This window comes from Jaculus jaculus, chromosome X, assembly GCF_020740685.1.
Source record: "Jaculus jaculus isolate mJacJac1 chromosome X, mJacJac1.mat.Y.cur, whole genome shotgun sequence".
NCBI lineage: Eukaryota > Metazoa > Chordata > Mammalia > Rodentia > Dipodidae > Jaculus > Jaculus jaculus.
The window spans coordinates 87,424,871-87,569,049 of NC_059125.1; positions in this window are offsets into that span (position 1 = coordinate 87,424,871).

The window sequence follows — 144,179 nt, forward strand, 5'->3', positions numbered from 1 at the left end:
GTTGGGGGACCATTGTCTCTGAATATTCCCTCCCAATCCGTGGCTATTAAAATCTATCTGCCTGCTCTTCTGAAATCAAACAGGATTAGAGACGAATGGAACAGAATAGAGGTTCCAGACTTTGAATAAAGTAACTACAGCTACTTGATATTCAACAAAGGACCTAACAATGCAGACTGGAAAAATGACAGTACTTCAAGAAATGGTGCTGCTGGGCTGGAGAGATGGCTTCCCTGTTAAGAGCTGGCCTATGAAGCATAAGGACCTCGGTTCAAGGCTCGATCCCCCAGGACCCACATTAGCCAGATGCACAAGGGGAGCTCGCATCTGGAGTTCATTTGCAGTGGCTGAAAGCCCTGGCGTACCCATTCTCTCTCTCTCTCTCTTTTTCTCCAGCTCCCTCTCTCTCTGTCGCTCTCAAATAAATAAGTAAAAAAAAAAAAAAAAAAAAAAAAAACTTAAAAAAATAATTTATCTTTTCATTCCTTAAAATATTATTTGTAGATGACTGAGGATATGGCACAGTGGTTAAAGTAACTTGCTTGCAAGGCCTTCCTTTTTAGGTTCACTTCCCCAGCACCCACATAAAGTTGAGATAAAATGGCACATATATCTGGTATTAATTTGCCTTGGCAAGAGACCTTGGTGTATAGGCAGAGACATAAAACATACATAGGTGCAAATAAATAAGAAATTAAAATATGTTTGTAGAAATTAAAAGAAAAACCTCACTAGGTGTGATGATGCATGCCTTTAATCCCAGTACTCAGGAGGCAGAGGTAGGAGGATTACCCTGAGTTAGAGGCCACCCTGAGACTCCATAGTGAATTCCAGATCAGCCTGGGCTAGAGTGAGACCCTACCTCAAAAAAACTAACTAACTAACTAACTAAATAAATAAATAAATAAATAAATGAAAAGAAAAACCTCTTAATTTCATATCTGTGACAAAATATTTGAATGCCATATATATATATATAGTTTGTTTGTTTGTTTGGTTTCCGAAGTAGAGTCTCACTCTAGCTCAGGCTGACCTGAAATTCATTCCCTAGTCTCAGGGTGGCCTTGAACTCACAGCGATCCTCCTACTTCTGCCTCCCCAGTGCTGGGATTAAAGGTGTGCACCACCACACCCAGCTTACTTTTTACATTTTTGTGAATGGTTATCTACTACAAAATGAATATTTTGATGCATTAACCTTAGTGTGAACTTGATTTTCAATATCAGAAAGTGATAATTGCCTTTTCCTTTCTCTTTTTTCTTATAACTATCTGAGCATGCATTCTTGACTTTCCTGAGGTCCCTTTCCTTCTATGGAGTCAATTCATACAGTTAGTTTTCAGTACTTTGCTTCACTTTTTCCCATCACCTCCTGGGTCATATTCCTTGACAATTTTGTTTTATTATTTTTAAGTCTATTATTAACAACAAGATGTTTCATATGGATCCATCATGTGTTGGTACCCTCTTTTTCATTGTCCCTGTCCCCATTCCACTGGGGATGCTCCTTGAAAAAAAATTACATTTAACAGCCATTATTGATATTCTAAGGGTCCTCACTGCAGCAGATTATATGTTTTATAATGAGTTGTATATTATCAAGTATAAGTGTAAAATGGACTGTGGGACTTGGGAGATAAAGTTCAGTAGCACGAAAAAGAGAAGCACAGACAAGAAACATTTTTAAAATTAGATTTGCAGTCACAATTCAATTTGAGCTGCTTTCTCATGTGTAAACTTTTGCCTTCAATTCAAGTGAGTTACAAAATATCAATTTAGCACTATGGCCCTGGAGTATGATTAAGATCTTACACTTAGGTATGATGGCTTGTATCCCAGAGGACAATAACAAACTTTTAAGTGTATAAGGTGAACACAAACACATTGGAGATGGAATCTCATCAACTTTGCCAAAACAGTCACATACAGAAAATACTTATAACTTGTGAACTCAAACTTTAGGCTAATAAATTCACATTTTCAAAATTGGAGGAGTTCATGAAGCTCTATCAAACAAGCTCTCTGGATTAAACCTTCACTTCCAGAAGTAGTTAAATGAAGATCAAATGTAAGATAACCATTCTTCTTAGGGGGCAATGAAATTTCTGTTGTTGTGCTCTGTCATATTTTCAAATGGAACCTTATAATAAAAGTTGCTAAGGAAATAAAAGATGAGTATACTAGCCAAGAGAATGAAGCAATCTACATAAAAGGATGATTGAGCTGAAAAGATCAAAAAGATTCAAGTAAAAAGCTGAGGTAAAATGTGTGTCCTTTATTTTTATGGTCTTGTATAACACCAGTGCCACAAACAATGTATGTGCTATAGTCGACAAATCCTTCAAGTATCCACAGTGTCCTCAAGACAGAGACTCAAACATATTCCAAATAACTGTGAATTGCATGGGGGCAAGAACTATAAAGCATACAGTGGGTATTTACCAAGCGTCTTTGCACCAAATGAAATCAATGAGTAATATAAAATGTTTTAAGGGAACCTACCTGAATATTTTTTGTTAGTTGTAACACTAACCTGAGATTAGTAGTGTTATATTTGAATAGCATGATCAGTGTTATATTTAAGAAAGAGAAGTAAATTGTCTCTTATAAAATAAAAGTATGTAGACCATAATATTGAAATGTTATTGTATTTTAAAATATTGACTCAAGCTATATTAAAAAAAAACCTGAACTATATTTGTTGTCAGCTTCTGTTTGATTAACTAATTGTTTCACCACTTTGCAAACACCTTCAAATATTAACAACCCTACCAATAATCTTCACAAAGCCATTTATTTAAACTTGGCTGATCTTTAGCTTTTCGTATGAGCATATCTGTGTGGTGTATATGGATGTATGTGCACTTTGTGTGGAAATGAAAATGGAAGGCAGGGATTGACATTGAATGTCTTCCTTTATTGCTTTCCTCCTTACTTACCAAGACAAGATCTCTCTCTCTCCCTTTCTCTCTCCTTTGAACTCAGAACTCAGGAAGCTTTCCTTGGGGTTCACCTGTATCCAATACCCTAGCACTGGAATTAGAGGTGGGCTATCACACTCATCTGGCATTTATGTGGATGTGGAAGATTTGAAGACCAGTCCTTGTAATTGCTTAACATGAGCTTTACAACCTGAGCCACCTCCTCAATCCTGGCTGATATTTTTCTGGTGCCTAAAGGAAAAATAATAAATACAACATTGACATTTTTTCCTGTTATTCCCTTTGAACTGTAAACACTATTAGAAAGCTACTAAGCATAATTCTGTGTTTTCTGACTTTTGATACCCAAGCTTCTGAATCATGTGGGTTTTACCCTTTAATTAAGAAGAGGATGAAGATATTCCCATCCTAATTTTATTCAATCTCATCTTTCAGGGTTATCCCTTAAGAATATCAGACCACTTGGTCTACAGAACAAGTTCCTAGTTCCTTCTGCACATTAAAAAATAAAACAAAATATTTTAAAACTTACAAATCAGTTTCTTCACATCTTACAAGAACTATAGTCTGCTTTGTAAATGAAATTCTTGAATTCTCTGCATGCAAGCCATAAGTGTCAACCTAAAATAGTATTCACATACTGTTAGTTAAGCCACAATGAGGATTAATATGCTTCACACAAATATGAGCTGTTTTGATAGCATGATATTTTCTGTTTTATGAAAAAAAAAACTTAATCTTTTTCAGAGTGTTGGCTCTGAAATCAGAAACTTCTCAAAACATTTTCTAATCTCTGTATGCCCAATAACACTATTGAAGAATTTAAAGGAAATGGCATTTTGCACAAAATTATTTTTTCAACCAAATCACTTAGCAGATGGTGGCAGGAGGGAGTTTGCACTGGCACAGAAAGTAATAGAAATGAGCACAGAAAATAAAACCCACACAATTATTAAGCACTCATACAATATTATAGATTTCTTAATATACTAAAAGGGAAAATCCTAAGCTTAAAAATGGCTTGGTATTGTTGTACAGCAATCAGACAGTTCTCTAAAGTACAATGTTTCTAAATTTTTCATCCAGTGGTACGTCTTTGATAAGCATCACTGTGATAAACCCAGCATCTAAACCTCCTCTGAAATGGTGCTCCTATAATTGAAATGAAGATGAGGGACAGTCTTTCTTACTTTATCTTAACTCATAATGTTAAGAATGGGGAGTTCAGAAAGATGTGCTAGCCAGGACCGCCACTGTTTCACCATAGATAGGCTTATGGTGCATGGATAAATTGAGATTCACATTTCATCATGACCATGCGCTTCTGCACGTATTTGTCAATCCTTGACATAAGTTTCAAAGATAACTGATGATGAGCATGTGGAGCATTTTGTGAATTCATAATATTTAGTGTGCTGTCTTTTTTAAAAGAAATCAATGTGTATTTAGTTTTTCTTTGTAAAATTTTAGTAAATTTAAAAAGCACCTGGGATAGGTTGCCAATCAGTTTTTAAAGTTTGCTGACAAATACAACTCCCTGATACCTCCTTCCTCAAAGACACCCAACTTTCAACAATTTGGTTGATTCCTTTAACATGAATAGATACCAATTCCAAACATTTAGAAATTACTATTTCTTTCTTTTTCAGCTTTCAACACTATTTTCCCACTAAAAGTAAAACCTTAATTATTTTCTTTCTTCTTCCAACCATATGTCCTTTCCCATTGGAGTCATATGAAAATTGTGTTAAGATCAATATTTGTAGTTTGTATAATCATGACTATTATGTACATGCTATTCAAAACTGAGGCATGTATTCTGGGATATTAGCAATTCCTAAAATGTGCAAAGAAGCATCAACCTTTTCAAATTCCACTTTCAGGTTTCTTGAGTCAGTTTAGTCAGTAGTCATCCATCTGATTTAGTTTTCAAAGTTTTTCACTAGTTTATAGTCTTTTGTCCTATTTATCAATGTATGACTTGAAATTCTGTCAATGTTATTATAATCAAATTTTACAAAGTAGTCACAATAATTTTATACATATTAGATATGATATTTACTTATAAATTTTCTAATACAATATTCATATATTTTCCAAATAAAAAAGTTTTCTTTTTAATTATATTTGATGTATGGTCAGACATTTAAGGATATATTTCTTGCAGAAAATTATAATTCAGTATGCCATATAAGGCAAAATGGGACCATATCTTTTGGCCTGTATAGTAAGTAAAAGCTACTCTTTTACTTTCTTGATGTTTTGGAACAATTTGCAGAACTGAAAACTCTAACTCATAGTAAAAAAGCTGTAGAAAAGTATCCATGTGAACAAATTGTACATTTAAACAAATTAAACCTAGTCAGTGTACAACAATCACTTTAGCTTTGTAAGAAGAAATTCTAGCATTATCAGCTTTTAAAAATTTTATTTTTACCTTCTTAATATAGTTTTATATTTACTACTATAATAATATTCCTATATTGTTCTTATATTTTTCAGATTTAATAGATAATGAAAATCATGGGAAGGTGAGTAGTTTATAATAAGGCACATACATGTCAAATCATATATTGATATAATTGAATAATATTTTCATTTCTCTAAAAAATGAAAGAACTAGGTAAAGGTAATCTCTTGGGATAATAAAAGATACATTTCAATAACAGTTAAAATATTATATTTGCAATAGTTACAATAAGTTTTCATCTAAACTCCTGCATGAATGTATTTCCTTCATCTTTGGTGACTTCATTTGCAATGAAAATATATTAAAAAAGTAAAATTTCTGTAAATGAATCAGATTTTACAACAGTATTTCTTTCAACATCTTATTTTTTGTTCATAATTAATTATGCTTAAAAATATCAGATAAGGGCTGGAGATACGGCTTAGCCATTAAGGCCTTTGCCTGTGAATCCTAGTGACCCACATAAGCCCAATGCACAAGACTGCACATGTGTCTGGAGTTCATTTCCTGTCACTAGAGGCCCTTGTGCACTCATTCTCTCTCTCTCAAAATAAATATGTAAATAAAATAACCTTTTTAAATATCAAATAAGTTTCTTTTTTGAGTATATCTAATAATATTGAACAAAGCAGAACTTTTCCAATTCAAAATGTAAGAGTCACTTTCATTTTACATTTGATATCAATACTAATGATAAAAACCTCTAACAAAAAATAAAACTCTGTAATAGTTACAAATGCAACAAAACTTGTTAGAGTATAATTAATAATTTAATCATTGTATGCAAAGAACATAACTTGTTAATAAAGATGTAAGGTTAGAGTCCTTTCTACACTACAAAATTCATCTCTTTTGAGATCACTTTCCGTTAAAAAGGAAATATAACATCTTGTGAACTCATTAAAGACATTATTATTACTGTAACTAAATGGTAAATGTGCTTAAATAATATGCATTATTGTTATACTATATTTCTATCTCTCATTAATACTTAAAAGCTTGTGTAACTTTTGCAAATGGCATCTATATCTTGATTTTTAGGGCTGTTGCATTTTATGTTAAAAGTTATAGCTTAGACTTCTGGCCAAGATAGCGACTGCCTAGCTGCCCTGCAAATCCCAGGGAAGAAAAGGCAGTAAATTAAGGGTTTCCTGGGTCTTCTTGTCAGTGGGGGGCTCAGAAGAGGAGAAATCAGGGAATTGCAGATCCCCTCGTGGGCGGGTAGACCTCCCATTTCACCAAATGGCTGTTGCGCCCTCCCTCCATCCCACACCTACCCCACGCCCTGTCATTGTCCAGCTCCCCATCCCACAGCGCCCCACTGCCACTGCACGCCCCTTCCCATGCCCTGTTGCCTACAGTCCTGTCCCACGCCCAGTCGCCCTCCTGTGCATGGTCATGAGCTCTGTCCCGCATCCAATGTCCCGTGCCCTGCCCTGCACCCAGTCGCCACTGTCCCAGCTGCGCCCCATTCTGCTTCCCGCCGCTGTCCCATGCCCTGTCCTGCACACCACTGCTGTCCGCACATGGTACTGTACCCCTTCCCACACCCCCCCAGTACCTCTCACCACCACCTTGCCCTGTCCTGCTGCTCCCCACTGCTGCACCCAGCCGCCACTACTGCAGAAGCTTAAACTGCTCTGCACATTTGCTGACATTTCTGCTCCTGCTGCTGCACATTCAGTGAGTCCAGTCCCACAACAACTGCCACACAAACCCAGACTGTGTCTCTGGCTTGTGCCAGTTCAGGTGCCTTCCTGGCCAGACCTCAGTATCCTGAGACTGGGGAGGACAGACTGTATCTGGGTCCCAGTGTTCCCAACCAGAGTTAGGGCTGCTTCAGGCCTTGGTACCTCAGTCCCCCTCCAAGCTCAAACGCAGTCAGCTTTGACATATTACCACTTGAGAATTTAGCCAACTTTGGCACCCCTGTCAGGCAGTAGATAGGCAGCTCTGACAAGTGGGAGCCAAAGCTCAGGCTGCTTGGCAACTGCCCCAGGTTGCCTCAGATTCTAACTGCACTAGAGCACACGCTGATCCACCCACCTACATGCCCATACACTGTCATGTGCAGAACACAGCACAAAAGAAATAAAATGAAAAATCAAATGCAAGAAAATCCAGTTAGATCACCTAGTCCTACAATGAATACTACATCTAACCAAATCACAGAAGAATCATCAGGATCAGAACATCAAATTGAAGCTATGAGTAATGAAACCCTGACCAACCTACTGATAGAACTTTCAGGAAAGCAACAAAAGACCAATAATCATGTGGATGCTACCATCACTAAACTAGAAAAAAATTGATAAAACATTGGAAGGACTTCAAAGAGAATTAAGGGAGATGAGGGACAGTGAAAAAAAAAGAGGACTTTAAAAATCAGCTGGCCATACTAAATGAAGACATAAAGAAATGCAAGGATGAATACCAAGAATCATCAAGAAAAACAGACAATGATGTGAAAAAGAGGCTTGACAGAGCAATGGAAATGATGCATAGAAAAGTAGTAGAAAATGCAAACATAATTGAACAAGTCCAAAATTCTCTAGAGGATCTCAAGAATAGAGTCAGCGAAGTGGAGGATAGAAACTTTGATCTGGAAGACAAGATGGAAGAAACAGTTCGAGAGTTCAAAAATTTCAGTAAGTTCAAAAATTCCTGGAAACAGAACATGAGGGAATTGTGGGATATGCTTTAACGTCCTAATATCAGAATCAGTTGAATACCAGAAGGAGAAGAATTTTAGACCAAAGGCATGGAGAACTTATTTAACAAACTAATTGAAGAAAACTTCCCCAGTCTCTTAAAAGAGAGGCCCATCAAGATACAAGAAGCCAACAGAAATCCAAACAGACTGGACCAAAGGAGAAGCTCTCCAAGACATATTAACATTAAGACTCTAAACATTGACACCAAGAGAAAATACTAAAAGCAACTAGGGAAAAAAGCACACCACTTTCAAAGGTAACCCCATCAGAATTACTTCAGACTTCTCAATGGAAACCCTGAAAGCTAGAAGGACCTGGAGTGAAACTCTCCAAAGTCTAAGAATCTATAGATTCCAACCCAAACTACTTTACCTGGCAAAAGTATCCCTCAAATAGATGGTGAAAGAAAAACTTTCCATGACAAAACTTAGCTTTACAATTATATGAACACAAAACCAAACCTACAGAGAGTATGTGAGGAAATTCTCCACAAAGAAGAAACAACCAAATTCAATTGCATACAAGAAGCAGACCACAACAACCAAACCCAGAGGAGGCACAAAAAACTTCAAGACCATGAAAACACCAAAACACATCTACCACCACAATACTGCAGGGATCAAATCAAATCTCACAGTCATTACCCTAAATATTAATGGCCTTAATTCACCCATCAAGAGACACAAGCTAACAAGATGGATCAAAAAATTAGACCCCTCCATCTGTTGCCTTCAAGAAACCCACCTCACTACTAAAGACAGACACCTCCTCAGGGTAAAGGGGTGGAAGACAATATTCCAAGCAAATGGGAATAAGAAAAAAGCAGGTGTAGCTATATTAATATCAGATAAAATTGACTTCAAACCAAAAATTATCAAAAAAGACAAAGAAGGCCACTTCCTACTTATCAAGGGAATGATCCATCAAGAGGATATTACAATCAGAAATCTGTATGCACCAAACACAGGGACACCACAGTTCATAAAATAAAACCTACTGAACAATAAAACAGAAATAACCACCAACACCATCATAGCTGGGGACTTCAATACACGATTAACAGTAATAGACAGATCATCCAAACAGAAACTCAACAGGGAAGTAAGAGAGCTTAACAAAACCATAGATCACTTAGACCTAATGGACATCTACAGATCTTTCCACCCCAGATCCCCAGAATACACATTCTTCTCAGCAGCCCATGGAACATTCACTCAAATAGACCATATACTGGGTCACAAAGACTCCCTCCACATATTTAGGAAAATTGACATAATTCCCTGCATAATATCAGATCACAATGCTATATTGCTAGAAATCCACAAGAAAAGACCCAACAAAAATCCCAACGTCACCTGGAAACTGGACAGCACACTCTTTAACAATAATCAGAGAGTGGATGAAATAAAAAAGGAAATTGCAAAATTCCTGGAATTGAATGACAATGAGAACACACCATACCAAAACTTATGGGACACAATGAAGGCGGTTCTCAGGGGAAAATTCATAGCACTCAATGCCTTCATAAAAAAGACAGAAAGATCCCAAATCAATAAACTAACCATTCACCTAAAGGCACTGAATAAACAAGAAAAATCCAACCCAAGGAGCTCCAGAAGGAAAGAAATAATTAAAATCAGAGCAGAAATTAATGAATTGGAAACCAAGGAAAAAATTAAGACAACTGACAAAACAAAGAGCTAGTTCTTTGAATAAATAAACAAGATTGACAAATCCCTGGCCAATTTGATCAAGCAAAAAAAGTAGAGGCTTCATATTAACAAAATTCAAAATGAAAAAGGAGAGATCAAAACAGACTTAAGTGAAATAGGGAGAATCATCAGGACTTATTTCAAAAACCTCTACTCCACAAAACTGGATAATGTGGAGGAGATGGATAAATTCCGGGACACATACCATCTATCAAAGCTAAGCTCAGAGAAGATTAATCATTTCAACGAACCCATCACACATGGAGATTGAAAAAGTAATAAAACACTCCCCAAAAAGAAGAGTCCAGGACGAGATGGCTTCTCAGCTGAATTCTATCAAACCTTCATGGAAGAACTCACACCAATCTTCCTAAAACTGTGCCACACAATTGAAGAACAGGGAAAGCTACCCAACTCCTTTTATGAAGCTAGTATCACCCTAATTCCAAAGCCAGGCAGAGATGCCACAAGAAAAGAAAACTACTGACCTATATCCGTAATGAACTTAAATGCAAAAATCCTGAACAAAATCCTTGCAAACTAAATCCAACAACACATCAAAAGCATCATCCACCTGGACCAAGTGGGATTTATCCCAGGAACACAAGTGTGGTTCAACATATGGAAATCTGTCAATGTAATATGCCACATAAACAAGCTTAAACATAAAAACCACATAATCATTTCAATAGATGCAGAAAAGGCCTTTGACAAGATACAACATCACTTCATGATCAAAACATTGGAGAGAAATGGTATAGTTGATACATATCTTAACATAATAAAGGCAATATACAAAGCTCCGAAGGCCCAAATAATGCTTAATGGAGAGAGACTGGAGGAATTCTCTTTAAGATCAGGAACAAGACAGGGTTGTTCTCTCTCACCTCTGGTTTTCAATATAGTACTAGAAGTCCTAGCTCAAGCAATAATACAGAAATAGGAAAAAAAGGGAAACAATTTGGAAAGGAAGAAGTTAAGTTATTTCTATTTGCTGATGACATGATTGTATACCTAAGAGACCCTAGAGACTCCATCCCCAAACTTCTGAACTGATTAACTCCTATAGCAAAGTAGCAAGATGCAAAACCAATGCACAAAAATCAGTAGCATTTTTATATGCAAATGAGAAAGACATAGACAAAGAAATAAGGGACATAGTCCCATTTTCAATAGCAACAACAACAACAAATACCTTGGAATAATATTAACCAAGGAAGTGAAAGATCTATACAATGAAAACATAAAAAATCTCAAAAAAGAAATTGAGGAGGACTTGAGAAGATGGAAAGACCTCCCATGCTCCTGGATAGGCAGAATTAACATTGTGAAGATGACAATCCTACCAAAGGCAATATATAGATTTAATGCAATTTCAATTAAAATCCCCACAGTGTTCTTCACAGACATAGAAAAAACTATCTCAAATTTCATATGGAGAGGCAGAAGGACTCATATATCCAAACATATACTCAGCAAAAGAAACACCTCTGATGGCATCACCATACCTGATCTAAAGCTATATTACAAAGCCTTAGTAATAAAAACAGCATGGTACTGGCATAAAAACAGGAGTGTAGACCAATGGAATAGACTAGAGGACCCGGACTTTGTGTCAAGCAACTATAGCTACTTGATATTCGACAAAGGCCCTAACAATATAGGCTGGAAAAAAAACAACATCTTCAACAAATGGTGCTGGACAAATGGGATAACCACATGCAGGAAACTGAAACTTGATCCACACATTTCACCATGCACTGCGCTCAAATCAAAATGGATCAAAGACCTCAATATAAGGCCAGAAACACAAATACTACAGGAAGAAAATTTAGGAAGCACTTTCCATGATATAGGAATGTAAAAACACTTCCTGAACAAAAGCCTAGTAGCTCATGATCTTAAACAGTCACTCAACCAATGGGTTCATATGAAACTGAAGAGTTTCTTTACAGACACGCATACAATAAGCAAAGCCAATAGATTACCCAGAGAATGGGAGAAAATATTTGCGGGTTATCCAACTGATAGAGGCCTAATCTCTAGAATCTACAAAGAATTCAAAAATCTAAACTGTAAGAAGTCAAACACCCCACTCACAAAATGGGGCAAAGAGATGAACAGGCAGTTCACAGAGGAAGAAATGCAAATGGCAAACACACACCTAAGAAAATGTTCATCATCCCTAATCATCAGAGAAATGCAAATTAAAACAACTATGATATTCCACCTTACCCCAATAAGAATAGCAAACATCAAAAAATCAAATGAGGGCTGGAGAGATGGCTTAGCGGTTAAGCGCTTGCCTGTGAAGCCTAAGGACCCCGGTTTGAGGCTCGGTTCACCAGGTCCCACATTAGCCAGATGCACAAGGGGGCGCACGCGTCTGGAGTTCGTTTGCAGAGGCTGGAGGCCCTGGCGCGCCCATTCACTCTCTCTCCCTCTATCTGTCTTTCTCTCTGTGCCTGTTGCTCTCAAATAAATAAAATAAAAAAATTAAAAAAAAAAAACAAATGAAAATAAATGCTGCCAAGGATGTGCAGAAGCAGGAACATTCATCCACTGTTGGTGGGAATGAAGGATGGTAAAACCACTTTGGAAAGCAATATGGAGACTCCTGAAAAAGCTGACTATAGTGATACCAACAGACCCAGTTATTCCCTTACTGGTCATGTACCCTAAAACCTTTAAACCTCAGCCCAGAGAGATTTGCTCAACCATGTTTTTAGCAGCTCAATTCATAATAGTTAAGAGCTGGAATCTACCCAGATGTCCATCACTAGAAGAATGGATAACTAAGATGTGGTATATCTACACAATGGAATTCTATACAGCAGTAAGAAAAAATGACACAAAGAAATTTGAGGAAAAATGGTTGAACCTGGAACAGATCATTCTCAGTGAACTTAGTCAATCACAGAAAAAAAAAAAATGCCACATAATCTCACTCATCTGCAGCACCTAACCTGAATCTACCCAAGATACCTTACATACCCAGCAAGCATTTCATGGACTAGACACTAGGAGGGATGGGGAGGGAGGGAGGGCATGGAAGTGGTGGGAAACACTAATCTAGACCCAAACGGCAAGGGTACCATAAAATTCTACTTCCTAACAGGTAGACCAAATGGCTGAACCTTCATCAGGCCTTTATAGGAAACACCTGAAATACAAGACACTGGAGAGGGTCAGTTCACGTCTAACCTAAATCCTCTACATCTTCCCTCCCTCTCTCCCTCCCTCTCTCTCCCTCCCTCCCTCTCTCTCTCTCTCTCTCTCTCTCTCTCTCTCTCTCTCTCGTCTCTCTAACTCCTATATTTTAGTTACCTTTTATCCTCATTTTCTTAGGGGGCACTGACCTGTAACTCCCAGTACCAGCATGGGGCTATCACTCACAATGAGCTTTTGATCAGAGAAATCTACAAGGTTTCCTAAAAGAATGACAGATTTCTGTCAGAGTACTTGATGACCTACCAAAAGTTAGTGGTAAGACATTGCTGAAGACACTATATGTAGTTGACTTGTAAAATAGAACAGCATGGCTGGAAGCCAGAAGAGAGTCAGTCCCCAGACAATCAGTGTGTATAGTGCCAGAAGGAGCTACATGGTCGACTGGGGGAAACAGCCAATATCTGTCCAAGCAACTCATGGTCCAACCTACGTAGCAGCAAATAACCTGTTGTGATGCCCACACAAGTGCAATAGTGGCACACGGCCATGGTGGGGAACCAATTGCTCTTGATTCGGCTAACTAATCCCCTCAGTGGTACAAGACCCATAGCTGGAGCTGGGAAACAAGTCAGAACCATATTCAAACATAAGACCACTCTCCAATATCAAGTTACCATCAATCATGGGGCACAAGAAGACCTACACCTATTAAACTCTCTATAAAAAAATAAAGTAAGGGTTATCTCATTTGACCTGGTGCTAACTTACTCTCCATTGGAAAATCTGCTTCTCTTTTTCAGAAAGATGCAGATCCTAAGGAGAGAGCCACCCCATCATACCTCAAAAAGGCCCTGATTAAAACTAAGGAAAATTGGAGAAACAAGGAAGGGTGCTGTTTTCCTAATGAATTGGATGCCAGCACAAGGGTGAAGGAGACCAACACAGAGAAAAATCAAAGCCTACCAAATCAGAGAGCCAGAGCCCCAGAGGCCCCCAACGCCTCATCACTGAAGCAGACCAAAAATGAACCCAACATGGCTCAGGGAAATTTTGCGGAAGAGGGGGCGTAAAGAATGTCAGAGCCACATTTTTTGGGTCATGATATACAGAGACATTTATCATATCAATAGCTATGGGCTAACTCCGCAATGCACAACCATATACCTCAACAAGGAGAGGCCAATGGGGAGGGGGTAGGTCATGGATGAGCCTAATAATGGTACCAAACTGACTGTACTTGCACAATATAAAACTAATTTAAAAAAGTTATAGCTTAAATATTTGGCAGTTTAATTGAAATTAATTACCAATAAGCTATGAACAATTTTTTTCTTAAAATTAAAGTAATTCATAACATCCAATCTCTAGCTTTCAAATATTAACATTATTCTAATGTCACTATTAGGGAAAATATACTTTGGTTTGGTAAATGTCTCATTTTTTATTTGATTAATAACATCTGATAATTATGTATGGAGAAAGAGGCCAATTGAGGAATTTTGTTGACTTCTAGGGCTACAAGATTTCCAAACTTCAAGCTCAAATAATGAAAAGCTCAAAGTAAAAATAGGTTGTCTTCTTTCAAGAATGATTTTGTAAGGTCCAAGGAGAAATCCGATACCTTGGTAGGTATTTTATAGTTTTATTTTATTTTTTTCTGGTTTTCAATGTAGTGTCTCACTCTTGCCCTTTCTGTCCTGGAATACATTCTGTAGTCTCATGGTGGCCTTAAACTCACAGTGATCCTCCTACCTCTGCCTTGCAAGTGCTGGGATTAAAGGCATGTACCACCACACCAGGATTTTAATTGTCTTCTTAATGAAATAAGTTGTCTGACATTGTTCATTGGTAAAGTATTTTACTTTTCTATCATGTAATTTAAAGCTCCTTGAGCAATGACAGTGCATATTCTGAGGTAGAAGAGGAGAAACAATAATGTCAGGGGATTAGGAAACTAGTATAGAGTTTTTGAATAGTATAGTGACTCAATTAGAAACAAAAACTATCAGCTTATAAAAAATCACTTATTACCAATAACTTTCCTATCAAGATATCTATCCATATATATTAAAGAAGGAATATTATTAAAAATTATTTTCTATATTCTTCTTGAAGTTAAGTGAGATTAACAACATCTCTGGCTTAATATCATCTCATTTATAAGTATTACAAACAATGGACTTAATATCACATCTGGAAATAATGTTAAAGTTAATAACAATGTGTTTATAGTGATCATAAGTTCAAACTAGGGCTTAATAAGTAAGATTGTACTGCTTTTTAACACTAGTAATACTGGTTGTAACAAAGTTTCCCAGTTTCCCAGCAGGCAGGAGATAGGAAAGAGAGAGAGACTAGATGTAAAAGTATTCATGTCATAATGACATTTTCTGTTTCGGTTATAGTCAGTAAATAGAAAAATTTTCATTTAACTAATGGACATGATTAATGTTATAGTTTTATAATTGACTATGTTGTCTTTATTTGTGGTGTAAAGCATGACGTGTGTGTGTGTGTGTGTGTGTGTGTGTGTGTGTGTGTGTGTGCATGTAAAGTATATCTAAATCAAGTTATTATATCTTATTTTTAATTTTTTTTGTTTATTTTTATTTAATTATTTGAGAGCAACAGACAGAGAGAAGGAGTGGGAGGGAGAGATAGAGAATGGGCATGCCAGGGCTTCTAGCCACTGCAAACGTACTCCAGGCGCTTGCAACCCCTTGTGCATCTGGCTAACATGGGTCCTGGGGAATCAAGTCTCAAACCCGGATCCTTAGGCTTCTCAGGCAAGCACTTAACCACTAAGTCATCACTCCAGCCCAAGTTAATATATGTTATACAGGCTCAGTCTCCTCTGCTCCTAGGCAGGGAGAGGCAGGCAGTGAAGATGAACTGGCCAATGGCTTTAATAAAATTTTTAAAAAATACATATTCATTTCCTCACACATTTTTCATGATAGCGATTGAAAAAAATATTTAAAAATACAGTGTACTGCTATGATTTGTAGTCACTACTCTATACAATAAATTTCTAGAACACATTTAAGTTTTGCAATTGTGATTTGTACCTTTTGACAAACTCCCTCTTTCCTCTATAGTCCCTGATAGCTAAAACTCTTTTTGCAATGAACTTTCTAAGTTTCCATGCAAAAATGGTATCTTATAATGTTTTTCTATAATTATTTGGCCTAATTCACTTAGCATAACATCCTCCAGATTCACCCATGTTGTATGGATAAATGCTTTTCCGTTGCATATACATACCACATTCTATCCATTTAGTTATTGATCAACACTTACATTGATTCTACTTTTTGGCTACTGTAAATAGTATTCAAATGAATATAGGGCTAACATAATTCCATGATATACTGATTTAATTTCCTTTGAGTATGTATTCAGAAGTATTATTAGGTTGTATATTGCTATTTTAAAAATATTTTTATTTGTTTGTGAGAGAGAGAGAGAAAAGAGAAAATTGACATGCCAGGACCTGTTGCTTCTGCCAAATAACTCCAGATACATGATCCACTGAGTGTGTATGGCTCTATGTGGTTACTGGTGGTTAAACCTGGCCTAACAGGCTTTGTAAACAAGCACCTTTAACTGCTGAGCCATTTCCCCAGTCTTATTATTGTTGTTTTATTTTTTTGAGGAACATCTATACTGATTTCCACAATGAATGGAAACATTTCTATCAATCATGTACTTAAGTTTGATTTTCTCTACATCCTATTCAACATTGTTACCAGTTGTCTTTTTTCTAAATATATAAATATGTGTGATATGGTATATCATTGTGTTTTAATTGACATTCCCCTGATGATTTGTACTGCTAAACAGTTTTTCCATATACTTCATGGCCATTTGAGTCTGTTCATTGAAAAATATCTGCTTTAGTTCATTATCCATTTTTCAAACTATTTATTAATTTATTTGATGTTCTCCCATGGAGTTGTTTCCATTCCTTCCATTTTATGGATACTAACTGCTTGTCATATGTATAGATTGCAAATATCTCCTCATTCTGTAGGTTGACTCTTCATAATGTTTATTGTTTTCTTCATCTACAGAAAACTGGTTTAATGCTTTCTCATCTTTCTATTTTGTTTATATATTTGTTGTTTTGTCAGTACGATGAATTTTTGCTATTTTTTTTTGTTTTGAGAGAGAGAGAGAGAGAGAGAGAGAGGAAGAGAGAGAGAGAGAGGGAGAATGGGCATGTCAGTGCTTGCAGCCACTGAAAATGAACACCAGACACACCTGGCTTTGAAGACAAGTGCTTTAACTGCTAGGCCATCTCTCCAGCCCCCATGATGTTTTGATAACTTATGTTTACAGAAGAAAATAAGCATGAAGTTCAAAATCCTGTATTGGCCCTTTTCCTCAACAATTTATCTGATAGCCTGTTTCATTGTTGTAGCTATAATTAGTGAACAAATATTGATGTCATTTTTTTGTATTAGTAGTGTAAAATTCTATGGCTTCTGGTAAATGTAAATTTTGATCTACCCACCATACAATACAAGAGAAAAATATTTCTCTGCCCTTAATATTGTTTGTGTTCTAAATCACCACTTATTTAATTTCTCTCAAATACAAAAATTAAGAAGCTACTAATTGTTTAGCTAAGTCTATGATTTGGCTTTTTTCAAAACATTGTTGATTTGGGATAATGATGTTTGTAATCTTTTCATACTGATTTCTCTTTTCACCTAGCAATATGCACTTAAGGTATCTTTATGTCATTTTTGTGACTTACATCATTTATCTTTAGTTTTGAATAATTTTACATTTTTAGCTGCATCTTTGCTTTCTATTCATATTTTGAAGAACATTTTAGTGGCCTCCATGGTTTGAAAATAATTAATAAAAATTCTCTCAGTTTTTAAATGTGGTGTTTTGTATGGACATAAATTTCAACACTTCGGGTAATTATACAGGGACATCATAATAACTGGGTTACATGGCAAAACTATGCTTACTTTTATACAAAGCTACAAATTTACTCTTCAAGGTTTATTTATAATGAAATATACCATAATGTCTTTCTTCCATTCCAATCTTTGTCTTTTGTGTTTTAACTTAGTACATTAGCCAAGACTTCCAGTAAAAAGAGCAGTAGTAGAAAGATAACACATTTCTAATCTTAGGAGAAACTTCTGGTTTCTCACCATCAAATGTATTCTTAATATTTTTTTTTTTTTAATTTTATTTATTTATTTATTTATTTATTTGAGAGCAACAGACACAGAGAGAAAGACAGATAGAGGGAGAGAGAGAGAATGGGCGCGCCAGGGCTTCCAGCCTCTGCAAACGAACTCCAGACGCGTGCGCCCCTTGTGCATCTGGCTAACGTGGGACCTGGGGAACTGAGCCTCGAACCGGGGTCCTTAGGCTTCACAGGCAAACGCTTAACCGCTAAGCCATCTCTCCAGCCCTATTCTTAATATTTTGTAGGTGTTCTTTATCAAGGAACATCCTTTGAGGAAACCCTATCTATACCTAGTTTTATGAGCTTTAACTATGAGTGGAAATGAATGGATATTAGATTTTTGGAAAAAATAAATTGTCTTTATGAATTGATATAAATATGTAATTTTTCTTCTTTAGTCATGTGTGTATGTGTGTGCGTGCGTGCGTGCGTGTGTGTGTGTGTGTGTGTGTGTGCTTGTGTATTACTGGGGATGAAGTTCCATCATCTTTCCTTTTAATGTGTGGTAAATTTTATTAATTTTAGATGAATAAAAAATTGATATTGTGTATTATGACATTTTCATGCATATGTGTCATTACATTATGTTAATATTGATAACATTTTTCCACTAATCTCACCCTTCCAGCAAATTTCCTTGCCTCTCCTTTTGCTTTTCTATTACATGCATTGCATTGCCCTCTGTATTTTTCTCCTCACTTAAAAATTTTTCTCCCCTTTCATGGTACTTTCCCAGTTTCATGACCTCCACATATAACCACATACAGACACACAGACACACACACACACATATGAATGTAATTTTAAATCTAAATTTGGCATATAAGGAAAAACATGGTATTTGTCTTTCACCTGTCTTTTTGGGGAAAACATGGTGCTTATCATTTTCATCTGTTTTCTTGGCAATGTCAGGATTTCATTTCTTTCAGCTAATTTTTAAATCATTGATGTAATTGATATAATTAATTAATTTTCAAATGTTGAATCAACATTTCATATCAGAAATAAATCCCACTTCATTGTAGTGTTTAATTTTCATTTATATAGGTAATTATTATCTCACATGAGTTTGGAAGTATTGTCTTTGTTTCTATTTTCTAAGATTAATGGAAGAAAATTAGATTCATTTTTTTCCTTAAATATTTGCTAAAATTCACCATTTAATGTATAAGGGCCAGTACAGTTATGGTGATACACACCTGTAATCCCAAGATTCAAGAGATTGGAAAAACAGGAATGCAAGTTCAAGGTCAGCCTGAATGACTGTCTCATAAAAGAAAAAAAATTCCATACCAGAAGAAAAAAAAAAAAAACTTATTGGTCTAATACTTTCCATGATGGAAGGCTTTTGTCCAGTTTCTTTAGTAGATACAGGTTTATTCATATTATCTATTTTGTCTTGTTCTAGCTTTGACAGGTGATGTCTATGGAGGAATTGACCCATTTTTAACATATGTATTGAAATTTGTGATTAAAATGGTCATAGCATTATTTCTTTATTTTATTATTATGTATTAAATTAGTGATAACTATTTTCTAATTCAAATATTATTATTAATTTGTACTCAGTGGTGGTAGCCTGTGCCAATAATTCCAGCTACTCAAAAGTGTTAGGCAGCAGGATTGCTGGAGACCCAGAATTAATGATAATCTGAGAAAAATAAAGAAAACCCAGGTTTCAGAAATTGGCAAAAGTAGCAAGATTGCTGCTTCCTTGTGGAGCCTAACAATCAGCACCAGGGTGGAAAAGACAGGTGCTGAGGATACTCAACACATACCAAAGCAGAAATACAGAAACAAGGCTCAGGGAATTTTGTGGAAGAGGGGGAAGAAAGATTATTAGAGCCACAGGTTGGGACTACATGCATTACCATGGGAAATACCAGCATATCCATTGAGGAGGGGCCCCAGCTGAATGGGGTCAGGGAGGAAGGACAAGATGGTACCAACACATGATGTATCCATACAAATTATGTTCTTTATAATAAAAAAGAGATTGAGTTCAATATTCTAATAATTGAGGAATGTCCAAATATTTTGCTGTTATTGATGTTTAGTTTGATTCCATACTACTGTAGTCTAAGAGAATTATTAGTTTGATTTACATACTTTAAAATTTGAAAGGCATATTTAATTGTCTAATATCATCCATCATTGTGAATGCTCTGTGATGTAGAGAATAATTATACTTTTGTTAGATAGAGTGGTCTATAAATTTCAATTAGATCTAGTTAATTGATTACATCAGACAGTTCAACTGTATCCTCATTGATTTTCTGCTTTCTTGATCTTTTAGTTACAGAATGACAAGTGTTGTAGGTTCTCACAACAAGAAGGTATCTGCCTTAACCCATAATTCTATTGACTTTTGCTTCCCATATTTTGATAGTCTGTGGTTAGGTACATTCATATTCAAAGTTATGTCTTCTGCTATCACTAAATAGTGGTCAATTTTGCCCCTAATTATTTTCCTTACTCCAAAGTCATCATTGTTTGAAGTTAATATAGGTACTTGAGTTTTCCTTTTATTGATAGTAGCATCTTTCTCTAGTTGTTATGTACTAATATAATTCATGTAATAATTAAAAATAATTAATAATAATCATAAAACTAATTGAATTCAGTATCTACCATATCTGTAACTATTTTCTATTTATTACTTTTGTTCTGTTCTTTTTTGTTGTTGTTGTTTTGTTCTTTATTCAGCTCTTTTATTGTCTTCTCTCGTTTCAGACTTTTATTCCTTCCTCCTTCTCTTCCTTTCTTCCTTCCTTCTTTACTTCCTTCCTACCTTCCTTGTTTCATTCCTTCCTTTCCTTGAATGCAAGAGAAGATAATGAAACACAACAGTTTCATATTGTCTACAAGAATCTCACTTCAAAGAGACTAAAAATAAGTGGAGAAGGTGCTAATATTAATGTCAGGAAAGTGGAGCAACTATATTATTTTTTCTTTGATTTGTGTGTATATGTTTTTGAGGCTGGAATCCAAGAACTTGCCTATACTAGGTAAGCCCTCTACCAATGAGCTATACCACCAGCCACTGGGTCTGCTTGCAAATATTTTTCCACCTTATGGGAAGTATGAAGAATCTACTATAGTATTCCTATCAAATAAATGTGAAAAGAAGCCCATCAAATGAATCTCTCAATTCTGCCCCAATTTCTATCTCAACCATTTCTTTGCATTTTTTTCTTAGAAGTTTCATACCTCTACTTATATAATCCATATGTTATTACATGTATCCTATTTTTATTCATGAAAATATATGACATGTTAATTGTGGATATTTTATTTTTTTATTATTTTCCCAATTTATTGATTGTTATTGGTAAGTAACAGTTTTATCTATTACAGGTAAGATTATGTTTTGACATAAGTATACATTGTGAAGTTATTACAATATTCAAGATGATTATCATCTCATATAATTAACACTTTTATTATTATGTCCAAAGCACTTAAGTCTACTCTCTTAATTATACAGATCTTATTCATTCATCTTGCTTAACTGAATCTTCATATTCTTTGATTAGCATCTTTCCCCTTTTCCCATCTCTGACACTCTGGCAACCACTATTCTATTATCTGGTTTTATGAATTCCACATTTTAGACTCTAGATATAAGGAAGTCATGCTGAATTTGTCTTTTTGTGTGTGTGTGTTGCATTTCACTTAGTCTCCTGTATAGAGCTACAAGATATTATGGTAAGAAAAAATCATAGGTTAAATTCCAAGTATAATAATTACAAATGTCTGCTAGATTTGGACATGGTTCCAAGGCTTTCTTTGTTCTTCAGAGTGTTTCTTACCTTTTATCAAATCTTGTGAATTTTTGTTGAAAGGTAGATATGCTACATTGGATAAAAATAACTGAAGTAGGGAGGTCTCCAATGTTAAAATTTCTGTTTATATGACTAGTAGGTATGCAGTATGTAGTATTTTTTTCTATCTGTCATGTCAAAATTATGTCTGGATTCCTTGTTTTTTTTTTTTTTCTCTCTATTACCTTTGTGTTTCCCAGCCACATTTTGGATGAGGATAGAAGCCTGAGGTTCTTTTAATAGAAATGTCAGCTATTATGCAAGATCCCTATTAATATAGTGATAAAGTACATGGAAGGAAAATATTTAGCAGGATTATAGTCTAGTTTCTCTGCAATGAGATTAATTTTCTTCTCAGATATTTAAAAAAGCTATCATCCAAGGCTGGCAATAACAGGAATAGCTTTATATGAAAATGTCTCCAGCATTTTTTCTTGGAGGAAAATACTTTCTGAAAGGCTATATTATAAAAGATTTGACCAGGATTTGGACACATATCATTTAGGAGTTTATTAATACCAGAGTAAGAGACAGTCTCTTCTAGAAAAAGAATCGAAGGTAAGCTAGTGGCTGCTAAATAAAAACACCACCATCTCATAGGTTTCTAATTTCAGTATTCAGGCTACTTAATACTACCTACTTCCACCTTGTAGCATTTATGGTAAACCTATCTATACAGTATGTACTTACTCTCTTCTCATGAGACAAATCCACAAAGATTCAACCAGTCTGTAAAAGCTGGAAGAAAATCTACTTCAGATAAATAGGATTGAAAGGCTATTTTCTTAAAAGCATCATATTGATGCATCAAACATTTATACTCACCTTTCTTTTCTTTTTGCTGTTTTGAATTTTTTTAACTTTATTTTTTATTTGTTTTTTTTTATCTTACATTTTAAAATTAATTTTGTACTCAGTGTATACAGCCAAGTTGATACCATTATCAGCCTCCTCCCTGGACTGTCCTCCTCAGCAGGGACCCTCCTTGTTGTGGAATATGGGTCGTGCTTTGTGGGGTTAGCCATCAGTTACCAGTAGGAGGCAATGTCTCTGTGTAGCATGACTGATCGGGTGACTCTGGCATTCTTTCCACACCCTCTTCTGCAAATTTCCCTGAGCCATGTTGGGTTCATTTTAGGTCTGCTTTAGTGATGAGGTCTTGGGAGCCTCTGTGTCTCTGGATATCTAGTTTGGTAGAAGTTGATTGTTCTCTATCTTGTGTCTATCTCCTTCACCGCTGTGGTATTTCCAGTTTCACAAAAAAAAAAAATAAAAAAAAAACACTCTTGTTTGTTTCCCCAATTATTCTTAATTGTAGCTGGGGCCCTTTTGAGATGTGATGGATTGGTTCTATCCTTAGGATTTATGCCTATCTGAAAAAGAGAAGCAAATTCTCCAATGGAGAGTAAAGTTAGCACCAGATAAATGGTATAACCCTTGTTCTTTTTTTTTTTTTAAGAGAGTGTAATATCTGTAGGGCCTCTTGTAGCCCACTATTAGTGGGAGCTTGATAATGGAGAGCAGGCTTATTTTTTGGATATGATCCTGACTTGTTTCCAAGCTTCATCTATGGGTTCCATTCCACTGAAAAGATCAGTTACCAAATCAGGAGCAGTTGGTTTCCCACCATGGCTGTGTGCTACTATTGCACTTATGTGAGCATGACATAAGGTTGTTTGCTGCAGAGTAGCTTAGACCGTGAGTTGCCTGAAAAGAAATTGGTCATGTCCCCCCAGTTGCTCATGTAGCACCTTCTGGCACTAGACAAGTTAAATATCTGGTTATTGACTCTCTTCCAGCTTCCAGCCATGTCACTCCATGTGGTGTGCCAACAGCATATGGTGTCTTAAGCAGTAGGATTTTACCCCTAACCTTTGGTGGGTCATCAAGTGTTCTGACAAAATTCTGTCTTCTTTTGGGGAACCTTGTAGGTCTCTCTGATCAAAAGCTCATTGTGGATGATAGCCAGACGCTAGTACTGGTACTTACAGGTCAGCTCTCAAGGAGCAAAAGAAGAAAAAGACAAGTAATATAAAATAGATAAAGAGAAGAAAGCAAAAAGGGAGAGAGAGACACACACAAAGAGAAACTGAAACAGAAGTAGATTAAGGTCAGTCTTCATTGTACTCTCTCCAGGGCCTTGTGATTCAGGTGTTCCCTCTAAGGGCCTGGTGAAGGTTCAACCATCTGGGCTGTCATTTAGGATGTAGAATTATATGGTAACATTGCTGCTTGGGTCCAGTTTTGTGTCCTCCTCCCCCTCTCTTACTCTCCCCTCCATCCCCACCCCTTTTTAAAAGCACCTGGCTTTTTAAAAATATACTTTATTTCTTTATCTGAGAGAGAGAATGAGGGAGGGAGAGAGAGTGAGAGAAAGAGAGAGAGAGAGAGATAGACAGAGACAGAGAGAGAATAGGTGTTCCAGGGCCTCAAATCACTGCAAATGAACTCCAGAAGCATGCAGCCTCTTATGCATCTGGCTTACATGGGTCCCACAGTCTTAAACCAGGTTCTTTGGCTTTTCAGGCAAATGCCTTAACCACAAAGCCATCTCTCCAGCCCACACATTTCTTTAAAAAAATTATCTGTTTTTGTTTAGTTTTACTTAATACCTTACATTTCCTTCAAAGCTCTGATGAACAACAGCTTTAATAGGAAAAGTAAGGCAACATAACATACATTAATCATGAAGTTTCAACAAATGTTTTCCATTTTTTATCTTGAACTATGAAATAGAAATTGAATGTGAAATTCTAATGTACTCTGATTTTTATGAGGACTTCAAAGTAGGTTTGTATTTTGCATATATCTTTGAATGAATAACTGACATTTTAATGGGAAGCCTACCTTTATACGCATAATTCATATCTTGCTGTGTGATAGAAATAAGGATATCCATTTGAATCTCAAATCTTTTCAATGTTTTTTTCTCTAAGGAATCCCCAACATGGCTCAGGGAAATTTTGCGGAAGAGGGGGCGGAAAGGATGTCAGAGTCACATGTTGGGTCATGATTTGCAGAGACATTTAGCATACCAATAACTGGGGACTCACTCCACAATGCACCACCCATTTACATCAACAAGGAGGGTCTAATGGGAGGGGGTAGATCATAGATGAGCCTAAACAATGGTACCAAACTGCCTGTATTTGATGAAAAGAAAACTAATAAATCAAATTAAAAAAAAAAACATATTTATTTCTAAAAATTGCAATCATCTGTCAATTTCTAAGACAGATAGTACAACTCATAAGTACCATTTAATAACTTATTTTAAGCCTAACCTTCACTGTTTCATCAAAATAAGCATAAATTACAATATTTCTTTATTTTATGCATTTATTTGAGAGAGAGAGACAGAGACAGAGAGAGAGAGAATGGGTTCACCAGGGCATCAAACTACTGCAAACAAACTACATAAGCATGTGCCATGTGCATCTGGTTTACATGGGTTCTGGGGAGTAGAACCTGAGTGTCTAGAGGCCCTGGTGTTCCCATTCTTTCCCATTCTCTCTCTGAAAGGAAGAAATAAGAAGGAAAGTAAGAAAGGAAGGAAGAAAGAAAGAATGAAAGAAAACAGGTACTTACATTATTTTGAAATATTATTGTCTTTCCATTTGGTCTTTATTACATGAGCAATATGGTTACATATAGAAATCAATGATTGCTAAACTTTTTGTGCCAGTCACACTTATACTAAATATTGGGAATCACTATTATAAAGGCAAGTTTATTTATTTTTATTCATATATGTGTATATGCATGTATGTGTGTCTGTGTCTGTGTGTGTGTGTGTGTGTGTGTGTGTGTGTGTTTCTGTCCAGATGCATAGGTATTTTCATGTGGTTTCCAGAAGAGAAAAGGGTATAATTCCTCAGGAACAGTATCATGTTTTTTTGTTTTGTTTTTTCTTTCTTTCTTTCTTTTTTTTTTTTTTTTTTTTTTTGAGATACAGTCTTCCATTGGCCTGTAGCTTCCCAGTTAGGCTCAACTGGATGGATGTTCAGGCTGAGTGATCTTAGTTTATACACCTCTCCAATGCTAGGATGACAAGTGCACACCACTGTCCTTGGCATTTTTCTGTGGGTCCGTGGATTAGACTTATGTTCTTATGCTTTCAAGGTAAGCGCTTTACCAACTGACTTATAGCTCCTTCTCAGAAGGGGGTGGTGGTTATATCTTTGGAAATAATTAATACAAAGCAAATGAATTAGGTTATAGTAACCAAATGATAGACAAGAAAACTTGATGGTCTTATTCCATCATGGAAATTTCATTTTTAATAAAAATAAAGCAAAACACAGAAACTGTCTTCTGTGGAAACTATATAAACATAAAATCAAGACACTGCTACATTCAAAATTACTGGACATTCCATACAAATTTTACTTTCAATTAGTCCACCCCCTTCTGGTCATGGAATACTATTAGTTCTGAATATATGGAATCTCAGTTTCTAATTCTAAGCCTTTAACTAACTGGATGGAGAAGAGTATACTGTATGTATGTTTGACTCTGTACCTTATGTGGAGGTACAGTTCCATCCAGCTTTGGCAGACAGGAGTGAAAATCAGCATTCACTGGTCATAACAGTTACCATGGTACCATACATGAATAAATACCTGGGCCAAGAGAGTAAGCTAAAGTATACAATAGGCCACATAGAGTCTGAAAGGGAAGCTGAGGTAAGAATTTTGGGAAAATTAAGGCATTCAAAACAAGCCATATAAAAAGAAGACGGGAACGTCACACACAGCCAAGGAAAAACTCAAATCTTAGAAGGTCCAGAAGAGACCTGAAATATTCTCTTCAAGTCAATACCTACATAGTTCTTGCATGCTAGTCAGAGAAAGATTTCCTCAGCACCAAGTTATTTAGGAAGACTGAAAAATGTAGTTCACTTTTCAAACCCTCAAACATTAGCAATTAAACAGATACTTGTAAGACAAAAAAACTACATACACACACACACACACACACACACACACACACACACACACACACACACATATATATATATGTGTGTGTGTGTGTGTGTATGTATGTATGTATAAAGACATTTTGAGCACATGACATTATAACTTGAAACAATAATGTTCAAACATTTCCTTGGCAAAAACTGATCTTAAATACAATTTCATCCATTTCTTAGTCATTTGGTTTGGATAGACTCATTTATTCTACTTTCAATAGGGCAGGTTTAAAGTAAAATTAGGGCTGGAGGGATGGCTTAGCGGTTGAGGAGTTTGTCTGCAAAGCCAAAGGACCCAGGTTTGATTCCCCAGGACCCATGTTAGCCAGATGCACAAGGGGAAGTCTGGAGTTTGTTTGCAGTGGCTGGAGGCCCTGGTGTGCCCATTCTCTCTCCCTTTCTCTCTCTCTCTCTCTCTCTCTCTCTCTCTCTCTCTCTCTCTCTCTTTCTCTGACAAATAAATAAGTTTAAAAAATAAAGTAAAATTATGTAAATATATTTTTAAAACTCAAATGTAAGTCTCAATGAAATTCCATATAAATTGTGAATGACATTGATCTGTTTTATGTAATACCTTTGAGTTAGCAAACATCAAGTTCCAATAGTATTTTATTTAAAAAATGTTTTCCAAATCTTTGAAAATAAAATATACTATTGGAGTATGAATTCAGAGGTTGAATATATAAGAGCAGCTTATTAACAATACATTTTCTATTAAATGCAAATCACCAGTTCTTTTATGACTAAACAAACTAAAAGAGTAGTATATTCTGATGAAGTAGATAAGGCTTTTTGGATTGATTGCTTACAATATTATTTCTTATTTTCTTCTGAGGTGATATTCACAGCTAGGTACTAAATAATAAAAGTTAAACTACTTTTAGCAATCAGTAAATTTAATTATATTTGTATTCAAAATTTCACTTTTCAATGTTTAAGATAGACTCATGGCTTAATTTCTGTGATTTGACTTACTGTAAGAAAGTATCTTTGAATGTAGTCTCCCATTTGGCCAAAGAATAGTGAAAGCTTTTCACTGTAGTCCATAATCTTAGTCTCCATAGATTTGTGACTTGATTTTTAGTTCTAGCTATGGGTTTCTTTCCACTCTTAGACAATCAGAAAGCCATTGTTTACACACAAAGGCTGTGTGTCAATACTGCACAGATGTGTACATCTTGTTAGTCTGGTTGCTTGCATAGATGAGGGTCCCTGATTGTTCACAGCCTTACTGGCCATTTACACCCAGCAGTTCATGTAGCTCTTTTCAGCACTGTACAGGCTAACCATCTAGAAGCTTGCATCCTTCCAGATTGAGCCAGATCTCTCAGTGTTTTGCATAGGCAGCATGTGGTGTCTTTAGCAATATGGTCTTACCTTAAGCCTGTCTTTTTTAGGGAACCTCCTATGACTCTTCAATCAACAGCTCAGTGAAAGGTGTAACCAATTTCTGGTACTGAGTTATAAGACAGAGCCAAATATTTTAAGGGTAGGCTATATCCGACCCACTCCAGGGCTCTTCTTACCAAATGATCCCTCCATGTTCCTATTGAGGGTTGTATCTTTTATTCTGCTATCTGATTAAGAAAGTTTCTATGGTACCAATTCATTTTGGATTTAGCATTGTATATGTTTCCCCCCTCCATCCCACTTCCTTTTCCCAAACCCTTCCATCTGTCTTATCTGCCTCTTGGGTTGCTTGTCAGATATGTGTGCAACTAAAGCTCTCCCAGTTTAGGAACCACAAATGAGGGAGAATATGTTTGTCTGTTGTGCTTGTGAGAGTTTGCTGTTAAAAACAGGTTATTTTGTATATCCCTTGGGGTTGTTTTAGCAGTTAATTAAAATTTTTAAAGCAATAAAAAGTCTTTGATATGTCTGCTTACAAATCAACCATGATGCTCTATAAATATTAGAAAATGTCAAACCATATTTGAATGGTTCCTTTGAAACCAATGTTGCTTTGGGGTGCATGTCTAATTTTCATTACATCTAAAACAACAATTTTCACCAAAATTTATGTTCATTAATAATTAGTACTCTTAGCATAAGCTTAGTCTCTTATATTGCAGTAGTACCCAAGAAATGCATATTTGTAAAAGAGGAAAACAGTACGACTAAAAAGGAAGAAGTGAGAGAAAAATTCAAATGATAGATCTATTTTATCATTTTGAAAATGCTAACAGGGAGTTCCGATCAAAAATGACATCTGCCTAACCACACCACACCTCCTGGGGAAGGAAAGACAAGACATTAAGGGTTCATTGTGTCTTCTATGGATGAGTAGACTCTAGTAGACCTCCAGTGGGAGGGCTCAGAGGAGCAAAAATGGGAAGCAGCTGATTCCCATCCTCTCAGGTAGTCCACCAGTCCCCCAATCCTCCCAAGCAGCCATCCTAGCCATAGTCCCAGCCACAGGTTCCTCCTGCACTAACTGCAGGCAAGGGGACCCAGGCTGGTATGTCTCAACCTGTGCTTCCACGCATGGGTGATCACCATTCCTGCCCCACATGAACTCTCTCCCACTCTCCTAGCACCAAGTGAATGCTCTCCAGTTCTCCCTGCCCCATGCAAACCCAGCCATGGAAAGCCACCTCACTCTCCCTACCCTGCAAAAATACCATCCTATTCTCTTTATGCCCAGCACAAACACCATCCCACTGGCTACCACATCCTAGCCACGTGTGAACCCAGAAAAGCCATATTAGCTCCACCCACACCTCCAGGCCCCAGAACACCATCCCAATGGACACCATTCCACATGCCCTTGTCCACTTTGGATCACCTGACCACTCACACCCATACCCAGAATCGCAGAACAACAAGCTTCTACATCAGGTCCTTGGGCCCCAACCAGAGCCTCAAGGGTTCCTTCCCTCTGAGCAAGCAGGTCCAATTGCCACCAGAAGACTAGTGGAAGCAAACATAAAATGGAATAACCACGGGACACACTTCAAGGGTAAGACTATAGCTTCCTCCTCAATTAAATAAGACTCATACACTGTTATTGGCAGACCACAGTGCAAAAGGGATAACATGAAAAATCAAATGCAAGTAAATCCAATAAGATTGCCCAGTCCCACAATGGATGTCTCTAATCAAAATATAGACATTAGGATAAGAACCTCAAAATGAAGTTATAAGCTATGAAATCCTGACCAAGCAACTGGCAGAATTTGTAGAAAAGCCACAAGGGGCCGATAATAGTATGATTGCTGTACTTGCTGGACTAGACCTAATAGATAAGAACCTGGAATAGGGCCAAAGACAGTTAAATAATATGAAGAAGAGCTAAAAAAAAAAAAAAAAAAAAGAGGACCTCAATAACCAGCTGGCTAATTTCATGAATACAGAAAGAAATGCAAGGATGAATACCAAGAGCATCAAGAAAATCAGAAAATGATGTGAAATGGGAAGTTGACAGAGGGATAGAAACTATACATAATAAAGTACTAGAAAATGCAAACCAAATTGAACAAGTCCAAAACTCTACAGAAGCTCTCATGAATAGAGTCAGTCACGCTGAGGATAGAAATTCAGATCTGGAAGAAAATACAAAAGAAACAGTTCATGAGTCCAAAAGTTTCAATAAGTTCAATTTTTTTTGTGAACAGAACATGATAGATATCCTTAACTGTCCTAACATTTGAATCATGTGAATACCAGAAGGGGAAGAAATTCAGAACAAAAGCATGGAGAACTTATTCAACAAAATTACAGAAGAAAAATTTCCAACTCTCTTAAAAGAAAAGCCCATCAAGTTACAAGAAGCTAAGAACTCCAAACAGACTGGAGCAAAGGAGAAAATCTCCAATACATATTTTTATTAAGAATCTAATCATTGATGCCAAAGAGAAAATCCTAAAAGCAGCTAGGGAAAAACAACATATTAGATTTAATGGTAACCCCATCAGAATTACTTTCGGCTTTTCAATGGAAACCCTGAAAGCCAGAAGGGCATGGAATGGAACACTGCAAAGTCTAAGAACCTATGTCTGCCAAGCCAAACTATGCTACTCAGCAAAAATATCTCTCATAATAGATGGAAAAAGAAAAAAAAATTCCATGATAAAACTCAGCTTTACAACTATATGAACAGAAACCAAATCTGCAGAGAGTACTTCAGGAAATTCTTCACACAGAAGAATCAAATTATCACCCTCAAGTGCCTACATGAAGCAGATCACAACAAACAAACTCAGAGAAGGCACACACACAAAAAAAAACAAAAACAAAAACAAAAAAAATATATAAAGTCCAAGAAAACAGCGACCCACATAAATAAACATGTTGTGGCAGTGATCAAATCACTGGACTTAATTCACCAATCAAGAGACTTAGGCTAACAAGTTGGATCAGAAAATTAGAAAGAAACCCATCTCTCCACTAAAGACAGACACCTCCTCAGGGTGAAAGGGTGGAAAATGATATTCCAAGCAAATGAGAATAAGAAATAAGCAGGCATAGCTATACTAATATCAGGTTAAATAGACTTCAAACCATAAGTAATCAAAAAAGACAAAGAAGCCCACTTTCTACTTATCAAGGGAATGATCCAACAAGAGGATATCACAATCGACAATCATTATGCACTAAACACAGGGGGCACCACAATTAATAAAACAAAACCTACTTGATAATAAAACAGAAATAACCACCAACACCATCATTCTTGGGGACTTCAATACTCCATTATGAGAAAGATATAGATCATCTAAACCAAAAATTGACAGGGAAGTGAGAGAGCTCAACAAAACCATAGAACAATTAGACCTAACAGACATCTACAGAACATTCTACCCCCATATCCACAGACTACACATTCTTCTCAGCAGCCCATGGAACCTTCTCTAAAATAGATCATATGCTGGGTCACAAAGACTGCCTCCATATATTTAGGAAGATCAACAAAATTTCCTGCATGATATCAGATCACAGTGCTGTATTATTAAAAATTAACAAAACAACAACAACACAAAAGAAAAGAAAGAAATTGAGGAGGACTTGAGAGAATGGAAATATCCCAACATTGTTCTTCACAGAGATAGAAAAAAAATGATCTGAATATTCATATGGAAATGCAGAAGTCCTCAGATATCCAAGCATATCCTCAGCAAAAAAACATCTGGAGGCATCACTGTACCTGATTTAAAGCTGTATTGCAAAGTCATAGTAATAAAAGCATCATGGTACTTGCATTAAAAAGGAGTATACACCAATGGAACAGAATCTAGGAACCAGATTTTGGTCAAGTAACAACAGCTACTTGATATTTGACAGAGTCCCTAAAAATTTAAGCTCGACAAAAGACAGCATGTATAATAATTGGTGCTGGAAAAACTGGATAACCATATGCAAGAAATGAAACATGATCCACATATCTTGCCATGCAAAACAATCAAGTACAAATGGATCAAAGAGCTCAATATAAGACTGGAATCTTGGTTAGTACTGGAAGAAAAAATAGGAGGAACTTTCCATGATATAGGAATGGGAAAAGACTTCCTGAACAAAACCACATTAGCACAGAATCTTAAACAATCATTCAACCACTGGGATCTCATCAAGCTGAAAGGTTTCTTCACAGACAAACATGCAATAAGCCTACAATTATCCACAGAATGGGAGAAAATATCTGCTGGATATCCAAATGAAAGAGGCCTAATTTCTAGAATGTACAAAGAACTCAAAACCCTAAGCAACAAAAAGTCAAGCAACCCACTCATAAAATGGGGCAAAGAACTGGACAGGCAGTTCTCAGAGGAAAATGGCAAACACACACTTAAGAAAATGTTCCTCATCCCTAATCATTAGGGAAATGCAAATTAAAATAATTATGAGATTCCACCTTACCCCAGTAATGATAGAAACCATTAAAAATTAAACCTTCATCCTGATCTCTGCCTTTCAATTTTCCTAAAAAATGCTTGTTAATAGGAATAAGCATTTGGGAAAGTATTAGTCCCCTTGATGTTGCTATAACAAGATACCTAATATTGGGCACTTTATATAGTAAATAAGTTTGTTTAGCACATGATTTTTTTAGGAAAGAGAATCAGAACAGCATGGTGCTGCTTTGCTAATGAAAGGTTTTCCTCCAAGTTGCATCATAACATGATAGAGAAGGAAAAAAAGAAATTGGTGCCGGACGTGGTGGCGCACGCCTTTAATCCCAGCACTCGGGAGGCAGAGGTAGGAGGATCGCCGAGAGTTCGAGGCCACCCTGAGACTACAGAGTTAATTCCAGGTCAGCCTGGACCAGAGTGAGACCCTACCTCGAAACCCCCCCCCCAAAAAAAAATAAGAGTGTTACTTGCACAGAGAATGTAGTCCAAGCACATGTGGTGGCCTTGTTTTATAAAGCCCATACTCTCATGAATTAAATCACTCCATGAGACCAATATCAATTGCTTCCAAGGGTGAGATCCCCAATGCTTTGACTGGTTTTCAATAGGTCCCGTCTCTTTACTCTTTAAGATTCCACCTCTTTATTGCCACCTTACTAGGGATTAAATTTGTAGAGTATGGCAGGTATGTAAGTGTGCCACTTTTAACTTAAAAATATGCATAAGAACATGATAATTTTGGGACTGAGAAGATAGATCAGTTGAGGAGTTTTAAAGTCTCCTGAATTATACTTAGTTCTAATCCTTAACTTGAATATTATACAAAGTAAGCTCTGTAGAGTAAAAAAAAAAAATATATATATATATATCCTGATGTAGTACAAACAATATGCTTGAATAGGTCATACCATTAAACCACTTTCCTACTGAGACCTACCAGCCTTGAGGATAAGTACTGTTTATATTAAAATATTATATATAAAAGAATATACTTACATTTAATAAGTTATTTCAACATCACTTCATGCATTTTTCTCTACTTCATTCTAGAGTTCTGTTTTGTTATATTATTTTATTTGGCACTTATTTAATTTGTAATAGAAGATAAATGTGATAATCTAGCCATCATTAGAGTTGACATTTGGATTATAGTTGACTTTATTAGTACTAATAAACAATATATTATAAACTAATTTATTTTCCAAAGGGGGGAAATCACAAGTAGAAGTGAAAGAGCTAAGTTCTGCACAAATATATCCCTTGTTGAAATTAATGAAGTAGGTTAAAAAACATTACATTGAAGAAAACAAAATCCTCTTCTTTATACAATTTTTTAAAGATAATGTGCTAATTTATTCATTCACTAATGGAGCAAATAGTCATTATGGGTTGGATCATAAGCATGTGATGAATACTATAATTATCACTATGTAACTGTTAGCTGTATTACTAGCAGTTTATTAAGCTTTTACTGTATTTAAGGCACAGTTATTAGTACACTAATGCATACCTTCTTATAATAATAATGTCCAACCTGAAATTTTGTTATTCATATATTAGGGATAAATAAACTTAAGTTAACATGAAATAATGTGTCTACCATGAAAGAAATACAAACCAAATATGTCTAATGATAACCATTTCACCCCCATGTCCTTTACAGTTTTTTGACAATGTAAAATAGAATGTGTTTTAGGAGAGTAGATGAGCACTCCAACCTACATAAGCCTGGAGAGAAGTGGGAGCCACCTAATAAAACCGGGTTTGAAGTATTTTGAAACTGAACAAAAGCATCAGCAAGTATGATCAGGGAAGTATTCTTGGATAAGCTGTAGCTTATTATAAAGTGCTCACAAATGAAAGGACTCGTTTATAAAAGAGTCACAACCAGTGATGATTGATTTTGATGACAGCAAAAGTCTGGGGCCTAGCTACATGACTCAGTGGATAAAGTGCTAGCTGTACAACACTTAATACCTGATTTCATATCCTCATGTACAAAAGGCTGGATGCTGTGGTGAGCTTCTCTGAATCGAGCATGCCTTTAGCAAGATGGGAATTAGAGACAGGAGAATCTCTGGGAAGCATGCAAGCAAGCTTAGCTGACAAATTCATCACTAGGCAAAAAGAAAAAAAAAAGACAGACCCCCTCAAACAAGCTGAAAGTGAGGACTGACATCCAAATTGTCCTTGGACTTCCACATGTGTGTTATGGCACATAAGGATCTTCAGCCACACATAAGCATAAACTTAAACACATCACACCATCACACACACACACACACACACACACACACACACACACACACACACACCCCACTACACAGAGCAAAAAATATCTTGGTGAGACAGAGATCACCTAACAAAGCTCTTAAATAAAAATTTATAAGTTTTTACTTTGATTTTTAATATTTAGGGCATCATAATATCACTAATCTATTTTAAGTTAAGGGGTGATAATAATCAGCCATGGGTTTCATACAGCACTGTTCTCATATCAGTATGGAAAATGGATTGAAACAGGTAAAGAGGCAATGCAGACATTATCACATATGAGAATATAGGGTCTGAACTAAGGCAATAAGAGTGGAGATAGAAAATGCACTGTTTCAGTAACTGTACATCAAGTAAAATTTCAAAGACTACATAGCTGCTTCAAGATGCACACGGAGAAGTCAAGATGCAGATTCTAATAATAGCAACTATGCACATTTTATTAAAATAAGACATGCAAAAATAAAGGCACATTATTTGATTAAAAAGTCACTTAAATTTGACTATGAACTCCCCTCACAATATTGAGTAGAGATAGGTACTAAGAGTATGACTATATATTCCTAAAACTTTCAGGAGAAAACTTAAGTCAAAGATCTAGACTAAGAATCGAGATTTAGGAATAATCAGTACCATGGTGTATTAAAAGTGTTTTTTTTTTTGCAGTTTCTCAAGGTTAGAACTGCATGAAATCTATCTTAGCCTATTATAGGAGTCTGTGGCATACCTCAGTGAAATTTATGAACATTAAATGGGGAAATGTTCATAAAACAGAGTAATTCAGACACACAGTGTGGTAGTTACGATCTCAGTGCTGGGGATAGCACTAGACCAAAAGCAACTGATTGGAAGAAAGGTTTTTATTTTGGTTTACAATCTTAAGGAGAAACACCATGGTGGCAGAGATGCACAGCATGAACAGAGACAAGACATCACTTCTGCCACAGGAGGTGGAAAGCAGCATCAAGAGACTAAGCTATTTTATGGCAAGGGAGAGCTGGCTATAATACCCCTAAGTCATCACCCAACAACACACCTCCTTCAGCAAAGCTCCACCTCCCAAGTTGCCATCAATTGGGTAAAAAAAAAAAATCAACACACATGAATTTTTTTTTATTTAAATCACTACACATAGTAAGTATTCAATTAAAATTTTATATTAACTGATATAAAGACTAAAAGACTGTAAAGTTTTGCTTTTACCTTTGGAAAAGTTATATCTCAAACAATAAATATAATGAACATAGATTTTTTCTAAAATATGAGTTCACTTAAAGATTGGGGAACATGTTCCTGTAAAACATCAGAAGAGCTATAAATCATCTTGGAAAGACAAGATTTAAATTATGAGGCAGTTATAGGTTATATACAGTCAAAGCTAATAAAGAATACTGTACAAAAGTTAGTCTTGCTGTGATTTAATCCTGCCTTTATAGGTTGTCAGGCTATTGAGAAACTGCTGCAAATGCCATTGATCTAATCTCTCCAACTCTATCAATTTCATCAGGGAATTGTATTTTTTATGGTTATAGTTTCCAAAATATTTTGAAATGATTCATATTAATGTAAGATGCTGTAAGTAGTTACAGAAATCTCACTTTAAAATATAGAAGGAGATTAGAAAACCATATGTAGGAATACTAAAATATTTAAGGTTATTTCCATGTTTTATCTCCAAAAACACTTCACGCATAAGGGAATTTTGTAAAAGTTAACAGTAACACAACATGATCACAGAGAAGATAGACTCTAAGATGCCTAGTTAATATATACTAGAATTAACCAGCAAACAAGTCAATTATTTGAAAGTTACACTATAAAATATATTTATTTATTTGAGAGAGATAAAGAGAGAGAGGCAGATAGAATAGGTGGGCCAAGACCTGCAAATACATGCACTACCTTTTGTATCTGGCTTTACATGGGTACTGGGGAATCAAACCTATATACTTTGGCTTTGTTGGCATGTGCTTCAACCACTAAGCTATCTCCTCAGCACTGAAAGTTGTATTACAAAAGATGGTTGCCTCTTGAATCCTTAAGAGATATTATCCAATCACATGACAGACAGGAGAGATAATTAAAGGACCAGAATCACTATTTGTGTGGCTTTCCATAACTTGGGCTTTGTCAAGTAGCTAAAAAAAATTACTTAAGGCAAACACTTGAATAAAAAATCCTCTTGAGAACAATGTAAGTTAACTGACTGGAAATGAGTACAAAAGATAATGTGAATATGAGAGAGAGACAGAGACAGAGAGAATGCTCTATTGAAGCTATTGCTAGCTAACTATACTTTGATCATATATACTCACCACAAGAAAATCATCAGTCTGAAGATTTGGATTAGGGATATAGCAGTTGAGACTGATTAGGAACGTAACACACTCATTTTGCACAGGGTTTCAAAAATTAGATAGCATGAGTGTAGTGATTTCATTAAATAGAAGAGAGAGTTACCTTAACTTCACCCCACTTAATAATGGTGTAAAGTGCTACAAAAATAAAGATATTCATATGAATTTCACTGGTATCTCATTATATGGCTGATATTTTAAGTTGATCACTTAGACACAATCAAGGTAACTTACCTCATAAAACTCATATTTCAACTGAGATAATGGATATGAAATATTTTAAGAGAATAAAACATTGTTTAGTTTTCCTTCTCTGCTTTTAAGATTAAGGAAATTGGAATATATTCAATATATATTTTTATATATAGACAGACTTTGGTTTAGAAAGAACAACTTTTTCAAGAGTTAAAAAGGTGCATTCTTTGAATTTTGTGAGTAACTGAACATTTTGGCTTAGCTATTAATTTAGATTGTTTACTAATGGAAAGTAATGGTCCATTTTCAGTAAAATGTTACCATGGGGAGCCTTAATAATAGTTAAATAATGTCAATGTCTCCTCAGGGACCCCAAGAAATATTTCCTTTTTGGGCATTTGGATTTTCAGAGCAGACATCATTTTTTAAAACACAAAAATATGTTAATCAGTTGTATTTCTGCAATAATACTTGATATAAACACTTTTTCTAGATCAGAATTTAAGACCTATTGTTCTAATATGAAGTATAGAAAAGATTGTCTATTTGCTTCCTTAGAATATATTAATGTAGTAGAAAAACGGTCTTTTAAACAAAATAGTAAATAGTAAGCTTGGGGAAATTTAAGTAGTATTCTTTGTCTTTTTGTGCACGAACATATATTGGACACATGAAAATAGTGCCTGTGGCAGGGTGATAGGAACATGATTTTTAAAAGATGCTGGAGGAAAAACAATAGACAGGTATGTATGATGAAACCTATGTAGAATGAATGCTGCTGTGGAAACAATTGAAACTCCTCATTTATTTGGTATAAAGGATTTAAAAGATGATTATATTATACTAATTGTATTTTTACTTAATATTTATACATATTATAGTAAAAAATTATGTTATTGAGGGAAGCTATGGACAAACTGTCTGACTCCACATGCTTTTTATTTGAGTTTAAAGATTTTAATCTTGGCACTAACTCAGCTGGACAATACGTTGTTGGTTTCCCTCTTGCTTTAGAGAGAACAGCTCTTCTACAGCCACTTAACTTGAAAATGGTTCTCCTATGATTATTATCAATTATGTCCTCGAGAGTACACTTGCTTTTCTCCAACTTTGCAAATATTCTGGAGAAAACTAGTCACTTTCTCTCTTCCCCATTCTCTGGGGAAAAGCCATCATTTGTATTATAGTACTAAACTGCAGGTTTAACTGTCTTGAGGAAAAGAAACTAAAATGACACTAGTCATAAGACTTTCTAATCAACAACTTAGTGTTTCTAAAAACCTTAAAATATGTGCCAGAAAAATAGACCACCTAAAGTGTTTAAAGATCCTTGTTTATGCATATCCAATATGCCTCCCTATAACTCTACATATTAGCTTAGAGCTGGTAACTCAAAAACAAATTTATTTTTTACTGGAGAGAGAGGCAGATGAGAGAGAGACAGATATATATATATATATGGAGAGAGAGAGAGAGAGAGAGAGAGAGAGAGAGAGAGAGAGAGAAACCAGGGCTTTGAGCATCTGTGAACAAACACCAGACACATGCACCACCTTCTGTATCTGGCTTTATTTGAGTTCTAGGAAATGAAACTCAGGTCTTTAAGCTTTGTAGACAAATGGCTCAAGTGCTGAACCATCTCTCCAGTCCCCAAGATGTTTTTTATTGGAAAGAGTCTACCTTCTTTGGCTGAATGTGTTCCAAAAACACCTTTTTTCTTTATCCCACCAGCTTGTCCTTGAGATTTTGGCTTTTTAAAAAAGATTTTTATTTATTTATTTGAGAGAGAAAGACAGAGAGAAAAAGAGGCAGATAGAGAGCTAAAGAGAGAATGGGCATGCCAGGGCCTCCAGCCACTGCCAACGAACTCCAGACGCGTGCACCCCTTTGTGCATCTGGCTAACGTGGGTCCTGGGGAATCGAGCCTCGAACCGGGGTCCTTAGGCTTCACAGGCAAGTGCTCAAAAGCTACGCCATCTCTCCAGCCCAGATTTTGGCTTTTTGAGTGGTAAGACATGAATATGATTTCAAGATTACAATTATGATACTATAAAAAAGTATCTGGGCAGTTTGATAAGCATAGTATATACATTTGGCCAGACAACAGCAGATGTTACAACCCTAGGGCTTATGACTACCCCTATTTTAAGTTTTCAGTATCAGGGGTGTATTCCCTTCCCATGGAGCAGGCCTCCAGTCCAGTGAGAGGGCAGTTGGTTTCCCTCATAACAGACGTGCCACTATTGCACCCGTTGGCTCATTTGGCCTGGCTGGCCAATTATAAGGCTTGCAGTGTCCACTGTTGAGTGTCTTCACTGGTGATTTCTCTTTCTCCCATTGAAATGCACGCAGAATGGCTTCTTCCAGATTTCTGTCAGCTGGTCTACATGGAGGAGGTTATCAACTCAGTTCCAGTGAGATTTCTCAATGGCCTTGCAGCCCAAGTATATGGAGTCTTCAGCAATAAGGTCTTACCATCTATTACTGGTGGGAAACCAAGGGCCTCGGCAATGGCCTATAATGTTTTTGGGGCATCAGGGATCTCCCTGGCCAACAACTCACTGGAAGATATCCCATCCCTGGCACTGGAAATTTTCTAGCAACAATCTATGGCTCCTGAGTGTTCCATTGTCCAAAAAAGTAAGATTACATATGTTTTATTTATATTCTCTTAGATTTTGATTAGCTGTCTCTCCACATTTCCTTTACTCAATCTCTTCCCCAGACCTCATTGTGGGCTTTTTCACCCCCATAAATCTGTTCTTCTATTTACATGTATGTAATAACTATCCTATTAAGTGCCCTCCTCCCTTCCTTTCTCTTCCCTTTCTATCTCTTATGCTTACCAACCTTCCCAGTAAGCAATTCTGTTAATGTTCACACCCTTATATTAATGATACTCTCACTTTTGTTTGAGAATCTTCTCTTTTCAGATGGCAATGACCTTGGGACGACTCAGAAGGTATCATGGTGATGGAAAGAAATGACTGCACTGCTCAGTACTGCAGTATCATACCTTCCAAGGCTCAGGGTCTAATGCAGAAGAAGTGGTGGAAAGAATGTAAGAGACAAAGGAAAGGCAGGACTCCATACAACATGCTCCCTCCATACAGAAAATGAAAATGGCCTGGATATCCATGGCCTCACAGTGCCTGATACTACCTGCATAAGACCATCATAAGAGGAGGAAAAGATCAAGAGATCAAAAGAAAAGGAGAAACTGATTGAGATGGGGAGGGGGTATGATGTAGTGTGGAGTTTCAAAGGGGTAAGTGGGGGTGGGAGCATATCACGATGGGGTATTTTTTATAATCATGGAAGTTGTTAATAAAAAAATAAAAAGAATTTAAAAAAATATCTAACTTGGAATAGAGGTCAAAATTTTTGTTCTGAGAATTTTATAAAATGAAACTGTAGGAACCCCTCCCTTTAAACACCAATTCAAGACTCCTTTCAGCTTCTGAAGTCTAAGTAGTAAGTCCAGCCCATCTTCAGAAACACATGTTACAATTCCATTGGTTGGTTTTCTCCATTATCAACCTTGTATATTTCCTTTTTCAATCTCTATTACGTACACCATTTCTAACATATAGGCCTGATTTTTAGCTCCAAACCCATTTCTTTTATTTCTTATCTAAGCTTAGTTCAGTTTATTTATCAGTTGACCTATAGATTTTGTTCTTAAAATTTGACGCAACCTTCTTTCTCAGCCTTTGTAGATCACTGGCAATTCATTTTTTTTTTTTTTTTTGTCTTCTTTGCCTGTCATTATCATCATTGTATGCCAAATCCAGATCCAAAGTTAATTCTTCATATTCTAATATCGTTTTAAATAAAAATTCAGCGAGAGCCGAGCCGGGTCCCGTTCCTTCCCCCACTCCCCAGGCCAGGCCCCGCCGCCCCTGCCGCTGCCCCTCCTGCCCAGCGCCCGCGTCTCCGCGGCGCCGCTTGCAGCGCCAATATTCCGGAGATCAAGCGTTACGCGACTGCGGCGGCGGCGGGGCCCGGAGCGGGAGGAGCCGGGGACTGGGGAGAGGCGGCCCCCGTTGCCGCCATGGAGGCGCTGGGACCCAGGAGGTAGTGGACACAATGGTGTGATATTTCAAGAAGCAAATATTTGGTGATCGGCAGCCTGGCTATGATGGCAAAAGAAACATGTATACAGCACATCCATTGCCAATTGGACGGGATAGGGTTGACATGGAGGTGACCCTCCCAGGTGAGGGTAAAGACCAAACTTTGAAGGTGTCTGTTCAGTGGGTATCAGTTGTGAGCCTTCAGTTACTTTTGGAAGCTTTAGCTGGGCACTTGAATGAAGTCCCAGATGACTCAGTACAAGCACTTGATGTTATTACCAGGCATCTTCCCTCTATGAGGTACACTCCAGTGGGCCGTTCTTTTTTCTCACCTCCCAAAGGTTACTACCACCCTCTGGGAGGAGGCAGAGAGGTTTGGTTTGGCTTCCACCAGTCTGTGAGACCTGCCATGTGGAACATGATGCTCAATATTGATGTATCCGCAACTGCTTTCTACCGAGCTCAGCCTATCATTGAGTTCATGTGTGAGGTTTTAGACATTCAGAACATCAATGAACAGACCAAACCTCTTACAGACTCCCAGCGTGTCAAGTTTACCAAAGAAATCAGAGGTCTCAAAGTTGAGGTGACTCACTGTGGACAGATGAAACGAAAATATCGAGTTTGTAATGTGACTAGACGCCCAGCCAGTCATCAAACGTATGTTAATCATATCTAAAATAATATGATATAGGGACTGGAGAGATTGCTTAGTGGTTAAGGCACTTGCCTGTAAAGCCTAATGGCCTGAGTTTGATTCCCCAGCACCCATGTAAAGCCATATGCACAAAGTGGCACATGCATCTGGAGTTCATTTGCAACAGTTGGAGGCCCTGCCATGTCCATTCTCTCTGTCTCTCTCTACTTCCAAATAAATAAATAAAACTTATATTAAAAAATAAATAAATAAATAAATAAATAAATAAAAATTCATAAAGATTAACCTCTTACATGAAATATGGCTTTCTGAACTACTGATATTGATCACATAGATATTGAATGTATAGCAATAACATTTGTGAATTTACATTTACATATATGTATGTATGTATATATATATATATAATATATATATATAAATAATATATATATTTCATTATATGAAGTTACCAGTCACATACAAATTAATGTTAAAATTCAAATTTGTAATAATCAGGGTACTTTAACATGACTATGAGTAAATTCTGAAATAAATACTGTTTCATAAAACTCTAGATTTTTGTTAGTAAGAACAATTGTAGAACCTATCCATTTATAATTTAAATTATGTGGGTAAATTGCCATTTGTTGTTGCATCGTGTTGAAAGCTAACTCTGGAAATGGGATAAGCAATCCCTACTCCCAGACCCAACTGTGTTTATAGCCGATGGGTTGAAAACCCCATTTATTTAATAACTGCTAGGAAGTAAACCATTTTTAGGCTATCTGTTACCTCCCCTGCCTCCCCAAAATATACGACTTAACAGAGGTCACCATTGTTTATACAATGATACAAAATTGCTAATTGATTGGAGGCTTCACCTGAGGAAAAGACCTCTGTCCCAGGCTCATGATCCCTTAGTAACCCCAGCTGACTATATCTTGAGTCTCCTTTGGTCATCTCTGCTGTATGACATAAGTGATAGTCTGCTGTTTTGCTTGGGTGCTTGCCATTGTTTTCCACTTTACAGTGGAGTTACTCCAGTCATTTTGGCTGAATATTCTCTACTGCTCATCTGATGCTCTCTTCATTATCTGCTACTCACCATTTCATCTTTAACTTTTACTTGATAAATACTTAATGAGCTCACTCAAAACAGAATATACAACTATCATGCATCATTTTACAGACAAAACACCATCCTATTACCAGTGGTAAAGGACAAGTACTTGTACCTTTGGACAAGGTAGTAAGTGACTCTGTATTTATAAACACATTTTCTGGAGAAATATTTCTGATCATTATTGAAATAAATGTAACCATAAATCAATACATATTGCCAAGATCACTTGCTTAGCAGTCACTTAATTAAAACTTAACAAAAAATGATTATACTGTCATTAAAAGCACATGTGTATGAATCTCTGTCCTTATCTCATATAGATACTTAATTCCATATATTGCTCCTCATTTAACACATATAAAACATCACCTTTTATGGATATGTTTGTATGATTAAAAATTGTTTATTTTTTAAAGTTACAGAGCTTTAATTGATAAAAAGTTCTTCATATATTACAAGCCCAAATCTATCCTTTTCAACACAACTTTCTTATTTTAATTTTGGTTTCTGTACCAATACAAACCAATTGAATGCATCTCATGGGTAAAAACCTTTGATATCTTTACTGCCGTTTTCATAGATTTTAATTTTCTTTGCCAGGCAACACATCTTACACCTTTTTTCTTATTTGTCCTTTCATATGAACCACTCTTGTGATCAGAAGGCACAAGTGTACTCACACTATTTTTGTTCTAAATATCAAGTGTTCTTTTAATGCAGCCCATGTCTCAGCCCTCAGGTCATAAGTTGGCTCCAATTATTCAAGCTTATTAAATGAAATGGCCTTTCCATTGGAATATCTATTAGCATTGTCTGTTTTATTCTGTACTCATAGAGTTGCTTTTGTAAATTAAATGCACTACATTAAATATACTTTCATTGAATTTCACCCTATGACCTAAGGGTCTTCAGTCTAGGCTCAAGTTCCAAAAAACTTTGATTTGCTCATTTTTATCCTTCCAAATACAATAGCATCTCTGTATTTGAAAGGTTTGACCTTCAAATTTTAATTCAAGCAGACATTTTTAAATGACAAATAGACCAGAATGAAAGACGAATTCCCTTGGCACATCACTAGAAAAATCACTCCAGGTTGAAATTTATCTATTAATGAATGCTCTGTGGCGTTGCTGCCAAGCCTGGGCTGTGCATTAAAATTGCCAAAGGAGCTTTTTAAAATAACTAATGCCCATGCAAGAAACTCACTCTAGACCAATTAAATGAGACTCTTGGGTGGAGCCTTATATTAGTAACATTTTTCAAAGGCTCTCAGGTGATTTTAATATACATCCTGGACTGAGTTGAGCTGATCAAATTAATTTTGTTCACTATAACTATCCATTCTTTCTTTAAAAAAAATTACTAGCATTATTTTCATCCCTTTTCTTTATATGAACACATTTCAAGACTTTGATATGTCAAAAATGGTGAATAGGTTAAAATAACAGTAAGTGTGGTTAGTTATTTATATTTTTATTTATACATAGCAAACATTTCACTTAGATAATCTTTTGAATTGCCTCAGGGAGTATTCATTTATATATAAAATTATGTATATGTGTATTATTTTTCCTATAAATATTGCCCTGCCATAATCTATATCTATATCTATATCTATATCTATATCTATATCTATATCTATATCTATATCTATATCTATATCTATATCTATATCTATCTATATCTATATCTATCTATATCTATATCTATATCTATATCTATATCTATATCTATATCTATATATCTCTATCTATCTATCTATCTATCTATATCTATATCTATATCTATATCTATCTATATATATATATATATGATATAGATAGGCACACAAGATCACATATTAAATTGTGCCTAAACATAATTAAAATACAACATGCCACATTCTGACATGCTGTAATATTCACCAGACAAGTAAAAATAGGAGGATGGGGAGATTCCTCAGTGGTTGAGGTGCTCCCTTATAAAGCCTAACAGCTGTGTTCAATTTCCATAGTACCTATGTAAAGCTGGATACACAAAGTGACACATGCATCTGGAGTTTGTTTTCAGCAGCAAGAGTTTCTGGCATGCCAATTCTCTCTCTGTGTTTGTGTGTATGTGTATATATATATATATATATATATATATATATATATATATATATATATATATATATACACACATATAGTATAATAACAAATTGATGTCAAGTATGTAAACATGAATGGAACAATTGATGATGTCAATAGAAACCTTTTACTGAGTTCTTATTAGTTACCTTATCCCTCCATCCTTTTTTGTTGATATAAATATAAATGAAATAGCCCCCCCCCCAGAACAAAGGGGAAATATGTGTCTAAGTCCACATAATAACCCTGTAGCTTGGACTGTGCCCATAGTAGTCATACACACACACACACACACACACACACACACACACACACACACACACACACATATATAGTGGCTACAGTATAAAATAACCAATCAGAATATATGTTAAAATATATGGGAAAAAAGGGGCTAAAATCTAGAGTGGAGGTATCAGAATATAAAAACAAAATGCCGGGCTGGAGAGATGGCTTAGCGGTTAAGCGCTTGCCTGTGAAGCCTAAGGACTCTGGTTCAAGGCTCGATTCCCCAGGACCCACATTAGCCAGATGCACAAGGGGGCGCACACGTCTGGAGTTCCTTTGCAGTGGCTGGAGGCCCTGGCGTGCCCACCCTCTCTCTCTCTCTCCCTCCCTCTCTCTCTCTCTCTCTGCCTCTTTCTCTCTCTGTCTGTAGCTCTAAAATAAATAAAAATAAAATTAAAAAAAATGCCCACTGTGCTCCGTGCTCAGCCTTTAAATTTGAATTTGCCGGGCCAGTTCAGGTACTAACGAATAAATGCTACTTCCTTTTGCAAACCTTGATGCCCTGCCTTTCTGAGAATCCTGCTACATTTCATGAGCTTTCATCTGGGGTTCAGAAATGATTTTTCACTATTTTTGCCATAAGGGTGTGACCTGTGGGACTCCAGGAGAGATGAACTCACCTGCTACCCCTTAGGCGGCTAGCTTTCCCAGTAGTCAGGCCCAGGACACCGTGCACACAATAACCTGATGAGACCCAGGAAGCAGCCAAGAGAATGCCTCCAATCAGACTGAAAGAAACTTGGGTTAATTTTCGTAGGTCTGTCCCTAAAAGGCAGAATGAGAGTTTTCTGAGTAGCTTTTTTTGTTACTAAAGATTATTCCATGACTCTTAGGTACTGGATGACGAGTTGGAGGCATTGAGTCAACATGTTGAGTGAGTAACATGGACAACAGAAGAGTCCTAACTCAACTATGGGCTTAAGTGAGGCTAGAGTCCTGATCAACAATTCTGTGTTGACCTCATATGCTCTAAGCCTAGCTTAGGCTCTGGGGCATTTGTCCCTCCTAGTGAGTCTGACCCAGTTCAGGGTTATACTGACCTGCTAATGCACAGGGGCACCTGAAGTATCTCTGTGAGGAGAATGGTCAGAGATAGACAAAGTGATAATCCCCTTCCCCTTTTTCTTTTTTATTGTGTATGATTTTCATACTTAATGGAGAACAAGTGAGTGGCAAATAGGTTTAACTTACCCCTTAGAGTGTATAGTGAAAATAATTAAATAAATATTCAAGAGATAATGGTGTTAGGGTGAGTCCTAGAATGCTCCATACCCTCTATGAGGTAGAGTGGCCTTAATCAGGTGGAATGTCCCTCTAATTTGTCTCAAAATAAAGAATTTGTTAACAGGGTGTTTAAAGGCATCAGGGAGGATCCTGGCCACCCCTGGCCAATTTTCCTACATCAACTGAGGGCAAGATAGAGGCTTTTCTTGGCCACCATCACTGAAAGTCTATTGAGAAGAGAACTGTAAAATCATGATGGCCCAGGTGACAGCTTCCTCAAAATCCTGACTAGAATCCAAGTCCATTTTAGCTGGAGATCCAGAGGAGATTCATCTACCTTATGTACCACTGAATGCTCTATTACTGTCCACATTCCCTGCACACACGGTAGACAGAGCCTTGTCAGAAGTAGTCCAAAATACCTGAAGTCACTTCTCCCATGAAATTACTCATGACACCACTGGCTGTGGTCATCCCAGGGCCACCAGTGCTGACTTTGGACACTCCAACCAGGGACTGTCAGTTGGATCTTGCTGATAGCCTTCTTTCTAATAAGTTTCAAGATGCACTGCAGATGCCTCTAAGGGAAACTTGGCTACCCACACCAACTATGATCAAGATGATCAAATATAAGAGGGCCACAATACCCTCATATACAAGCCTGTTAACACCGTGACCTTCTAAACTGAAAAAAAAAAAAAAATCATATCTCCTCATTTACCTAGAAACGTTGGGCTATGGCTGATCTAATACAGTCCATCATCAAAACCTACAAGGCCACTTAGACTTATTGGTTCAAGATTCTTTTAAAGTTAACACTGAAAAATGCTGCTGAATTACTCAGGATTCAGTAAAAAATGTTTAGAGTGTCATGTGTTATGGTGTACATCTTTAATCCCAGAACATGGGAGGCAGTGGTAGGAGGATCCCCAGGAGTTTGAGGCCATCCTGAGACTACATAGTGAATTCCAGGTTAGCCTGGGCTAGAGTGAAACCCTACCTTGCAAACAAACAGACAAATACACCCTGTTAGAGTAACATGCCCCAGAGGGAGATCAAGGCACTCTGACACATGCTCAAGAAAAATTTCTGAAAAAGACTCATTCTGGAAACATAAAGATTACCAAGACCTCCAGAGGCTCAGACATTACCAATAGGACTTCACAGGCAAACACTTAAGCACTAAGCCATCTCTCCAGCCCTTAGATATAGTGCCTGACACTACCTACACAAGACACTACCTACACAATCATAAGAGGAGGAAAAGATCATGACATCAAAATAAAGGAGAGACTGATTGAGATGGGGAGGGGATATGATGGAGAATGGAATTTCAAAAGGGAAAGTGGGGGGAGGGTATTACCATGGGATATTTTTTATAATCATGGAAAATGTTAATAAAAATTGAGAAAAAAAGAGAAAGCAGACTGTCTGCTTGATCCCAGCTCCATCAAACCAACACCAAGTTCCAGAGTTCCTTAGGGCTGTAGGATTCTTCAGAATCTGGATACCTAATTTCCCTAGCTTGGCAAAACCCTCTTATGAGGCTACCAAAGGAGAGAGAGGGAACCACTTTTTATGGGAATGAGCACAAAAAAGACCTTTAAAGAGATTTAGGAAACCCTCACAAATGTGCTTGGCTTAGGACTCATAGACATCACCAAGCCTTTTTTCTGGTAGGTACATGGAACGCATTGGTGTCAGTGGGGTCCTGCCTAAAACATTAGTGTCATGGCATTATCCAGTAGCATACCCCTCCAAAAAACTTAACTCTGTTGCCAGGCTGGTCATCCTGCCTATGGCCACCTGCTACTATGCTCTCATAGTATCAGAAACTGACAAACTTACTGTGGGACAAGAATTAGTCTGAGTGCCACAAACAGTACTGTGCATAAGAGACAATGGAGTAAAGAGACAATACAATCTAAGTAACATCTAGATGGTCAACAATCAGGGAGAACACACAAGTTCACCTAACAGTAATGCAGACCCTAAATCTGATGACCCTGTTTCCTATAGAGCCATGTCAGCCATATCATGGCTGCATGAAAGTCCTAGATGAAGTATTTTCCATCATGCTACACTTAATGAACCTGCCTCTCATGGACACCTGCGCTGAGTATTTCCCTGAAAGTAGCAGCTTTATGAAAGGGAGAGAATGTTTTGCTGGGTTCTCTGTGGTGACCTTGAATTCCACAACTGAGGTAAAATCTCTGACTACAGGAGACACAACAGTGTTGCTGCAAAAAGGGGGATAATATACTAGATTATCAATTGGAAGCCTGTAACCCTATTAATTGTATCATCCTTAACCCAAAAGACTCAAAATAGCAACTTATGAACTGAATTGGCATTTAAATCTATGGGCAGGGAAAAGACAGAAGAAATATACTATATTTCAAAAGGGTCACTGCCACTCATACAACCATGTCCTATAAGGTCTTCTACTGCTTTTATGATAAAACAAAAATTAGCTCATCTCCCATCTCTACCACAACAACAAACCTGTGTCTTGTGTTCAACTAGACTCTAAATTTCTCTTCTAGGTATGTGTGTGAGGAAACCAATATGTGAGGCTAGAGAACTAAATTTCAAAGAGTGCTCTGGTGAGATAAGATACCTCTTCTCTGCTGCTTGGAATTGACTTCTTAAAACCTCCATATTTAGAAAATACTACCCCCCATGGGGAGAACAATTCAACACCTCTGTTGGGAGCCTAATGTGCTTATGCCAAAGATTCTATAATGAAACTCACCCCCCATCACAACCCCCCCCCAAAAATGGTTATGATCTCAAATCACTTTAAACCAGACCCCAACCTTTGCCCAATTTCTGTCAAGTGGACTGACTATACTAGATATTCAAGAAGATAGCCTATACTGCACTTTCCCCAAACTGGTAAGGATCTTGTATGTTGGATGAAGGAGTCAACAAGGTAAAAATATCTCTTCACTGGGGGAAAAAGTATTTTAGGAATTCAGCAAATAAATCCTGAATGAGAAGCATTCTGTCCAGAGATCATGAAACTTACTAAGCTATCTCAAAAGGCAAGCTGTTGACTTATTACCATGTGGAAACTTGACACCTTGCTGACAATCTCAAAAGAATTTGCTTTCTCTACTCCCTCATCTCTTATTCTTCCCCCTTTCTGCTAACATTACTCTAACTTTAGATAAAAGCCCTTTTCAAAAAGCTATCCTGGCTCCTCATGTTCCAGAGTCACAGGACTTCTAAAATATGAGGTGTTCCTCTGTGACCTTGGAATAAGGTTCTACATCCTGCAAAAAATGTGTAGTTGATTTCAAACTCACCTCTAAACTTTTTCCTTACATTGGGTTCTATGTGTCCATCCTTACTCCTGCTCCTTTTCACCAGATGAGAACATTTGGAAGTTCAAATTATGAGGACAGGGAGACTCATAGAAAATGTCTTGCCTTATGGATTGGCAATGAGAAAGTTGATATGTGGCCCCCTGAATGTATAATCCACTATTATGGTCCAGCCATCTGGGCAGAAAATGATTTCAGTTCTTTCTTCTATATGTTAAGCCACATTATCAGGTATCAAGCTATTGTTGAACTTACATATAATGAAACTGCTGAAGCTCTTAATATATTATCCAGTCAAAAGATCAAAATGAGCAATGCTATCTATCAGAATTGCTTATCACTAGAATACTTGCTTGGCTCCAAGGGAGGAGTATGTGTCAACCTTAATCTGAACAACTGTTACTTATAGATAGATGATGAGGGTAGGTTCATAGAAGAAATCACAGACTGTATGAGAAAACTTATGCACATTCTTGACCAGACCTGGAAAGGCTGGAAATATGGAGAATTTGTTCAGGGGATGTTTTCCAACTTTCTGGGTATTCAGGACTCTCAAAAGTATTATGCTATTGGGGGCTGGAGAGATAGCTTGGCAGTTAAGCGCTTGCCTGTGAAGTCTAAGGACCCCAGTTTGAGGCTCGATTCCCCAGGACCCACGTTAGCCAGATGCACAAGTGGGTGCACGCGTCTGGAGTTTGTTTGTAGTGGCTGGAAGCCCTGGTGCGTCCATTCTCCCTCCCTCCCTCTCTCTCTCTCTCTCTCTCTCTCTCTCTCTCTCTCTCTCTCTCTTTCTATCTCTCTGTAGCTCTCAAATAAATAAAAATTAAAAAAAAATTAAAGTATTATGCTGTTGAATCTGGATGCTTGTTTGATACTACCCTGCATGTCCCCCCTTAGTGATGAATAAGGTGACAGAAAGTTGGCTACATGTATGATGTTGTTATGGGAGTATAAACCCTCAAGCAGGATGATGGGTGACACTCTTTGACCCTATCAGAGGAGCATTATAGGAGGGAATGTGGCAAGAACCTTCCCAGAAAAAAAGAAAAGGCAACTATGTGTCAGTGTGCACATAGCAACCCTGTAGCTTGGAATTTTCACTACACCTTGAATGGGCACATAGCAACCCGGAAGTATAGAATAGACAATTAGAGTATATGTTACCATATTAGGGAGAAAAAAAAAGGGCAAAATGTGCAGGGTAGTTAACGTATGGTATAAAAAAGCAAAGTCCTGCTGTGCTCCAGGCTAAGATTTGGATGTGAATCTACTGGACTGTGCTGGCACAAATGAATAAACATTGCTTCTGCTTCTGCTTCCTGCTGCAAGCCTTAAGTGTCCTGCCTCTGTATTTAAGAATCCCATTATGCAAAGGTTCACAAATACTCAAACATGAAGGCATCACCTCATATTTGAATTTCACAGCAATTTGTATTTTTTTTCTTTTCTAGGTAAGTTTTAGCAGTAAAAGAAATCTATTTCTCAATAACAATATGCTTGCTACATTGAGAAATTTCAATATGGAAACAGTTTCTTTGACTTTTTTTTTCTTACAGCCTTGAGTTGATTAAAACGCTAATTATTTGTGGGAAAAGAATATGTACTGTAACTTCTTTTAGGGAATTGGTAGTGTGCACATTTTAGTACTCTATTTGACTTATTTTGTTTTATTTAAATTTTATTTATTCACTTATTTGTGAGAAAGAGAGAAAGGGAGAGACAGAGAAAAAAGCAGAGAGAGAGAAAGAGAAAGAAAGAGAGATAGAGAGAGAGAGAGAGAGAGAGAGAGAGAGAGAGAGAGAGAGAGAGAGAGAGAATGGGTGTGCCAGTGTCTCCAGTCTCTGAAAATGAACTCCAGACACATACCATTTTGTGCATCTGACTTACATGGGTACTAAGGAATCAAACCTGGGTCCTTAGGATTCTCAGACAAGCTCCTTAACTGCTAATTCATATTTCTAGCCCTATTCTGAATTTGTTAAAACTAAGCTCAACTTTTTCTCTGCACACTTGCTCAACTCCCTCAATCAACCAAGATTAAAAATAATATATTTGTATATGTTTCAAGGCTGCTAGAAGTAAAAACAAAAAAACCAGAAAGGATTATGACTTATATACATTGATTAACTGATTATATATTGGCTCTGGCTCTGGACTACATTTTCTAGACTCCCTCAACAACTCTACTTAGAAAAACACACAAAAAATTCCCAGTTACCATTTCTCTGCTTCCTTCTAATCCTGTCTTTTAACCCTTGATATTTAACAAGATCCAATGATTATGATTTTACTAGAACTTGAATATATACTTATTGGTATGACTCAATAAGTTATAATGAGGGAAAAAAATGAATCCATGAAAAATCATGAGGCCTTACCTTCCTTTTTTAAATGATGTCAAGCTCATATAAGTAAACCTAAATTACTGTCCCTTTGATGCTTAAATCAGAGTTCCCATTGCTTTGTCATTCTAGTTCATATCTTATTTCATACTATCCCAAAACAAAATCATACAAGCTACATAGGCCCTTGTCATTTCAAAGGAATAATAAATCTCATTTGTATCTTTTATTTGAAGCCTGCATAATGAGATATTTTTGACAGAGAATCAGCTATAAGTTAGCAGGATGTCAAAATAAAACTATAAGGAATACGAAACAGAAATCTACTAGATGATGCTTTCTGAAATACTCTTTTTATTATTTTTACATGTTATGTTATCACAATATACACAAAATAATTTTTCATGATTTTGTTAAATGATAGCTAAGCTGATTGAGACATTTTGTCTATATGATTATGGCATATCACATTAAATTTTCTTTCCATAAATCAATTTATACAAATAGTCCTCTAAACTTCCTATTTTTATCTGTGTTAATAATTATGCCCTTGAACCTTCACTGTGAATTCCAAGATTAAACATCAAGCATAAAAGAAACAAGTAAATTCAGTAGTTTCCCAGAAAAATTGCCACAGCATACCCAAAATGTAATTAATTTTTAAAGCCAAATGTTTATATAAGAAATTCTTGGCCCAGTCTAGTAGTATGACAAAGGTCATAATGTTTACTGTCCTGCCAAAACACAAGTGTACAAGAATATTTTAATAATCAATTATATTTCTGCTTATATGTTAAGCAATTCAGCTAGATATTATCCATGAATTTCTGGAATTTATTGTGAAAAAGTCAGACTTAAAATACAGCATTGCAATGTATCAACTCACAGCTAAACAAAGCTCTGTTTTCTCTGAAAATGCAGAAGCACATAGGATTGGCTGTTACTGGATCCCTATCTGTAATAAAACTGTGAGAAACTACAGAGAGATTGGGCATTGATTTTCAAGCAGGGGTCAGGACCTACATTCATCTAAAATGTTGTAATTTTCTCATTTTAAGCTTATCCCTGCCCTCTCTTGCAACAAAACTAATGAAAACAAAGCAGAGCTCAAAGGACTTGTGTCTGAGGACAGACCTCTTTTTTGTGCATCCTGTCTCTTTGCCCATCTAGCTCAGATGTCTCAGTTTGGAAACTTTATCTGTAAGATTTCATAGATTTGCCCAGACATTAATAATTCTCTAAGCTCAATCTATGTAGTGCTTGAGTTTTCTACTTTCTACTCTCTCTATGAAGAAGGAAATCAAAGTAATTTTTATTAGTTACTTCAGATTGGTGAGATATGTGTCATATATTTTATTTTAACTTTATTCTAGCAATCATAATGTAAGAAATGGTTTTTTATTTTGTTAATTTTAGAGACTGATCAACTCAAGTTCAGAAAAGTAAAATAACTTGCTATGGTCATGTTAATTGTCAATGGAGAAGTAATTTAGCTTTGTCAATGTAACTCTAGAACTAGGCTTAACTGAATATTTTTTTTAAATCTTTTTAATCTAGCTGAACTTATTAAAGTCAACAACTGTATTCAAAGTCTCCCTGATTCTACCCATGTCGGAGTGGAAAGAACTTTAGATTTAAATTTGAGAGAAAAAAGAAATTCTTTTGTGTTCTTAAGCAAATAAGTGACCCATTTGGGGGATTCTGTTAACTTTTCTGTAAAGTGGTATGCAATTCCCGTGCAGGTATACTGTAAGAATCAAAACATTCAACACATAAGAAAATGCCTTGGGTTCTGAGATGACCCAAAAGGTAAGAGCTTTTACCACTAAGCATGAAGGCCTGAGTTTGATTCCCCAGCACCTGTATAAATAGCTTGGTATAGCCATGCATACTAGTAACCTGAATTTTGTGGAGAGCAGATACTGAATAATCACTGGGGGCTGCTATTGAGACACATGTGGATGAGCAATAGAGGAGGACACTTATCATTTTCCTCTGGCCTCCAAACATGTGGGGATGTGGCATGATCATCTGCACACACATGCACATTCAACACAAACACACCACATCACACTCATTACACATAAAAAAAATCCTTATAGATTGTAAAGTACTTTGCAGACATAATCATGACTGGGATCATCGTCAGAGAAATTGTACTGGTCTTCCAGGAATCCAGACAAGATCTTTTAGTGCCTACTTCATAGTTCTAAGTTCTTAATGTTCAAACTATTTGGCTACATGACAGAAAGGGTGATGGTCTCCCTTTTGCTGAACTCATGAATTTCTTCAGATTGTACTAAAAACTTTAGCAGGGAAATTGATAACAGTTTCTAACAACACATTTTATCCCTCAGTTGGGGAAAATAAAATTTGCTGGCATAAAAACAAATTGAGCTTATTTATGATGAGGTATTTCCCAAAGAGGTATAAAAAATTAAGTTTTATTAACAGTGATCTAATACTTTTGTTGAGGTTCTTTCATTTTTTTTTCTCCCCTGCAGGTACAAGGCCCATTATCTACATTATGCTACATCTGTCCTAAAAAAGAGTTTTTGGTCCTTTCTGTCTTCCAACATTGTGACTATATTATAAACATAAGTAGAGAGGACATATTGGTTTCTAAGACAAGTGTGGATATTTTTATTCATATTATACTTTAAATTTTAAAGTACTCCTGGAATACTGCTGCTTAATAAAACGCTTGTAGGGAAACTATCAGTATTAATAAGCTGCAATCAATATATCTATGTAAAAATAGAAAATTAGCATAAAACACATATTTGAATCAAGTACTTCAAATTCTCTTAGTTCACTCAAGGATTTTGGTACTCCTGTGTAATTTGCACACATGGCATAAAAGGGATAGTTTTGTTTTGTTTAAATAAATACTCAACTAAACATTGCATTATACAATACAAACATACAGAGCCTTGTAATGTTCTTAAGAATCCCAAATATGCTCATCAGCCACAGAGACCCCAGATTCTATACATCAGTCAGGATTGTACAAGTGAGTCAGTGTTTCCTTATTGTAGAAAGAGCAGCAATGCCTCGATTCTTTTCAATTTTATTTTTTCCCTATGAAAACTGGTACATAGATTTTACTTACATACCAGTGGGAAGGCTTGTATTTAAATATTGGGATTAATTTCTTGTTTCTTAAATTATTTCATGTGAGGCCTACCATGGTCCAGCTAGTCCTTTCTTCTGTTTGGTGGCTGTATTACAGAAGACCAAGATTGCTCAATGCTGTCCTTATTTATTAAGATTCAAATATATAAATGTGGTATCAGACACTTCAGTGGATATACAATTACTCAAGAGTTACAAAACCATTGTACTATAAAATTAAAACCACATTGGAAGTAGATAACATATTTGTGGATATAAACCAAGGTAAAGATGTAAATAATTTCAAGAAATCTGTTTTAAAAGATGAGATGGTTTTAATATATTTACTTTTCCATAATAGGTATATCAATTAAATATCCATGAATTAATCTGAACACTCCTATACATAGTTATGTTTTCTCAGGCTTTGAATGAATTACTTTCTAACATGCTACTCTCTGTTTTGTTTGTTTGTATTTTACTTTTCTGGTATATGGTTCTGTCAGATCACAGAAGATATCTATAAATGTGGTATTATGGTCTTATATATTTAATTTATATTACTACTACCTTAAACTTTCTAGGTTAAATATAGCAAAATATGTAGTCTCTCATACATGGAAGGCAGTCATTAGGTATGACTTTAATATGTCACCCCTCAAAGGCTCACATGTTGCTAACTTAACCCCCAAAGTTATATGATAATGATATTTGGAGGTGAAGCCTTTGGGAGGATTAGATGAGGTCATGACATGTGATCTTTATTAGGATATTGCTAGCTTTAGAAGGAGAAAATCAAAATGAATGAACATACTTCCTGTGTTTCACCATGTGATAACCCCCCCTTATCAAATACATGCTCAATGTAGCTAGAAGACCTTCAGCAGATGCCAGGTAGAGTTCATGCTATGCTCTTAGATGTCCACCTTCAAGGTAAACAAGTCCCTAGCCTCTATGAACTCCCCAGTTTATGCTATTCTGTCATACATCCAGAAAAATTAAGTTCACATTTCTTTATAGTTTAAATTATTACAAATATAAAAGAACCCAGTTTTCCAAAACAAAGCAACCATAGTCAAAAAGTACACAATTTTGATTTGGTAGGAGTTAATTTTTCTCTGTGTTGGTCTCCTTCCCCCTTGCTTGTTTCGCTAATTTACCTTAGTTTCAGAGATCCAGAGACCCAGAGGCCCCCAACACCTCTTCACTGAAGCAGTCCAAAAATGAACCCAACATGGCTCAGGGAAATTTTGTGGAAGAGGGGGCGGGAAGAATGTCAGAGCCACATGTTGGGTCATGATTTGCAGAGACATTTATTGTACCAATAACTGTGGGCTAACTCCACAAGGTATGACCCATATACCTCAACAAGGAGGGGCCAATGGGGAGGGGGTAGGTCATGGATGAGCCTAATAATGGTACCAAACTGTCTGTATTTGCTGAATAGAAAACTAATTTAAAAAAATTTAAAAAATTAAAAAAAATTAAAAGTCACAATTTTGAGATTATTGTTTACATGGAAACTGATAGAATTTTGAATGCTGCCAAAAAACAATATTTCAGGCTTAAAAGATGTTCACAAAAACAAAATGAAATACATCACACACATTACTTTGCTTCTTAGAAAGCAGAAGAAAATGGAAAATATCATCATGAACACCTAGAAGAATTTTCCCTCTGTTTGCTATAATCATTTTTATTTTTTTAATTTTTTTAAAGTTATTTGAGAGAGACAGAGAGAGAGAGAGAGAGAGAGAGAGAGAGAGAGAGAGAGAGAGGGAGAGAATGGGCGCTCCAGGGCCTCCAGCCACTGTGAACGAACTCCAGACACGTTTGCCTCCTTGTGCATCTGGCTAACGTGGGTCCTGGGGAATCGAGCCTCGAACCAGGGTCCTTAGGCTTCATAGGCAAGCACTTAACCACTAAGCCATCTCTCCAGCCCTATAATCATTTTTAAATTGCTTGCAAAGTTGGAAAAAGAAAACAAACTATCTTAATATTCTAGGTAAATAAATTGTTTTGTTAAAAGCTAACATCTCTTTCAATTATAAAGTATTACAGATACATTCTAAAAAGTTGAAAACTGTAGGTAGCTGTAATGAATAAAAAAGAAATACCACTCAATTATTTTTTTACAATACTAGACTTTTTTTGAGAATTTTTATTAGTTTTGAACTCAGTTCAATTGGTACCATTGTTAGCCTCCTCCCTGTCCTCACCCTTCTCCAGGGACCCTCCTCATTGGGGAATATGGGTCATGCTTTGTGAGGCTAGCTATTAGTTATGGGTAGGAAGCAATGTCTCTATGTATCATGACCCAATATGTGGCTCTGGCCACTCAAATTTTTCCCATCCAAAATTATTGTAAAGATTTTAGCTCATATATTAGCCATATACATACACAAAATGTATATGCAAAATTCTATACATAGTCCTAGGTAGTATTTTTTATTCTATATAATGTACTTTTTACTGTGAATAAAATATTCTTCAAAAAGATAAAATTTGCAGGGGTGTGGTGGTGCACACCTTTAATATCAGCACTCAGGAGGCAGAGGTAGGAGAATCACATGAGTTCAAGGCTACCCTGAGACTACATAGTGAATTCCAGGTCAGCCTGAGCTAGAGTGAGACCCTACCTTGACAAATCAAAAAAAAAAAAAAAAGCTGAAATTTATAATCCGGTCAATAATCTTACAAGTGAATATACATCAGTCTTCATAAGTGTTTTCCTAACTCCTTCCACTGTCAAGTTGCACTTTTTATGTTATAAATAGCAGTGTGTTTAAAATTCTTATACACTAATATAAGTATCTATAACTGATTAATTCCTGAGCTTGAAGTTTTTTATAAGTGATTTATGAGTCAAATCGTATAAACAAATTTTTGATCCTTATGCATACTGACAAAGAAACTTCTGTACAGTTTTCTTAGACTTCCACCAGCTTTAAATGAGAGGCCTCATCTTATTAGACCCCATCCATAGACAATGTGTGATTTTATTCCTGCCAAACTTGTAAACAAAAGCAAAATGTGGGCTAGAAGATGGTTCAGTGATTAAAAGTGCTTGAGGCACATACGTAATGACCAGAGTTTGAGCCTCCTGAACCCACATAAAGCCAGATACAAGTAGAACATGTTTCTATTATCCCAATATACCTTGTGTACTAAGAGGCAAAAATCAATCATCAATCAATCAATGAAAAGAAAAGAAAAAAAAGGGAGAAGCCCAGTGTCAAGCAAGGTAGAAGGTGAAGAATAACACCCTAACATTTTCTGGGTGTCTTGTGATCTCCACACAAATGTCATAACATGTGCATACCCCATGCATACATGCACACTACATACACACATACATTTACATACTCATATGCACACACACACACACACACACACACACACACACACACACACACACAGACAAAATTACAATTTCTTAATCTCTATAAAACATGTTGTCAAAGATATCCATTTCCAAGCTGGACATTGTAGTACATTCCTTTAATTCCAGCACTTGGGTGACAGAGGTAAGGGGGGTTTATTGAGTTTGAGGCTACCCTGAGGCTACTTAGTAAATTTCAGATCAGTCTGGTCTAGAGTGAGACAAAAACCAAAAACAAACAAACAAACAAACAAGCAAGCAAAGTATCTATTTTCCAGGCTGACTGTGCTAAGTTGTGATGCAGGGTAAATGTGTCTTTAAAGTATGGATCATTCTTCCCCCCTTGATTTTCCATTTAGCTTTTCTTCCTTTATGTTATCATATTGTAGATACATCTTCTTACTGCTTTTTAAAAGATAGATTTTTGAGGTAAAGTATCAAAATTGTAAAAATTCCTGTACCTAATGTGAGATAAAATACTTGGAATGAAGCATCCCTGGTGTATATCCAAATCACAATTATGTGTAAGATAAGGGCTGTCTTGCCTGTTGGTACATGGAGGAATGTCTGCCACTTGCCAGGTCCCATGCTTGGAGCACTGTATATAACCTCACTCAATATCTAGTAAAATCATTGAAAATAGATCCAGCTAGTACCATAGAGTGAAGTAATTTGCTCAAAGTTACCCAAATGTTAGAAATAGATTCTTATCATGGTAGAGAAGCTATTCTTTCCAGGTCTCACAAATCTCTTCTCCTATCTCTAAATTTAAACAAAAGTTTTATTTTAGGTTTCTCAACACACTAATCCTCTCTTTTGGCTTGACTATTTACTCTTGAAATGAAACATTTAAATCCCAATATTCATCCCACAAACTATTTTATGTGTTTAGTTTTAAAAGCTATTGACTTTTAGGAAACTTCCCTGATTCTTTTCAATCTAAACAATAGAGTATTTTTATAAGGCTCCAACTGATGCACATTGTACTAAGGGCCATTAATGAGGATTTGAACTTCCCAACTGTCCATTAGAACAGATTCCCCGAACTGCTTTCAACTATTGGTAGCAGAATCCTTAAGTTAGGTCCACACCTCCTTCCCTAAAGTATGTCCCATTCTATGACTGAAAAATGTAATTATATAATGATCCAGTTCCTGCCTCTGGAATTCCTTGAAATTTTCATTTCAGCTCCTTTTTCTCAATCCCACTGCCTTCTGTCTTACCAAGGTTAAATGTGTACCCATTCCCTGGAAAAGAATGTGGCCTAAAAATCTACATCTCAGAGTGTATTCTTGAAGAAAACACCTAAACTACTTAATCTTTTATGGCTATTCACTTCAATAAACTATAAATTCCATGAAGTCAAGGGATACACTTTTCTTTTCTACACTATCTCCAGAGTATGTAAGATAATGATTGCCTTAAGAAATGCTATTGAAAGACAAAATACCCAAATGAAAGAGATAAAGTGCAGACTTATAAGTGCTGGAATCAAAAGTTTGATTATTTCTTCTGAGAAGTATTGTACTTCTCCACACTTGTCTTAGATACAAAATAGCAAGGAACAGCTATACTCAGTCTAGAAGAAGAAAATACAAACACAAAATTAACTTTTTTTAACCACAGAAAATAAGCTTTTTAGAAAACATGGGATGTTTTATTGTTTAAGCAAAACCAGTCTATAAGTAAAACATATAATTTCCTGCCTAATTAAGCCAACATGTTAAATCATGTAGCAAAAAAAATCTATTGTGCATTAATTGTTGCTTTAATTTAAAAAAAAGAACTAAATTATGCCCTCAGGATATACCTAGAGCGTGGAAATTCCTTTTGTCTAAGATCAATTCTGTTATACTATTCGAACTGACGGGATTATTTGCCTAATGTGAATCCATAAAGCACAAAGCATAGTAAATATCATAATTTCACAACTATAACACAGTTCCCTAACAATCCTCAAATTAACTTCAAAAACATTTCTAACTGGTTAGGGTAAAATGATACTATATTTTGAAAGGAATTACCAAAAGCTTATAGCTATATCTCCAAAGAAATTTAATGTATTTCTATTATGATGTGATCGTGTTTTGATTCAGGTGTAACCCATAAACTTCAGTGTTCTGAATGCTAGGTTCCCAGCTGATGGAGATTTGGGAATTAATACCTCCTGGAGGCAATGTATTGTTGCTGGAAGGCTTGTGGGTATTATATCCAGTTTCCTCTTGCCAGTGTTTGACAAACTCTCCTGTTGCTGTTGTTCACCTTATGTTGGCCAGGGGATGATGTTCACCCTCTGCTCATGCCATTGTTTTCCCCTGCCAATGTGAAGCTTCCCCTCGAGTCCATGAACCAAAATAAACTTTTTTTTTCTTTTCCCACAAGCTGCTCTTGGTTGGGTGATTTCTGCCAGCATGTGAGCCTGATTGCAACAGATGCCCAACTAAAGATATTACAATAAATGATGCATGAACTAAATACATTTCAATACTATATTTATGCAAATGAAAATGAAATTCAACACTTATCTCCAGGTGTAATTTATTTTTGAACTGCGAACTCCAGTAAGTTTCTGATACTTAAAATTCTGTGTTATAATACATGCAATATACACACATGGTAATATTTATCATGAATTTCTGCACACTTGATTTAACAGAGAATTCCAATCTTTTCACTGAGGAATGAAATAAAATCCTTTAACATGATCTTAGAAATGTAAGGCCAAAATAAAATATTGTTCTTAATGACAACTGCGGGTGTCATAATGTAATTCTAGTATTGTCAATGAAATGATGGACAATGTGCAGTAATTTTCTGTAAGTTCTCAATCCATTCTCACTTAATTTCATGATTGACTATAAATTAGGAGTACCATAAATAAGGGAAATTAAATGGCAATTATTAAAAGAGAAGTTAATAGCTACATTAGTATGAACATTATTTGTATAATATGTACTTGCTATACTTAGAAATAAATGGAATTCTCTTAATATCTGTCTGAGTTCAACACAGGAGAAAGTCTCAATTTTGGTCTTTGGTTTTTATATTATCCCAATAGTTGTCTTAGGTGTACTTAGCTGTTAAGATTAATTGCTATTTAAGTCACAATTGATTAATAAGTAAGTTTAATTCCACATGTAAATCTGGTTCACTATTATAAATGTAAAAGAAAATAAAAATATTTAAACTCTTTAGGGAGGTATGGTAAAGTCTTATACAAAGGAAATATACCTCCAAGTTCAGAGCAACACACTCATATGATAGAATCTGAAGATAATATGTAGTACACTCACCACAACACACATGCAATGACTCATCTAGGAAGGAAATTATAAATGGTATTATATGATTATTAACCATACTACACTTACTTCAAAATAAAAACTATACTGCAGGCTGGAGAGGTTGCTTAGTGGTTAAGGCAATTGCCTGCAAAACCTGAGGGCCCCCATTTGATTCCCTGGTATCCATGTAAACCGGATGTACAAGGTAGAGCATGCATTTGGAGTTTGCTTGCAGTGGACAGTGACTAGAGGACAGGGGGCGGGGCATTCTCTCTCTCCACCTGCCACGCTTTCTCTCAAAATAATAAGGAAATAATTAAAATAAATTTTAAAAAGTATGCTTAGGTTGGAGAGATGGATTAGTGGCAATGTACTTGCCTGCAAAACCTAATGATTGGAGTTCAATTCCCCAGTACCCATGTACCAATGTAAAGCCTGATGCACAAAGTGGTACATGCATCTAGAGTTCGTTTGCATTGGCTGGAGGCCCTGGTGCTCCCATTCTCTCTGTCCTCTGTCTTTCTATGCTTGCAAATAAATAAATATTTTAATGCGTACTGGAATTTTAACAACTTACCCACCTACCACTTAGCTGCATATGTAGGCCAATGGCAGAGTATTTACCTACCAAACACAATGCCTTTGGAAAGAAGAAAGAGAGATAGAGAGGGAGGGTGGAAGGAAAGAAGGGGAGGAAGTAAGGGAAGGAAGGAAAGAAAAAAATAGAGAAGAGGAGAGGAGAGGATAGGAGGAGGAAGGAAACAGAAAGGGAAGAAAAATAAAACTAGTCACTTCAGTCTCATTTCTGTCATGTTTCTTGGGCTGAAAGAGTGTTCAATCACTCAACCATTGGAATCTCATGAAGCTGAAAAGTGTTTTCACAGACAAATATACAATAAGTAGAGCCAATAGATCATCCATAGAATGGGAGAATTTTTTTGCCAGCTATACAACTGACAGAGGCCTAATTTCTAGAGCCTACAAACAACTAAAAAACCTAAACAAAAAAAGTAGGGCAGAGAACTGAACAGGGAGTTCTCAGAGGAAGAAATACAAATGGTAGACACACACTTAAGAAAATGTTCAACATCTCTGACAATCAAGGAAATGCAAACTAAAACAACTATGAAATTCCACTTTACCCCAGTGAGGATAATGAACATTAAAAATGAAAGTAAGCTGGGTGTGGTGGCAGACGCCTTTAATCCCAGCACTTGGGAGGCAGAGGTAGGAGGATTGTTGTGAGTTCCAGGACACCCTGAGACTACATAGTAAATTCCAAGTCAGCCTGAGCTGCAGAAACCCTACCACAAAAAAAAAAAAAAAAAGAAAGGAAAACAAATGCTGGTGAGGATGTGGAGAAAAATGGAACTGTCTTTCACTGTTGTGGGAATGTAAGATGGTACAACCACTATGGATAGCAATATGTAGACTCCTAGAAAGGTTGACTATAGAGTTAACAACAGACCCAGTTATTCCCTTCCTAGGCATATAAACTAAAAGTTGTATGCTTAAGTTCAGAGAGATTTGCTCAACAATGTTTTATAGCTGCTCAATTCATAATAGTTAAGAGCTGGCATCAACCCAGATGTACATCATTAGACAAATGTATAACCAAGATGTGGTGTATCTACATGATGGAATTTTACACAGCAGGAAGGAAAAACAATCCAATGAAATTTGAAGAAGAAAAAATGGTTGAACTGGGAACAGATCATTCACATTGAACTCACCCAATCACAGAAAGACAATTATTGCATGGTCTCACTCACCTCTGGCTCCTAACCTGAATCTGCCCAATATGCTGACAGACATAATAATAGGCATTTTAAGGACTTGACAGTAGTGAGGGTAGGGCAGGAGGGGTGGGGGGGGTAAGGGAGACACAAAAGTGGACCCAAATGGAAATGGTACCATAATATCATATATCCTGAAAGACAGACTAAAAGGTTGAAACTTCATCAGGTCCTTAGAGGGAATGCCTGAATCAATGGGCTCTGGAGAGTATATGATGCACACTAACCTTAATCTTCTGTTTCTCTCTCTCCTCTCTTTCTCTTTTATATTACCTACCTTTTTATCCCTTCTTTTCCTGTGGTGTTGGACTGTAACTCCCAGTTCCAGGATGCAGTTAACATCCACAATGAGCTGTTGATCAAAGAAATCTAAAAAGTTTCCCAAAAGAAGACAGGTCTCTGTCAGAGCACTTGATTACCCACAGAAGGTTAGTGGTATGACCCTACTGCTGAAGACACCAGATGGTATCAGTAAAGAACATGAAGAGACCTGGCTGGAATCTATAAGAGAGTCAGTCCCCAGACAGCTAATTTAGTGCCAGAAGTTGCTACATGAGCTACTGGAGGAAAATGGCCAACATCTGTCCAGGCAACTTGTGGTCTAAGCTACTCAGCAGCAAACAATCTAATGTGATGCTCACCCAAGTGCAATGGTGGCACACAACCATGGCGTGTAGCCAACTGCTCTTGATTTGGCTAATGGATCCACTCAGTGGAATGGAACCTATAGCTGGTACTGGGAAACAAGTCAGAATCATATATAAAAAATAGGTTTGTTCTCCAATATCAAGCTCCCACCAATCTTGGGCTACATCAGGGCCTACACCTACTAAATTCTCTCTAAATAATAATGGTTATCCCTTTTATCCGGTGTTGGAGAATCTGTTTCTTTTCTTTTTCTTCTTTTTTTTTTTCAGATGGATGCAGAACCTGAGGTGAGTATCAGCCTATTGCACCACACTAGGGCCCCAGCTGAAACCATATAGTTATTAGGGAATTGAGCAAGAGTGCTGTTTTCTTGGTGAACCTGATGTGAGAAAAAGAGTGAAGGAGATAGACACAGAGAACCCTAAACTCCTGCCAAACCAGATATCCAGAGACACAGAGGCTCCCAAGACCTCAGCATTGAAGTAGACCTAAAATGAACCCAACATGCTTTTGGGAAATTCACGCAAGAAGGGGTGGAATGTTAGAGCCATACATAGGGACGTTATGCACAGAGGCATTGCCTATTCCCTGTATCTGATGGCTAACCCCATAATGCACACCCCACAATCCCCAACAAGGAGGGTCATTTTGGAGTGGGGTGGAGGCTAACGATGGGGCCAACATGGCTGTTTACACACTGAGTATGTATGTAACTAATAATGAAAAAAAGTGTTTTAGAAACATTACTCTGAAATTACTCTGGCTTTAGGTTATGGGCTCAAAAGACTGTGTGTGAAATAGCTAAAATTTAATCTATTTTACTCTCTCCTAATTTATAAAAACACAATTGGTTCAAGCAAATTAGAATATGTCAAAATTAATTAATTAAATAGTGGTTTAATTGATTAATTATAACAAGAATCTCTAAGTGAAGCAATTCAAGAAGAAACTGTTCTTTGTGCATGAATTCACTGATTATATTATCATTTCTATATATTTAATCAAGACATGTGAATGTCTTTAATGCTCACATTTTACTAGTCTTTCCACTTCAAAAGGAGAGTTTAAAGAGACTACAAAAGCTCATTCCACACTACCTAAGAGAGATCTAAAAATCCCTTGTGGTATAATTTAGCATATGCAAATATTTATCTTACTATTCACTAATGGCTACTTGGCCCATGCACTTAGTTAAATTTTAATTTGGATTGAAATCCTACCATCCAACTTACAGTCTATACTAATATTTCTCAAACCTTTCATCTTGGGAACATTTTACAATATTAAAATGATTGAGAAATTTAATGAAGTTTTGTTTATGTGGTATGTACCTATTACCATATAAGTACTATTAGAAGTTAAAATGAGAATGTTTCTAGCTTTCCTTTTTAAGTCACTTAAAATAATACATATATATTACCCTGCACATAAAATATTACATTTTAAGAAAAAAATAAAAAAGTGAGAAGAGTGACATTGAACTGTATTTTTCAAAATTCTTTGTAGTCTGGCTGGAAACATGAGTGCTGGATTCTGATATTTGCTTTTGAATTAATTCTCTTGTGTTAGGTTGTTTTGTTGATATATGTATCTATCTTCTATCTATCTATCTATCTATCTATCTATCTATATCATATGACCTTAAAAGACTTATTTATAAATGGGTGGAAAGTTGATTATAACCCTTTTCAGAGAATTGTGAATCTTCATCTTTGAGATTAGATCAAATCTCTCTAAGTGGTAGTTCTTTAAAGAATGTTCATAATGAGGAATTAACAAAAAAATTCAAATCCATTCATGTATTTTTCAAAATTGAATATTATGTTATGGTGCTTTTGGTAGCCCTTGTTTGCATAAGACCTTCATGTTCATTCTCATGCTTAATCTGTGGCCTCCTCTAGTAGGACAATTGTACTCCTCTTAAGTTTTAAGTCTTCTTTGGCTTTATCTTCTGTTATATTTCACTGATTCTAGCCAGTAAAAAAGAAATGTCTCTGTTTTTAAGAGCTTGTGTGGGAGCAGGAGTTGTAGTGAAGTGGTATATTTACCCAGTATTCTCAAAGCCCTGGGTTCAATCTCAAGACTTAAGGCAAAAATGTTTCATATGATTACATTGTTCCCACCTGGATAATTCAAGAGGATATCCAAGTTTTATACCACAAAGCCTTAATGAACATCTACAAAGACCCCATTGCTATGTTATGGTTTATACATGAGTTGTACCCCCATAAGTTCCTGAATTTGGACATTTGGTTTGCAGCTAGTGATACTATTTTGAGAGAAAAAATACATAAATAAATAATCATATTTAAGCTCACATAGCAGTATTGCTCTCACGTTTGAACAAAGAAACTTCTTTACACAGATGGCAGTAATTACTGGGGATACTCAAAACTCACCAACATGATGAGAAGTGACATTTAAACAATTAAAAACTCATTATTAAATGAGACATCTCTATCACCTCCTCCAAGGCTTACAGAACATTGTTCAAGAGAGGGTAGAAAGAATGTAAGAGCCAGAGGATGAAGAGGAGTGCTTTGGAACATTGTATTCTGGACATGAACCAGACATTGCATTCATCACTTCAAGCAGCTATTGTTACCTGCAAGTTATTAGGCCCATCGACACGCCATCATGGATGATGAAGGAAGACAAAAAGAAACATGAGAAACATACTAAACTAGGAAAAGGACTGGTTGGAGAGAGGGAAGGGTACAGTTGAAGGGATAAGGGAGTGGGGAGATAAGAGAATGACGGAATGGGGCTATATAAAACATTATACATATAAAATAGTAAATAAAATTTTGAGAGTTGCCACATATCAAAACAGTCTACCTTAGGACTGACGAGATAGCTTAGCAGTTAAGTGCTTTCCTGTGAAGCCTAAGGACCCTTGTTCAAGGCTTGATTCCCCAGGACCCACGCTAGCCAAATGCACAAGGGAGCACATGCATCTGGACTTTGTTTGCATTGGCTGGAGGCCCTGGAGCGCCCATTCTCTCTCTATATATGTCTGTCTCATTCTCTCTTTGTCTGTCATTCTCAAATAAATAAATAAAAATAAACAAAAAATAATCTACTTTAACTAATAATCCATCTTATGGTATGTTTTCTTTCCACCTATTAATGTATAAAACTAAAGAAACAAGTCATCAATCTTGATGTACAAAGGTAGGACATGTATAAGTTAATACACAGAGAATACATATTCTAATTTAAAGTTGAATAAGTAGAAACATATAAAGGAAAGTAGAGTTACTTGTCTGTACCCATTCTGAAATTCAGCAAGGAAAACTCCACAGGGCATCAAAGCTGTAGGAATATCTGCTGTGTTTTATGCCCTCTTTGTCATGATCATGAGATACAGCATATGTTGGTGATGGTGCACTCTTTCTAGGTTGCCTTCTTCCAGTAGAATTTTACAGGTGCTTTTCATCTGTTCACATCCTATATATTCCAGCCATCATCATTTCTGAAAAAATAATTCATTAGAAGGAAAGTGAAAATCTTGAAATATATGGATACATACATATGACTTAGCTATCTCTCAACAAAGATGTCAAAATATTGAATAGTGACCAAAAAGGACCTCTTCCTTAAAGCATAGTGGGTTAAGCAGATAACTACATGCAAAGAATGTGGTTTCCTCACACCACATATAAAAAAATAATTCAACAAGTATCAAATACCTAAACTAAAATTATTTGATTATTTGAGTACACAGAAATAAGTCTTTTCTCACAAAATAGAGGGAAAGTGAAGATTGCTTCTGACATCCTGACATTTCATTCTGCTGCAGACTTGTCAGCTTTATTCTTGCCTTAAACAGCTCTGGCAGATGAAAGGACAAGTGGCAAATAACCAAGTTTTAGGGGATGAAGATACATTTATTAGCTTTATTGGGGTGACTCTTTTATAAATGACTACCTATGACATACATTGGTTTTATACTTTTAATATAGTTTAAAGTTCCATAAATCAATACACTTGTTATGATTTTTAAAATAAAAAACATATATTTTTAAGTGGTAAATGGTTTATTCTGGAAGGCACATCTGTGCTCTGTGTGACCAAGAGAAGGTACCAAACTGGACTTTCTTCCCTTATGAGGGAATAATAGAACTGGGAGCATACTTTGAACATCCTGCCATTTCTCTATACACTGTCAGACAGACCAAATTAATCTTTACAATATATGAAGCATTTGAGCCTATGGTACTGATGCAGGATTTGGGAGTCCAGGAAGGGACTCCCATAATTTATGAACCCCAAGTTTTGAGTTCTGTCCTACCTTTAATAAAGAATTTCTAAAGATGGACTGAACAAGGATAGATTATTAATTATTATATTTGTTTAGGTGGAAATCTCAAATTGTGGGGTTTAGTCTGGTTGAGAGGGGAAGCCGCTCATGTATATCTGCACAGAGCTGAAAGGGAAACCAGGGACACACATACACATACACACATGTTTGGAGGGCCCAGAGAGAGGGAGGGGCGGTAGGACAAAGCTATAGCCTTTATAATATCAGGTTCAGGTAAGCAAGGAGAAGACCCAATTGGCTAGTAACTTTGGAGGATGGACCTGAGGGTCAGCCCACTTGGGCCAACCCACTCAAGTAGGGCACTAGACTGTGGGCAGCAGGGGTGCTGTAGATAAGTCTCAATCAAACACAAGTTCCATTTCTGCCAGGACTTCTCTTCTTGTTACAGGGCAATCGTGGGATGCCAGTTGGAACCTCCTGGTTCTCTTTAAGCTTCCTAACCCTAACTGAAACTGCCTAAAATAGCTAGCTTTCTCCTTTATTCCTTCAGTATTGTTTGATGGTTAAGGCTAGACAGAAATGAAGAGGTGAAAGATACTATGCTTTTTACAAAATGGGTAAACAGGATTCAGATGATTCATGAAACCTCAGCCTTTTCCATAGGGAAAGAGGGAAGGATTAGAAGATGCTTCTGGTATACTATCCTGTATAATAGCAGTCAGAACTCAGGAAGCAAGAGATAATGAGGCTCTTCAAAGACAAAGAAATAACAAAGCAAAGCAAAACAAAACAAAACTGTAAATCATTCTAATTAGGAATCTAGACTTTTAAGAAGAAATCTCTAGACTACAAAAAATCCATTAGAACTAGTAAATGAGTTCAGTGAAGATAGTGGATACAAGATGAACATACAAAATAACCACTCTATACCCCTTGATTAGATATAACAACTATATGTCAAAACTTTATTTTTTCTTAATAGAATTCAAAAATACACAAAACCAAAATTGGTTGTGTTTCTATATAGTAACAACAAACTATTCCCAAATTTAAAAGGATAAAAATTCTTCAGAATAAAGAGCCGTACAAATGAAAAGCATGTTCTGTATATTGAAAACTACACAATAATGATAACAGAAAAATCTAAAGACATAAATAAATTGAAATGTAAAATATAAGAGAAATTGTGTGGTGGTTTGATACAGGTGACCCCCATAAACTTAGGTGTTCTGAATGCTATTTTCCCAGCTGATAGAGATTTGGGGATTAACTCCTCTTGGAGGGAGTATATTGTTATGGGAGGGCTTATGCTTATTATACCCAGTTTCCCCATGCCAGTGTTTGGCACACTCTTCTGTTGCTATTTTCCATCTTATGTTGGCCAGGGGGTGATGTCCACCCTCTGCTCATGTCATCATTTTCCCCAGGCATCATGGAGCTTCCCTCAAGCCTATAAGCCAAAATAAACCTCTTTTTCCCAGAAGCTGCTCTTGGTTGGGTGATTTTTACCAACAATGCAAACCGGACTGCAACAGTATAATGGTATCTGAAGTGGGGTTGCTGCTAAACACTTGACTGTGTGGCTTTGACCTTTTGGAGGTTATTTTCAAGAGGAATGTGGAAGAATGTGAAATGTTAGCCTAAGAGATGCCCTGCTGTGCTATAAGTACAGCTTGATGGAATATTCTGGTCAGAGCTGAAAGACCTGAATGCAGTAAAAACTATGTATTGTGAGGGTTGGCTTATGAGGGTGAGAAAGAGCTTTGCCTGGACTGGGCTACCAGTTTGTATGGGAAGGTTGCTATTATGCCTGGGTACTGAGAAGTTGTGAAGAGTTGCTTTGTATAGTAGTGAAAAATAGGGCCTCACTATAAAAATAGTAAGGCCATTTTCTTTTAAAAGTTAAATTGTGATTACCATACTGTCGAACAATTTCACTTCATGAATTGGAATAATGATCCCAGTGAGAGATATCTGAACCCCTATATATAGCTTGTAGCATTACTTATGGCACCCCAGGTAGATAAAAAATCCAAATGCTCAATAAAAATCAATTATTTTTAAGAATATCACTACAATGGAATGTCATTTGGCTTTCAAAAAACTTAGATGAACCTGAATGTCATTATGTTAAGTGTCACTGAGGGGTCACTACTGGGTAAATTATTTTACATTGAGTGTGTAAACTAGTTAAACTCTTAAGAATAAGGAATAGCATGTTTGTTACAGGGGTCAAAATGGCATGATAATTAAGAGTATTGCTCAATAAGTATACTTTTTCATTTATGTGTGATGAATGAATTCAAGGGCTCTGCTGTACAACACTGTGCTTAGAACTAATAGTACTTCATTGCATATGTTAAACTTGATTAAGGGCTGGAGAGATGGTTTATCAGATAAGGTGCTTGCTTACAAAGCTAAAGGACCCAGGTTTGATTTCCAAGGATCCACATAAGGTAGATGCACAAGGTGGCACATGCACTTGGAGTTCTTTTGCAGTGGTTAGAGGCCTGGGTGTACCCATTCTTTCCCCCTCTCTCTCTTTTTTTCTCTGCCTTTCTCTTTCTTTCTCTCTCTCTCACAAATAAATAATTTTTAAGAAAATAAATGTGTTTATATTCTCTTAGATTTTGATTATATGAAATCCTCTGGTTTTGGACAATGGAATACTCAGGAGCCATAGATCATTGTTAGAAAATTTTCAGTGCCAGGGATGGGATACCTCCAGTGAGTTGTTGGCCAGGGAGGTCCCTGATGCTCCCAAAACATTATAGGCCATTGCAGAGGCCCTTGGTTTCCCACCAGGAATCAATGGTAAAACCCTATTGCTGAAGATTTCACATACTTGGGCTGTGAGGCGACTGAGAAATCCTACTGAAACTGAGCTGATAACTTCCTCCATGTAGACCAGCTGACAGAAAACTGGAAGAACCCATTCTACATGCAGCTCAATGGGAGAAAGAGATAATATCAGTGAAGATACTCAACTGTGGACACTGCAAGCCTTATAATTGGCCATGCAGGTCAAATGAGCCAGTGGGTGCCATGGTGGCACATCTGTCATGCTAGAAACCAACTGTCCTCCAATTGGACTGGAGGACTGGTCCATGGGAGGGAATACATCCCTGATACTGAAAACTGAAAACAGGGGTATTCATGAGCCCTAGGGGTGTAACATCTGCTGATGTCTGGATAAATGTGTATACTATACTTACCAAACAGCTCAGTAAGCACTTCTCTTAATATCCATACCCTTATATTTACCCTTATATTAATGCTACTCCCACTTTGGGTAGAGAATCTTCTCTTTTCAGATGGCAGTGACCTTGGGATGACTCAAAAGGTATCATAGTCCTGGAAAGAAGTGACTGAAGTACTAACATCTCAATGACACCTTCCACAGCTCAGGGTCTAATGTGGAAGAGGTGGCAGAAAGAATGTAAGAGCCAAAGGAAGAGTAGGACTCCTTACAATGTGCTCCTTCCAGACACAAAACGGCCTGGATATCCATGACCTCACAGTGCCTGATACCACCTACACAAGACCATCATAAGAGGAGGAAAAGATGATGACATCAAAATAAAAGAGACTGATTGAGATGAGGAGGGGATATGATGGACAATGGAATTTCAAAGGGGAAAGTATTGGGTGGGGGAGTGTATTACCATGGGATATATTTTATAATCATGGAAGATGTTAATAAAAATTGTGCTAAAAAAGAAACTTAGTTAAGAACTGAGATCTCATGCTAGTTATTTTTAAACAAAAATGGGATACTATTTATAAAGAGAATGTTTACAATTAAGAAGTTCAGAAAATAAGAATTATGGGAGGGCTGGAGAGATGGCTTAGCAGTTAAGCGCTTGCCTGTGAAGCCTAAGGACCCCGGTTTGAGGCTGAATTCCCCAGGTCCCAAGTTAGCCAGATGCACAAGGGGGCACACGCATCTGGAGTTCGTTTGCAGTGGCTGGAAGCCCTGGTGCGCCCGTTCTCTCTCTTTCATCTATCTGTCTTTCTCTCTGTGTCTGTCACTCTCAAATAAATAAATAAAAAATGAACAAAAATATTTTAAAAAAAGAATTATGGGAAATGATGTAGAGAACTATGAATCCTAAGGGTTGCTGAAAGGAACTTAAAATGTCTCAGTAACTATAGAAAATATTTCAAAGTTATTGAACAAGTAAACCTAAAAATCACCATGTAACATTGCAACTGAACTCATACATACAGATGTTCAGTTAGTGAATGTGTGTTCAAATATCTTATGTATAATATCCTGTCAGTGAGTCCTATTATTCTAGCACTTCAGAGACTGAAGGAAAAGGACCACAAGTGCAAGGCCAACCTTGACTATATAGTGAGATTCTCCCTCAACAAACTTATACATATTTGTACATATATAGATGCACATAGCAGGACTTGCTACAATAACCAAAATACACAAGTAATCCAAATAGTCAATAATTACTCAAGGGATGATCAAAATGTTAGAATGATAACATGATGTGTACTTAGTAAAACAAACATTGTTCATGAAGTACTGGGGACAGAGAAGAATCCGATTTTACCAAGTATAATTTAATTTACATTTTGTAACTCTACACATGACCACACACATAAAGAACAATACAACATATCCAATATTTATAATGGTCCAATAAGAGTTGAATTTGTGAATCTTAATTAATTCTTCTTTGAGTGAACTTGTTAAGTTAATCAAAAAATTCCTATGGTTGGTGAGTGAAACCAGTTAAAATATTTAAAATATAATCCTTAGTTCTAAAGCCCTGCAAGTGGGCTGGAGAAATGGCTTAGCAGTTAAGGTGCTTCCTTTAGAAGCCTAAGGACCCTTGTTCTAGTCTCCAGATCCCCCATTAGCCAGATATGCAAATGTGAGGCAAGAAAAAGATACCACATGCCCACTAGGTACACAAGTTTCTGGATTTTGATTTCAGTAGCTGAGACCCCGGCATGCCAATTTTCTATCTTTCCTCTCTTTGCGCCCCCCCCTGCCTCTTTCTCTCTCTCTCTCTTGCTCTCTCACACTATCTAACATGAAAAAAGGCATGAAAGTGAAATTTCATCAAAATAGTCATTGCTTGTCTTTTTCACATTGTCTGAAATATGAGACACATGTTAAAAGAAAACACAAATCAGATTTGTTACAAAGAAAATGAGTTATACATTCCTATTTTATGAACCATCTGTGAAACTTCTATAACAATATTTCCTTGCTTACTTCTTTCTTTTGACATTTTTCATACCTATACATAAAGTACTGTGACAATTTTCATACCTATAAATAAAATTACCTTCTCTTGCCCCCTTCCCTATCCTCCTTCAAAAGAATCCCCTTCTCTTTACAAATAGTGTTCCTTCTAGTTTGTAATATATCACACATTTTACCCTCCTTTTATAACTATGACATAATTTTTATGGGACCAATATTATGCAGGTTTTATGCAGGTAATGATAGTCACTGTGAAGTTGTGAAAGCAGTGGCCAATGTCATGTTAGAAAGGCAGCATTCCAAGTCACTTCTCTTCCACAATGTACTCTGAGCCTTACATGGTAGGACAGGGGCAGTAGCAGTAGAGGAGACATGTAATCTAAATATATGATATTTTCTCCTTCTTTAATTACATTTTTCTTTTCTTAAAACATCTATGAAATGTATATTCTACTACATAATAAATATGTTTGTTGTAATGAAAAATGTCTCAAATTTCATGTGGTTTTAAGTATGTATTTATATTCCAAATGTTTAACTAATGCAGGGTTACTAAGAAAACATAAACATTTATAGTGTGGTATACTGAAATATAATACCTAATCACTTATATTCTTTATCACTTTATGTTTTAAATATTATACAGTCAGTGTTCATTAGCACCACAATATTATGATAATGTTAAATTAAATGTATAGGTTAGCAAAATGTGCTAGAAAAGTCAGCTCCTCACAATTTGGGCTAAAAAATAGAATACAAATGATTTCCTATTGCAGTAAGACATCTCCTATTTATTTTGATAGATGGAATATTACATTGTGTGTGCATTCATGACTGCATGTATATTCTTCAGCATTCACAGATACGGCCTTATGAAACACCTTCAATATTTTTAGTCTATGTATACATATTCACATGTGAAACATGACCAGTTCTATCTTTCTCCATTAACATTAATTGGCACTTACATGAAGGGTATTATCTAAAAAAAATTAGAAAGAAGTCCTCAACTATTTATAAGGCTTTTTTTTTTTTCAAGGTAGGGTATTGCTCTATCACAGGCTGACCTGGAATTCATGATGTGGTCTCATGGTCGTCTTGAACTCAGGGTGATACACCTACCTCTGCCTCGCAAGTGCTGAGATTAAAGGCATGTGCCACCATACTTGGCAGTATGAGGCTATTTATAATTATCAATTAGTACAACTTCAATAAATTCACAACCAAAGAAGTGTATTAAGCAATAAGAGTAAAGAAATGTTTAAAAATAGTGAATAGATAAAAATACTCATGATAAGTACAAGCAAGTAACTGACATTACTTTTTCTGTGACTTTGAGATGGGATAAAGAAGAAATAATTGATAATGTTACCTTTGAATCTTCCACCTAAAGTAACTCCTAACTTATCACTAATAACTCAAATTTGGATAACTACCTTGCTCATGCTATAAAGGAACATTATTGAATTAAATGATCCTGAGAAAAATGTTGAGGAATATTTGTACATTAAAATTTCCTAAAGTCCTATAGCAAAGACATACTTATTTTTATAAAAATAAGAGAAAGTTACACATGAATTGAATAATTTCTACTTCTAGAATGTCATACAGAAGGGCAACAATAACTTGTGAAAAGTAAGAAAAAAGTATAAAGAAATGCTATTCAAGAGTATGGTAGTTGGGCTGGAGAGATGGCTTAGCGGTTAAGCGCTTGCCTGTGAAGTCTAAGGACCCCAGTTCGAGGCTCGGTTCCCCAGGTCCCACGTTAGCCAGATGCACAAGGGGGCGCAGGCGTCTGGAGTTCGTTTGCAGAGGCTGGAAGCCCTGGCGCGCCCACTCTCTCTCTCTCCCTTTATCTGTCTTTCTGTGTCTGTAGCTCTCAAATAAATAAATAAAAATTAAAAAAATTTAAAAAAAAGAGTATGGTAGTTTAAATATGATAATGTAAATGTATGGCATTATAGATTCAGATATTATATTAAAATTGAGTTTGCAACATTGTCCAATTCCTCCTACGGGAGAGAGGCATGTCACTGGGGGCAAATCTGAATTCCATACAAAGATGTGGAGAAAGCAACTTGACCTCTTGCAGTCCACGCTTACTTGAGATGCTAGGCATTGGCTGGTTTCTTTCTGCTTGGATCTATGAAAGAGATACAGCTTCTGCTATTAATGGAACTTCCTCTGGATTGGTAAGCTTAAATAAATCCCTTCTTCCCATAAACTGTGTCTTGTTCAATGTTCTTCTGAGAAATAAAGAGTTGAAAACAACAGTTATCAGAATAGTGGCTATTGCAGAGATGAATCTAACCATGTGGATTTTGGTCTTTTGGAACTTGCATGCTTGAGGAATGTGGTAGGACTTTGGTACTTATGGAGTGGTAAGCCAAATTTTATGGGTTATTCTGGTGAGCATTTGAAAATGCTGACTGCAGAAAGAATTGTGATGGGTTATGAATTTTCAAAGGGCAAGGAGACACAGCAGAGAATTTTGTTGGACCAGGGCTACTGTTATGAAAGCTGGCTGTATTCTGTTACCTTTACCCAGAAAGTTTGATCAAGGTTGAATTCAAAAGCTTTGGACTGGTATGCTTGGCAGAAAGTATACAACTTAAAGATGAATGAGTTAAAGTTGAACAAATTCAAGCAAGTTTAAAGTTACTGGCATAGAGACTGGTGTTATGTTACTAAAGCTGCTATTGTTAAACAGACTACCACCACTAAGGGTGGGCCAACTGCTTTATGCTGAAAGGCTGGAAAAGATGCCTGAGGTTGACAGCTACTCAGGAATGCAGAAGGAGTATGGATTTAAACTCTTGAAAGTAGTTGACTAAAAAAAGAATTCTAAAGATGGAAGGTCAAGATTTATTTCTTCCTTGGATAACCAAAATGGCTGTGTTGTTGCACACCTGGTATTGGTTTTGGAAGAATGAAAAATAAAATGGGAAATGAAGTGCACACTATTCAAGGAGGCACTACTAAGATGTCCTATGTAAAGGTCAATATTCCTGTGTTAACAGACAAAATGACCATTGTTGAAGTTTTAAAGATGAACTATAGTTTCCAGTGGAGACCCAAGGATGTTTTGGATATACCAGGACTGTAAAAAGCCTACCATGGCTCAATGTTGTCTCAGAAAGAAAGCTTTCCCCTGTATACTTAGCCCAGATGGAGGGATGGAAATGAAAAATCCAGAGATTATTGACAATGGTAATGGATATTGGACTTGAACTACAGATATTTGAGGTTTAACTGATGGTTATTGATTTTATATTGGTCTAGTTCTGTCCTTGTTATGCTTTATTCCAATTGAAATGTTTTCTCTGTGTCATTATGTGTTGGAAGTATGTAACTTGTTTTGATTTTACAGAACTCAATGTCAGAGAAAGTCTTAAATCTCAAGGGAGATTTGGAAGGCTGGAGAAATCTTAAAGTTGGTAAGGTTATTGGACCCTTAAGGTTAGAATAAACGTAATTTGAAGTGTGATATGTTTGTGCGTCTGTAGGAACAATCGGTAGAATATGTAAGTTTAAATGTGATAATAATGTATGGCCTCATAGAATAAGTTGTTTTATTAAAATTTAGTTTGAAACTTCAGCCACTAGGAGGAAAAGTTTTGCTATAGAGCGTGTCACTGGGCGTGTGTCTGCATTCCAATACAAAGGTGTCGACAGAAGAGTAGACAGAAGTTGAGGCTCATTTATGGTACTAGCTGTTTGTTGGTTTCTCTCTGCTTCAATCTATGAAAGCAATCTAGCTTCTTCTGCCATTGATGGAACTTCCCATAAATTGATAAACTGAAATAAACACATTCTTCCCATAAACTGACTACAAAAAGTACATATTTGTAATATAAAAGTATATTTAGTAATTAAAATATATCTACTTAATCTTGGCAATAATAGTGAGATGGTCACATTTGAGACACAACCCACCTATTTCTACTTCCATTAGTGAGAAACAAAGACTTCCTCTACTCAGATTCCCATATCTATATTATCTATATGAGAGGGGATGAACCCCTAATGCCCCAGGGGTAACATTTTATAGAAATCAATTGTTGCTGAGTAAAAAATATCCTTCCTTCACCAAGTCTCCACTCATAAGTTGAAGGCTTATACCACAGGTAATGTAGGTCAAGGTCACTTGGGTCCTTGTATTCCTTAATCTAATGCACTTATAGACAGAAAGTTATATACCAGTAGAGATTAGCTTAGATAACCAGAGACAGCCACCTCTATCTTGATCACAAAACAGAGTATCAATCAGGAGATATGAACCACTGTTCTCACATACACTTCTATAGTATGACATTCAGAGGTTATTACCTAAGAGAGACAAACCATAGGATCAGAGAATTTAAAAACATTTCCATTAAAATCTGGCTTTATTTGGAAGAGTGATTCAGAAGTCTACCTCGATGTTCTGTTATAAACAATGGGATTTTTGTTATAAGCAATTGAATAAGGTCTATGCATCCTCCCAAAGTGATATTTGCACATCCATGCTATTGGTGCTCTATTCAAAATGACAATTAAATAGAATAAAACTAAATGTACATCAACAGATAGCTGTTGTGGTAGTTTAAATGTGTGTTCCCATAGACTCAGGTGTTATAATAAAGAATGAAACTTGGATCTCTAGCTGCCTGGCTGGAGGATGTTTCATTGGAGCAGATTCTGGGGTAAAGCCCTAAGGTATCTGATTTCAAGACCAAGCTATGAAAACTGAGCTCTGGCTGTGCCCTGCTGTTTGCTGCCACTTTTATGCTTCTTGCTTTTGCCATTTGCTGGCTAATGATGGTTTATCTATGCTTGGATGTATGGGCACAGCTTCTTGCACCTTAAAAGAACTTGTCCCTGGATCTGTAATCTTGAAATAAATCCCTACCTCCCATAACAGCAATGTGAAACTCTCTACAACAGAAACTTGATACTGAGAAGTGAGGTTGTGTTGCTGAAATGAATCTGACTGACCATGGGTATTTTGGTCTTTTGTAATGTGTGTGTTGTAGGAGGAATATGTATGAACTTGGCATTTTGGACTTCAGAAACCATAGAGAGCAGTAACCCAAGTTTATGGATTATTTTGGTGAGAATTTGAAAAGTTATGTACAGAAAGAGTTGTGTTTTCTTTGGAACTTTCACAGGGTAAGAAAAGACAGCTCTTCAAAAAAGGAAATTTTGTTTTAACTAGGCTACTGGCATAGAGTCTGGCTGCATTCTGCTCATGCCAAAAGAGTTTATGCAAGGTTAAATTTGAAAATAATAGACTAATGTGCTTTGAAGAAGATATAGAACTGAGAGATATAATATTATATTTGGAAAAATGTAAGGAAGTTTAAGGTTATTGACACAGACTTGTTATTAGGCTGCTATTGTTAAAGAGATTGCTAGCATTAAGGACTTCTCAACTAATTCACATTGAAACAATTTAAACAATGTCTAAAGTGATTCCACCTGAGAAAGAATGAATGGTAAAAATGCAAACTCTTTTGAAAGGAGATGACTTGAAAGGAGATAGCCTACTCTTCCCATATCATGATTTATTTCCTCAAAGTGGGTATGTCACTAAAACCTAGTAGTGGTTTTAGAAGCATAAACTATGTGGAAGTGGGTCATGAAGTACACATAGTTCTAAGAGCTTCTTGTGAAGCAGTCTACAATATCCATATGTGGCCTGGGAGGGCATGGTCTGAAGTTAAATAGGAGTCTTTGCTGAGATGAGGCATAGGAAATAGGAATATTATCATATTCAAGAATGGAAATTCCAGTGTATGGAGCTGAAGATGGACCATGATTTGTAATGGAGACCCATAGTTTGTAGTGGTTTTGATTCACCAAAATTGTGCACTGATTACCTTGAAGCACTGTTGGCTTAGGGTGGAAGGTTTTCCTAGCTATTCAACCCAGCTACACGGATGGAAATTGGAAAATCCAAAGACTGTCATCACTGGTTATGGCTGTTGGACCTGAACTATAGATATTTGAGTTTTAATTGACAGCTATTGACTTTACATTGGTCCAATCTTTCCTTTTTATACCTTATAGCAATAGAAATGTATATCATGTGCCATTAGATTTTGAAAGTACATAAATTGTTTTGATTTTTATTGGGCTTACAGTTAAAGAAATCTTAAATCTTATAAAAACTATGGTGAATGGTGGCCACTGAAGTTGTACTGAATATAATATACAATGTGACATGGTCATGATCCTATAGTGGTCATAATATAGTAGTTTGAATGTATGTCCTCCACTGACTCAAGTGCTTTAATAAATTTTTTAACTTAAATCTCTAGCTGCTTGGCTAGAGGAGGTATAATTAGGTGCAGACTCTTGAGACCAGTCCTAACACATGTTCAGGGACTGGTCTTATTTCCAGGCCAAAGGTATGCAGAGAGGTCTGAGCTCTGGCTGGGACTATGCTGTTAGCTTCCAATTTTGTGCTTGTTGCTTTTGGTTTTTGTTGGCTAGTGATAGTTTCTCTCTGTGCGGATGTTAGAAGCACTTCTTCCACCACTAATGGAACTTCCCTAGGATCTGTAAGCTATAAATAAACCCCTTCCTCCCATAATCTATATCTGGTCTTGACATTAATTGCAGAAACATGAAACTTACTATAATAACTGTATAATGACAATGTGTTACATAAGGACGCAGGTGTAAAGAAAATAAAGTTATGAAATTTTCAAGAAAATTGATGACATTTGAAAATACTATACTAAGTGAAGTAACTCAAGCCCAGTAATGCGAAAATAATCACATGTTCTCTATCATCTGTGAATCCTAAATTTTAGTACTGTGAGACTGTGTATGGACAATGATTCTAGATAGAAGACCAGCATATGAAATCAAAAGATGATGAGAATGGGGAAAGGACAAAAGGAAGCATGTAGTATCAAAGCAGAAAGGAGGTTATGTTGGAGGGAGAAAACAAGGGAGAGAAGGAAGGAAGAAGAGGGAGTAATTAAACTTAATTTTTTGGAAGCTAATATACATTTTATAATTTTTAAAAGGTTGTTAAGACCACTCTGATCTAAATAGTAATTAATGATTGTGTACATTCCAGAAATTCTAGTCTCTGAGGATTGAATTCATTTCAGGGTAAATGAATTTCAAAATGATAGTGCATCAATGACACTCAGCAAAGATATCAATGACAAGATAGGGTAAGGGGAAGAAGTGGATTACTAAGTAGACTTCCTACTAAATAGTATCTATGTTTGTAGGTTAACACATGAAATTTTGCTACACACAAAGAAAGAGTGAAGCATATGGAAAGAAGGTAATACAACCTATGAAGACTGAGAGAACTCGCATGTCCAACTTTACAAAGACTGTTATAGAGCCAGGTATGGTGCCACACACCTTTAATCCCAGCACTCAGGAGGCAGAGGTAGTGGGATCTCCATGAGTTCAAGACCTCCATGAGATGACATAGTGAATTCCAGGACAGCCTGGGCTAACCTGAGATTCTGCCTTGAAAACCAAAAAAAAAAATAAATAAAAATAAAAAAATAAAGACAAAGGCCATTATATGTGTGTTCGTAGGAATGGAGGAAATCATGCCTAAGGAAGTAAAGAAAACTAAAATTGCAATATGCCACTGAAAATACAATACTAATTAAAAGAACGCTTAATGGGAATTCTGCTGTTGGAAAGTAATATTTACTATAGAAGGACCTGAGTAGGGAGGAGAGTATTGTATATATAAGTTAAAAAAAAAAAAAACAGATTATGAGGGTGGAAAGTTCTAAGTGTGGTCAGAGGAAGAGATTGAGTAAAGGTAAGGTGGGAAAGGTTAATCAAAATCTAAGACAGTATGAATAAATGATACGAAAACCTACCTTTTTTGGACAATGGTACATCTACAAGCCATAGATTGTCACTAGAAAATTTTCAGTACCAGGGGACATACCTTACAGGGAGTTATAGGACAGGGAGTTCCCTGATTCCCCTAAAAGATTATTGGCCATTTCCAAGTCTCTTGGTTTTCAACCAGGAGCAGATACTGAAAAATCTCCATGCTTGGGCTACAAGGTCACTGAGAAATCTTTCTGGAGCTGAAAACCTTCTCTCCATAGATTAGTTGACAGAAAGCTGAAAAAAAGCTATTTTGCATGTACCTCTATGGGAGAGAGAGAAGTCATTAGTGAAATTAAACAACAAAGGACACTGCCAGCTTTAAATTTGGCCAGCCAGGCCCAAAGATCCAACAGGTGCAATAGTGGCATGCCTGTTATGGCAGAAAGCAAATGCTCTTGAATTGGACTGGAGGACCACTCCACCAGAGGGAATATGTGCCTAATACTGAAAGCCTATGATGGGGGAAGTAATGCAGCCTAGGGGTATAACGTCTGATGGCGTCTGGCTAAGTGCAAGTATTATGCTCACCAAACTGCGTGGTAAATACTTTTCTTAATATTTTTACCCATATATTAATGCTACTCTCACTTTTAGTTACAGAAGCTTCTATTTTCAGATGGTAGTGACCTATGGGATGACTCAAAATGCACAATACTACTGGGAAGAAGTGTCAGAGGAGTGTTCAGCACTGAAACATCTTTATCACAACTTACAAGGTTCAGGGTCCATTGTAGAAGAGGTAACAGGAAGAATGTAAGAACCAAAAGACTCTTTGCAATGTACTTTTTCAGACAAAAAATCGCCTGGATATCCCTAACTTAGTTGTGCCTGGCAGTATCTACACAAGACCAATATAATAGGTGGACATACACAATAACAAAGAGACTGATTGAGAAGGCAAGATATCACTTCTCGGCCTTTTGGCTAAGATCAAGTGTGGAAACAGCAAGATAATATGATGGAGCATGGAGTTGTGAAGGGGAAAGTGGGGAAGGAGGGATTTATCAATGTTTATTGTTTATCATTATGGAAGTTGTCAATAATAAAAAAAACAAAGAATGCTTAATAGAAATTCTTTTGTTTGAAAATATTTATTATTGGGTATTAACAGTAGATGCACACTGGTTAACAAATATAAACCATAGTGAATTTGGAAATATATATTCTGTAGTTTAAAGTGTAGGGGAGAAAAAGTGTATCAAAGAAATGTAGGATGCCATGAAATGTATACATACATGTATAAAAGGATAACTAAAAAGGAAGTAGAGAAGAGAACTTAAAATATTTGAAATAAAAATGACTCAGATTTCCCAAAACTTCATTAAAAATAATTTATGTGAAAATATTACTGAGCTCTAAATAGGACACACAGAGATACTAACATTCATAAATACCTGAGGAAAAAAGTTGACTTGTATATGTTCTGTCTAGTTTGCCTGCCTATTTGTTTGAAGAGAGTTGTTAGAGACTCCAATTTATTTTAGTGCAGTTTATTTATTTTCTTTTTTAAGATTATTAGTATTGGCTTTATATATTGACAGCATGTATATTTCTTGCTGACGTGATCCATTATGATTATATATATAATGACTTTTTTGTATCTTTAAGTTATTTTTATTTATTTAAAGAAGTTAGGAGTTATTTATTTATTTTTTTTTTCTTGAAGTAGGGTCTCACTCTAACCCAGACTGACCTGGAATTCACTATGTATTCTCAGCATGGTCTCAAACACATGGCAATCCTTCTACCTCTCTCTCCAGAGTGCTGTCATTAGAGGCATGCATCACCATGCCTGGCTTAAAGAATTTTTATATGATGGCTACTCCTGCTTTCTTTGGTTCTATTTGTCTGGAATGTTTTAACCCAAGCATTTCTTACAGATGAAATGATAATTTTGTAAACAACATATAGTTTAGTTTTATTCTTGATGTAAATCCATTTTGCCACTCTATTTCTTTTAATAAGAGAATTTAATTAGTTAAAATAAGGAAATTATCAGTAGATAAGGACTTGCTACAGACAATTTATAACTTGTTTTCTAGGTGTAGATACAATCTTTTACACCCTCCTTTATAAATACTTGACTTATTCCCTTTTGATTCCTTAATTCTAATTTTAGTTTTTCTTTCATAAACTTTTTTATGCATTTATAATGAGGATCTCAAAAAGCATTTTTTGGTTATAAAAATGTTACTCTGTAATATCAATTTAACATGATTGTAGAAATAAGTAGAAAAAAAAAAACAAAAAATAAATAGAACAGAATATCCTAATAAGCTGGGCATGGTGGCACACGCCTTTAATCCCAGCACTTGGGAGGCAGAAGTAGAGGATCGCCATGAGTTCGAGGCCACCCTGAGACTACATAGTGAGTTCTAGGTCAGCCTGGGCTAGAGTGAGACCCTACCTCGGAAAACCAAAAAAAAAAAAAAAAAAAAAAAAAAAAAAAAAAGAATATCCTAATAAAAATCTACACTGGTTCTCTTTCCATTCCCACATTTTGAAAATTTGATATACCTCTGTACATCTTTCTGTATATCCCATGTCAAGTTACATGGCAGCTTCCAGTGTTTACTGTCCTGTACTGTCCCCACTTTGAGGCAATGCTATCTTGCTGTACTATCTGCTGCCTGATGTTGGTCTACCATTGTTGAAGGCATTCCCTGGGCTACCTATACTAGCAGGTAGGTTGCAGCTAAATTTCAAAGGCATAAGTACCATTACACTTAATGATTTAGGTTAAAACATGAGTTTATTCCAGTCTATTCCACGAGAAGGCAGGGCTTTGCCTGGTGCCAGGGAAGTGTAAGAGCTCTGTATATGAGAGCTGGCATGGTTATAGTGTGTGATATAAAGTTGCCTTATGGTAATTACAGAAGTTCCTTATCCACAACTAACTTGAACACATCTTTTTTTCTGCCGTACTAAAATCAGACACCTTGGTTTCTCACCATTATTTTCTTCCCTTTGAAAATAGTTAGGGGTATGTATAGGTAATTAAGTGGTGTGCTTGTGGGTAGTAAACCTTTAGAAGATTTTACTGGGATTATAGACATGAGCCACCATACCTAGCTTGTCTTGAAAAATTTAAAAGAAAAATAACTGAGTAAAAGCTTATTTGATAATAGATACAGAACAAAGAAATACTACATGAAGATCTTTTCATTAAAAGTGTATTCACATACACTTAAATCAACAAAGAACACTGGAAAAATAATGAAGCAATCACTAAAAATTAATATATTTAATCTATTCTAGTTTACTTCAAAAGCATATGTTTAAAATTCAAATTTTAATTTTGCACTAATGACACATATGAAATATTTAGTATACTTAAAAAATCCAAAAGGATCTGGGTAGGGATTAACATATGTATGTTAAAGTAAGGAATTGCAGCAGTTAGAATCATGTGTGATAGAAAGAATTGAATCAAATGAAATGCAATAAATAAGAGTGTTAATAAGAATCAACTTCATCAATAGAAACTTATTTTCTGGTTTCCTCTAAATTATTTTTGAGGCATGGTCTCTCTCTATCACAGGCAGACCTGGATTTCACTATGTCATCTCAAGGTACCTTTGAACTCACAGTGATTTTCTCTTATTTCTACTTCCCTAGTGTGTGCACCACCATGCCTGGTCCTCAGAACTTTTTCATGTGCATACAGTCATATGAACTGTTAATTACAAGTATATTTAAAATATATAACAGATATTGATGTAATGTATATATCAATCATGTTACCAAAAATTAAAAGTATAACAATAATAGATATCATTAATGTTAAGGAAGTATAAATTTGAAGTCAATTTTTATAAGATATGTATTATAAGCCATGGAGAAAGCAATAAGAAATTAACCCACAGGAGCTGAAGAGGTGGATCAGCAGAATAAAGGTGCTTGCTTCCAAAATCTGCAGTCCTGGGGTCAATTCCCCAGGACCCAAGAAAAGACAGAGGAACAAAGTGGTACATGCATCTGGAGATTGTTTGCAGAGGCATAAGTTGCTGGATTGTCCATTCTCTCTCCTTTCTCTTTCTGTATCGCTCCGTCCCTCCCTCTCTCTATCAAATAAATATTTTTAAAACAGAAATTAAGAGCCGGGCGTGGTGGCGCATGCCTTTAATCCCAACACTCGGGAGGCAGAGGTAGGAAGATCGCCGTGAGTTCGAGGCCACCCTGAAACTACATAGTGAATTTCAGGTAAGCCTGGACTACAGTGAAACCCCACCTCGAAAAAACAAACAAACAAACAAACAAACAAACAAACAAACAAACAAACAAAAACAACAACAACAACAAAAAAGAAATTAAGCCAAATTATCATGAAATTCCAAAAATAATATCATATACTAGAAAATACTCATTTAGTGAAAAAATAGTGAATATGGAATAGCAAAACAAAATATAAGACATGGAGAAAACAGATGGTAAAGTGGTGCATTCCAATCTAATTAAACAAATATTAATTTTACCTAGGAATGGATCCTAAGTGTACAATTTTTCATTGTGATACAATGCGGTGTTTTACAAAGTTTATGCTTGAGGACTGCACAAATTAGGTACAATAATAAAATAAAACTTAGGGACTGGAGAGATTACTCAGCAGTTAAGACATTTGTCTGAAAAGACTAATGCCCTGTATTCAGTTCCCTAGTACTCACATAAACCCAGATGTAACAGAGTGGAGCATGCATCTGGAGTTCATTTGGGGCTGTTGAAGGCCCCATTGCACCCATTTTTATCTCTCTCTCTCCTTGAAAATAAATAAATAAAATATTCTTTAAAATTTTAAAAAATTATAAATATTTTCAGTAAGATTATAATTTTGTGTTGTGCCATATTCACAACTATTGGCAGCTGCATGCAACCTACAGGCCATGAATTTGGTATGTCTGATTGACAGCATGAGTTAAAAAAAATAAATGTAGTGATGTGAATATAGCTCAGTAGTAGAGACCTACCATCCATTTTCGAAGTCGTGAATTACACAGTTCCACTAAAAACTAAACTGCATAAGTAAATATGCAAATAAATGCTGTTGTTAGGAAACATTAAAAAACATGTAAATATGTTATAAAATAATATAGAGATAAAATATGTTGTAGAATAATATAAAGATAAAATATATCACTAAACCTGCAACTTCTATGGTTTTGAATGTAGTAAAAATCAAACACACACAAAAATAAAGATGTTTAAAATATAGTCATATAAATAAATTTGGAATATATACTAATATCAGAAAAGTAGTTTACAAATTTCACTATAGATTTAAAGGGGTAATTTAAAAATAAAAGAGTCAATATATCTGGGTAGTATAAATATATATGAATTTATGAACAAGATCTTAAAATATATGAAGCAAATTTGGTTATAACTGAAAGCAGCCACGGGCAACTTGACTGTAATAATAGCACACTTAAAAAATTAACTTTCAATAATGTATAAACTACTAGTCAGGAAGTAAACATTAAAACATAATATTTGAAAAAAAAGGTAATATTTGAATCAAACTATCATCTAAACATAGTAGACATTATAAAACATTTCATTTAATACTTGTTGAAAATATATTCATTAACAGAACATATTCCAGGCCATTAAAGAACCACAATATATATAAAAGTACCAATATATTACAAAATATGCCCAATAACAAATGGAACACAATGAGAAAACAATAGAAACATATAGAAAATTCATACTCAAGTAAAAATTAAGTCTCCATCATTAAGTCCTTGTAAAACAGCTAAAAGGAAATGTGAACTTACTTGGATATGAATAAATATGATGACGTATAATACAAAACAAACAAGTAAACCTTAAGTAGTAACAAAGCATTACTACTTAAGAGATTGATAAATGATAAGTACACTAAATCTACAGCAGATACAAGAAAGAAATGAAATTTAGAGTAGGAATGAATGATATAGAAAATGGAAAAACAAACATCAAAGTTTTTGAAAATATCAACTAAATTAAAATAAATTGGCTTATACTTAAGAAAAAACTTCAAATTAATAGACATAATGACAGAATAGAATTTTCTAGGGACACTATGAAGAAAAGAAAAAAAATATTATTTGTGGATAATATAAATAACTATATTATGAAAAATTACATATCACAGATAATGTAAAAACAATTTTAGAAACTTACAAAACTATTGATTGGTAATGGCTAAAAATAGAAAATCTCAAACATATATAATAGATTAAATTAGGCATTAGTAACTAGCCACAAAGAAAGGCTCAGACCCAAATATGTTTTCTAATGAATTCCCCCTAATGTTTAAAGAAAAATTATATCACCTAGAAAAACTTTAAAAAAATAAAAGAACCAACACTTCCCAGATTATTTAATGAGATTTAAATATGACAGGTAACAAAATAAGAAACAAAAAAAATAAGAGAACACTTCTTACAGTATCCCAGGGATATAGATGGAATGCTATCAATAAAATACTAACAAAATATCTCAAACCCAAATTAAAAGATTTGGATAACATGGTCACACTGACAAAATAGTATTGATCACAATGATGCAAGGTTATTTTAAAATATGAAAAAAATAATAAATATTATATATCATAAGACTAGAATAAACTTCCATAATTATACACCATCACCTTAATAGACATAGAAAAATATTCATGAATTTTATGGTGATGAAGCATGTATTAGTTAGGCATCTCTAGAGGAACAGACCTGATAGAATGAATTGTATTACTAGCGAGTTTATTGGATTAGCTCACTTTAGTCCAATAATAGTAGGTTGCAGGCCTGAGAGTGAAGGAACCTGCTGGCTGCTCAGTCCAAGAGGCTGGATGCCTCAGCACTCCCAATCTGATACTGAAGGCCTGGAGACCTTCTGGATAGCAGCTGGTCTTCAGTTCATGGTGGTCTTTAGTCCACGGTGGTCTGCAGTCTACATTGGAAAACAGCAAACAGCACCAGCAATAAGATGGGAGGAGTAGATCTTTGTTTCCCAAAGCTTCCTTAGTTAATCCTTCCTGATTCCTAAACAGATCAAGTTGACATAAAACTTGACCATCACAAAATATATCTACAATAAAATGGTATGGATAATATGGTGATGTGTATGTCTTCCACAGACTCGTGCATTCTTGATGAAATTCTTACTTAAGTCTCCAGCAGGCAGATCACTGCTGGAGGAAGTATGTCACTGGAATGGATCTTGTGTCTAGTCCTACTTGGTGTATTAAGAGCCACTTTGAAGTCTTTCTGTTCACACTTGTATGTTAGCTTTTTCTCTCTCTCAGCTATGGATATGTGGAAGTGAGCCTGCTTCATCAGCTATGATGGAGCTTTCACTGAAAACTGTAAGCCTAAAACAAACCCTTTCCTACTACTGGTCTCATGTTTGTCCTAGAAACAGAAAAGTAACTGTATTAAAATGTTGGTACACAGAAATAGGGTTGGTTGTTGCTGAGATTAATATAGCCATGTGGATTTTCATCTTTTGTAATGTGTTTGCCAGAGAAATGTCGAAGTATATGATACTTTGTAGCAGAGAAGTCTTCCAGTGCCATAAGCAGAGCTTGGTAGGATACTTTAGTGAAAGTTTGAAAATGCTAAATGCAGACAGAATTGTGGAGTGTGAAGGCTTGGCTTATAACCTTTCAAAGGGGAAGGAGAGAAGTTCTTTGGAACTTATCTACTAGCAATAAGGCTGACTACATTCTTTCATGCTTGCCCTGAGAGTTTGATCAATGTTGAATTTAAAAATGATGACCAGTATGCTTGGTAGAAGGTATAGCCCAAAAAGATATGAAAGATGCACAGCTTATCACAGGAAAAATTCAAGCAAGTTTGAGGTTATATGCACAAAGACGGATTTTATGTTCCTTAAGCTGCAATTGTTAAAAAGATTACTACAATGCAGGGAAAGCCAACTGTTTGTTTTGGGACAATGAAAAAGGTATGTCCTGAGGGTGAGCCATAGAAGGCTCAAGGGACTCAACACACAAATTCTTTTGAAAGGAGGTGGTTTGAAGAAAGACATAAAAGAGTATCCACCTCTTCATGGTCAAGCTTTACCTCTTATCCCCTTGGATTTACAACTTTGGCTATGCTGCCCACTGGTACTAGTATTAGAAGCATGAGAAATGCAGGAAAGCAATTCATGAAGTGCACACCATTCTGGGAGCTGCTGAAATGTGATATGTAAAGCAGGGTTGAAATCCCTATGTTAGAGGACAAGTAACACCATTGTATGGAGCTATGAAGAGGAACTGTGCTTGCAGTATAAACTCAAGGATGTTTTGGATCTACCAGGACTGTGGAATGGCTGTCATGAAGTGCTTCTGGCTGGTATAGAATTTTCCAAGATAACTCAGCTCAGCTGGACTAGTACAACTGGAACTCAGAGAATTCTTTATCAATGGTTAGGGATGTTGGACTTGAAGTTACAGATATTTCATGTTTGTGCCTACTGGTTATTGATTTTACATTATGATACTCTCTCTTTTTTTTTATGCCCTTTTGCAATGGAAATATGTACTCAGTGCCATTATGTGTTGAAAGTATCCTGTGTTCAAAGAGCTAAGAGTTTTCAGTCTTTTTATCTCAAATGATAATTCAGACTTTTGAACAGTGTTAAAGTTTGTAAAGTCTATGGGGACATTTAAATTTGGAATGAGTGAAGTTTGCTGTGTGAGATGATCATGAGTCCATGGGGGTGAACAGAGATCAAATGTGATGGTTTAAATGCAAATGCACTTTCTCCATATATTCAAAACTTTTTGATTAAGCTTCCTACTTGTATCTCCAGCAAGTAGATCCCTGCTGTAAGATGCATGTTGTTGGGAATATCTTTAGTCTAGCCCTAATTGGCAAGTCAAGAGCCAGTTTAAGCTCTGGCTGTTTGTGTTTTTGTGTTGGCCTTTGCTCTCTGCTATGAATGCTGAAGTGAGCCAGCTACTTCCATGATGACGGAACTTCCCTTAGAATGTGTAAATATGAAATAAACTCTTTCCTCCCATAAGATGCTTCTGTTCAGATGTTTGTCCTAGCAATCAAAAGGTAATTTCAACAGACAGCATCTTTCTGAACTTGAATCTCAGGAACAAGTTACACATGTGCACAGATGCTGAAGGTACTCCACAATATCTGAAACTATCGTTAAAAAGAATGCATTTAAAGCATTCACATTTTCTTATTTAAAAACTTGTCACTAAACTATAACAATAATTACTGATGTGTGTTGCTGAGGAAAGGGTAGACATAGATAAATGGAATATATCTGGCAAAGTAGTTATGAACAATACTTTTCATTAATTTATTTTTCAACAAATTTGCTAAGAAGTTTAATTGAGGAATATATTCTCCTCAAAATAGGTTGCAAGGTAACTGGATACCAAAGAATAAAGTTAGAGCTCTGTCTTACACAGAAATAAAACATCAAAAGTAAGTCATAGAACTGAACATATGTGCTAAAAGTACAAAATTCTTATGGAAAAATGGGTAAAATGCCTGTCACCTTGGATAAAAACCTTTACTTCAATATGATACAAAAATTATAAGTGAAAAAAGAACCATGAAATAAATTACACTTTCTGCTGATGAAAGTATATTTGAAAGACTTCTTCTTTGGGCTTGTATGTGTCCTCCAAAGTTCAGGTACTGGAAATTTAATTTCAAATATAACAATGTTTGGAAATGAGGAAAAATATAGGGTGTTTAAGACAAGAGGACTTTAGCATTAATGAATTAATGCTGACCAAAAAGATTTGAAGCTGCAAGGTCAGTCTCATATGTTTGCACTCACTTATCATTGTACTTTATGCCAAGAGATATTACAGCAAAATGACCCTCACCAGATGTCAGTTCCATGATCTTATACTTTGCAACCTCAAGATCAATGAGTGCAATAAATTCCAAATTATTATAAATTACTAAAGATTGCCAAACCTGAAGTGTTCTGTTATAGCAAGAAATATAGAATGGACTGGCATGCTATTAAGTGAAAATACACCCCAAAAAATAGGAGAATATTCACTGGCAAAGTCTATATGTGATAATAAACTTATATATAGCATAGATCAAGAATCTTTCAAGTTAAAAATAAAAGAGAAAGAATTTCAATATTGGCAAAAACTGAAAATATATTTTACCAAAAATATGAAAATAGCCAAGAACTACACAAATATGTTCAATTATTGAGCCTCTTGAAATTATAAATCAAAGAAAAAGGATGTGATATCACTTCATGACACAAGGATGATAATATAATAAATTATAGACATAATAACAAATACTGAAGAAATCTGAACCTCCTCACACCACTGGAGGCAATGTAAGATGGTATAGCCACTTTGAAAAAGAAAAAAAAGGGGGGGGGGTTTCTTGTATTTTTAAATGTAGGATTATGCTATGCTCTAGCAATCCTATACTCATGCATTCACAAGAGAGATATGCCAATATGTATTGATTTGGAACTTGTATAAATACATATATATAAAACAAAATTCTAAATGTGGAAACAAAACAAAGGCTTTGAAGTGTTCAAATTCATAAGTGATTCATACAATGCAAACACTTAATTTAGTAGGATTTTTACAGGTGAAGGGGGTAATAGGGTACCCTTACACCTGAAGATTCATGCTGTGGTGGTTTGATTCAGGTGTCCCCCATGAACTTAAGAATTCTGAATGCTAGGTTCTCAGCTGATAGAGATTTGGGAATTAATGCCTCCTGGAGGCAGTGTATTATTGGGGACAGGCTTATGGGTGTTATAGCTAGTTTCCCCATGCCAGTGTTTGGCACACTCTCCTTTTCCTGTTGTACACCTTATGTGGGCCACAGGGTGATGTCCACCCTCTGTTCATGTCATCATATTCCCCTTCAATCATGGACCTTCCCCTAGAGGCTGTAAGCCAAAATAAACCTCTTTTTTTTTTCCACAAGCTGCTCTTGGTTGAGTGATTTCTACCAGCAGTGTGAACTTGATTGCAACACATACACAAATCTATTTTCTCTAAGCCAAGTTTGAGGCAAAATCCCTCTACCTCTGAAGAAGCAGTGGGAAACCCTACTGGTATGCAAGATATTGCACTTGTAAGAATCAGGAGTTTATGATGATGTGATAGAATAAGGCAATTCTCTCATACCAAATACTTTTGCACAAATAATGCTGAGTTTGACTGCTATAGGAAGCAGAGGAATTTGGAGAAACCCAAGTGTCATATTCAGGCAAACTGGATGTCACTAAGGCTTGAGTCCAGATCATAGGAACTAGTAATCATCCTTATCTCACTATCAGTCTAGCACCAAATAAACTAAGAGAAGGATTCTACCACTGTGAGATTAGCAAAAGCATGATGAAAAATAGCCAATTCAGTCTATAGGCATGCAAGAGCTGTTAGGATTAGATTACAAAGAAAGGAAACTAACATAATCCTCCACCACCATCATCCCAATCAAAGAAAGCATCCACTTCTGACAGAATATGAAGCCAGAGAGCATTGAAACTAACAAAGCCAATAACAAAAGGAACGTAAACCTACCCTAATAGATAGATTATCTTAACCATTTAAATTAACAGAATAAAGGAAAAAGTATCTCCATTTTCATTAAAGTCTACTATTTATCTCAATTTATATCTTTCTGAACTGATATCTTTCCTTCTCTAAAAAGCTATGAGGCATCTAAAAATCCAGAAAAAATCAAAACTATCCTTATGAACTAATCAATCCACAAATAGATTATTATCAGGCTAAAGAAGGAGCTCAGATGAACATAGTGTAGGAGACTCAGGATAAAGATTACTTCTTTTATACATTCTTACTTAGGAACAGAAACCCAAAGAGGGGAACAGGAGATGCCACTCCACATGCCAATACACTTTGGCAGGAATGGAACTCATTTCTGATCCAGATTCATCTATAGCAGCTACAATGGCCCCTGCTGCCCACACTGTAGCACACTACCCAGATGGGTATCCTTCTCTACCCAGATGAGCTGGCACTGGAGCCTGCCCCTTGAATCTATAAATCAATTGAATCTTCTCTTTACATAATGAATCTGATAAAAAAATACATTTTCAAAACACTGTAAAGGCTGTTTCCAGACCACTTTTTCTCCCTCTCTTCCTCTCCTCTACTCTGGTCACAGGGATACATGTGAATCTGGCTCCTCTCCCTTCTACTCAATCTGGCTGGGGTGCGGGGAGGGCAGAGTGCTATTGCTTAACCTGGGTAGTTTTTCTGCTGGTCTCTGTTTTTTATACTTTGGGGTTACTTCTCACTTTAATTACATGTATGATTTTTATCTGATCCTCGGATCTATCACATGTGTATTTTTCTTACACTTTACATCTACCACTGGGGTGCTTCTTCTAAACTCTAGGCCTACTACCTGTCTTTAAACTTGGTGTACCCATTGGTGTAATGCTCTTTATCACTTATTTATTATTTTCTTCCATGGGGAGGCTCAAGGCAGATGCTGTGGGTGTTTCTTCTGAATCTCCCTACAAAAGATCCTAGGTTCTGCCTTTCCTACACTTGTGGCTACATGCCAGTATTTCCTAAAAACCTCAACTTCTCTTACATGAATCTCAGAGAGTATTCTGTGCCTTCCAAATGTGTGTGTTTCTTCTAAATCTCTCTAAATAGATCTTATTTCCCACAGGCTTATGACTATGCTCTGGCCTCATTCCATAAAGACTTCCATTTTTCTTAAATAAGCCTCTATGCTGTACCATCCACATGAGTATGTGTTTCTTACTTTCCACGTGCTTATGACTCTGCTCTAGACTCCTTCCTAGATCCCAATTTCCTTTATGTAAATCCCACATTCTGTGATTCCAATATAAATAAACTTAACAGTTCATAATTTATCCTTCTTTACTCTGTTTTTATTAATTCTTTCTTAAAAATTTGACAGGATCCAAAACTGGGTTCATAAACTTGAGGAACCTCTTCTGGCTCTCAAAATCCTGTATCAATATGATACAAGATTAGTATACATTAAAATTTCTGTTGTATTTCTATGTATTGGAAATTAATAGCATAAATTTGAAATAATACAAGTGGAAAAGTCATGATATTGACATGTTGACATGACATATATATATATATATATATATATATATATTTTTTTTTTTTTTTAATTTAATTTATTAGTTTTCTTTTCAGTAAATACAGGCAGTTTGGTACCATTATTTAGGCTCATCTGTGATCTACCCCGTCCCATTAGACCCTCCTTGATAATGAAAATGGATCGTACATTGTGGAATTAGCCCCCAGTTATTGGTATGATAAATGTCTCTGCAAATCATGACCCAACATGTGACTCTGACATTCTTTCTGCCCCCTCTTCCGCAAAATTTCCCTGAGCAATGTTGGGTTCATTTTTGGTCTGCTTCAGTGATGAGGGGTTGGGGGCCTCTGAGGCTCTGGCTGTCTGATTTGATAGGAGTTGATTTTTCCCTGTGTTGGTCTCCATCCCCCTTGTTCTGTTATCTGATTTATCAGGAAAACAGTGCCTTTGCTTGTTTTGCCAATTTTCCTTAGTTTCAGTTGGGGCTTTTTGAGGTATGATGGGGTGGCTCTCTCCTTAGGATCTGCATCTATCTGAAAAAGAGAAGCAGATTCTACAACAGAGTGTAAGCCGTTTGGGTCCGGATTACTGTTTTCCACCCTTTGATTCCCTCCCCACCCTCCCATCCATCTTATTGTTTAGTCCATGAGGTGCTTGCTGGGTATGTAAGGCATCTTGGGCAGATTCAGGTTAGGTGTTGCAGATGAGTGAGACTATGTGTCGATTTTTTTTCTGTGATTGGGTAAGTTCACTGAGAATGATCTGTTCCAGGTTCAACCATTTTTCCTCAAATTTCTTTATGTAGTTTTTTTCTTACTGCTGTATAGAATTCCATTGTGTAGATATACCACATCCTTGTTATCCATTCTTCTAATGATGGACATCTGGGTTGATTCCAGCTTTTAGCTATTACGAATTGAGCCAGAACAAACATGGTTGAGCAAGGCTCTCTGGATTTTGGTTTGAAGGTTTTAGGGTAGATGCCCAGTAATGGTATAACTGGGTCTGTTGGTATTTCTATATTCAGCTTTTTCAGGAGTCTCCATATTGCTTTCCAAAGTGGTTGTACCATCCTGCATTCCCACCAACAGTGAATGAGTGTCCCTGCTTCTCCACATCCTCGCCAGCATTTACTTTCATTTGACCTCTTGATGTTGGCTGTCCTTATTGGGATAAGGTGGAATCTCATAGCTGTTTTAATTTGCATTTCTCTGATGATTAGGGATGATGAACATTTTCTTAGGTGTGTGTTTGCCATTTGTATCTCTTCCTCTGTGAATTGCCTGTTTAACTCTGTGCCCCATTTTGTGAGTGGGGTATTTGTCTTCTTATTGTTTAGACTTTTGAGTTCTTTGTAAATTCTAGAGATAAGGCCTCTATCAGTTGGATAACCTGCAAATATTTTCTCCCATTCTATGGGTATTCTATTGGCTTTGTTTATTATATGCTTGTCTGTAAAGAAACTCTTCAGCTTCATATGATCCCAATGGTTGAGTGACTGTTTAAGAACATGAGCCCCTGGGGTTTTATTCAGGAAGTCTTTTTCCATTCTTATATCATGGAAAGTACTTCCTAAATTTTCTTCCAGTAGTTTTCGAGTTTCTGGTCTTATGTTGAGGTCTTTGATCCATTTGGATTTGAATGTAGTGCATGGTGAAATGTGTAGATCAAGTTTTAGTTGCCTGCATGTGGTTATCCAGTTTGTCCAGCACCATTTGTTGAAGATGCTATCTTTTTTCCAGTCTATATTGTTTGGGCCTTTGTCGAATATCAAGTAGCTATAGTTGCTTGGCCCAAAATCCTGGTCCTCAAGTCTATTCCATTGGTCTATACTCCTGTTTTTATGCCAGTACCATGCTGTTTTTATTACTATGGCTTGGTAATATAGTTTATATCGGGTATGGTGATGCCACCAGAGGTATTTCTTTTGCTGAGGATATGTTTGGATATGCGAGGCCTTCTGCCTTTCCATATGAAATTTGAGATCATTTTTCTATCTCTGTGAAGAACAGTGTAGGTATTTTAATTGGAATTGCATTAAATCTATATATTGCCTTTGGTAGGATTGTCATCTTCACAATGTTAATTCTGCCTATCCAGGAGCATGGGAGGTCTTTCCATCTTTTCAAGTCCTCCTCAATTTCTTTTTTGAGAGTTTTTATATTTTCGTTGTATAGGTCTTTTACTTCCTTGGTTAACGTTATTCCAAGGTATTTTATTTTTGTTGCTATTGAAAATGGGACTATGTCCTTTATTTCTTTTTCTGTGTCTTTGTCATTTGCATACAGAAATGCTATTGATTTTTGTGCATTGATTTTGTATCCTGCTACTTTGCTATAGGAGTTAATCACCTTCAAGAGTTTTGGGATGGAGTCTCTCAGGTCTCTTACATATACAATCATGTCATCAGCGAATAGAGCTAACATAACTTCTTCCTTTCCAAATTGTATCCTTTTTATTTCCTTCTCCTCCCTTATTGCTTGGGCTAGGACTTCCAGAACTATATTGAAAAGCAGAGGTGAGAGAGGACATCCCTGTCTTGTTCCTGATCTCAATGGGAATTCCTCCAGTCTCTCTGCATTAAGTATTATTTGGCCCTTTGGAGCATTGTATATTGCCTTTATTATGGTAAGATGTGAACCGGCCATGACTATTCTCTCCAATGTTTTGATCATGAAGTGATGTTGTATCTTGTCAAAGGCCTTTTCTGCATCTATCGAAATGATCATGTGATTTTTATGTTTAAGCTTGTTTATGTGATGTATTACATTGACAGATTTTCATATGTTGAACCACCCTTGTGTTCCTGGGATAAATCCCACTTGATCCAGGTGGATAATGCTTTTGATGTGTTGTTGGATTCGGTTTGTGAGTATTTTGTTGAAGATTTTTGCCTCTATGTTCATTAGGGAAATAGGCCGATAGTTTTCTTTTCTTGTGGCATCTCTGCCTGGTTTTGGGATTAGGGTGATACTAGCTTCATAGAAGGAGTTGGGTAGCTTTCCCTGTTCTTCAATTGTGTGGCACAGTTTTAGGAAGATTGGTTTGAGTTCTTCCATGAAGGTTTGATAAAAATCGGCTGGGAATCAATCTGGTCCTGGACTCTTCTTTTTTGGGAGGTTTTTTATTAATTTTTCAATCTCCATGAGTGTGATGGGTTCATTGAGGTGATTAATCTGCTCTGAGTTTAGCTTTGGTAGATGATATGCATCCAGGAATTTATCCGTCTCCTCCACATTTTCCAGTTTTGTGGAGTAGAGGTTTTTGAAATAAGTCCTGATGATTCTGCCGATTTCACTGATATCTGTTGTGATCTCTCCTTTTTCATTTTCAATTTTGTTAATTTGGAGTCTCTCCTTTTTTTGCTTGATCATATTCGCCAGAGGTTTGTCAATCTTCTTTATTTTTTCAAACAACCAGCTCTTTGTTTTGTCAATTGCTTTAATTGTTTCCTTGGTTTCCAATTCATTAATTTCTGCTCTGATTTTAATTATTTCTTTCCTTCTGGAGCTCTTTGGGTTAGAATTTACTTGTTTTTCCAATGCCTTTAGGAGGATGGTTAGGCTATTGATTTGGGATCTTTCTGTCTTTTTTATGAAGGCATTGAGTGCTAGAAATTTTCCCCTGAGGAATGCCTTTATTGTGTCCCATACGTTTTGGTATGATGTGTTCTCATTGTCATTCAATTCCAGGAATTTTGCAATTTCATCCACTATCCATTTGTTGTTTATGTGTGTGCTATTCAGTTTCCAGTTGCCGTTGGGGTTCTTGTTGGTTATTTTGCTGTTGATTTCTAGGAATATAGCATTATTATCTGATATCATGCAGGGAATTAGGTCGATTTTCCTAAATATGTGGAGGCTATCTTTGTGACCCAGTATATGGTCTATTTTAGAGAATGTTCCATGGGTTGCTGAGAAGAATGTGTAGTCTGTGGATTTGGGGTGGAAAGTTCTGTAGATGTCTGTTAGGTCTAAGTGCTCTATGGTTTTTTTGAGCTCTCTTACTTCCCTGTTGAGCTTCTGTTTGGATGATCTGTCTATTACTGATAATGGTGTGTTAAAGTCCCCAGCTATGATGGTGTTGTTGGTTATTGCTGTTTTATTGTCAAGTAGGTTTTGTTTTATGAACTGTGGTGCCCCTGTGTTTGGTGCATACAGATTTATGATTGTAATATCTTCTTGATGGATTGTTCCCTTTATAAGTAGGTAGTAGCCTTCTTTGTCTTTTTTGATTGTTTTTGGTTTGAAGTCAATTTTATCTGATATTAATATAGCTACACCTGCCTGTTTCTTATTCCCATTTGCTTGGAATATTGTTTTCCACCCTTTCATCCTGAGGAGGTTTCTGTCTTTAATTGTAAGGTGGGATTCTTGAAGGCAGCAGATTGAGGGGTCTAATTTTTTGATCCACCCTGTTAGCCTGTGTCTCTTGATGGGTAAATTAAGGCCATTAATGTTTAGGGTGATGACTGTGAGATTTGATTTGATCCCTGTCATGTTTTGGTGGTAGAGGTGTGTTGGCATTTCCATGCAAATTAATTTTTTTTTTCTATTTACTCTGGGTTTGGTTGCTGTGATCTACTTCTTGTAGGCATTTGTGTTTGGTTATTTGTTTCTTCTCTGTGCAGAATTTCCTAGAGTACTTTCTGTAGGTTTGGTTTTGTGTTCATGTAATTGTAAAGCTGAGTTTTGTCATGGAAAGTTTTCCTTTCACCATCTATTATAAGGGAGACTTTTGCCAGGTAGTGTAGTTTGGGTTGTAAGCATAGTGTCTGAGAGTTTCGAGAGTTTCATTCTAGGCCCTTCTAGCTTACAGGGTTTCCATTGAGAAGTCTGAAGTAATTCTGATGGGGTTTCCTTTGAAAGTGGTGTGCTGTTTTTCCCTAGCTGCTTTTAGGATTTTTCCTTGGTGTCAATGTTTAGAGTCTTAATATGTGTTGGCGAGTTTCTCCTTTGGTCTAGTCGGTTAGGAGTTCTGTTTGCTTCTTGAATCTTGATGGGCCTTTCTTTTAAGAGACGGGGGAAGTTTTCCTTAATTATTGTGTTAAATAAGTTCTCCATTCCTTTGGTCTGAAATTCTTATCCTTCTGGTATTCCAATGATTTTGATATTAGGACGTTTAAGTGTATCCCACAATTCCCTCATGTTCTGTTCACAGGAACTTTTGAACTTACTGAAATTTTTGGACTCTCGAACTGTTTCTTCCATCCTGTCTTCCAGATCAGAATTTTTATCTTCCACTTCGCTGACTCTATTCTTGAGAGCCTCTAGTGAGTTTTGGACTTGTTTAATTAAGTTTGAATTTTCTACTACTTTGCTATGAATCACTTACATTGCTTTGTCCAGTTCCCTTTTTGTCTCATTTTCTGATTTTCTTGATGATTCTTGGAAATCATCCTTGCATTTCTTTATGTGTTCATTTAGTGTGGCCAGCTGGTTTTTAAGGTCCTCTTTTTTTTTCACTCTCCTTCAACTCTCTTAGCTCTCTTTGAATTCCTTCCAGTGTCTTATCATATTGCTCTAGCTTAGTGATGGTAGCATCCATACGATTATCTGTCCTTTGTAGCTTTCCTGTCAGTTCTAACAGTAGTTTGGTCAGGGTTGCATCGTTCATTGCTTCCACTTGATGTTCTGATCCTAAACACTCTTCTATGTTTTGGTTAGTTGTGATCCTTGTTGGACTGGGTGATCTGTCTGGATTTTCTTCCATTTTATTTTTCGTGTTATTTCTTTTGCGCTGTGGTCTACCCATGTCAGTGTATGGGCAGGTAGGTGTGTGGAGCAGCCTGGGATCTAGCTTAATGCGAATCCATGGCAGCCTGGGGCAGTTGCAAGCAGCCTGGGTTTTTGCTCACTCTTGCCAAAGCCACCTATCTATAGCCTGACAGGGGCACCAAAGTTACCTGAATTCTCACCCAGTAATGCACCTAAGCTGCCTGCCTTTGAGCTTGAAAGGGGACTAAGGTAGCAAGCCCTGAAGGTGCCCAGCCTGTGCCTCGGTTCACTGGGGTCTGTAAACAGTCTGTGCTCTTCCGCCTCAGGGGAGTGGGGGATGGGTGGCGATGTACAGGTAGGGGATGGCACCTGCGCTGGTGCTAGTGTGTCAGTGTGGACTTGTGTGGCTCTTGCTGTGGGAGTGGGCCCACTGCACATGCAATTGTACTGCAGAGGCAGATAATGTGGGTACAGAATCAGGACACGGCACAGGCTGACTGGCGGCAAGTGATGTGAGCACAGCAGCAGGGGATCTGGCAGCCACCTATTCATGGAAGGGGTGGCCCCCACAGTCCTGTGAACCGAGCACCACGTGGCTGGTCTACTCACAGGGTCAGAGAAGGGCGAGGTAGGAGGTCTCAGCTTCAGTGCAGCAGGCTGGCAGACATGACTGGTGCGTGCCCAATCAGAGCACAGCCATGCGGGACGTGTGGAGGGTGCATGGGCAGGTGGGCAGACGGGGGGCGTGGGGTGCGACTGGGTGTATGGATCGAGTGGGGCACGCTGCAGGGGGGGCATGGGGTGCACCGGGGCTCCAGGCAATTAGGGTGGGGCGTGTGGGAGGCGGCAGGGCTCAGGTGGCGCTTAGTGGGGTGTCATGGAGGGGCGGGGGGCGTGGGGCGCTCTGGTCAGTCGGGGGGGCAAGGGTTGTTTCGTGGGCACGGGTGGGGCACGGGGCATGCAGGGGGGCAAGGGGGAGCGTGCGGGAGGTGCGGGATGCATGGGATGCCGCGGTGTGCGGGGGTTAGGGGTGCGGGATGCATGGTGGGTGCAGGGTGCGCGGAGGGCGCGGGGTGTGCTGGGGCAGGAGGCATGGGGTACACCGGGGTGCGGGATGCCGTGGGGTGTTCTGGATGCGCGGGGGGGGGCATGCAGGGGGGTCGCGGTGGTCGCATGTGGGCGTGGGGAATGGAGGGGGTGGGGCATGCTGAGGCACGCTGGGGCACCAGACAAGGGGGGAGCGTGAAGCATGTGGGGGTGGGGCGCGGGGGTCGCGGGGCACACCAGGACCGTGTGCGGCAGTGGACGAGGGCCGCATGGGTTGGGGGGTGGGGCGCGGGGGGGGAGCAGGAGATGCCGCAGGGCGCACGGGGTTCGGGGAGCACTGGATGCCCCAGGGCGCATGGGTGTGGGTCACGGGGTGCGCAGGGGGTGGCACGCAGGGGGGCGTCTAGGAGCAGGGGGCTTGCAGGGCGTTTGGGGAACTCGGGTGGGCGCAGGGGGTGGCGCGGGACGCTGCTGTACGCCATGGGGTGCTCTGGACTCGCGGGGGGTGGGGGGTAGGGGTGGGTCACGCGGGGGGCGCGGAGCACGCTGACGTAAGACGGGGCACTGGACGCCGCGGGACGCTCTGGACACGCGGAGGGAGAGAGGTTGCGGGGCGCCTGGGGGGGCATGGTGTGCGGGGGTGGGGCGCAGGGTGGGGCGCAGGGTTCTAGGGGCGCACAGGGTGTGCAGGGCACGCCAGGGCGCCCAGGGCGCAGGACGCCGCGGGGCGCTTGGGGCGCGCCTGCCGTGTGGATAGGGAGCGTTGGGCGTGCGGGGCTGACGGGGCACCGGGGCGCCGGGCCGCTCCCGATGCGGTGGGTCGTGGCGGGCAGGGTGGTGGGGCGTGGGTTGCGGGGTGTGTGCTTCCCTCTTTTACCCCAATCTGTGCCCTCCCTCTTGCAAAAAGTTCCTAATTTCCCTTGAATACTTGCCTTTTTTTTCCTTGTTGTCTGTAGTGCAGCTAGGCGGTCGCCATCTTCGACATGACATATAATGACATGATATATATGGTATATATATATTACATCCACAGATTTAAAATGTCAATTTTTTTCTACTATATATCTTTATTAATTGTATATATACTCAGTGTATAAACAGCATATGTTGGTACCATCCTTACCCTCATCCCTGTCCTCCCCCCTCCAAAGGGACCCTCCTCATTTGGGATGCCAGTTTTCCCCATGAGGATTGTAGGTCATACATTATGGGGGTATCCATCAGTTATAGGGAAAAGGCAATGTCTCTGAGTGTAATGTCCCAACTTATAGCTCTAACAATCTTTCCACCACTTCTTCCATTAATTTCCCTGAACCATGTCAGGTTTGTTTTAGATCTATTTAAGTGATAAAGTCTTGGAGGCCTCTGTGTCTCTGGATCTCTGGTTTGGTAAGAGTTGAGGGGTCTCTGTGTCTATCTCCTTCACCCTTCTGCTGACACCAGGTTCACCAAGAAAGGAGCACTCTTCCTCATTTCCCCAACTACTCTATGGCATCAGCTAATGCCCTGGTGAGGTGCAATGGGCTGATTCTCTCCTCAGGTTCTGCATCCATGTGAAAAAGAGAAGCAGATTCTCCAACAGAGAGATAGATGGGATAACCATTATTAGTTTAGAGAAAATTTAATAGGTGTAGGCCCTCTTGTAGCTCAAGATTGGTGGGAAGTTGATATTGGAGAGAAAACTTGTGTTTTGGATATGATTCTGCAATGCTTCCGAGCTGCAGCTATTGGTTCCATTAGCCAATCCAAGAGCAGTTGGTTACCCACCATGGCTGTGTGCCACTATTGCACTTTGGTGAGTGTCATGTCAGGTTGATTGCTGCTGAGTAGCTTAGACCACGAATTGCTTGGACAGATGTTGGCCATTTTACCCTAGTAGCTCATGTAGCTCCTTCTAGCACTAAATAGGCTAACTGTCTGGGGACTGTAAAATGTAATTTTTTTATTGGCTACCAAATTGATTTAAAGATTCAATATAATGTCAGTCAAAATCCCAGTAGACTTTTCCATGAAAATTGATAAATTGGTTTTAAAATTTATGTAGAAAAAACCCATAAATATAAGCTTAATATAGCTATGAAAAATTAGAAGTAACTTAGAGAATTGATAATATTCATTTTCAAATCTACTATATAGTAACAAAAATCAAGAAAACATAGTATTATAATAACAAAATCATTTATATCATTTTGACAAGTCTACTATGTCAAGGGGAACAGATAGTTTCATATCTAATTATTCTATAACAATTGAGTATTCACATCTGGAAATTGTCCTTCACTAATACCTCATGCCATGAAGAGAAAATACATCTAATGGAACATTAATGAGCATGTAATACATAAAGTTACAAAGATCATAGAAACATCACATAAAGTCTTTGATATTAATTTTAGGTAAAGATGTCTGAGGACACAAAAAAATAAGAAAGGTAAATAGCATCAAAATGAAAAATATAACTTTAAATATATATGTTGCTGGGCAGGGTGGTACATACCTTTAATCCCAGTACTGGGGAGGCAGAGATAGGAGGGTTGCTATAAATTTGAGGCAACCCTGAGACTACATAGTGAATTCCAGGTCAGCCTGGGCCAGAGCAAGACCCTACCTTGAAAAACCAAATTATACAACATGTCAAACAATGGGATAAGTGGTTGAAAAACATATGTTGGGAAAAGTACCTGTACTCAGATCATGAACATGGCAATATTCATATGATAGCCAGGAGTAGTAAGAGGCCAAAACTATCAAGTCACATCTACACATGTATACAAATGATAATATATCATGACCAAATGGAGTTCATATTTAGGATATATAGTTAATATAAAGAGCTTAATATTAGAAAATTAACCAGTTTAAATAACTTCAAAAAGGAAGCTAGTTATAATGCATAAATTTCAGTTTGCAGATTCCAGTATGCATTTGTGATACATAATCTCAGAAAAGTAAAAAAGGAACTTGTTCAACCCTTTGAAGAAAATGCAGTAAACAGTTATAGATAACATCTGTCTTTATGGTGAAAGCCAGGGCACCTATCCACCAAAGCACATAGTTACTATACATATCCCAACATTGTACTGAAAATGCTATCCTCTTCAATCATGCAACAAAGAAAACAAATAGATATTCAGACTAAAAGAAGATAAAGTGAAGATTTATTTATTTATAGACTATGTGGCTATGTAGCAAATATGATCAAATTTTCACAAAAAGGAATTAGACCTAACAAATAAGAATAATACCAGTTGTAATATATAAGTACAGTAACTCAGATATTTTTTTTCTATATAGTAGTAACTTGCAGTCAGAAATTGAACAAAGTCATTACCATTTAAAGTAGTATCAAATATGAGATATTTAGTATAAGGCTGACAATTCCTATGAAATATTTGTATACTGAAAACTGGAAAATATTTGAGAGTGATTTTTCAAAGATTAAAATGAACAGATATGTCACGTTATTAGATGAATATAACAAATATTTTCTTATTGTAAACTCTATATTGAACTCTAGATTCAACTCTTAAATTAGAAAGAAAATTAATGAATAAATATGAAAAGAATCAAAATGTGCTACCTGATGATATTCTAAGACAACTTAACAAAAGCAGTTTAAAAAAAGCTCTTTGTTTCCCCTATTTTACTAAAAATAGGGCATACATATTCATTATATAGGTAGCTCCGATTCCCAGAAAAACACAATTATCACCAGAGTGGAATCCAACACTGAGATGAGTCTGCACACATCTCCCATTAGTTTCCTTCTCAGATTTATCAGTCCACACATCCATAAAATTTCTTTTCTTTTCTCTCTTCATATCTTTAAAATCTATCATATCACCTTTTATTAATACTATATAAGCCCTCTTCATCATCATCATCATCTTTATCAGCAGCAAGGTTTACTTTTACTGGGGCAGATCTCCAGGGGAAATTTCCTTTCCAAAGATACTTAAGAGCTTTATAGTCTCTTCTTATTTATCTCCTGACTATGTTCCTCTACAACTACTAAGTGGTATCCACTAATATGCAAAGGCCCTGAACCACTCTTCATACATAAGAGCACAGGTGGTGCAATTTCAATGCTTCCAAGATAAACTATGAGTTGTACAGATTTTTTTTTTAAGTTTCCAGTGTTACTTTAATTGGACTGCTTTCATAATTCATTGCTTCTGCCTCAACAATATGCAGTGCAAACTCAAAACCAAAGGTTAAGAAACCTTGAAAAATAGGAAAATCTCCTAAAACACGAAACGGACCTTGCTCTGTGGAAGACATTTGTGGTGGTTTGATTTAAGTGCCCCCCCATAAACTTAGGTGATCTGAATTCCAGGTTCCCAGGTGATGTAGTTTTGGGAATTAATGCCTGCTGGAGGCAGTGTATTTTTGAGGATGGGCTTATGGGTATTATAGCCTGGGTCCCCTTGCTAGTGTTTGGTACACTAACTTGTTGCTATGGTCCACCTTATGTTGGCCAGAGGGTGATGTACAACCTCTGCTCATGCCATCATTTTCCCCTGCCATCATGGGCTTCCCCCTCAAGCCTGTAAACCAAAATAAGCCTCTGTTTTTCCCCCACAAGCTGTTCTTGGTTGGGTGATTTTTACCAGCAATGTGAACCTGACTGCAACAACATTAAAGTAAAATGGCAAGAAAGTATCGAAAATGCACAATGAATAGTCTTGAGCACTACTGATAAAGTCCACAGGCAGGGAGAGAAGAAAAGGAGAAACAAATCCAATCCAAACTGAGAATCATCAACAATCCAGAGAAACATCTTCTATTTTACTCTCAATCTCCTTTGCATACCTCCTTCCAGACAGGAAGAATTTTCTTATTTACCTGAAAGAGTTTACTTTGACATAATGTGATTTAGTGAACCCTACAACTTTTTAGTACTATGTATATGCCTCATCTGTATGACCATGTTTTAATTATCTCTGTATCTCCTTAGCTGCTCAATATATGCTTGGATTAACCAAAAAATAAAAAAGCATTAATCTCCTGTACATATCAATATGAATAACTGTTAAAATAGAAGGTACAGTGAGTGATGTCTACAAAATAGCCGTGGTGATTTAAAAGTAAAATGTCCTGCATAGACTCATGTGTTTGAATAATTAATCCCCACTTGATAGTACTGGAGATGTGTGAAGATGCATTTTCTGTCTTGCCTATCTCAGTTCTCAGATGGCAAAAGAGACATCACTGCTTGTGAAAGGTACAAGTAGGGATGCACACCCAGAGTTACAAGGGGGGACAAGTCATTGCTAGCTGAAGTACAATATCTTGGAAGACAAATCATTTTGGGAAATTAAAATATTTATAATTGCGTACTCACTAGAAGGGTAATAGAAAATAAGGGATGAAGGAAGTAAGCAAGGGAAGAATGCTAGAAAGTGCATAGAAATATGAACCCTGAAGGAAGAAGTGTTGTCATGTGTATATAAATGTGGTTGCTTTTGTCTTGCTGGTAAGTATCTAAAATAATGATGATGTTGTGGAAATGGTATGATAATACTTCAAGGAAACAAGTGTGAACTAACCACAGGGCCTGAAAAATCCTTTTCAGGTATACACATAAAAGAACTGAAAGTGATATACCAAAGGGATACCTGTAAACTAGTGCTCATAACAACACATTTACAATAACCAAAAATGAACACAACTCAAATGTTCTTGGATGTATGGGAAAATGTAATATATGCAAAGCATTAAGCATTATTCAGCCACTGAAATAAATGAAGGTTTCAGATAGACCACATCATAAATAAGCATTAAAATCATTATTCTAACTGAAATAAACCTGGCACAAAAGTATCAGTAACTCATATTGTATGAGTTCATTCATATGAGGTATCAAAAAGTCAAATTAATAGAAATAAAAAAATGTAAAGTTTGGCACCAGAGTTTGGAGGAAGGATGAAGTAAAGAATTCCTTAATGGTCAGAAAGATTTAGCTTGACATGATGAGAATGCTTTGGAGACTGAGAGTGCAAGTTGTTACAAAATAATGGAAAGTTTTTTTAATTCCATGGAATTCTAATCTAAGAGTGGTTAAAATGGTAAATACTGTTTTATGACTATTATTTCAAAATAAAGGCAAATATGAAAACTCATCATATACAAAGGTGCCACATGCTCAAACAAAATAATAAAAAAATTCTAAAGAAAGAAACTAGTTACAGAATTAAACACACATACTATGATATTTTAACTAGTATTTAAGGATAGGCAACAATAAAAATACTTTATTTAACAAAGTGACATACATCATTGGTCAAACTATAACAAAAAAACTGATGAGGTGATGAACTCTGAAGAAGTTGAAAACAGTGTGAACAAAGCACAGGAGGATAAGCCTGTCTGTTTGGGATTGTTACCATAATAATTCTGAATTCATGTGACAAATACACAAATCTTTGCTTTATATTAGTCTTAAACTTTACATGTACAGCAGAACAAGATTGTATTTTTGGATTTGTTTGCTACAATAATATTTCTAGTTATATGGCAAGTGTACAAATGTTTGCTTTATATTGTTCTTAAACTTTAAATACACTTTTTATATGACCTATTGCACAAGAATGAAGTGGAGAGAAACTTAATGTGATGGTTAGTTCTTCAACAAGTAGGCAATTACTAAATAATTTATGTCTAATATTGCTCAACGTTGCTTATCACAGGTAGAAGATGCTTTAGAAGAACAATATCTAAAAACCAAATATCAATAGCTGATGCCTTTTCAATTCACTTTTATTAATGTTTACTTGTGTAACTAATTATCCAAGGAAACTATGCCCCAAAACTTAGGTGACACATGATTCCCTTTACATACAGTCTCAAACATAGAGTAGTGAGCTAAATATTTTACCAAAAAAGACAAAAAAAGAGAGAAAGAAACATTTACTACACTTTGTCGATATCTCTACATTATGTCCTTTAGTCACTGATTTATTTCAATGTTGTTCTTTTCTGTGAAACATTGAGAATTTTTTTCACTGAATAAAAATGGATGGCAAATACAGTTATAAAAAAATAAAGCAACAAAAGCAAAAATTTGGATTTCTGTCACTGTCACAGCTTTGGCCTTTACCTGTGATGCAATTTATCACCTAAAAAACGGACTTGACAGCATTTTTCTATATCTCAAAGAGTCAACAATTTTGGACATAATTGTAAAGGATTTGTATGTACAATGGTGCCTTCATTAATATGTCAATGCTGAAGTGTTGCACAATACAAAGGCTTAGTCTTTGTGCCATTTTCTAAAACCACCTTAGGTTTGCTACCACCTTTGAAATGAATTGACAATTGACTGTTAAAACCTATAATGGATTCTTTGAACCAGAGCTCAGAATCATTTAAGAAACTATAAAGAAAAATGATATTAAATCACAGCTATATCATCCTAGTTGAATTTCAGTGCATACTTCTGAACCTTCTGAGCAAGAGGGAGTGACAGCAGTGATGGTAAAATTTTGAATGTAAATAAGATCTCCACCTTTTCATTATGTATGAGAGCTTTCTTCCAGAATACAGAAACCTAACTCCATGTACTGAATAAATGAGGTTGTAAGAAATAAAGAATGCTGGTCCTCAGTAAAACAAGTGACTTGACAACAATAAAAAATAAATTGAAAAAATGCCCAAAATAAAATGATTTTTTTTTAATTTCAGCCCAACAGACTGGCTTTTTCATGTGAGACAATGAGAGAGAGAGAATTAGCATGCCAGGGCCACCGATCACTGTAATTATACTCCAGACATGTGCACCATCTTGTGCGGATGTGTGACCTTGGATCACCTGTGCATCGGGTGCATCTGGCTGATGTGGGATCTGAAGAGTCTAACATGGGTCCTTATGCTTCTTAGTCAAGTGCCTTAACTGCTAAGCAATCTCTGCAGCATTGTAATAAGATTTTTAAAACATATGATAGTAAAGCATAATGCCATCTTTCAATGTAAAATAGCAGTATCAATAGTTTATATTTGCAACAAAAGGTAGTATTCTGCACTTGTACAGGACTTGCTATTTACCAAATTCTTCTGCATATTTAACTTACATAGTCTTCACTACAAATCTTCAAGCTCATAGAGCATATACTGGGGGCAATATCTTAGCAAGGTTATAAGGCTTGTCTGATATTACAAAGATAATGAAATAGCATCTCATTTTTAAGCTGGATAGCAGCTTTTATTTGTTAGTTTTTTTTTTTAAAATTTATTGACAACCTCCATATATTTAAGCAACACACCATGACCATAATCGCTCTTACCATCTTCCTTTTTTCTCTTCTTCTGTCTCTCCTCTTCTGAATCACCTTCTTTTTTTTTTTTTCCAAATTGCCTTTCTTCTGTTTTGATGGTATCACTTTTCCTTTTTACTATGAAAGTCTTATGTAGCTAGTTTTAGCCATTGTGAGATCATGTATGCCAAGCCACTTTATGTGTCTGAATGATAGTACTATAAGCAGTCCTACCCTTCCTTTCTTTAGCTCTTATGTTCTTTCTGTCATCTCCATCACAATGGTCTTTGATTCTTGGAGGTTATGACAGATATGTTTCAGTATTGAACACTCCACTGGCACTTCTAAGCACTTTGATGAGTTTTGTGTCTAGCCAGTGGTCATTGCCATCTGAAAAAAGAAATTTCACTAACCTCAAAGAGCGTAGCATTAATATTTTGGCATAAATATAAATATTTAGAGGGCAGTTTGATGGGCATACTATATCCATTTATCCAGAAAAGAGTAGCAGTTGCCCACTAGATATAATAGAGAGCTCTCTTGACTTTCTGGTTAGACCATCTCTTGAGTCCTTTAATGTCTGTACACCCAGCCAATCAGACTGTGTCTGGGCCTATATAAACCTCTGGGTAAATCTCTTATAAGTAGTCCCATTCTTGGCAGGCAGACCCAAACTTCTACAAGCAGATCCATTTTAGGGCATCAACTCTTTCTTTTGGCATCCTGTCGCCCCTGAGAACTTGGAACTGTCACTTCTACTTTCACAAACTCTCAGTTGGCATCCTGTGGCCACCTAGAGATCAGAAATGTCACTATTGTCATGGCAAATATGCTCTCAGCTAACAGTCCGCAGTTGCTGAAAGCTTTTACTTTCACTGCAAGCTGTCACTTCCAGGCAAATACAATACTACTCACGTTCCTCACATTTCATTGTCTGTATGAGTCATTCTTCATGGTGGTGGGATAAGAACCCAACAGAAAAAGGAAGAAAATCTGCAACATTAAGATCACCAATCATCTTCATATATAAAGGAACTTTACTCATTTGGGGAAAAAGACAGAGATAAATACAGAAAGGACTTACATGTATACAATTAGTGTATTGTTTTATTACTCATATCATCATATTATCATCATTCCTCTGTATACCTAACCCCAACAACGATAAACAATATAAGCACATTTTAAAATAGATCAATTTTAACTTTGTCTTTATCCATAAAGAGTCATTCAATGTGGCCCAGGCAAGCTTGGAACTCTTAATTCCCCTACCTTAGTCTCTTGGAGTGCTGAGATTACGTTGCTGACCACAATGCCCAGTATAATAAGCTGTTTTTAAATCTTTTATTGCTACTTTGGAAAATGAGATCCAGTATATACCATAAGTCCAGAGAAAAAGATCCCCTCAAAAAGCTATATAGTTGGACTCAGTTAAACTTTTGCAAACATTTCATGTACCTTTCACTTTTTGCCTTAAAATATGTAGATGTTCCCTAGGTGTAGTTATATCCAATAATTTACCACCAACAATAATACATGAGGTAAAGCCCATTTTAACTTAAATAACTTTGAATAAAGTTTAAAACAAAACACTTTATTTTATTTGACTAGCATTATACAACTTAAATAATTTTTAAAAAATGGGTTTCATTTTTTGTCTATGTTTTTGTTTCTTTTCCTGGAGATGTGGTCTTTCTTGTTAGTGGTGATTTCTAAGGAAAACCACAGGGAAATATTCTAATAAAAACACGAGGAAGTAATTAAGGTCAGATATTCTTTCTCACAAGTAGTATAAGAAATTTATACACATAAACATTTATGTATGTTTACAGAATAGTCCTGTCATTTAGAAGTAATACTTATGAGCTGGCAGAATTAAATATGCTATTGTTGTTTGAGCATTGTAGAGACAATAGTTGTTAACAGTGTACATTCTGGGCTGGCGAGATGGGGTAGTGATTAAGGCACTTGCCACCAAAGCTAAAGGACCCAGGTTCAATCACCTAGTACCCACGTAAACCAGATGCACAAGATAGAAAATGTGGTTGGAGTTCATTTGCAGTTGTAAAGGCCCTGCCATGCCCTCTCTCTTTCTCTCTCTCTCTCTCTCTCTCTCTCTCTCTCTGTTCCCTCTATCTCTCTTTCTCAAATACATAAATATTTATAAAGAGTATACTTTCTGTTTTGGCTTTTTAAAAATAATTTATTTATTTTTTATTGACAACTTCCATAATTGTAAACAATATCCCATGGTAATGCCCCTCCCCCCACTATCCCCTTTGAAACTCCACATTTCCAACATATCCCCTCCCCCTCTTAATAAGTCTCTCTTTTATTTTGATGTCATGATCTTTTACGTCCTATTATGAAGGTCTTGTGTAGGTAGTGTCAGACACTGTGATGTCATGGATATCCAGGCCATTTTGTGTGTGGAGGAGGTGGAGGAGCATGTTGTAAGGAGTTTAACCCTTTCTTTGGCTCTTACGTTCTTTCCACTACCTCTTCCACAATGGTCCCTGAGCCATGGAAGGTGTAATTGAGATGTTTCAGGGCTGAGCACTCCTCTGTCACTTCTTCTCAGCACCATGGTGCCTTCTGAGTCATCCTAAGGTCACTGTCATCTGAAAAGAGAAGGTTCTCTAAGCAAAAGTGAAAGTAGCATTATTATATGGGTCTGGATATTAAAAGAAGTGCTTACTGGGCCGTTTGGTGAGCACAGTGTATCTTTTTAGCCAGGCAACAGCAGATGTTATACCCCATGACTACCTTGTTGTAGGTTTTCAGTATCAGGATTCCCTACCATGGAGCAGGTCTCCAGGCAAATCATAGAACAGTTGGTTTCCCCCATAATAGTTGTGCCCCTATTGGACCAGTTGTCTCATTTGGCCTGATTGGCCAAATAGAAGGTTTGCAGTATCCACTGTTGATTATTATCACTGGTGCTTTCTCTCCCTCCCACTGAACTGTGTGCAACATGGCTTTTTCCAGCTTTCTATTACCTGTTCTGCATGAAAGAGGCTTTCAGCTCAGCTCCAGTAGGGTTTGTCAGTGACTTTGCAGCCCCAGTATGTGGAATCTTCAGCAATAGGGTCTTACCACCTATTCCTAGTGTGAAACTAAGGGCCTCAGCAATGTCCTGTAATGTTTTGCGGGCATCAGGTACCTCCCTGGTCAACAACTCATGGAAAAGTATCCCATCCCTGGCTCTGAAAATTTTCTAATAACAACCTATGATTCCTATGTGTTCCATTGTCCAAAACAGTAGGTTTCCATATGAGTTATTTATATCCTCTTAGATTTTGATTGTCCCTCTTTCCACCTTTCCTTTAGTCAATCTCTTCCCCTAACCTCAATTAGGCCTTTTTACCCCCATTAATCTGTTCTTCTACTTACATATGTACAGTACCATCCTATTAGATTCCCCCTTCCTCCATTTATAGTCCCCTTTATATCTCCTTTCTAGCTTACTGGCTTAAGACACTGTGAATAGAGCAAACAGGCAACATACAGAATGGGGGGAAATCTTTACCACCTATATATCTGACAGAGAATTAATATCTAGGATATACAAAGAACTCAAAAAATTAAATAATAAGAAATCAATCAATCCAAATAAAAATGGGCTATGGAACTGAATAGAGAGTTCTCAAAAGAAGAAACACAGATGACATATAAACATCTAAAAAAAAATGTTCGGCATCCCTAGTCTTCAGGGAAATGCAGATTATAATTACGTTGAGATTCCATCTCACTCTTGTCAGGTTGGCTACCATAATGAAAACAAATGAACATAACTGCTGGTGGGGATGTGGAAAAGAGGAACCCTTCTACACTGTTGGTGAGAATGCAATCTGGTCCAGCCTTTGTGAAAATCAGTGTGGAGGTTCCTAAGACAGCTAAAAATAGAACTACCATGAGACCCAGCTATAGCACTCCTAGGCATATATCCTAAGGACTTGTCTTACTGCTTCAGAGATAATTCTCAACCATGTTTATTGCTGCTCTGTTCACAATAGCTAGGAAATGGAACCAGCCTAGATCCCCCTTAACTGATGAGTGGATAATAAATATGTGGCACATATATACATTGGAGTTCTACTCAGTGATAAAGAAAAAATGAAGTTATGAAATTTGCAGGAAAATAGATGGATCTGGAAAAGATTATATTAAGTGAGGTAAACCAGGCCCAGAATACTAAATATCACATATTCTCTTTCATATGTGGATCCTAGGTACAAATGACGGGATTTCTCTGTGAGTATTTTCTTTTTTTAAAAAAGAAATATTTTATTTATTTATTTGTTTGTTTGTAAGAGAGACATAGGAAGAGGCCGAGAGAAAGAGAGAATTGGATCACCAGGGCCTCCAGCCACTGTAAATGAACTCCAGATGCATGTGAGCCTTGGTGCATCTGGCTTATGCGGGTCATGGGGAATCAAACCAGGGTCTTTAGGTTTCACAGGCAAACACCTTAATTGCTAAGCCATTTCCCCAGCCCCCCAAAGAGTATACTTTCTAGCCCATGTGGTACCACTTTTATTCTTGCTGTAGGAAAATATTAAATGTGGTTTCGGATATATTCACATGTCCTAAAACCTGAAAAATATTATATTATCTTGGCTTTGCTCTTGTTTTAATATCTACTTTTACATGCTGTCTGCTCCTTTGCCACATCTCTTTAAGACCTTTGTAGAAATGACTATTGGTTTATCCCTTGTCCCCAATGCTACTGTGCTCAGGTGATTATCAGAGATGTTTTTCTACTTCCTGCCACCCATGGACTGCCTTCTCATTCACTTCTTTAACTTTAGAAGACACTGAACTATTCATTATTACTAATTATACCTTTGAAAACTTCCCCAGTGTTAAGATTGCAGGCTTACTCTTTATGGTATTAAGGCAGAATATAAATTAAAAAAACAAACTGGAAGACAACATCCTTTCTAAATGAACACAATATATTTTATCATCTTATTTAAAAGAAATCAACTCTTTGATAATAAATAAGGTTGATTTTTTTATAACAGCATTATTGTTGAAATCCACAGTTGTTTACAAATGGCCTGGCTTTTAGTATATATAATAAAGAATTTTTCTTTAAACAGATTGATTCTAGTACATAAATACATATACATGGCATGTCACATGGAAGAAAAAAGGTACTCTCCCTTTCAGCAGTTTCCCTGGAAGCCTACCAAATGTAGACAATATAAGACAATTTTCACACTTGCAATCCACAGTTCTTAAACTGAATGGAATTCTTTGTTTTCAAATGTATTTTTTAAACTTTACAATTCACTTCTTTACGGTCTTTTTCCCAAGCCCATCAATGTGGTCAGTGTGACTAAATTTGATGGTTTATTCAATTATTAAAATGGTGTTGAAACTCACTGATGAATCTGGTCAGGCCAATCAAACTAGATATGTCCAGGAAAATTCAATTTTATAAAATAGAAAATCAGACAGCCACTAGATGGCAAACTTTAGTCATAAATACAGAAGTCAATTTTACAACAATGTGGGAAGCTTTTTTTGTTGTATTGCGACAAAAATGGTTAACAAGTTGCTAACATTAATTTTTATCATAATCATCATTTTATCATGCTTAAAATAAAGGAATTAACAAGATATTTGAGGGAGTAGGTATAAAACACTGAATTTGAGAAAGCAAAATTGGATAATCTCCAAAGCGAGATCTGAAATCAAGGTGTGGCGATATGAAGGAAGCTTTCAAATCCTTGATAAAGCTCACAATCCTGTACGCCTCTTCAGGGAAAAGATTAATTTTACAAAGGGAATTGAAAGAAAACAAGAAAAAGAATTATTTGTCTGGATTGAATTTAATTTTCATGATGCTTGTAGTAGCTTCATATTGTGATCCTTGATTGCCAGAAAGACAGAAAGTTGATAACAGGTTTAAAAGGTAGAAAATGTGATACAGGCAAGCTTCAAGTCAAATGGTAGTTCTAAAATAGCAGGATTTAGCTTTCTGGAGAATTTTTAAGATGAGATAATGGAACTTTAAAATTTGCAAAAGCAATCTTTTGTAATATATTTCTCAATCAAATAGTATTAAAAGACAAATGTTAGGGAAAAAAATCATTGCTCATTAATGATTGTTTGAAACACTGCCTGATTTATAGATTAGGTTATCCTATATTGCTTTGAAAGGATTTAAAATGAAGATCTATCATTATCCAAAGGCTGGATTTAGAAAGATTGCATTTGTACATTTAAAAATGATATATTTGTTTTGAACATTATCTACTATGGAGAAATAAGATGTTTCCCCTCTAAGATCCAATTTCACCAAATGAAAGTTAAAAATCTGTGTTTAAAAGAATTTTCATTGATTGCTATTAAGGAAATATAAACACAATGAATTGGGAAGAGAACTTGATTTGTTTTTTTTCACTTAGAAATGTCCACTGACAAAATTGTTGCTCAGTAGTTATGATATTTTGATTGGAGAGTAGTTGAACTTCTCACTTTGCAGCTCTAAAGCAATTGGTCTACCCAGCCACTACATCTACAGTTTCCATTCAGTTGATACCAAAATTATTAATGAGAATTTATAACACAATTAGAGAAATTCACCACTACAGTCAGATGCTTCAGAAGTCTTTAGTGGTGATAACTCAAAAGATTAGTAACTTACAGCTTTCTACAACATGCAGTATAATTTAAAGAATGTTACACATTGATGAGTATAACCAAGAGGTACATACAACCGTAAACCACTGGTGTGACTAGAATTGTTATTAAGCCCCTATTGACTTTCTAATCTTAGAGCAGTTATGTAAAGCAAGTACATTCCTATAAACACACACACAACACATACACAAGAAGGAAAGTAGAAATATAGGAACATATGTTCTTTGTATATTTATATCAAGGTCCCTCGTTAGCGCAGTAGGTAGTGCATCAGTCTCATATTTACATCAAGAGTTTGTTTAAAAATGTCAAATTTTATAATATTTCATAAATGTGATGTGTAACATAACAGCAAAAGGCTGTAAGCTATCAAATAAAAAGAAAATTTATGTCCAATTTCTCTTACTATTATAGAAATGCATAGAAATGATTTAATTTGATCTATAATTCAATTAATCACACCAATCATTGAAAATTTTCCAAATTAGTTCAATAGAAAATAAAGCTATGCTCATCTACATATACTGACTCAAAACACAAATATGCTATGTTTGCAAAAACATAATACTCAAGATTAAAATATTCATTTAATTAAGTTGGAGATCAAGTTGAGGACTAAGAAGGTAGCTCACTGATTCAGCACCATAAAAAGAAAGAAAATTACTGAAGAATAGTGGTCCCAATGTCTTTGTTTCCTCTCAATTGTCACACATTATTCATGTGCCTCCACTATTACTGTCTCCATGCTGCTATTTATACACATACTGAATTGTTTCTCAGGCCCAAGTGTTGATTAATTATTGAAAGAAAATATTGGAATAGACAGATTTCTCAGTGGTTGAAGGTGCTTGCTTGCAGAGCCAGACAGCCTGGGTTCAATCCCCCAGTTCCCACGTAAAGCCAGACCCACAAAGTGGTACATGTGTCTGGAGTTTATTTGCAGTGGTAGGAAGCCCTTGTTTGCCCATACTCTCTCTGACTCTCAAATAAGGGAATGAATGAATGAATGAATGAATGAATAAGTAGATCAATACAATGTAAACAAATGTCTTCTCTCATTGCTTATTAACTCCTTGTGAATTTTAAGTATTAACAGAGAATTGTCTTCAGTCTGACTTGGTCAAAATGGCTTCCATGGGATTAATTACTTCAAAATATTACTTGTGTAATCATTGGAGGCAATTTGCCTCATTGCACATTTACTGTTTGGGGAAGAAGGGAAAAGATAGATCTTCAAACATTTGGAGAAAATGTATTATTTCTTCAGGGACAGAGGGAAAGTACAGAGTAGGAAGATTTTTCTGTGAGTATCCGCTGGTGGCTTCCATTTGTTTGTTTATACTCTCTTAAATTACTCGGTGTTAATTTAGGCATGGAGTTTCACACTTGTAATCTCAGAACTGTGGAGACTGGGGTGGATGGTCAGGAATTCAAGTCCATCGTGGACTATGCCGTGAGGTCCTATCTCTAAAAATAGTTATTTTAAGATTTATTTCTAAAGGCAGATGTGGTGGCACACGCCTTTAATCCCAGCACTCAGGAGGCAGAGGTAGGAGCATCTCTGTGAGTTCGAGGCCACCCTGAAACTCCATAGTGAATTCCAGGTCAGCCTGGGCTAGAGTGAGATCCTACATTGAAAAACAACAACAAAAAAACAACAGAAAAAATTATTTCTATTTTGATTGTTTATGTTAGCTCTTTGGAGAGGAGTTGTATTTGTTCCCATACCTTTTGCATTGTTTTGTTTTGTGGTTTTCTCTAACAAAAGGGTAGGAGTGCTACTATGAATGAATCAACACAAAAATCAGATCTTAAAAGATATATATGTATATAGATTAGGTTTTCTACATCATATCTTCTTTATGCATTTTGTGTATTTTTGTACTCAGTGAATACAGTCAATTTGGCACCATTGTTATCCTCCTCCTGGTACTCCCTTCTTCTCAGGGCCCTCTTTTCATTCCTATAAATTGAAAATGCTATTGAACATTTGCTGTACATTCAGAAAAGCTAATATTTTATTGTCTGCTGAGAATACAAAAGTGAATCAAAGCATACCATAACTGCCTATGCATCACAGTAGGTCAGAATGTTTATACCAGTGTATGTTGTTGTCTTTGCTGTACCCATTTCAAAAAAAAAAACAAAAAACACTGATCTAGACACATAGAATGAATGAGTTATATAGATTGCCACAGAGTCCAAATTCAGGAAGGATCTCATGACTGATAAGAAAGAAATCTAATAATGGTTAGTCTAGATGTGGTGAAACATGTCTATAATCCCTGCACTTGGGAAGTAGAGGAAGATAATAAGGAGTTTAAAGCTATCTTCAGCTATAACACAAATGGATGGCCAAACTGGGTTGTATGAGATGAAGAAGGAGAAAGAAGAGGAGGACTTGTGGCTATTCTGACATGCCAAGTTTAAATAAATCTATGTTAACCATTTAATTTTGACTACCTCCCAAATACATACACATTTTATATAGTCTATGGAAAATCAGGGGGGCATTTTTGTCTTAAGTTTCAATGTCATACATAGATAATGTTGCTAATAATTATTATTGATAAAATAGCATGTAAGAAGAAAAAAGCTGAAAGTATACAGGAAAATTATTATATTTTGATATGGCCTAGTCAAATTAATTGCAATATTAACTAAAAATTCATTGTCATTGTGTTGCTATGATTTTATGTAGACTGAGTTATACATCTTTAGGACCTCAGAGAAAGAATGCCTGCCCCCAGGGATACAATCTCTTATTTCCTAGTGTGACAGTTATGCTATCTCCTTCTTGTCTCTTTCTTTCTGGCATTCATGACGAAGCAGGATATTTTCTTATTTCCAATTCACTTACCACCAGTCTTACTATTAACACTCATTTTGAGAATTGCAATGTAAGTACCTTTCTAGTTTTAGAAACCAAAATACATTAAATTCCTATGAGATTTCTGTATTTTTCCTTTTAATGCAGATATTAAAAGGTTATTTATAAGATACAAGTCAAAACTCATAAATCAAGCACATTGTAATAGTAAATTCACAAAAGATAGAAAGCAACATTTTACTCACTGAAATAAAACAGACAAAAATTGTAGCCATACATCTTATTAGTTTGAAACAGTGAGTAGTCTCTTAAAAGCAAAGCTCCCAGTAATGCAGACTTTCTGTTTACTGCCAATTAAAATTGGAGGAGCAAAAGCAGGGGCATTTCAGCTGATCCTAATTACTATGCAGAAATAAAGGGATATTTGGATAAAGCTTAAATTACAAACACTATGACCAAAAGGAATGCGTACACAAGTGCATGCTGAAACGAATGAGTATGATGGTAACCTCTTCTGATGTCCCACATGGACCTATCAAGTGGCCTTCAAGGATAAGGACTATTCTGCTGGTGATATCCTGTCTAACTGACAGAAGGGTCTAGATTGCTGTGAAACATAGAAAGAAAGGTTACAACCTATATTTCAGCAAAAGGGGATGGCATTTTTCTATAGCTGCCACATGTAAGTCATCTAGCAGCTGTGAGTTTTGGAATTCTTAGAGATAGTGATTTTCATGTCTGCGGGGCATTGAGCATGATAGCTGAGGGAACACTTTTATAGGCTGTCATACGCTCCTGTTGTTCTCTGCAGCATCATATCTATTTTCATATTGTGCTTAAGGTGAGGAGAATTGTGAGGGCTTAAGTGAATAAAACCATCTCAATTTACTGTATTTGGTACTATGTGTGTTTCATTTAGATAATTGTAATTAATATTTTATAAAGTTTTCTGTCAAAAAGAAACATAAGATTTTTATTTTGAACCATACTCTGACCCAAAGCATGTCAAAAGTTTCTGTAGGAAACAGAAGACAGTATATATTGAACTCACTCAAACTTTGAATATTGTTAATGGAAATCAGACATCTGCACATAATGTTTTGTTTTTGTTTTAATTAATCAAGTTTTGGTTCACAGACCTTTATGGCAGTATGACTAAAATTTTCTATTTATCTAGAAAATATCGACTCACATATGAACAAAATATTGAACACAAATAGAATACCATGGACCATATATGCAGCTGCTACTCCCAAATACCAAGTGTCAAAAGGAAATGCTTAGACTTTGAAGAAAATATTTAATATTTGGCTTCCTTTGTTCAAATTATTCTGAGAGTGTGAATTGTTGACAATGGCTTCTAAAGTAAAAGCACATTACCATCCCATAATTCCAACCATATAATTTGACAAATGTGTGAAGAGCCTGTCAATTGAGTGATAAATGTTAGTTGAAACCAACACGACAAGAGCAGATAAACAATTATGCTGTGGCTCATAGAATTAATATTTTTCTCAAAGTGTGTTTAACATACACAAAGAAACTTATTCTTTAAGAGTATTTGAATTAGGAGAGCATACAATAAATGCATAATATTAGCTGTTACCTTGGAAATTCAAGCTGCAACTTAAGAAAATGATTCTCCTCTTCTTGGATTCCTCTGAAGACTCTAGTTTCAGATCCCCTCGAGCACTTCAATCTGCGCCGCAATGATAAAAATTTAAGTTCCTCAGGTTTTAAAAATAATTAACTCCACTCAGTTTTACCAATTGCAAAATTAAAACTTACAACTCTAACCAAATCCTAGCATGAATAGAATATCTTTCTGTGAACCACATTATTAGAGAAACATATTCAATATAAGTTAGATATTTGATTTAAACTTTCCTTTTAAATCTGTATTTAATCCCAAATAAAATTATGCAAAGTAGCCTCAGGAGTATGTTATCTAGAAATACATATAGCCTCATAGGATTTGGGATCATATATTTCCTTTTTAATTGTTCCTTTGTAATATGACTCTGCAGTCAACAATTCTTTCCCTTTCACCATCTATAATTTACCTACAACAGGGATCTGAGATAATTCTTAAACTCTCTGTGTTATTTAAAATAGTTGAAATAATTCACCAAGTAAGATCCTACTTTTATTGGAAGCTTTCCTTGATTTGTTTAATGTATGCAGTTACGATCTAGAGAAATCAAGCTGTGTGATTTAAAATGAATGGTGGTAGAACTCCAATAGCTGCATATGTGTGAAGTTGATAGACTCCTGTGTAATGACACTTGTTTAACATTTTGAGGACCCATGAGAAATTAGTGTTATGCATAATTCTTTCCACATTAAAGTGATTAACTCTTCCATAGTATGTAAGAAACAAAATAAAATTAAATCCAAAATATTATCATTGCCCTTATTTTTCTAGACGTAAACAAGTGTTTAGGAGTCTATGCTTAAATGAATGGATGCAAGCTTTGTTAGTTCCTTCTGTTTCTAAAAAGCATGGTACAAGGTTCTCAGTGTGAATCACTGAGGCCAGTGAAGTGTAAGCAAAATGAAAAGTCAAGATAATCAAAACCTAACAATTTTTCATGACCATACCCTGCCCTTGCAGACCAAAGTGGTCAAATAAAAACTGGATGCTTATAAGTTAGGAAGATACATATACCAACTATCCAGTTCAATTTGGTCATCTTTAACTATATTGGTATTTTGGCATGCTCCCACTAAGGATCTTTTTTTTTTTTTTTTCCAAACTACAATTCTTGCTTTTCAGATTGGTCACTTATTAGTGAACTCCTTCACTGTCTAATCTTGGATCTAGTTTCAGGTCACATTCTTTTAGCTTTGGTGAACTTTGTTTCAAAACATAGAACCATAGCTACAAAGTAGTTTTTAAAACATGCCCTCATTGTACTCTCAGTTATTCATTGTCTCACTACCCTAGAAATTTCTCCCTTTACAATGGGGAAATAAAATGAACAAAGAATATGCACTGGAACTTGCCTTACTCCCATGGAACTAGGCCCTTGTGTTTCTGCAATAATCACCCTATACCCTCTATTATGTTGATGCTTTTCCATTGAAATTCTGTCTCAATTCAACCTGACTTGTCATTTAATATTCCATAGGAACTATACTCTTCTACTGGATTATTTTTAATGCTGACATACTTAAACTGAGGATAAGATAGAAAGTTCAATTATCTCTTTGTTTTGGCAGTCAGGAAATGGGACCATGCTGTATATATGCTGACTAACCATTGAAGTACTATCTGTCTCCATTAATTCCAAGGCCATACTACTCTCACTATATTGTATTTTCTAGAATATCAATATCCTTATTTACCAGGTTCATATTTGACAAATAACACAGAACACAAGAAGTCTTCTTTTGGCTTTCCCTGAACACAGCAATGTCTTTCTTCTCAGAAAACTAAATATTAGTTATTTCAACATGTTGCACAGAAACAGTCCAACTAAATTATAAGACTGGTAATATTTATTGTGGCATTATAATATCCTTTGCATCCCTTTAGAAAAATGCTCTTAAAATTTAGACAGTCCTCTCAAATATAAAAATAAATAGTTAAAATGCCCTTCCATTTGTGAGTTACATTATCGAGTAAAGAATCAAGTTGAGCATCTAGAGGGTAACTATGCAACTCAGACTATACAGACTTCCTTCAGTGTTTACCTAGATATCTTACTATAATCAAATCCATTTGACTAAATCACAGATACATTTCAGAGTATGGTAAGAAGTACAACTAAATATAATAAAAAAATGTGTTCTCAAAATTTGTGTACAAATAAATGATAATGACATCTATATTTAAATATATGCTTATAAACCTCTTGGATTACTTTTACAATATGTATGCCTAACTACAGTCTATGATAGCTATAAGCTCAGTATATATTTGTTTGTCTAAGTATTGAAATAAGCAGTTAAATAATTTTTATTATTTTGCTAAATATAGTGAAAATTGGTAAATATAGATACCAAAAACCAAACATTGAATCTTAAGTAAAATAATTGTTCCTTCTTAAATTTAGGGGAAGAGATACATAGAATTTATACATTCTAGTTCACTGCAATGAATTACTAATTTACCAATTCCTTATTATGCCTATACCATGTATATTGTTCACTAACATAATTTTTAATTTTTGAAATATTTTAGAAGTTGTAAATATTCATGAAAATTGGAAGGAAGAATACTGCATATAGACAAAAGTAAAAGAAAACTAGGAGGAAAGCAGTTTAGAGTGCTATTCACAGTGATAACACTATTTCTGTGAGATCAGGCTTTTCTTTTCCCATAGCATCGAAAACAACTTCTTTGTACTTCTCACATTTTACTGAAGAGAATGATGCTAGGGAGGATGTTGTTTCCTTTGTTCATTCTTTCAATAATCATCTACACTAATTAATGCAATTTGTAGTTTGAACACCAACACCTACACTAACAAAACTGCTTATTAATTATATACATATTTTCCCAAGGTACATTGAAATTATAGACATTAATGAACATAGCTTGCTATAGTTTGCATTGATTTTAGAAAAATCATGTATGGCTTTTTCTATAAGTTCTAGTATATTGATCTCTAAATTACTTATTAACTAATAATCATCTGGAAAATTATAGAGAAATGTTTGGATATCAAGACATTTTCAATTATATTTCCCAAACATGAAAATACCAAACTTGCATAGGTATTTTATTGACTGCCTCAAGGAAACATGCCATGTCTATAAAACTAACATGAAATGATGCTCTAGAGTGTAAATGGACAAAAATAAAATTTTTAGCTAGAAATAAGTTTGTCAGCAAACTAACAATATCTTTTGCATACTAATAACAATGAATATAAGAGGGTTAGTTTTTGCCACTAAGAGTAATTAACTTATCAGTTTAAAAAGAATGGAAAGTATGTCCATTATTCTATCATTATGATTTTGAGAGATAGTCAAGCAAATTATCAACATTTTGCTCCTAATTAAAAGTATACTAAAAAAAAAAAAAAAGTTTATTTCTTCTTCAACAGCCAAAGGCTATACATTTCTTCCTGGTTGAAAGTGATGTTAAATTTCATATAGTGCAAAAAAATGAGATATTGAATAGAGTTAATTCACTTAAATAAAGTTATTTTTATACATATGGCTGAAAATTTGGTTTTAATAATTCTAATATAGAACAAGAGTCACCAACTTTACGTATTGGAAAACTTTAATAACAATCATTTCTTTCATACTGAATAATATTTATACTTAGTAAATATTCTAACATAAGGCTATTGTGTTCATAAAGCTAGTGATGCTCTAAACATATGGAAATATTTATATTAAATAAATTACATGCTGTCAAAATTCGGGCTGGAGAGATGGCTTAGCGGTTAAGCGCTTGTCTGTGAAGCCTAAGGACCCCGGATCGAGCCTCAGTTCCCCAGGTCTCACGTTAGCCAGATGCACAAGGGGGCGCACGTGTCTGGAGTTCGTTTGCAGAGGCTGGAAGCCCTGGCACGCCCATTCTCTTTCTCCCTCTATATGCCTTTCTCTCTGTGTCTGTCATTCTCAAATAAATAAATAAATAAATAAAAATTAAAAAAAAATTCCATAGGCCTCTTCTTATAAAGCATAAGTTATTCTGACTTCATCTATTTCCAGGATATGTGACCTTGGAAAATTTTAATCATTATTTGTGTTTTGGTTCCTATGTATAAAACAGGAGGATACTGTCTTATAATGTTCTTGTGAAACTCATAATTCATACAAAATTCTAAGAGGAATTCCTGACAAACAATAACATCCCAAACTGTTAGATAGAGAATAATAACTATTATAGTTGTTATTGACTTTCTGTTAAGCAATATGAATTACTCAATACAAGTATTTGTTTTTGGTAAGTGCAGCTATTCTAGATTCTGTTTTCTCAAAAGTGGACTATTTTTTCCCTTTCAACTAAAGGATCTCTGAGAACTGGTAAAGGTTGACAGTTCTAAAGGAAACATGAGGAAAAAATAATATGAAAACACCAAGGACAACCAACCAGGCTCACTAAAGTCTTGAGAAAGATCAAAAATTGAAATATGACTCTTTTTTAAAAAAATAGAAATATACCTTATTTCAGTGATATCAGTCCATGTAACGTAGGAAATAATGTATAATCCATTCATGCCTGCTAGGGAAACTTTGTTTTCAACATTCGTTTTTTTTCCTATTTCATTAGTTTTTGTCTATATAAAAATATCTCTTTTCATAGGTGTCAAATAATCTCAGGAGGTTGATTACAACTCTTAAGGAATGCATGCTGGAAAATTCTATTGAACATATTGAACACAGAATAGGAATTGTGCCAAGACCAGTCACTATGACAATAAGAATGTCAAGAGAAGGATATGTTGAATACAATGCAAAGAATTACCAAGGATGGTATTCTACTTCAAAAGGGGGTGACTTGGTATAGGAAGCATTCCTAATATGCTTTATGAAAAAAAAATCCCTTCTACAAGTGATTTTAGTTCAGTTTTTCCAGATATGATGGCATAAGGGTGTAATCTCAGCACTCTGAAAGCCAAATTAAGAGGATAGCACGTTTCTGGACAGTTTGATGTACTTAATGAGACTCTGTATTAACAAAAAGAGATAACAACAAAGGCTAAGTCTTCAGACAAGGAACTTTACCCTCTTTCAATAATGTTCAAGGAAGAACTGAGAGATCAAGTCAGTGTATTGTTTCAATTTCCAAATTTAACAGAAGATATATAATCAATATCCAAAGGAATCAGGATGTTTTGTAGGCATTTAATTCAATTTATTTTTTATTTTTTATGTTTTTACTTTTAAAATTTTTATTAGCATTTTCCATGATTATAAAAAAATCCCATGTTAATTCCCTCCCTCCCCCCCACACTTTCTCCTTTGAAATTCCATTCTCCATCATATTACCTCCCCATCACAAATTCAATTTTTAAGTTAACCAAATGTATTGGTAACTTAAAGAGATTTAAAATAATTTTTCAATGGAAAATAATAAGCATCTAACTACATATTCATGTTCATTTGGAGAATATATAATATTGGAAATATAATATTGGAAAGCCTTTCTTTAAAAGATTTAGCCTCTTTATTAAAATAGTAAAGTATCCTAATAGTAAATTTGAAATTCCATTTTGTGCTCTGTCTAGTAAGGAATGTGTTACTAGTTGAAAATCACCATTAAAATCAATAGGAGCATTTTGATTTTTTACCTATGAGTAAAGTTGAATGTATAGGGTATTTTTGAATTAGAATGTACCAAATCTAGGAATACTTAGAGTTAATAAGTGCACTTTATGGAAGCAGAATCTATAAATTGCATTCCATTCAAATTCTCTGCAGGCTTGTCTCAGCACTTGCTCTGTCAGTTATCTATTTATACTGTATAATAAAGCATATTTCTTTCAACAGATACAATATAACTTCCTCTTAGTCTATCCTTCCAAACTAATAAACTTCACTTTTTCCAAGCACTAATTTTGAAACTTTCAAGCTTGTATATATAAAATTGTGAAGATCTAGCCTACTGATGGAATTTTTTTAACCTATGATTACCACTAACCATTTGAGGTGATGTCTATATAATAGTTGTAAAGCAGCCAGAAATAACAATTTCATATTTATTTTCTTTCCAGTAAAATTTCTGCTTAGTATCTGAAGATATGAGTTATTAGCCCTCCACTCCCCTTAGAAATAGTCTAAATCCGTAAGAGGCATTCTAATCCAAAATGTCTTCTGTCACTGGCCAAAGTTCAATAATTGGTTAAGTGGTTGTCTCATATTTTCTGCTAATTAAGTTGACATGTTCATGAAAGTTTAAAGGCCAAGGGGCAAATATAAGTTCCCTATTATCTCTAGTGTCTACTGCACATGTGAGATAATTGGCCTTAAAACTGAGAAACCATGAGAATTGTATTTCAGAATTATGAACAGTGTAGAAGTAGTTTTTATAGTGATTACCTTTGCAAGTGTTTCACCTTCAGTGACTATTTAATCAATATGCAATGAACAAATGGAATAATATGGCCAGTCAATACTGTAAATTGCAAGAATTAAAGGAACAGCCTAGCAGGAGATGATAAACATTGGAAAAAACAGCATCTTGATTACATGTTTATGGAATATTAATAATCAGTCACCATGGCATCTTTAAGACACTTGCTTCCTCCCTTTAGTTTCACTCTCTAAGATCTCTCTCCACTGTAATAGAAAGGAAATGGTGGTTATTAAGGTGTTACTAGCAACAGGAACTTAACTACTTCAAAAACTGGGGAGGAGATAAATGTCTGATAGATAAGTCACCTCATGACCATTGCCTTCATAAGGATCAGCATAGCCCATATTATTTTGTTTTCATTTTCTAATGACTTTGCTATGTAACCTTCTTGTCATGAAAATCATACCAGAAAAAAGTTTTTTCAGTTACCATGCATCAAGTTAACACTAATTTATTGGCTTAAGACATGTGTTTATCAGATTTTATTTCCATAGTTCATAAATTCACCATGATATGGACAGTTTCATTATTTTAGACTAATGCAATGCTGAAACAAGGCATAATCAGGCTGAATTTTCCTCTTGTGGGCTTTGGGAGAAAATCGACTTCCATGCTATTGGCTGACTTGTCCTAAGGAGACATGAAGAAATATCCATGTATCCTACAAAGAAGACCAACAGGCCAAAGAAAAGATTTCATTCAAGTCCAACTTGATGAACCAATTAGATTACTTATAGGAGCATAGGCTACTCAAATGTAGCTTCCTTGCTAAAATTTCCCACTCCTTGATGACTTAGGAAAACTATTCATCACTGGATTTCCAACCTTAGTCAACCTTCCATACCACAAGATAGGGTGCCCCTAGGAAACAGGAATGAGTGACAGCTTGAATCTCTGATGAAATTCTGCTGAACCTCTCTCTCTCTTTCTATGGCCCAAACGTTAACAGCTTTATTGCCATTACCATGCACTGAGCTAATGCTATAGTGTTTGACAGAACTCTGGAGCCATGATATTTTGTAAGTTACCACAGCCTTCTCTCCTTTATGGTAGCAATGGTCATGTTAAAACCTACATGAAAAGTAGTAATCACAGCAATGTCAATTTTACTTTCAAATCTAGGAATGCGGAATCCCTCAAATATATCCCCCATATATACAAACTCTCTGATTTCTAAACTCAGATTAAAAGTTTTCAAGTGGGTAAGTCAGACTTACTGAATCTCAACCATTTTTTTCTCAATTTGAATGGATTAGTAAGCCAAATTAAATCAACAATATCACTTTTGACATGTAGTTTAATTGAAAATGTGTCATCATGTCATATTCATGGGGTCTGCTTATGTTCAATAGGGGAAGCACATTTCTTTAGTCAATATTAGAAGCATGAATGATCTTTTAGGGGATCATTTTAGAACTCTTTATACTTGTCATCTTTCAGGCCCTCAATAGCTTACATCTCTCCCAAACTCAACATATACCAACTCACAGTCAAGGTAAACAAAGGGTCTCATCCTACTTTAATATCTCCTCAAACTCTAAAATGGCATCATCTCGATCTGCTAAGTTAAGTATCATTGAAACTTCTAAACCTACATCTGAAAACCTGTGAAAATGAGCATCCAAATTGTACACCTCCCTGATATGCCTAACAGACAATGTTTAAACAATCACAGGATAAGAACTATACATATTCCAGTACAAAAATGAGAGAATGAAAGGTAAAAAAAGAACTCACTAGAGGGTTGTGAAGATGGCACAGTCAGTAAAGTGTTTACCATGTGTGTTAGTCAGGGTTCTCTAGAGGAAAAGAAGTGATAGAATGAATATGTATCAGAAAGGGGATCTATTAAATTGACTTATAGGATAAGATCTGGGCAGCACAATGAAAGCTGTCTTTAAGCTGGGAAGTTGGAGAACCTGGCAGGTGCTCACCATGCTAAAGCTGGATGCTTCAAAAGTCCCACTCTAGCACTGAAGGCCTCAAGGATTCCTGGAGAGCCAATAATCTTCATTCCAGGTTGAAAGGCTGATGAACTGGGATCCAATTCCCAAGAACGATAGCATCAATGAGGTATATAGATGCACATATCAGCAAGGAGCACAGACAGCCAGAGAAAAGGCCTTGTGTTTGTTTGGAGCTTTTTGTATATAGGCCACCACCAGAAAAGCCACCCACTCTGGAGAAAGGTCTTCCTACTTCCATCAATCCATTTTAGAGACCTCCTTACAAACCTACTCAGGAGGTCCATTTCTTACTTGATTTTTAATCTGGTCAGTTCACTATGAAATTTAACCCTCATACCATGAAAACATGAGAATCTGAGATGGGATACTAGCATCCATGTAAAAATCTTAGTGTGGTGGTTCATGTCTCTAATCCTAGCACAATGGAGGGGAAGACAGGAGGACCTCTGGATTTTGATAATCAAATAGTCAAGTCAAATTGGTGAGTTTCAGGTTCAGTGAGAGACCTTGTCTCAAAAATAATGCAATAGCCAAAGGAAAGTTAGGACTGCTTACAATGTAATCTTCCAGACATAATCAGGCCTCAATATACATGAACTCACACTGGTATTATCTACACAAGACCCTCATAATAGGAGGAACAGATGATGAAATCAAAATAAAAGAGAAACTAACTGAGAAGGTGAGAGTATATGATGGAGAATGGATTTATAAAGGGAAAAGTGGGGGAGGAAAGGGACTTATCATGGTTTATTGTATGTAACTATGGTTGCTATGAATAAATAGTGTAAAAAATAAGCACAAGAGAGAATGAGAAAGATAGCCTGACATTGACCTTTGGCCTCCACATGCATGCTGACACAAATATGAACAGACCTCTGTAAACACATGTGTACACACATGAATAATTGCACACATACCTATCACTTTCTATCTCACACACACACATACATGGCTCACTATTCCATGACAGTTTTATATTACTTTAGGGAAAAGATTGAATGTTATTTTCTGGTTAGTTTCAATGTCTGTTAATGAACCATGGATCTCAGCTGTGCATTTGAGCTCCTGCCTATCCTTACTTGGAGCCTGGAAGTCTCATTTGTTTTCTTAGTTCAACTCTCTTGGATTCAGCCTCTGAGTTTTCAGTCATCCATTTGTTTACTAATGGTACCATGTGTTTGCAGCTGAATAGTTTCAGCAGCTTTCTGTCAGAGGATTTAGAGGATTTTGGGGGGGGTGGGGCTGGAGGATCAAATGGCTTATTTCACTTCCAATTCTATTGTTAAATTTCAGGGTAAAATGATAATAATTTTGCTGACATAAATTTCCTGAGAATCCTATAGGGCTTTCATTGATATCAATGAAATTATGTCAAATATACAAGCACTACTTTTTTTTTTCTAGGTAAGTTCTCACTGTAGTCCAGGCTGACCTGGTACTCATATGTAGTCTCAGGGTAGCCTCGAACTCACAGTGATCCACCTAACTCTGCCTCCCAAGTGCTGGGATTAAAGGTTTGCACCACCATGCTCTGCCAAACAAAATGTCTTTAACATTTCTATTTAAACTCAACATGTTGAGATAAAACTCACCTTATTCTGCCATGTTTTCCTGCTGCCCACTTGGCCGATCCAGAATTTACCCAGGATCTGGTTTCAATGACACTAATTTTTTGTTTATTTTCATTTATTTATTTGAGAGCAACAGACAGTGAAAAAAAGAGGCAGATAGAGAGAAAGAATGGGTGTGCCAGGGCCCCCAGCCACTGCAACTGAACTCCAGATGCCTGTGCCCCCTTGTGCATCTGGCTAACGTGGGTCCTGGGGAATCGAGCCTCAAACCAGGGTATTTAGGCTTCACAGGCAAGCACTTAACCACTAAGACATCTCTCCAGCCCTCAATGATGCTAATTTTTTATGCATTAGTTAGTCTATAAATGAAGAGGGTCCCTGCAAAAGGGGGAGGACAGGGAGGAGGTTAAAGATGGTACCAACTTGACTGTTTACACTAAGTACAAAACTAATAATAAAAAAGATCAAAACCTACATACTTTTTCTATTGCTGACTAACAAATGACCACAAAGATATGTTTAAATTAATATCCATTTATTAACTCATTTTGCAGGTCAGAAATACAAGACACTCATAGAAACCATTATCTTGTAAGTTTCAAAATGTTCCTTCTTGAGAGGAAGTTAGCTACACATGGAATGAAAATAACATATATCCTTGGAAATACAGTTTTTGAAGCTGTAGGCTTCCAGGACCTACAACTACAAATAATCCCAGTACTGACACCTCCCTGAGACCCAAATAAAAGTACATGATATGTTGCATCAAATAATAAACTTAAATTCTTATCAGTAACAAGGATTAAAAAATATATAATCTTGGTGATAAAAATGCTTATCCTAGAATAGGAATTTAAAACTACAAATAATATGCTTGTGAAGTGTCTCTATACCATCACATGTCTATTAGATGTTAGGGTCCTAATTACTAGGACTAAAATATTTAGCACTTATGTTAGTATAGAAGATATGATACTGGCTCTTCAAGGGAGAAATAAGAGTTGTAATCTGAGAGAAAGTATGCTAATGGACAAGATAACTAAAATACTTCTTGCTAGTAGCCTAGGAAAATCTTCAAGACATTTGCTATGTATATACAAAATATTTTTAGGGCTAGAAAGATGGATTAGCAGTTAAGGTATTTGCTTGTGATGCCTAAGGACCAAGGTTTGATTCCCTAGTACCCATATAAGTCAGATATACAAGGTGAGACATGCATCTGGAGTTCATTTGCAATGACTAGAGACCCTGACTTGCCAATTCTGTCTCTCTCTCTCTCCTCCCCTCTCTCTCAAATAAATATATAATAAAACATTTTAAACAAGTTCTTAGCAATAAAAATATCAGAATATCATAGTATCATATATATGATAGCACCTAAATTTACACTACTCATGAGGTACAGATACCCCTGACAAAAATAATATATAAAGCTGAATTCCTGAAGGATTACTATTCTTTAAAATAACTTATGTGAAACCTTCCTTTAGGGATGAATATAAAATAAATAACACAAAGGTTTCTTATGGAGGACAACCATCTTCAAAAACTGAAGTCATCAATCAAAATTAGGAGCTGGAGATATATCTTAGCTGGTAAAGTACTTGCCTCACATGAGGCATGAAGCATGAAGACCTGAATTTGGTCCCTAGTATCCAGGTAAAAACACTGGGATGATGGTACATACTTACAATCCCAGAGCTAAAGTGATGGATAGAGAGGGGCTCCTGATGGTCACCAGTTATTCAGTATAGCCAAATGTGTGATCTTTAGGCCATAGAGTGACCCTATCTTAAAAAAAAAAAAAGAGGTATAAACAAACTCGAGGAACAACACCTGGGAAGGTTGTCTTCTGGCCACCACATGTATAGCACATATGTTCACACATGTGAATCAGCATGTGTGAGACACAGAGACAGAATGTGAGAATGAATTACTAAGAGTCAATAAACTCAAAAAGGTAGTTAAATTATAACCTCAGTGATCTAAGATGATTGAATAAAAATAAATAGCTTATTCAGTATTAAAATAGCCAGGCATGTAGCAAAAGAAAAAAGAAACCCACAGACTTAATGACTATAAGAATTGTTATGGAAAAATTATTAAGCACATCCCCCCAAAAGCTACATCTTATAAACAATCTACTAAGTATTGAAAACAACAAATGAATAATAATCTGTGGCAAGGTCACACAGTAAAATACTATCCTATAGTTACAAGAAACCAGAGCCTGCCTTTTCAATAATTAATCATTCTTTTTTTTTTTTTTTTTGTTTTTTCAAGGTAGGGTCTCACTTTAGGTCAGGCTGGCCTCAAACTCACAGCAATCCTCCTACTTCTGCCTCCTGAGTGCTGGGATTACAAGTATGTGCCACCACGAGTGGCTCTCATCACTTAAACACATTTAAAGAATCATTAATTAGCCAGGTGTGGTGGCACACGCCTTTAATCCCAGCACTCAGGAGGCAGAGGTAGGAGGATCTTCATGAATTCGAGGCCACCCTGAGACTTCATAGCAAATTCCAGGCCAGCCTGAGCTAAAGTGAGACCCTACCTCGAAAAACCAAAACGAAAGAAAAAGAAAAGTGTTTAAGTGATGAAAAGCAAATTACCTAGGATTGACTGGGAGTTTGATGTAATCTACATAAATATGTACTTCAGAAACATACAGTTAACACTACAGATACATTTGTGACATATATTTCAGCAAAAATTAAAAAAATATATATTGGCAGAGTAATGTAGCAACATGCTTCTCTTTCACAAGTGGTGGGAATGACAGAATTATGAGTGGCATATAGGTATTAGTACTTCTTTGATATACAGAAAGAAATAAAACACATGAAGCCAACATAAGGACATGCTTGTAATGGTTAAGTAGTATACAAATTTTGTTACTTAGATATTTTCTATAATTTTATGGACATTAGAAATTCTATAACACTAAAAACTAATTCCAACATGAAAGACTTCTCAAAGGAATTTTCATTGCAATAGAGCATCATAAGCTTAATGCTAGTAACCCATACATAACATGTAAAACACACTCAACTACTTAAGGAAAAGAAAAGTAAATTCATTTAAAAAACTCAGCTTTGGGCTGAAGAGATGGCTTAGTGGTTAAGCGCTTGCCTGTGAAGCCTAAGGACCCCAGTTAGAGGCTCGGTTACCCAGGTCCCACATTAGCCAGATGCACAAGGGGGCACACATGTCTGGAGTTCATTTGCAGTGGCTGGAAGCCCTGGCACACCCATTCTCTCTCTCTCTCTCTATCTGTCTTTCTCTCTGTGTCTGTCACTCTCAAATAAATAAATAAAAAATGGACAAAAAAATTAGAAAAAAAAAACTCAGCTTCCACTAATATACAAAAGATGACCTGTAAAGTGAGAAGTTGATAGAAGAACGTGCACATGAGCTCAGAAAATGGCTTGAGATAAGATGAAATATGACTCAGTTTCCTCATGAGAAGTTTATGTAAAAATATCTATGTCTACATTTTATGTGTATTAAATGAGATAACATGAGTTATTAATGAAATTGTACACACACACATACGTGTGTGTGTGTGTGTGTATATATATATATATATATATATATATATATATATATATATATATATAATTTTTATTTACTTGAAAGAGGGAGAAGAGAATAGGTGTACTATGATCTGCAGCCTCTGCAAATGAACTCCAGACAAAGATATGGGTTCTTTAGCATTGCCAGCAAGCATATTAACCACTAAGCCATCTCTTCAGCCCTCAAATATATATTTTTAAACACACTAAATCATGAACAGACATATTATAAACAACTGAGTCCATTCAGAAATAATGTAGACTTTTCAAGTTGCAGGTCACAAAATAGGAGAAGGAACAACTTCTTTAGCAAGCACTGACATGTCATATTGAGGTAATGAGACATTACTTTTATTGTGATTTGAGATATATTGGGAAACATGCTATTTGAAGGATTTTATTTTTAAAATTACATTTCTTTTCTGTGGGATACCTAATTTGTCACTGCCAATTGTACTCTAACAAGTAACTTTTAGCTAACCTACAATTTTATACTTGCTCATTCATTTCTACTGATAACTTTTTAGTGTTATGGGCTTTCCAATGATTACAAATACCCCTTGTTCATAATGTTCTGGTGGGAATCACACTTGGCTAGAGATATGATGAGCTCTCCTGTTTCATCAGCTCCCCATCCTTGTTATATCTTGCCATCATGGGTGACTTATTAAGCTCTGTAGCAAAAATATTTCCTTTGTTTTGGTCAAGAGGTGGGTAGTTACAACATTTAAGAGTGAAACTTGTCTGCCTTTTCAGTTCTCTTTTGATATTTGTAGGTCTTTTTTATACTGCAATCCATTATAAAGAAGAATTGCAACAAAAATTCTTCTCTAACCATTGTTTTGGAAAGGTCACTGTTGACTAGTCACCTTGTTAGTGAACTCTACTTAGTTTTCTCATGTTTCATTTTTTGTTTCAAAGAAACTCCCAGAAAGGTTTTGATGGATTTTTCACCAAAATATTATAGAACAAATTAATAGGTTTTCTTAGTGTAAACATTGGAGGTAATGGTTCCAGTTATTTGATAATTGACACACAGATTCTGCATGTGCATTATGGAGGTGGTCAATCTCAATTTACAAAATACTTTTATATTGACAATTATATCAAACCAACTGAAATGTTTTTCAGGTATGTATTCATTTTGTGTTCATTTGAAAATTAGGAAAGTAACATAATATAAGATAAATGACTTTGTAAGGTTTAAACAGTATGTACCATAGACTTACATTTGAACTCGTTTCGTTGACTAAAAAAATCTTGTTTTTCCTATTGTTATCTTACATTCTTAGGTCTTAATTGCATGGTCATAGTGTTCTTTTTTGTCTGGTTCTAACCATTTCCATTTTAACTTTGAAACACTAGGACAGAGAGCTAAAATACATTTCACTATTAATACATCTAAATATCCCATTTCATATTGGAAGATTTTGGTGGAATTAAGGATAAAATGGAACACACACACACACAAAAAAAAAAAATTCACTCATTTTTGTCTTTAATCCCTCTATAACCTCTGGCTCCAAAGGACTTTATATTTATATTTAAATGATAATTAAATATAAAATGCAAGACATTCCTTCCAAGTATATGCATTCCATTCCCATCCATACCTATGCACATGTATACCAGCATTATGTTTGAATCAATGATACTACTGTACTTAATATAACAACACAAATAACAAAACCTCCAAGAAATAAAAAACAGAAGGAAAGATCCTCAACAAAAGTACTTCTTTCATATCTATTAACTTGAATCCGGGTTTTCCTATAAAATACTCTCTCAGTCTCTCAGATCAATAGTGGTGACCAGCATCTAAAGTCTTACCTGTCTCACTGCATATTACCATCACAACTGATCACATACAAAGCTAAACAACCGAAAAGAAGTTTTTAAAGTATCTATAGCATGAATTATGATTGGACTATTTGTTTGAGCCTTGTTTTCAAAAGAGTTTAAAATTTTCCATTTCATAAATAAGCCAAATAGGAATATGTCTGTTATTCATAGGATGAATCAAATATTACTTGTACCAAAAATGGAATAAACAACATACTGATTAAGGTCCTACCAAACTTCTGTTATTAAAGACAAAATAGATGGAACAGAATGTTTTTTTTTTTTTTTTGAAGAGGGGGAAAAGGGACAATGCCTCTGGATAGTCCCTCCCATCCTGTGGCTCTTACATTCTTTTTGCCCTCTCTTCTACAAAATTCCCTGAGCCTTGGTGTGTGTGCTTTGAATCTACTTTAGTGTTGAGGTCTCAGCACTTTTGGATTTCTGCTTTGGTGCATTGTGAGTATCCTCAGTGTCTGCCTCCATCACCCCAGTGCAGGTTTATGATAACTTTCATTCTGAGACAAGTTTAAGACTGGGGGAGGGTGATATGGCTCTGGGGTAGAGTGTGCTTTACATTAATAAAAGCCTTGAATTTGATTCTTTGTTCTACAAAGGAAAAGAAAGAAAATGGAGGAAAGGGGGCAAGAGAGGATAAGTATAAGGAAAGGAGAGGAGAGGAGAGGAGAGGAGAGGAGAGGAGAGGAGAGGAGAGGAGAGGAGAGGAGAGGAGAGGAGAGGAGAGGAGAGGAGAGGAGAGGAGAGGAAAGGAAAGGAAAGGAAAAGAAAAGAAAAAGGAAAAAAGGAAAAAAGGTAAAAGGGGAAAGGGGAAAGGGGAAAGGGGAAAGGGGAAAGGGGAAGGAAAGGAAAGGATATTTCTGAGTTTATTTATGATATTTCAGGAAGGACTCCAGTAACTAAAATATTATGACTTCAAAGATATATCAGTTGAATAATAACTTCAATATAAATGAAAGGCAAAGGAAAGTAAGTATCTTCAAAGTGACACATGAGTGCATGGCCACAATATATTTGTAGCCATTTTGATTCATAGGTGAGTGCACAAATGCACATTACAGAAAACAAAAGGTCTGAAATCTGGCATTAAATGGCCTAGGTTTGTGTGAATATTATTATGATAAAAATGAATTGATAACTCAGTTTAAAAATGAATGCAGGGCTGGAGAAATGGCTTAGCGGTTAAGCGCTTGCCTGTGAAGCCTAAGGACCCCAGTTAGAGGCTCGGTTCCCCAGGTCCCACATTAGCCAGATGCACAAGGGGGCACACGCGTCTGGAGTTCGTTTGCAGAGGCTGGAAGCCCTGGCGCGCCCATTCTCTCTCTCTCCCTCTATCTGTCTTTCTCTCTGTGTCTGTCACTCTCAGATAAATAAATAAAAAAATGAACAATAAAAATGAATACAAATTCTTTGGCACAACTCCCATTGTAAAGTGGGAGTGTGTGTCCCTTCCCCTTGATCTTCAGGGGCACTTGCAATTGCTTAAACTAATGGAATACCAGCAGATGTGATAAAGTTTCAATCTCCTTGTCCAGGATGTAAGAGACAGAGCATTATTTTGTTTTGTAGAACACTGACTCTTAAAGCTCTTGAACCATCACACAAGTGTCAATGCCCAGTATTAAGGGTGTTTCCATTAATTGTGGAAGCTTGTAACATGGAAGTAACTGAAGCTAGATATTGAGAATGTTTTCAAAGTAGTTTGAAAATCGTTGTTAAGGTCTCTATCAGCAATATCCCTGTAAGCCTGTCCATTACATAATAAATAACTAGTGATAGGAACAGTCCAATGAAATCATATTTTTTCTGAGATTTGCATAACTGCTGTAAATAGACACTTTAGTATCAGATGTGCATTGTCTATCCTACCTGTTTTGAAAAGGTGTCCACTAGTTTGGGAATATCTACCCACTGCTGATGTAAGCCAGCCCTAAATCAGATTCTCAGCTACATGGGTTTTGTGCAAAGGGTGCTCTAGCTCTTTATTGAGTAGCTTTTCAAATAAAGTTGCCTTTCTTACTTCAACACCTCGTCTTTCCATTGAATTGGCCTAATTATGGGGCAAGCAGCCAAGCTGCACCATTCAAAAGACTGACTGCAACTTTTGAATGATCTTGACACTAAATTAAGACAGAAAAGAGTTTGGCTAAGCCCAGTTACCCTTACCAATGTGACAAACATGTGGTCAAAGCCATTATGGGACTCCCAGACCAAAGGAGCCATCAGCTAAAAATCCAAACAAAGACCCCAGTGATACCATAGGAAAGAAAATATTACTTATTGACTATAGCCTACTGAAGTTCTTGACATTTAACAAAGATCTATTGTTGTGGCAGGGTGTGGTGGCAATGCCTTTAATCCCAGTGCTTGGAAGGCAGAGGTAGGAGGATTGCCCAGAGTTTGAGGCCACCCTGAAACTACATAGTTAATTCCAGGTCAGCCTGGACCAGAGTGAGACCCTACCTCGAAAAACAACAACAAAAAGATCTATTGTTGTATGTCATTAGTTTTGAAATAAAGGAACTTCAGAGCTCCAGTGTTTAACAATAGTGTATATATTGGCAACAAAATGCTTCATAAATGAGATGTATATCAATTATAATTCACATAAAGTTGTAAAAGTTACAGATAAAATGAGAAAATTACTTACATTATAACTGATGGTTACATAGATGAATTAACAGCATACATTGTGGCTGAAATTATTTTATACCAATTACATGTAGTCATTTCTGTTTATGGCAAATGACAAAAAAATCTTCTATTTAAATAAGAATTTCTATCTGGATCCATTGAAAAATCCATTAGATCCTTTTGTACTTCTGTAAACTCACTAAGGCATTCTCAGGAGAGACCTGATGCATAAACTAGTGTCTGCCAAAGAATATTTCTTCCAATCCCATATAATAGTAACACTAGATCTAAAAATAAGACAGGGTTCATTTTTAAACAGTGAGATTGTATGACTAAAAACTGAAATATTGTTTTATAAAGGAGGTATGCACTGAGAAAACAGAAAGTCAGATAATGTATCTATTGTCTTCATGCATAAAATAAAGTTCTTATAGTAAGTACATATATTATAGCACTGGAATTTTCACAGTGAGCTTAAAATCCTGAGAAATGCATCACATTATCTGGAACCAGGGTGTGTGTGTGTGTATATATATATATTGCGCTAAACTTGAAATTACTTTGATTCAAACTCTCTATAAAGAAAAGTAATTGTTATCTCAATTTTCCGGGTGCTAACTTACTCTCCTTTGGAGAATCTGCTTCTCTTTTTCAGATAGATGCAGATCCTAAGGAGAGAGCTGCCCCAACATACCTCAAAAGGGGCCCGACTGAAACTAAGGACAATTGGCGAGACAAGAAAGGGTGATGTTTTCCTGATGAACCGGATGCCAGCACAAAGGGGAAGGAGACCAACACAGGGAAAAATCAATTCCTATCAAACCAGAGAGCCAGAGCCTCAGAGGCCCCCAACACCTCAGCACTGAAGCAGACCAAAAATGAACCCAACATGGCTCAGGGAAATTTTGCGGAAGAGGGGGCAGAAAGAATGTCAGAGTCACATGTTGGGTCATGATATGCAGAGACATTTATCGTACCAATAACTGTGGGCTAACTCCACAATGCACGACCCGTTTACATCAACAAGGAGGGTCCAATTGGAGGGGGTACATCATGGATGAGCCTAAACAATGGTACCAAACTGCCTGTATTTGCTGAAAAGAAAACTAATACATTAAATTTAAAAAAAAATTACTTTGATTCTCTTAGATGATATTTAATTCATTTTTAAGTTTCATTAAAGCATTAAAAGAGACATAATTTAGTAAATGATCATTGTATTCTTATACAATTTCAATCTTTGTGTTGGAATCTTTCTAGGAACAAATAAAAATAGCTGCAAAATCTGCTAAGAATTGTCATAGTGAGCAAGCTTGTAGAGTTAATGGCCTTTGCCACAGGGATTTGATTATCACCAAAGAGTTTTCCTTCTCCAATATGGTGAAGTGGAAAGAGCTCTGAACAAAACATGAGATGATGTGACATCTAGTCTTTGATTTGCCACTAAACATTCTATAAGCAACTGACATTTTCTCCCTGGCCTTACTTCATTATTGTTTGAAACAGTGCATTTTATAAGAGGGTTTCTAAGCTCTAATGCAGCTATAATAGTCTATGTCTATATCTTCTTCATTGTCATTACTAATGTTCCCATATTCCCACTCCTCTAGGTTACAACATTGAGTGCTTTATTAAGAGGCAAATATTATCTGAGGAGAATAACACATTAAGCCATTATTAGCCATTAAAATCTCAGCTGGATTCAGATAATTGGATTAGCTAACAGGGACCTTAGGGTATAGAAGTAAAAGAAGAAATTTTGGTATGCAGTGAAAAGGGCAAAAAGATAATGATGCTAGGTTGTCCCAGGGATCCAAATGTTTGCACATACATGTATTAGACACTATCCTATCTAACTTCATTCCTTTCTGCGTGTTCTAAGTAAGAAGTTCATGGACATTATATTATTGAGTGTGAAAGAGGGCCTGTTTTAGTAACTTGGAACTCAAATATTTTATTTAGGTCTACGGCTTGAAATGACAACTGACCTGCTAAAATGTTTTTGATAAAATGTTTATATTGAAGAAAAAATAGATACTCTTCTGTATGACAAAAATAACTACAATAAGTATCTCTGTAGTAACTATTAAACAATGCCTGTCCATGCAGTAGTGGATGTCTGCCGTAAATAACATCTGCAATGCAATACTATGAAGGAGACATATTACTCCTTTCCCTCTTGCTTAAAAAAGGTTTACAGAATATTCACATAGAATTTTTGCTTCTATTTCACTGGCCAAATGTTAGTCAACTGGTCACATATAACTGGAAGAGATTAGGAAAAGAAGGTATTTTACACTCAATAATAGTAAGTTCCTGTAAAAAATAAGATTCACTTAATCTGGATAAAGGAAAAAGACATATATTGGAGGGCAGTAGTAATTAACCACAAAAAAGTCCTACTATCATGTTGGAGGACACCCCTCTTCATGTCACTATTTTTGAGTAGGGATAGAAATTCTTAAAATAAAGTAATTATTCAATTCCAGAGGATAAATCATATGTAAGACATTATTAGGTCTGTCAACACCTCATCTTGAAATATATATGTGCACAACATAACACGTATGAAAAAAAAAACAGAAATATAAACCTAAACATACTTACTAATTTTGAAGGTCTACCTATGTAGTTGTTTCACAAATAATATAAAATAATAAAGAAATGTTTAAGAGTGATGCATATGTATATAGCTCAAACTCATTACTCCCATTTCTCTATATAAAAAAGGTTCATTTGTCTTAAAGTAGAATTTAAAAATTGACCTAATTCAGTTTTTAGGCTTTTGCTATCTCTAATTATTCAAAGAAATAGTAATAGCAACTAGAATATAAATATTATTGGAAGATGAAGAATTTAATGTTAATAGCCATAATATAATAAAAATAGAAGCAATATTAAACAGCATATAGAAGAAGACTTTCTGTCTTGAATTATACATAATATGGTTCTGATGTATCAGGAAACATTCAAATTAAGAAATTACAGATTAGACATATATTTTATGACAATTATCCTTTAAGAAAGGGTGCATTAGCTCATGCCGAATTTTTCAGGAAACAACATGCTTTTCAAACCAGTAAACAGTAGCAAAGATGAGCACTTTCTAAATTAACCTTTCAGAATGATTATTCTACCTATAAATTTGAAAGATCAAAATCATATTTCATAAAAAGGAAAAAATAATTTTATATCTGTATGGAAAATAAAGTTTGACAAGTCATTGTTACCTCCTGAAAAAGTGTCAAAAAGGAGCATCCCTCATGCATTAAATGGCATTTCATATGGTAGCCAAAGGTATTTTATATTGTTACTGATTTGTACATCCATTCTATTTGTTTAGTGAAACAAGTTCATACAAACAATCTAAAGAATTTGAAGATGTTTTTATATTTTTTAAAATATGGAAAAAATAATTCTAAGGCCAAAAGAACCATAGGACACCTGGAATCAACAGCCAAGAGGCCTACTGCTGTGCTGCAATCAGAGGTGACTCATTTTGAAAAAAGGCTTCTTAAAATCGGTGAAGCAAACAGAGGCTGAGCCACAAGCAATGACAGGCCTGAAAATAGTAGTTACAACTATAAAGCAAAAATCAGATGACAAATGGTGCCAGAGCAGCAGAGTATTGCAAGCTATCCACATGGTGCCATTTCAGAGACACTAGGCAAACATCTTCTTCCTACTGGCTACTGGCCCATACATGAACCCTAAAATTCCCAGATCAGTCAAATGCCATTTACATGACCAAGAAAAGAGAAAGTTAATAATCTATTATTAGAAGTAAATGTCAATATACATATTCATTTCTCATCCCAACACTCATCTAATAAAATTCTAAGTAGAAAACTCCTGGATACATTCAAATTGATGCTGAAAGTATAGCTAGGAAATGTATGAAACAAATGAAGAATAGCAGAGTTCTGAGAGTGGGGTTACCTAGCAGGGCTGGTCAGAGACTTATTACAGAATCCTTGTAAGCAGCAGGAGTTGGAACTTTAAAAAGAACATACAACATGTATGATGTACAAGTAAATAAATAAGATTCAATCTCAAACTTTGCTTTCATTCTGTTTCCACAATAAATATTGCATATATACATATGAAATAAGTCAGAGTATACTTTACTCAACATTATAAAATATCAAATATCTACTAATAAGACATTTAAAAATTATTATAATTACAGAATCAGAATGCTCTCAATCTCTACGTCAATCTTTATATCCTTGTTAGATTCCTACAATTGAGTTAGCAGGCAATGAAGAAGGTATATTCACTGGCTTTTAGAATTTTCTAAAGTAGATTACTTCAGTTTTATATTGTCATTGTAGACAGAGTTCCTATGAAGCTGAAAAATGGCATTAATATGAAACTACTGATGCATCAATTTTTCCATATTTAAACCTGAGTCATTAGGCTTCACAGGCAAGTGAGTTGACTGCTAAGCCATCTCTCCAACCCTCATTTGTATTTCTTACATACTCACAACACAAAAATCAGTGTATATACTTATATTTTAATTTTATACTAGAATTGAAATTTAAACTATCTAAAA